This window comes from Dermacentor silvarum, chromosome 2 (assembly GCF_013339745.2).
Source record: "Dermacentor silvarum isolate Dsil-2018 chromosome 2, BIME_Dsil_1.4, whole genome shotgun sequence".
Lineage (NCBI taxonomy): Eukaryota > Metazoa > Arthropoda > Arachnida > Ixodida > Ixodidae > Dermacentor > Dermacentor silvarum.
The window spans coordinates 105860461-105984855 of NC_051155.1; the positions used below are offsets into that span (position 1 = coordinate 105860461).

At 45.7% G+C, this 124395-nt stretch overlaps 1 protein-coding gene and 1 long non-coding RNA gene across 2 annotated transcripts; one reads left to right on the forward strand and one right to left on the reverse strand.

Moving 5' to 3' along the window:
• The first annotated feature begins 38353 nt into the window (after positions 1–38353).
• LOC125943497 (uncharacterized) lies at positions 38354–117851 on the forward strand. Its single transcript, XM_049662844.1, has 3 exons — positions 38354–38500; positions 38567–38701; positions 117488–117851. Exons 1-3 carry the CDS (start codon positions 38354–38356, stop codon positions 117731–117733), a joined length of 528 nt encoding a protein of 175 aa, XP_049518801.1. The 3' UTR covers positions 117734–117851.
• On the reverse strand, positions 92735–97766 carry LOC125943120 (uncharacterized). The gene is made up of 3 exons (XR_007465573.1): positions 97510–97766; positions 97054–97159; positions 92735–94473 (listed from the first exon to the last, which is right to left on the reverse strand). It is a non-coding gene; the product is annotated as an uncharacterized LOC125943120 (long non-coding RNA).
• Positions 117852–124395: the final 6544 nt, after the last annotated feature.

Below are 124395 nucleotides of genomic sequence, written 5' to 3' on the forward strand. Positions count from 1 at the left end.
GGATTCGGCCCCTGCCCACACTGGCAGCCAGGATGCGGGCCTCCCTGTAGTAGTAGTAGTCGCCCAACAGCTGGTTTCGATGGCGGCGCGGGTGCACACCATCCGCGGCAAGGCAGCTGGATCAATCTTCAACCAAGCCGTGGAAGCCCTACTCTTGGCACAACTCCTGCAGTGCAGCGTTCACCTCTTTGTACCTTTTGTTCATGCGACGCAACTTTGCAGACTGCTTCCCGCATGCGGTACTCATTCTGCCCGCGAGGGAGAATGGCAGGAAACTGAACCTGCGCCCTGGGATTGCTTGCAATTATGGCACGAGCTAAGCGACGTCAGCGTTGCTTACGTGCAACCATTCATGCACAAAATACATACATACCGCCTCAAAGCAGTCACTCGTCTGCAGTTCCTCTTCTGTACGCGGCATCTTCACGTGCATAGGTGCAACAGCCTGAAGAAAGTCAACGACCCGGTCCATCACTCCATGGAGCGTACTCTCTGCCATCCCAAATAGCTGGGCTACCTACTGAAAAGTGTCTTTGTTCCCAGCATACCTGTAAAAAAGAGTCACATACGTGTAAATTGCTTGACTGAAAATGTTCTCGTGAGAGTACATTTTTATACCTTATTATAATTGTTTTCTGTAACGTTTAAGAATTCTCATGTGAATGCTTTCTCACCAATGGAAAGGTAGAATGTGCTCTTCGGTATTCTTCTGTGGCGTCCCGCCATGTGGAGGATTATTGGGTTATTGGGATGAAGCAGCCAACTGCGCTGTCAGCTTTTCGCACGTGCTGCGACTGAGTCTGAAGTGTCTTCTAAACTAGAAAGAAACGACGAACACAAACGTCGAAATTGACCCAACTGCTCTGTACCTCTTCATCATCGTAGGTTACCAAAACATCAGCGACGAAATTGTCCACCTTTGGCCGCTCGCGTCGATGCTCAAGGTTGGTAGCGATAGTCGGAGGTATGGACGGGTCGCTTTCCGATGAACTACGAGAATCTAGCAGCCGTGAGTGCGTGTTACTGCGTAGAAAGTACTTGAATTAGTGTATCTGCGTGTACGGAGAGACTATACGTGCCGCAATTGTACGCCAATGCAGCAGCGGCATAATGGTGAACTGCGCGGTGTCGTCGTCTTCTTTTATGAGAAGCGACGGTGCGAGCGGCTTTTCACTGAATTACTGTGAATGACGAACCTACGAGTACAAACAGACAGCTTAAGCGTCGAGATCTAAAAATGTGAATTCAATTTGAAATAATGGTGGCTGCAGATCGAGTTGGAGCACTTACTACTTTTCAAAATAAAACAACGTTAACACTAATTCGTACGACGTCAATGAATGACATTTACGGGACTGCGTAAATGATGACGGTCATTAAAGAGGAAAGAAGTTACAAATACATTATACTTTTTCTTTCCGAAAGCTGCGCGTCTCTAACCAGCACTAAACAAACACATGCACGGCACCCAGCGGCTGTGGAGGTCTAAAAAACCACTTGAAAACAACCACTGGCAACTGCTGCATCTAATCCCTCTCCGACCGCGACATCCCATTGCCTTGGTTGTGGGATGCACACACAATTCCCACGGGTATTTCTCAAAAAAAAGAAAAAAAAACGCTAGCAAAAATAAACAACGGAAGCTTGCTCACCTTTCCGACAACAACACCAATTTGACGAACAGCTTCTGCACCCAGCCGCTCGTCCAATAATTATGGCCTTCCATGGTTTGTATGATTTTAGTTGCTCGCGCGACACAAAACTTGTTCTGTGCACAAGTCCTCTGCCCCGACGCGAGACAGCAGCCCGACATCGTGCTTCAGTCTTCAGCTGAAAGTCGCTGAATACTTTCAGCTCAAGTGGGTCGCTGCCGCACAAGCGCACTTTTTCTTCGTAGCGCAATCGCTCAGGTTTATCTAAACCGCGTGCGTATGCATTTAAGTGCATTATAGTCACCGAACAAACCAATTGACTATAAATACTGAAGTGCAACCTTCCGCTGAATCGTCCGTTGCGCTACTGCCAGCGACTAGGCCTAAGCCGCCTAAGGAGTAAGGACGACGACCGCCAACATGGTGGCAACCATGTTGCCACCATGTGCCACCAACCGCGGACGACGCTAGCGCTCCTCGCGGATGACGTCAAGTGCATACACCCTATACATGTTGAAGCTTTCGCTGGTCCTGAAAATGAGACGCGTCGCATAATCCACGGGGCGCTTTCTTGCACTGCGCGCGATGGCTGCAATGGGACAAAAGGTTTGCTGTGCCCCCTTTCTCTGCGTAGAGAATCTCCCGGGTTTTCGCTGGCCGCACTACAGGCTTTTCTGAAAGGCGTCGCAAAACCCCCGGGGCTTTTTTCTCTCGCTACTCGCGCTTCTTGACGCAATTGAGTCGCGCATAATTTTTATTTCAGCGCTTTCAGTCGTCGCAGCTGCATAAATGTCTTAAATATACGGTGAATGCGCTTGGATGCTGCAGTGAATACTGCAGTGCAACCGAGGTATTTCTCGGCTGGAGAGGGTCCTACAAAAAAAAACACCATTCTCTTCATTTCAAGTAGTACACTTTCTTACAAAATGAACTATACGTCTCAAAAACATTTCCTGCAGGTTCTTGAAACACAAAAATATGTATATGACTGCCGAACATAAGTTATTTGCAATTAATTTTTCACTACCAAGCGGGGATTGTCAAAAACGCCCCGATCATTGCTTTGCTACCACCAGCTATGAACACTCTCAAACTCCTTCATCGGGTGCTGCAAGCAATATAAGTGCTTTCGTTACCCGTTCTTCATTGAGCAAATACGTGGGCATTGCTGTCAGTGCGTCTTGACATCGGAGTGAAAAAGATGCCTTAATTAGCCTTTTAATGTGGTTTACAGATATCTCCGCTCCTGGAACAGCTTCTCCTTTTATGGTCTGTTAAAAAAGAACAAAAAGAAAACTGAAGTGGGCGGAAGAACAAAACGACCCTCTCCAATAAAGTTTCGCAGCGACGGTGAAGGCGGAGAAGCCCTCTTACGTTCAGATTATCCACAAATAATGCAGTAAATATCTTTTCCGAATCAACAGGACAAAACACCCTCTCCTCTTGACTGTGTATTCAAACGAAAACTCTACCAAGCTGCTCAAAAACCCATTAAAAGCACAGATTTTCCCTTGCATTGCTGTAAATCAGTGTTGTTTGTCGATTACACTCTAGGTGTTTGATCTTGTAATTTTACTTGTGCCACTAGTGGTAAGATAATTAAATGTTGAGTTTATCGACAGCGCTAAATATAGCATGACAGCTGCGTTTTAGGAAGAATAAGAAAACGTACTTGGATTTTGTTGTTACATATGAAAGCTACTATTCTAAACAATAAATTATAACCCGAACATCCAGAGCTCAAACTGGCTTGGAATAATGGCCTGCCAACAAGTACCACCTTGCAAATAATACGTAGATAAAGGTTAGAATATCTGTTCAAATGCTTCTAACTATAAAGAATGAATAAAAACTGTATAAAATAAATTTAAAAATTCCGGTAAATATATTTCATGGTAACACCAAAGCGCAATTGATAAACTTCGCTTGCCTGCAACGTGTAAACTGCCGATTCCGGAGTAAACTCAACTGTAGTAGCCGCTCTGTCTTACGAGCTTAGCTGCTGCTTCTCCGTGCACTTTCGTTTCTGGTTAAGTCAGTCCTCGTCCTCGCCTCTGATAGCCGAGCGATAAAAATTCACTAAAAAAGGAAAACACGTTACAACCTGTCTATTATCTTCCTAGATGATTACCCATTCATTTCTACCAGTGAACAACATTTGTACAGGTATTTCAAGAATCTGCATTTTCTTCATAAACTGGCTGAGTCGGTATAACGTGATATCAACGGCAACTTAAATGAATGACCAATTGGTTTTTCACACCGGGTTGTGATTCCGTCTTCTCCATTGCAATCGCTGGAATTTGCACTTCGGTTATGATGCTCGCTCTCCATGTCATGGCGACTGGTCGAGGGTCGTTCACCAGCTGAGCCTTGAAAGGCATCTGTGGAGCTTATGTCTGTACAATAAATCGAAAATTGCAGTTACTTACATGGAGAATAACGCACGTATTTTATTAAAATACGCGTTTGTTTAGATTTGAAAGATGCGCAGTAAGCAATAGCAAAAAATGCGATGTATGTAATAATAAATCGCATGAACACTTCCCACACAGGAAACTGTTTGGTAACGCATTTTATTTACATTCGAAGTATTATGTAGATCCCACGCATTATGAGCTGCAGTGATACATAAATTTGTAATGAGGACAAACACATTGTAGACATGTTCTTCTAACTGCATTTATATGCCGTAATATTTCTTATTTTTGTTTTATGCGACGTATTTTGTATTATATTACATAACAGAAATATTTTACTTATTTAATCCGTAAATAGTCACTGTCCATCGCTCAGCTCACGAACGCCATGCCAACAACCGAAGCTGCTTTCTCTCCTCCTCCTCCTACACTGCTGTAAACTGGCATACCAATTTCCGCTTTGACTTCTGCAGCACATGTGCATTTTTCGTATGCTTTAGTAAAAAGCCTGACTCAAAGGGATCCTGCCTATGGCGGCGAAGCGACCCGGCGTGCTGGGGAGGCTTTTTTTTGTGAGCGGGAGCTTTAAAACCGGTTTCACACCATTTACAACTCTCACGTGTTTTTCCCCCAAAAAATGTAAACGTTCAAGTGTGAAAGAATGAAAAAGTCCTTTATTGAAACCGAGTGAACCCGTAGATTTGTTTTCGAAGGCAAGCCATGGCAAATTAGAAAAAAAGAAAAAAAAAACAATGTTCAGACGACGAACGCAACTAGCGAATGGAATGGTTTCAGAAGAGTTGAGCATCGGTCACGTCAGTTACTTTACGCTGACACGGCGGCTTCTGTGTCAAGTGTTCCAAAAGGACACTCAACGCGGACTCAGGCTACTGGTAGACAAATACTCTTTGCCTTTGCTGTTTGCTTTATCCAAGCGCATTCTCCTGTAAACTGACTTTGTTCTACGTATGAGGGATAAACGACGTCCATCGTGGCGGCTGAGTCCCGGAGTACGCGACAAGGCTTGTCATTCTCTTCGAGGTCCTGAATGTACGGTTCTAACAATCTCATACTATCATCGGTATTGCTCACTGACAAAAAGACAACTTTTGGATTTCTGCAATCGAGGGCAATATATCCTGTCTTTTGGCAGTTAAAGCACACAGCTGGCTTTCTAGCTTCGAAAGCCTTTATTTGTTGCTTAGCCTTAAGTTCTGGTGGCTGCTCCTTTCCCTATCTGTTCTTCTCGTCGTTACTGGTCGCTGACTCCGCTTTCTTCTTTCCTTTATACGGTTTCGACCTTGACCAACGCTCCTGCTTGACGGATTTGGATCTATTCGCCTTCCTGAGCGTCTGTTTGCTTTCGGGGCCCCAGCGCGACACGTATTCCTCAGCAAGCTCTGCCGCCCTTGCGGCTCTCTACGCCTGACCTATCCTCCACCCAATACCTTATGTTTTCAGGCAGTAGGCGGGAGAATTGTTCTAGCCCAAAACACTCTACCACTTTGTCGTGGTCAGCAAAAGCTCCGGATCTATTTAGCCACTCCTTCATGTTGGCCATCAACGAGTACGTGAAATCGACATAGGAATCGTTTCTGGCCTTTTCAGCCTCCGTAAACTTTGTTCAAAATGCTTGCGCCGATAACCTGTACTTTTTCAGAAGACTAGACTTTGTCATAGTCCTCCGATTCTTCTTTTTCCATGCGATTTATCACGTGGGTCTGCAACCTGACACGGCAGCAACGTCAGCAGACGCTGCGGCCACGTGTCTTTCAGCAATCCAGCCTTCTCACATGTACGCTCGAATTTCACCAAGAAGACGCCGACATCCTCCCCGACTCGGTATGACTGCCCCACAAGTCCTTCATTTTTTCAAGAAATAACATTTATTGGCACCGAACTATTATTAGCAGGAACGAAAGCCCAAGTCCGGGCCTCCTGGTAGGCTGATGCCTCCTGGCCCAGCACGTTCTTGACATGCTGCACTAGAAGCGGCCTTAGAGTTTTTCAAACCTTCGTGGGAGAGTGGTCCACTCCTCCCAGCTGCCAGGACGCTGGTTGTCTGGTAATTTGGAAAGTATGGTGTTTTTGAACATGGCGTTTGCAGGGCACTCCCACAAGATGTGATGGGAGCCGCTTCTCTGGTATTCTGAGCCCTCAAAATCTCAAGGCGCTTCATCTCGAGTGCGTCACGTCTTTCGCGTTCCTCTTTAGCCTCACGTGCTACGCGTTCCTCTTTGGCCTCACGTGTGGCTTCTTTTTTCTTAAAGCTAATTAAGCATTCTTCCAGTTCCTCGTCCTCTGCCCCGACTTCCTCAATCGCCTCAATTATCTCTGGCTTTCTCTGTCGCTCTGACATTTTTATGTTCAGCTCACTGGCCAACTCTAGCAATTCCGGCTTCTTTAACGCCTTCAGGTTCATGGCTGTCCTTAGTGCTTCTATTTCTTCGCTTCTACACGAACGTGACGTACTCTAAGAACACTCGTCTACGGTTACTACTATCACTGCTTTTGTATACTTCCCCCAAAATTACGAAAACCCTGGTGAAATCTCAATGAAGAAAGGCCGTGCACTCACCAAATGCAATCATGAATCCTGCGACGATCGTTCCGAAGTGGCTATCCAGAGACCTTTCCATATTGAAGCGTGCTCGATCCTATTAGCTGCCAACCAATGTTGCGACGCCGGTTACTGGAACCTCGCCCGGCGTTACTACTGGGTGGCGTGGCGTTGTCGGCAGGCTGCAGGCGTCCGGTAGACCATCTCGACCAGGCAGGGGTGAGAGAATATCTCGTGCAAAACTTGCACTGTTTATTACATGGTTGGTGAAGGATAAAAACAAGAGAATAATGATAAAAATACATTGCGGGACTGCTTAAATAGGCCCGCTGAAATTGTAGACCGGAGTTTGCTCACGTCAACGTCACGTGACATGTACTGAGTCTGGTCGGGGATTGGCGGCTGCTCCCTCTCTCCAAGGCGATGTGCCGGTGACCCGTGGGTCCCGTTTGCTTCGGGGAAAGGAGTGTCCCCTTAAGGCGCGCACAGTTCGCGGATGGCGGCCCTCTCTCCTGTCACGCACACACACAAAGGGGCCCGGAAACACTGCGGGGCGCCCGTCAGGATGGCAACCACTCAAGACACCGATAGCAAATTAGAGATCCCTACTCCGTTTTGATTAGGCATGCTCTTTCGATCACCCTTTTTGCACGGAGTGTTGCACGCTATCGTGACAAGGGGCAGCTGTGAATCGCATTGTTGACCAGTGGGCAGAGCTGCGCTTGCATTCCGAGCAAGTTCATTCAGTGTACAGAGCATTGCTATACAGCGCGACAGATGTTTCAAGATAACCAAAATCACTTGTATATGCTTTTTATTTGGCCCGTCGTGTCTGATTTTGACAAAATAAATAGGCTGTTCCAGTCCGAGAGCCTGGATCTAGTAAGGCTAATGAAGATTTGGATGTGCATCTAAGGTCGACGTTAAGGGTGATACTGAATGAGCATGCTGGTCCCACCTCACAGTGGGAGAATCTGCTTCACGTGCGTGGATGTAATTTTGGAAATGTTTTCTTGGATACCTTGCACAAAAGCTTTTTAAAGGACGAGAAGGATCAGATGTTAGACCGATGTCGTGTGTACCTTGTGGCATGTGTGAAACCATTGGTCAAAAAAAGGCTGCCTGACAATCTGTAGTTGTCTGGAGTTGGCGTTGCAGTACCTATCCAGGGGCCTATCAGGATGTCGTAACCTTCAGCCCAACGTAACGGGTATTAGGGATAGTAAAGGAAAGCTTAATAAACGTGCAGTAGAAACTAGAGGCAGCTGGGAGCATTGGTAGCAAATGTAGGGAACGTATTGAATAGATTTGGGTCATTAATTTTCTTTAAGGCTCAATGGTTTAACATTATTCATGGTTCAAAGCACCGAACACAGGTGCTGATGAAAGGTACAAGTCACAAGCTTGTTCGAATCTGCCGCCGTCCTGTTTCGGTGTGGATGTTTATAATATCCATCCATTGAGTGAATGAGCAGGCTGTAAAGAAAGGAAAATGGCATTATCCCTGGAACCGACCACAAAGGGTGCGGCGTGGTGTCGGCCAAGTCAATGAAGAAGACCGAAACGAATGAAAAATGCGATGGAACATCAGAAAAAAGACTACTGAAATAACCTGCAACCATTTACCCAATTACTGTAATAAGGAGGAGTTTCCTTAACTGCTGTGAACAGCTACGTACATCATCATTATTTTTATACCTTTGACAGTAAAGGGCAGATATAACTAACTCATGACAACTTTTTTTTTCGGAATGATTACATTCGTTATGGCTGCGGTGAATCTGTTAATTTTCGCATAAAATTAACAGTAAGGGACAGCACAGCTCACACGGCATTTTGGTGTTCAGTTGCGTTTTCTAGGGACATCACAGCAACACTAAAAATCGACTCTGAAAGACGGGGCCGGAACGCTGCCTGATGGAGGCTGGCTGTCGGATACGTAGGCCTTCTTTTGCGGAATTGAATGCTGATACTCCTTCATAACGGGTGGAGATACATGTCATGTTGGCACTTCCCAGGTCCACTTCTGGCGGAGTGAACTGGTGGAAGAACTACATAAAAGAAGTTCACTCGCTGTCTGTTCACGCACTGTTGATAACATAGGCTACACGCCGCAAGAATCGCTGCATAGTAACATTGGGATGATGTGAGTCTTACACACCAGGTGAAAGTAGACGTCCACAACAGATAAAGCACACATGATGGTATTGATGTAAGGAATATGGATAATGTTCAGAAGACAAGATTGTCGTTGTGTAGTTGTAGTGCAGGTGTGTTCGAATGGCTAGAGAGGCACCGAAAACAAAGTTCGAAACTATACCCTAAAACCAATACACAAAGCGACAGGGACATACGGGAAAAATTTACATTACATGCGTCTTATAGTCATTGAACTTGGGTGGCGTCCCTGATAATGACTTCTCACTTTTTCTTGTTGCAGCTTAATGGCTGGAAGGCTTCGATGCCGCAAAACAAATTAAAACAGGTTACGAATTTACGAAATGCCATTGAGGTAACACAACATAGATGCCAATGCTAACAATCGCTTTTTTCTTCATTCAAGAAACATTCAGGGTAATTTCGGGTCAGACCAAACAAAGCAAGGCTGGTTGATCATTTTTGGTTTGCCGAATATATTTATATGTGATAGCGCAAATACCCAGTTGGTGAAATTCACACACATTGCTGCGAAGAAAAAAAATAATAGCAAGAAGATCATAAACTGAGAGGACCGATAGTGGAGCATGAGTGTAAGCTGCTAATGCAGGGTTTTGAGTTATGAGAAGTCTGAAGTTCAATGCCAATACAAGTAGTCTGGTAGACAACTCCCTCAGTAAGAAAACATAGCTGGCAACTTCACAAAAACATACGCTTTGTGTCCCCTTTCTATTAACCGTACAAGAGCAACAACTACTTTGTAATGGAAGATGCAACACAGTGTATGGTTCCTCGGGTGATGAGAATGCTATCACGATGCAGCTTTGAACGGAGATCGGTTACTTTTGGGTGAGTGCACTAAGCTATTACCACTATTGTGTTGGTTTAATGGCAGGTGTTTATTCTCTCCATGATTACTGCATAAAACTCTGTAAAATATGTATTTTGGTAGAATGTGCATCATGACGTGGCGGCTGTTAAGACACATTACAACAGGGTACTACAGTAGATTGTACACACCTCTGCTTGACATCTAGAACATTCAGAAAATACACAAACGTTTATTACAGCTGGATATGTAGTCTAGATGTTGCTCCAACAATGCTCTTGTTTACACAAAAGTATGCAATGAAGAAAACACTGATGAAAACTTCCCAAAGGAGGCTGACCCAGATATACTTTTGCTGTGCAAGAAAAGCAGTGCACAAAATGAGCACACAAATCAGACGTTTGCAGTACTTTGGTTGCTTATGAGCAGCAATGAGTCATGCACATGTATGTGTGTACAAAAAACGATACCACACTAATTATGCAAGACACTAATAATGAGGGCAACATATGAAAAAAAACTGCCTCGCTGACTGCTGTGCAAGAACATGGCTATTGTGCAGCAACAAATGCAATGAAATTTGAAATTGCAACACCAGAACAGTAAAGGTAATCTACAGAAAAACTCGAAACATTTTGCAAAAAAAAAAATGCTTTGCTGCCATAGCCCCAGCATTGTTGTCTCAACAATAAATATTGTTTATGTACACACATTTTTGGTATATATGCATCTAAACATGTCTTATAAGAACAATATCGGAACATACTATTTTCTGTACAGCATAACGTAGAATAAACACTGTCTTGAATTGGCAATTAATGCTTAACCAATGATAATGCAGAAACGGGCATGATTCTTTGAAAGTTACCAAAAAAGACAAGCTGTAAAAAATTAAGAAAAAACAATTAAAAATACCTAGCAGGATCACAGCTCAAGATTTTAGTGATTTCGTTTCTTTTAAGCAGTTTTTTACACATGAACTTGCAAGTGCGATGGCTCAAATTCTCTTTCTGTACCAAACATAATAATATGCTCATGATACCGAAAGACTACAAACTACAAGGGCAAGGATGAAAATATCAAGAATGTACAAGCATTCACTAGACACTGTTATTTATGCAGTGAAACAGACTCAGTCAACTGCATTCTTAGGTAACATTAAGTAATCAATAACTACTATAAACAGCTAAAGTTTCCTGCAACCTGATTGATCAAATGGATCTTATCCATTGTAGAATATCCCTTCCTGAAACCAGCCTGTTCTCTTGGTTGATTGAAGTCAAGATTTCCCCTGATTGTGTTCTGAATTATCTTGGTGAATAACTTATACAATACCAAAAGGAAGCTTCTGGGCCTTTATTTTTTTTTCAATTTTATAACGTCTCCCTTATAGATTAGTATAATGTCGGCATTATTCCTGTTCTCTGGTACACATGAATTCGTGAGGCATTGCGTATAAAGGGCGACAAGCGTTTAAAGCATATCTGCTTCATCTTTTATTAAATCGACTAGTATTCCTTCTTCTCCAGCCGGTTTTCCCCTGGTCATGTCTTTCAAGGCCCTTCTATCTTCATCGCTAGTTATAGAAGGAGCCTCTGTATCTTGTTCACTACTTCAAATGAAAGTAGCTTGGCTGCTCTGGGAACTGTACAGGTCAGTATAGAATTCTTCCGCTGCTTTTACTATATCATCGATATTTCTGACGATGTTACCCTGCTTATCTTTCAGTGCATACATCTTGCCTTTTCCTATGCCAAGTTTTCTTCTCACTGATTTCATGCTGCGTCCATTTTTTATGGCTTCCTCAATCTTTTTTCTATGTAATAATTTCGAATATCTCTTCTTGTTGATAAGTTTTGACAGTTAAGCGAATTCTAACTGATCTCGTGAGTTCGAACACTTTCATGCTTTGTTCTCTCTTTATTAGGCCCTTTGTTACTTAGGAGAGCGTACCTACTGGTTGCCTTGGTGCCTTATCTCCGACTTCAATTGCTGCTTCTGAGATCAGCCTGGTTGCAGTTTCATTCATTACCTCTATGTTATTTATCATCATCTTTCTGTTCTGAAGCTGCATATTTGTTTGCACGCACCAGCCTGAATTGGTCTGATTTTTACCTTTACTGCATCTAGTTTGGTGTGATGGAAACTCGCTGTTTCCGTTGGGCCCAGGATCCTTTAATAATGACACAGCAGACGGGAACTTGTTACACGAAAGATATTTTATCCAGACATGCTAAGACGATACAACGATTTACATGCAGGCGGGCTAGATTTCGGAAATTGTCCCTCTATAGAAATATGTGGCTAGTATTCATGCGTCACCCGTGTGCGCTGCCGTTGTGGTGTCCGTGACGATGGTTGTTGTGGCTACGTCGCTGCGCTGTCGGGCTCCAGCTGGACTGGTGTGGTGTTGCGACGGCCACGTCCTACGCCGTCACCACCCCGCCGCACCTTGTCTAACATTGCCCTTTAGCTCAAAATTCGATGAGTGAGCGGTAAAGATTGCAGTAGAACCAATGTCGTGATGACTGTGGACATGAATGCAATTAGCATTGTAGCAAGACACTCTTCGCAACTTAGAATCATGTCATGTATCAGGTGTACTGCAGCCGGGCCCCTCTCTCGCGTTTCCCTCTGGACACGCTGCACAATCTGGCAGCGCTGCCGCAGGATCCGTGCATGGTGATAGTATCCGTTGTCAAGAAACATTAAGATATATTCAAGCAAGATTGTTTCAGAGTGGCATGCGCCCAGTGACCCAAGTTTTTTGTTAAAGCAGTTGATTGAAGAATGGTACATGCCCAGTAACCAAAGTAAACAAAGAGCTATACACACATAAGACCCAAGTTCCAGTGAAAGAAGTTAATTAAAGAGAGGGACATACCCATTAACCAATGTAGGCGCTAAGGTTGGTTTCACACCCAATCCCCTTACAGCAGCCAGATGCTCTAACCATTCTACCATAACTACCCAGTGACCCGTGTTGGTGGTCCGACCCCGAAAAGTGTATAAAGTACGCCAAAAGTGCTAATCGCATTAACAGCACCCAGTACAGGAAGGTTACTACGTCTACCAGCATTACACATGCTTGCTTACCTTTTTAGTGTTGCAAAAAATATTGTTATAAGAAAAAAAAACACGCCGAGCTTGTTACAGCAGGTGCATTTCTTCGCTCAAAGCAGTGCACAGCAGGCAGAGGACACCGCTGCACAAAGGCGAAGTGAGCAGCTGTACTTGTAGAGATATGCTATCCAGCAAGCACTTCTGTTATGCCATGCCATTGGGAGGCATGTCACTGCATTGTCCCAGCTGTGCCTCAAAGGCAAAAGTAGTACATTCCAAGCATGTGTGCTGTCTCCCTACACGTGCGCATCATGAACATTTGGTTTCGTTGCGTATGCCTTCTAAACTTGAAGTGCGCTAAATTTTGCTCTTTGAGAAAGCCGACTTACCTATGCATGGTGCAATCCTGATCATGTTATTTACTGTATTACTAATTTACTTTTTACTAAAACAGCAGTTAATGCTAGAAACTGTGTTAGCCTTGTATGTTCGTCTGTCTCTCCTGCCGGTCCCATCCATCCGTCGATTCTGTTACACTCAGGACGACCGTTTTCGTTCTCAACGACACACAGCGAAGATTCTTATCATCGTCATGCCACCTAGTCGATTTGGTTGTCGATGTAAAAAAAAATTGATTCGACCTACCATGTGGGCACCAGATATGATCTTCCACCTCTTGAGTTAGTGCCATAATCAATGTTCTTGCAGCATTTATGTTCATTTTTAATGCCGTATAAATACTTCAACACACAAAGAATTTAAAGCATTGACCATGAAGGAGACTCATCTACTGGTGCACACAGCTAGAAAAAGACAATGTTACACCTTTTATTTTTATTGACACTATAGCAAAAACACAGCGAAAAATACCGGCTTCTGCATCCACAGAACAATCACTGCAAAGCCTTCTTCCAATACTTAGGTGCACTATCAACACAATAGCCTGCAAGTCGATGTAGTGTCACCGGCTCCTAGTGCATCACAAAAAACCCTTGAAATTCCAGGTGTGATCAAGAGATCAACTCAAACCTTTACATATTTTCTAGGAAGGTATTGTTTAGTAAACCTAACACAAACACCGAGTATTAAAAGAATACAACTGCAGAGCACGATACGATGGGAGACTTGTCTTTTGGCACCTTCATTCACAGAAGCATGTCAGGAATCTGTCACAGCCGTTCTAGCCAACACAATATCTGTACAAACGGAGATGGCCAACATTCAATGACTTCTAGATATGCAAATAAACCTCTAAAACAACCCTATTACAAGATGAGTGCATGAACATATATCTAAAAGTTTTACGACATTAAATTAAAAACCACCAAGAAAACGAACTATAGCTGGGACATGTGGACCGATCCCACCATAAGCTCACAGATTCTGGCTAGATTTCGTTAAATATGCATACATAATTGCATGTAGGCAACCTTGTTTCAGCATAACCAATAAAGGGAACATCTGTACATACTTGCTAAAAAATGCAGCCACTGCTATTCATAAACGGGAAATACTGCATTAAAATGTCATTAAACTATATGTAAGAGAAGTTGAATAAGAAAGTAAACTTCAATATTCGTAAGAATAAAAATATTCAACATCATTTGCAACTGAAGACAAATCACGTAAGAGCTGTTGAGCTTACTGTCATTGAAGTACTTCAGTTATCACAATAGAGCCACTAATTAAACTTAGTGAATGATTCTATGGTATCCTAGGCTCTATAAAGCAGTTCAGGCATATATATTAGCATATTACAGTACATCTGCCGCAAGATATCTTATAGAACAATATTCACAATACCGGAACACTAAACCCAGTCAACAGTGCAAACAAATACCGCGAACTTCACTATGTACACAACTGTACAACTAAGTTCCGTCAGTAGTTTCAATTAAGAAAACATGACACCTTCTTGATTATGAAATGATTTGCTTATAAATAAATACACAACTCTGTATTGAAGAGTTCGGCAGCAAATCTTATAACACAGATACTGGTACTGCCTCAAAGAGCTAGAAACTGCTACAAATGGCAAAAATACATAAAGAAACAACCATATTTAGCTTAAAATCCTATTTCAATATCTGCACTGACTGGTTTCTATTCTTTCTCAAATTACCCCAAAAAAGAGAGCATTTTATGGTGTGAATCATTCAACACATGATGGCAGTTACTTACCTGGCTTTAGGGCAAGAAATGAAATTTGCCGTCGTTTATCGGTGTGCAAGCTGCCTCCAAAGTAGCACTAGCCTAAACTTGTCTTGCTTCCTGAAGGCAGGTGCAGAAAGCAGCAATGCAAGGAGATTTACTGCGTCTTTCAGAGGAGTGGGCAGTACGCTGCAACTGTGCCTGTACAGCTTTCTGCAGCTGGCCACACTAACTAGTTCATGCTACCGCCATCTTGGAAGCAACTTGCATACCCATAAATGAAGGCAACCTTTCATTCTTTTTTTTTAAACTAAGCAAGAAAATGTGCCAAGTGTTTTACTGAAAAATCCACACCATGAAATGCTAACTGAATAATTCGGCAACAGGGTAGTGTAAGCGCAAAATCGTTATATAGTTTGTGGGAAAAGACGCCTCGGTCCCGTGGTCCACACACGGCCACAGCTACAGTCCCGGCCGGCCGCGCCCAAGAACGCCCAGCCGTGGAACGGGTACCTTTAGCCTTCCCCACGACAATGGTCCGTCCCGGAACGCAGCCGGGGCCCCACGTTGTGGGTGCCAATGTGGGAAAAACGCCTCGGTCCCGCGGTCCACGGCCACAGCTAAAGTCCCGGCCGGCCACGCCCAAGAAAGCCCAGCCGCAGCTAGCGGGTCCCACGCACCACTGCTGGAGCGTCCGTCAACTTCCTCGTCCAAGGTTTCCTCCTATCCACTATTCACGTCAGCGTTCCCACGAGGTTTAAGCGAAATAGGCATGTTCCTGTACGTCAAGAGCACAACGTTGGTTACATAGGTGTTGACTAGACATTTTCACCCCTCTCGCATGACTCCCCGCAGGGGCCGTGAAGCAGATGAGTTGACATTTATACTTTGCATTTGCTGTGATACAACGCCCTATTAGTTTCTTTTAATTTGGAGGAGCCGTCGGTAGGATGAAGGGACGAAACTGTGCGAATAGGGATGCGAACAAAGGTACATATTTTATACACTAATCATTATTTCATTTTTTTATCATTCAAACATGACTTCGAAGAAGTTACAATATAAATATTTCGGTGTGAAGTTATAGTTACACACAGTTATGCACGTAATTATACACAGCCACTGACCTCTGAATTGTGTCAGTCTAGTATGCTTTTGCCGCACCCTTTCTTGGTGAAGACGGTCTTGTTGTCCTGGCAATGTGATGAATCCTGACTTGCAGATGTTTATTTGGAGATAAATGATTTTCCAGTGCGGAGTTATCAAGCATGTGTTCAGTCAATTCTGCAAACAGATCCTTCCCTGCTACAGCAGTTTCCCTTTCTCTTCATCTTTTAGTAAGGCTGGCGCTGGGTGAACGCGCGTCGCACCAGCGGACTCAAAGTGGAGTGCGCTGCTGCCACGCAATGACGTCACGAAAAACAAAGCAGTTTAATAGAAGAAATTACATACATGCTAATATTGTTGCAGGAAGAAAGCAGGCCCTCGAGTGTAGAAGGATGTATATTAACAATACGTAACAATATTGTGACAGAGCGACGAAGAAGACGTTTGGTCACGACTTGAAGAAGACGACGCTCTGGACTTCGCGAGCTATGATCTTGTCAGCCGCTGCCATACTTGTAAATAGAGTGTAAATATATTTCTTGCTTCTTTTCCCCCTAACATTTTTGGTGGAGTTTGCGGGCTCAAGGACAAGACGGATTTACGCAGCGGGCGCTCCTTGGCTGCATCTACCATGCCAGCTCAAGGCAAGGATGCTTCGGGCTCGTCGGCCCTCACGCCGACCGTCATTCTGGCACAACCGCGTGACCCCGGCTCCTTTTCCGGCACTGACAACACGGATGTTGAAGATTGGCTTCAACTTTATGAGCGGGTGAGCAAGAGCAACCACTGGAACCAGACCGCCATGCTGGCTAATTTGATATTCGATCTCGCGGGGACGGCACGCGTCTGGTTTCAGACCCATGAGGAGGAACTTACCACCTGGGACATTTGTAAACAGAAGCTCACGGATTTGTTTGGCAGGCCTGTTGGACGTCAGCGCGCCGCTCAAAAAGACCTCACTCCTGCCCCGTCGCCTGTGCTCCGAGTCGCCGACGGGGGAACGCCGGCCGTTATTGGCATGTGTCCAGCTCGTGTGAGTGTCGCCGATCATCATACTTCTGTTTTATTTTATGTCCTCGAACACTGCCCTCACGACCTAATCCTGGGACTTGACTTTCTCTCAGCCCATTCCGCCTTGATAGACTGTTCTGCTGGTGTTGTGCAACTCGCTCTACCTGTTGCTATTGATCCCCTCGATAGTGCTCCGATCCGGCTATGTTCCACAGAGCATATTCGCCTCCCTCACCTTGCCGTTTCCTACATAGGTGTTTCACCCGTTCCACCCGTTCCAGACGGCGACTACATCGTAACCCCTAATCCGGATGTCCTGCTCTCGCATAACGTCGCATTTCCTCACACCGTCATTACCATTACGGAGAACACGTCCTGTCTTCCGCTAGTGAACTTTGGACTTCGTGCACAAGTTCTCCCGCGCGGCATATCACTTGCGCAAATCACGCCGGCCCGAGACTACCACATTTCGAGTTTAACTGCTGACGGCTCCTCGTGTGCAACTCTTGCTTTGCCTCCTGCCCCTTCAAACTTGATTGCCCTAACGAAAATGATTGCGCCCGACCTTCCGCCCCAGTGTGCCAATGAACTACGTTGCCTCCTTGCCTCGCTAGTGAACAATATCATTGTTTTGTTGATAAATACACTACGTCTAAATATATAGAGGATTTGATTTAATGCCGCATTTTAAAATCGAAAATGACTGTCCGCGCCTACATATGCGTGCACGCAGCGGGGGGGGGGGGGGGGGGGGATCGCACGAGAGGGTCCTTTGATTGCTGTGGTTACTTGTGGCCCTGTGTTGTGTACTGTGTAGTATTAGTAAGTGCCAATAACGTTTCCCTTGCGAAGATAATAGTGAAGCTTCGAAGGAACTGCACTGCATCCACAAAACGGCACCACATGTCGCCTGCTATGGATTGGCGGTTTCGAAGAGTCGTGGTGACACTGCGCCGCCAACTTCATGGTGCCGACAGAGATAATTCGTGTGTTGCAGCGTGTGTCGTAGATTGTTGCTAGTTTTACTTGTGACTGCGTCTTCTGATAAAGCCGGATGCCTGTTTGGCCTTCGACACCACGTCGAGACACTGCTCACGAGCTCGAAACCGCAGAATTGATGCGCGCTGCTGTTGATCGATGTAGACATTTCAAATTATCACTTTGCAATATAGGGGCGCCTTTTGGCGATGAACTAATTGCATTCACGCATTTCGCATCCCTTTGCGCACGCAGAAGCCTAGTAAGTGTAGCTAGTTATGTCTAATGACGCGAAAGTCTGCACGTGAATATGAAAGTGAAACGTGAATCTAACAGAAGGGCATGTCCCCGCCTGAAGACAGTCAGCAAGTGTCCGTGACGAGTTTTTACACGAGGCTGTCCATTGAACAGTGTGTAATGCCGCTGCTTCAGTCTGGCTAGTGTCCATTCCGCTTTCATGAACCAATTGAAATGCCCAATGTATTGGTTGCTATAGATTTTGGTGTAGTGATCAAAATAATTCCATAGCAGCAGTGAAAATTACCTGTGGAAGTAATAGTAATGCGATGGGTTTTTGTGGTGATTGTCGTTATGTAGCGTGTGCATGGGCATGCAATCATTTCCACCCTGTGCATGTGTTATAAATGGTTTATCTTCCGAGATTATAAGACAGCACCTAGCTGGGGTAGTAATTATCTTCAGTGGATCTTTTGCTCTACAGGCTATACCAAAACATCTCTACCTTTATGTGCTTTTTTTGCAATTGTCTTTGGTCTGCAAGGAAAGCCAATCTTCTCTAACTAAGGTGTAGAAGGCTTGCGCGACTTCAGCTGAACTTGACGCAATCAGCAGCAGGAGTCAACAAACTGTAACACATGTGTTACAGTTTTACTGATGCATGCGCACTTAAGGGCTCGTTTCTTATTGAAAACACTCCTATAGCATTTCTTTCTTTCTCTATGTTTTTAACGTTGTATGCCTTAATAACATTGTTAGAATATAGAAGTACGTCTGCAAATTTAAGAAATGTTGTTCAATGAAGGCACATATACGAAATGAAGGGTCTCTGACGTAATTGCTAATGCATTTTCGTACATTATTTCCAGTGGGCTGCTCAGTACCGCTATTATTTTTCAGCGTTCTCTCACAACAGGTATTGTTTTTACATCTTGAAAACAAACGAAAGTCCTCCCCCTTTTTAAATATGGTAAAAATGTGGTTTTGTAACTATATATAGATCTTCTTTATACCTTAGTCTAGTAATATGTTAGAATGCGTAGTTATAAGCATATTGTTGAATTCGTTGAATCACATAATGCCTATCTAAGTTTTAACATGACATTTTGCATGTATTTAGTACCATCTTGCCGAGGAAAGGGTGCAAAGCTTTACATTAGTGACCTTGAAAGGAAAAAAAAATTTCATCCATCCAAATGTGGCACAAAGCTACAAAGGAAACCCCACACAGGTTTCTCGGAAAGGAAGCTTCGCAGTGGAGCAAAAATTCCTTGATCAGGACGAATCTTTATTCAACCAAAACGCGTTCGTTCTGAGAAACCCATATGGGTTTTCTTTGCAAGCTTCGTGCTACATTGGGGGGATAAACATTTTTCCCGTTCATTGTACTTCCCCCCTTCGGGGATTTCGCTCAACTGATTTGCCAAAATACAGTTCAAAGCTAATTTAACGAAGTGATGACCACACTCAAATTATTTCGTTTAATCGGGAAGTTTGTAAAATCGAGAAAGGGATTTTTCAGTCCTTCAATATCTAAAATTGTAATGTAGCGACACACAAAATCTACCCCGACATTGTATTTGCCACCAACCCACACCTGCGCATGTGAAAAGCCCGCGAGTGGGGCCAGAATTGTTTGTACAATGGGCGATGTGCAATGCACGCCAGGTAGACGGTCACATGAAGCTATGACAGGCTGCTGATATGCAAAGGCATGGACGTAAAGACCATGACTAGGGCGGATAATGTTTTAAGGCAAAAGCGTTAGAGCGCACGCTCTAAGAAAAAAAAAACGTCTGTGTAAAATTTAGAAAGAAATCACCTCATTTTTACTCATTTATTTCAGGAAAAACTTTGTTAAATTGTGTTTGGTGGCGATTAGTTTCGTTAATTCGGGTTGATGACAACATTAAACCCTATGGCTACCTGCCGGGGAATAGAAATTTCTTCATTAGATCGGGAACTTCATTAAATCGGGTTTCCTTGGGTCGAGTTATAATTGTAGTGACTTTGCATGACTGCCACGCAAGGCAAGGCTCGAAAAAGAAATTTGCTTCACATATTCAGTTAACAGCACTCCAAGTGCTTCCATCCGATGAAGCCCCGCTGTGGCTTCGAGGCAATGTGTAGCCCATTTGTAAAGTCTGCCTTCAGGTGCACTCAACCTACACGTGTGTGACTGACTGCAAACACACACACACAAAAACTGAGATACACTTTACCACAATGCAAAGTACATTGTATAGAATACAAGATGTGCCCTTTCTGAAACCGCTGCATTTTGAACTTGAATATTCTTAAAATATGGTATAATACTCTCCAGTGACACAAATCGAAAAAAAAACAAGATAGGCGTAAAGAGCAGGTATATTGTCATAACTTATTACAGCATTCACAAATGCACCCAGCTCTAATCACTCTTTCTTACATTACCTTTTCAGTTTAAATCACAATTTATTAAAGTATTTATATCACGAAGTCATTCATAAGAACAAGCTTAGCACTGATCACTGTTATACAGCAATTAATTTCTTCAAACACAAACGAATAAAGAAAAAGAACTGCTACACAGTAGAGCACACTTTGGGACATGACATATCATGTCCCAAACACAATCATGGGGAACATCCTTGTGCACAAACTTGTTTGGCCTGTGTTGCCTGTCTTGGAAATATGGCTATGATTACGTCAAATAGGTAACAGTAAGTGCCGTCTAGCTCTGGAGATTCAATCAACTCCAACTGATTTCTAACATTTGGATGTTCAACTCCACTACAGAAAATGCGGCTATAGAAATAAGTCTGTTTATAATGACAGCACTGAGAATAACCACTTGTAACAAAGTGTGCTATCTATTGCTCCAATTTCTGAAGTTCACTAAAGTTAGCCCACATACTACAGCGTGTGCTTACAATTCTCTGGTTTTCCTATTTTTCCATCATCGTTTTAATACAGAGTCAATATATCAAAAATTCCTTGGCAAGTCCACCAGTGCACTATCGACAGACTTTGTCAATCACTTATACAAAGGCAATGAGCAAGCACAAAGATGCCACATGCAGTGCTTCATCACAGTTAAGCAATAATTGAAGCTCACGTCTTTCTGCCAACCAGCCTTTCAAAGCACCGATCGTGATATTAGCAGCAAATAAGGACACCATTTCATTGTCACATCCACAAATGGTTGCTGTGGAACCAACGCACATATCTCTGAGAGTGCAAGTTCATGAGTGCCGCACCTGCAAAGTAGGTATTTCCAGCCACAGCATTATTATTAGGTAAATGTGTGCCTGCCAAAAATGACAGATAGGTGCAGAACAGGCATTAGGTATGCTTTAGATGCCGAGTGTTTGATGTGCTTTCAAATGAGAGTCTGAAAAAATGAATCTCATTTTTCAGCTATTGTACTTGAAGACATCTTCCTTCTAGGTCCGTGACAAAATCCTTGCTACGGCTTCACTTTGACAACTTGAGATGTACACCAACCCTCGTACAAGAACACACACTCTGCACATCGCCATAGAATGGAAGTCGGCATAGAATGCAGCATGCTAGTCAACGTCTGGTACCAGCTCAATGCTACCCATGGCAGGCACCTCGGAAGAGCCACAAGTCGAAGTTGTCCGGGTCTGTGTATTATTCCGCAGGCAGCGGTGCATTATTCAGGTACACGCATCACTGCTGGTCAGGACCGGCGCTTGCAGTAGCTGCTTGGTACCAGGTACCGGTTGCACACAAGGCAGAACCGTGAACAAGATAATAATAATAATAATAATAATAATAATAATGTTTTCATTTCCCATCAATCCATCAACTCCATCAAGGGAATTGTCGCTTTTATTCCCACCCCCTCCGCAAGAGGGGGTAAGAGGATGTAATGGGAGTGGCAACTCCCTTGATGGAGTTGCCACTCCCATTAGAGGCAGCAGCAGTGGGGCATACAGTACAGAAACATTTGAGTGCACATACGTAATATTGTTGGTTTTCCATTTCCAGCAACGAAAAATAAGAAAACGAAAAAGAAAAGATGCATTTGTTGACACTGGCATAAAAAAGCGAAGAAAAAGTGCATATACGCATCTACAGGCATACATGAACGCCCATATATATTCACAAATTCGGCCATATAAATAAACGTATATATATATATATATATATATATATATATATATATATATATATATATATATAGATCCATATATACGCAAGCATACATAGATATAAGTACAGTCATGGTAACACACAACATAGCTTCGCTCACAAAAATAAAACAAAAAATAGCCAGCAAAATCACCTGCATTAGGAGAAAGTGGGTAGGTGAGAATGGTTATTGTTGCTGATTTTTTTTACGACAAATTGGCGTATGACCAAATATTGATGTCCAGAGAACTAACTTGCGCCTCAATTAATTTAATATGAGGGTTAACTGGTAGTGCAGCATTTGCTGTCCGTGGTTAGTCCGTGTAGTCGGTAAGACCCAGTGAGCTTTGTGACGGTGTGGATACAGGCATTGGAATAAGCTTAACGATGCGAGACTAGAAAAGCTGTACTCGTGGTTTTTCAACTGCGCTTTGTATCTACGCAGTAGCCTGTAGTGGTATAAACTAAATACATTAACAATATCTAGTTTAACGAAGAGATCCCTTATGTATCCATATGCTAATCCATAGATTATCCTAAGTAACCGTTTTTGTATGATGGATATTTTCTGTAGGTTTGATTTTGTGGTTGTGGCCCGCACAAGTGTTCAGTAGTTCAGATAGGAACAAAAAATATAGTTATAGAACATTAATTTTACTTTTTGAAGCAAAATGCTTCTGTGGCGCAGCAGAAGGCCTACTACTCGGGATGTTTTTAAGAGGATATCGTTAATGTGGTCGTCCCATTGCATGTTTTCTGAAAAGAATATGCCAAGTCATTTAAATGATGGCATGATCTCAATAACACTTGATTGATATACAAGATTTGCAAAGACCGTAATAATGAATCCTAATTCACAAGTAAGAGGAACAGCAGCTCTGCCGCTTGTAGGGACTGAGGCGGCCGAGCCAATGTCGTATGGCCAGATCTGCTGCACTGACCAAGTACGTGGTGGTCGGAGATAACACCAGCTTTCTATCACAAGCGCAATGCCGAGGAGCTGGTGCAGGTTTTGTCCCAAAAACAGCTGTGTCTGGCCAGGACACAAGTGATTGCCGCTTTATATCATTTCTGACCAGGGATGCAAATCGACCACCCCATTCATTTCCTCCGCTTGCACGGCGTCACCGCCTTCTGCCAAAACTCCCTCTGAATCTCATCAACACGTGGGAACTCGGCGGCACAGTTCGTGTATCCAAGCATCATCCAAGCGTCACCTACGGCATCTACACCCCTGGGTATTCTAGCACACATTACGCCATTACACGTCCAGACGTGTGTTGCTTTCTTTAATGCTTTGCAGACGTGTCGCGTCCCTGCCGACACGCCAGAATATCGGTTCCGGTTGAATTTCCAGAAGTGACTGACACGCTGAATGCTCTTGCGTGACCTCGCTTTTTCCTTTGTGCTTGTTTCAACTCCATTCGGGGGCTTCTTTAACTACTAATAATTGCACTTTGGAGTCTGTGTGTGAGAGCAGCCCTTTTGAGGGGCCACGAAAGGATTCGTAAGCACTTTTCGTGGCATGAAGTACGGAGAGGATGTTTTCTTGGTGCATGTTTTACAGAAAGAACTCGTGCGAGTCCAGCAACTCTGAAAGTTATTTTAGTGCCAAGTAATTACCGTATTTGCATGATTCTACCACTCCCTCGATAGTAACGAGCAGTTATATTACCGCCCAAATGTCCAAGAAAAGTAACTTGGGGCTGATTGTACCGCGCACGTTAAATAACGAAAGCAAAGTCGACGCGTACCGTGTTGAAACAACTTTATGGAACATACAAAGGCACACGGACACACGCCCAGCTGTATCTCAGCAGCTAGTTACTATGGGTCCCCGATGACACCTCCTTTTTGCTGTCTACCAACCACATAAAGTGATCTTCAGTTACATATAATGCATTAGAAATGCCAAACGTTCGGCAAATTGGAAAATGGCAACCGCAAACCAAGGCATAAAATAATCATGTCCGTTCGAAAGCAGTGGGGTCACCTATCTTGCACTAAGCTTTTTTTGGCAAGAATAAGTTTCATTTTTGGTTTTCAGTAGAATTAGTTACGACTGTACCCCGAATGCAATTTTAACGCCGCCAGTTAACCGTCAGCCATGTTTTAAATGGCAGGGTGCAAGTGTGCAGCTTAAAGAAAAATGGTTTTCGCTGCTGGCGTTATACGCACTCGACGGACACGGCCAAGAACATCTTGACCAAATAGAGACAGATACGGCTTTCGATGCATAGGTGCAGGGAAAAGGTTATTTACAAGTGCTATATTTAGCGATGTTCGATCAACGCTAAATAAATATTCTAACGTGAATCTGGCTTTTAAAAATGAAATAGTATCCAAGGATTCCTTTAAGAAGCCCCATAACGGCAGTTCTTGAGCACAGTTTGTCGTGACAAAAAGAAAAGGGAGGTGTGAAGCAAGCCGTGTTCGATTAACTGCAAGAAGAAAAGGATGACTGACATTTTTAAGGTAAAATAATTGCATGACCAATTGTCTCAAACAAATGCACAAGACTGAGACCTCCCTTCTCAAGTGGAAGAAAAAGATTGTCCCTTCTCATGTCTTCCCGTGATGACTGCCAAATAAAACATGCAAATATTCTTTGAAATGCCTGAACATGGATGCGAGAGCAGTGCAAGGCGTGCAGAAAGAACATAAAGAAGCTTAGAAGCAAGGATATATTGCACGCCTTAGCACTTGTGAATATGGAGAAGTCACGTCCCTGCCAGGTTGTCACCTTTTGACGGATAGTGGTTATCGCGGATTTCCAATGAGGTCCACTATCGAGGCATGACCGTACATACTGGCGAACGGTACATACCGCGCATGTAGTAGCGAACCTGGTGGGGAGAATATCTCTTTAATACCACAGCGTGGCCGCATTGTGGGTCATCGTGAAAAGTCGAGCAGATGTCGGAGCGGAGGTGTCGAGGAATAACAAGCAACCACTTGCGCCAGCTGGAGTTGTAGTTGCGGCGGTAAAGCAGGTTATCCCGTATAATGAAGTGCGTGGCATGGCGACGGAGCGTCCGAGAGATCGGCGCTGGCGACCGGCTAGACAGAAAGTCTAGAAGCGAACAGATCGACGGGTCCTTACGCTGCTCTGATGGCGTATGTCGGAAATGTTGAGGGCGAGCGTACCGCACGCGGAAATAGACGAGCAGGGGTGACCGGGAAAGAGCGTCTGCGTCGGAATGCTTTCAGCTTGAGCGATAAACAACACGGATGTCGTATTCTTGTAGGCGTAATACCCAACGAGCGAGCCGACCAGTTGGATCGTTGATTAAAGACAACCAGCATAGGGCATGGTGGTCGGTCACGATGTCAAAATGGCGCCCATATACGTAAGGTCTAAATTTTGCGATAGCCCAAAGAATGGCCAGACATTCCTTTTCATTAACGGAGTAGTTCGCCTCAGCTTTGGTAAGGGTGCGGCTGGCATACGCTACGACGTACTCATCAAAGCGATTCTTGCGCTGTGCAAGAACAGCGCCTAGCCTCACACCACTACCGTCCGTTTGAATCTCAGTTGGAGCAGAGTGATCGAAGTGGCGCAGTACTGGCGTTGTAGTGAGAAGGCGGCGCAGTTCGTGAAATGCGTCGTCACATGCCGGGGACCAGTCCGGTAGCTCAGAACGGCCGGTAAGAAACGCGGTCAAGGGGGCGATTATGGGGGCAAAATTGCGGACGAAGCGTCGGAAATACGAGCATAAGCCGATGAAGCTGCGAAGCTCTTTCAGGGTTTTGATTTGGGGAACGCGAACACGGCACTAAGTTTCGTGGGGTTCGGGAGGGTACCGTCTTTTGAGACTACATGACCGAAAATAGTAAGCTTGCGAGCGCCGAAGTGGCATTTCATCAAATTTAGCTGCAGTCCTGCAGCGATGAGGCACGCAAGGACTTGCTCGAGGCGGCTGAGGTGTGACGCAAAGTCGGTAGAAAAACTACATTGTCATCTAAGTAACAAAGGCACGTGTTCCACTTCAGGCCTCGAAGAATGGTGTCCATAATTCGTTCAATAGTGGAAGGCGCGTTGCAGAGGCTGAAGGGCATGACGGTGAATTCATATAGGCCATCAGGTGTTACAAAGGCTGTCTTTTGGCGATCGGCCTCTGCCATCTGCACTTGCCAGTACTAGGAGCGCAGATCCAGCGAGGAAACGAATCCCGCGCCCTGTAGTCTGTCCAAAAACATCGTCGATGCGCGGCAGAGGACCGACATCTTTGCGTGTTATGCGGTTAAGGCGGCGATAGTCGACGCAGAACCTTATGCAACCGTGTTTCTTTTTAACGAGGACAACCGGAGATGCCCAGGGACTGTTAGAGGGCCGGATGATGCCACGCTGCAGCATGTCGTCAACCTGCTGGTCGATGATCCGGCGTTCAGCGGCCGACACACGATACGGACGCTGGCGCAGAGGGGTTTGTTGGCCGGCGTTGATATGGTGAACGACTGCTGACGCTCGACCCAAGGACGGTTGGCCAATGTCGAATGAGGCCCGAAAACGCTGGAGGAGCTTGATAATTTCCGCGTGCTGGACAGGTGTGAGTGCCAAGTCGACGACATGAGCGAAGACGTCCACAGGGGCATCGGTCGCGCCAGGAGGAGTGACGGCGCAAAGTGGAAGTGATGCCGCATCGTCAAACATGGAGCCGCCGTTTATGTTATTAGTGAAAACTTTTCACTAATAACAGAAACGGCGGCTCCGGTGTCAATAAGTGCGTGTACGCTGGCGCCATCTATGGACAGTTCTAAAATATCGTTCGCAGGAGAAAAATGAGGCCTTGAAATGTTCGACGTAAACGCAGTTCTTGCCTCGGGAACTGCGACTGTTAGTTTTCCTCGCGGGCTGGATGCAGTTGACGAACCATTGGGGAAAGGGATCGGCGACGTGGGGAGGGCGACCGGCGTGAATCGAAGGGGCGGCGACTAGAAGACGAGTCCGGAGGAAGATTAGACACATGACGCGGAAGTCGAGCCAGAGGCTCGACTTCCGCGACTTCACTGTCAGGGAAACTGTAGTTCACTACAGTTGTAGTTCACTACAGAACTGTAGTTCACTACAGTTTGACTTCACTGTCAGGGAAACTGTAGTTGCGACGGCGGCAGAATCGTGCTACGTGGCCTGGGAAACCACAGGAATAGCATATTGGCCGGTTATCAGGTGTGCGCCACGGGTTGACGACAGGGGTTCCAGCGGTCGAGTAAGGAACCGGACGTGAAGGTGGTGGCGGTACATGGAAAGTTCCGGTGGTCCGGTAGGCGTCAGGAGCCCGAGGAACATAAGGCCGGGCAACAAGGTTAGCGTACATCAGTGGTCCAACAACGCGCTGTGGATGAGGGGCAGGTGGAAGCGCCTCAGCAACTTGCGTTTAAAGCACCTGACGAAGCGAAGGAGCCAAGGATATCACCGGCTCAGGAGGTCTAGTCGCCAGAAATAGTTGCCTCGCAACTTCCTGGCAGATGAACTGCTTTATTCGCGGCATTAAAGCAGAAATATCGGCAGCGTCGCGGCTGAAATCCAAGGGAGCGAAATCCGCGGTATCCTGCTAAGCAGCACAACGTTTTGAGGCAGGCTGCTTGTGCAGCTCGTCGTACTGCTGACAGAGTTGAATTACCTCGGCAACCGTCTGGGGACTATTGGCGACGAGCATCTGGATGGCGTGGTTATCGATGGCTTTCATGACGTGCTTGATCTTGTCAGCTCCGTCCATGGATGAGTTGACGCGCCGGCAGAGCGAGAGCACGTCTTCAATGTAGCTGGTAAAGCTCTCGTCATTGCGTTGAGCGCGACCACGCAATCGCTGTTCAGCACAAAGGCGGCTAACGGCGGGACGGCCGAAGACTTCAGTCAAAGTGCTCGTGAAAGCGGACCAGGTGGTAACACTGGATTCATGATTTCTGAACCATAGGTTCGCCACGCCCGCCAAATAAAAGCCTACATTAGTGAGCTTGTCGCGCTCGGCCCACCTATCATATGCGCTTACACGGTCGTATTCGGCGAGCCAGTCCTTGACGTCGAGGTCGTCTGCTCCGCTAAATATAGCAGGATCGCGCTGCCGGATGACGCCAGGGCAGACAATGGTCGGGGGTACGGGAGCAGCAGTTTGGGACGGTCCGGGATCATTCATCGCAGGAGCTGGTGGTAGCGTCCGACTGCGGAGTTCCAGGATGTGGAAGAGAAACCCAGCGCCTCCACCTGATGCAATGGGAATGTTTGCCTAGCAGCACTCGATCTAGCGTTTTAACGGTAGACCGAAACAAGTAAAATGTAGCTATGGCGAAGCGGGCGGGCAAGCGTTGCTTCTCTTCTTCCTTCACCAGCACAGTGGCCCAGTGCCTTCAGTACAAAAGCTGTTTCTCTCTCTCCCTGGCACGACAGAAGTCCTGAATTAGCCAGGTCGGGCAGGCGGCAGAGAGGCCAGTAGGGCCCTGGACGGACACCCCTCCGAGCACTCCGAGGTGGCTCCGAGTACCCCTCCTTAAAACTTTTTCCATTGCAATAAAGTTTCTATTTTATTCTGTAAATTTCCTTCTTATGATCAGGGTCCCCTGTGAGTAAGTGGCCTAGCTAAACGTACTCCTTTACAGACTCTATAGGCTGACTGGCAATCCTGAAAGCTTGTTCCCTTACCAGGCATGTGAACATTACTTTTGTCTTCTGCATGCATTTTAATCTTCAACCTACTCTTACACTTTCTCGGTTAAGGTGCTCAATCATTTGTTGTAATTCGGCCAATGTCATGTGCAAACTGAAGGTTGCCGAGATATTCAACGTTGTTCCTCATTCCTAAGCCTTCCCAGTCGAAGAGCTTGAATACTTCTTAGCATGCAGTGAATAGCGTTAGAGAGATTGTTTTGCTTTGCCTGATGCCTTTCTTGATAGGTATACTTCTACTTGTGGAGAAATAAGGTAGCTGTGCAATCCTTGTAGATATTTGCGCAATGCGTCTCTACTGAATCAAGTCTTTTCATAATCTATGAAAGTCATATCATCATCATCAGCCTATATTTATGTCCACTGCAGGACGAAGGCCTCTCCCTGCGATCTCCAATTACCCCTGTCTTGCGCTAGCGTATTCCAACTTGCGCCTGCGAATTTCCTAACCTCATCATCCCACCTGACTTTCTGCCGTCCTCGACTGCGCTTCCCTTCTCTTGGTATCCATTCTGTAACCCTAATGGTCCACCGGTTATCCATGTATAGGGAGGTTTATTGGGGAGGTTTATTGTACTCCGCAGATTTCTCGATTACCTGATTGATCAATCACATGGATGTGATCCATTGTAGAATATCCCTTCCTCAAACCAGCCTGTTCACTTGGTTGATTGAAATCATGAGTTGCCCTGATTCTATTCTGAATTATCTTGGTCAATAATTTATACAATACTGAAAGCAAGCTTTTGGGCCTATAAATTTTCAATTTTCTAACGTCTCCCCTATGGATTAGTATAATGTTGGCGTTCTGGTACACTTGAAGTCGTGAGGCATTGCGTATAAAGGGCGACAAGCTTTTAAAGCATATCTCCTCTATCTTTTTATTAAATCCACTAGTATTCCTTCTTCTCCAGCCGGTTTTCCACTGGTCATGTCTTTCAAGGCCCTTCTATCTTCATCGCTAGTTATAGAAGGGGCCTCTGTATCCTGTTCACTACTTCGAATGAAAGTAGCTTGGCTGCTCTGGGCACTGTACAGGTCAGTATAGAATTCTTCCGCTGCTTTTACTATATCATCGATATTTCTGATAATATTACCCTGCTTATCTTTCAGTGCATACATCTTCCCTTTTCCTACGCCAAGTTTTCTTCTCACTGATTTCATGCTGCGTCCATTTTTTATGGCTTCCTCAATCTTTTTCTGTGTAATAATTTCGAATATATCTGTTGATCAGTTTTGCCAGTTGAGCGAAGTCTAAGTGATCTCTGAATTCTAACTGAGTTGGGACACTTTCATGCTTTGTTGTCTCTTTATTAGGCCCTTTGTTACTTGGGAGAGCTTACCAACTGGTTGCCTTGGTGGCTTATCTCCGACTTCAATTGCTGCTTCTGAGTTCAGCCTGGTTGCAGTTTCATTCACTACCTCTATGTTATTTATCTTCATCTTTCTGTTCTAAAGCTGCATATTCGTTTGCAAGCACCAGCCTAAATTTGTCTGTTTTTACCTTTACTGCATCTAGGTTGGTGTGATGGAAACAAACTCGCTGTTTCCGTTGGGCCCAGGATCCTTTAATGATGACCCGCCAGACGGGAACTTCTTACACGAAACAGAATTTATCCAGACATGCAAAGACGATACAACGATTTACATGTACACGGGCTAGACTTCGGAAGTTGTTCTCCTTCTATAGAAAGATGTGGCTAGCACTCATGTGTCACCCGTGTACGTTGCGGTGCCCGTGACGGTGGTTGTTGTGGCTACGTCGCTGCGCTGTCGGGCTCCAGCTGGACTGGTGTGGTGTTGCGACGGCCACGTCCTACGCCGTCACCACCCCGCCGCAACTTGTCGCGACGTGGAAGCAGAAGAAAAACAGCAGGCCGGTACAACACCAGGCCACTGCTGTAGCCGGCCCGTAACGCTCCGCCGCTATAACATCGGGCTCGGTCAGCACACAGTCAGCTCGGGCACCCCGATGCCCAGCAGGAAGCACTGCACCAGGCCGCTATGACAGCCGGCCGCTGGTGCACAGGAGAGCTCAGCCACGAGCGGGATCTCCGACCAGGTTCGCATGGTAGAAGGACACGCGGTCGCCTGTACCCGAGCCTTGAACCGCCATTCTGCGAGCTGACGTTCGGGGCTGCGCGCTCTCACGCCGCTGACACGTCGTCTTTCTTCGCAATCACCATCAGCACTTTCTTCTTGTCACCGCCACACGCCACTATTCACATCACAGTTGGCTGGTTTCTTCTTGACTAATTTTATTCTTTCTCTCTTCAAATTGAGAGAAATCCTAGGCCTCACTAACCTATGGTCAATGAACTTTACCTTACCTAACACTTCTACATCCTGCACTGTGCTGGGATCGGCAGAGAGTATGAAATTTCATTTCTTGTTTCTTCATTAGTGCTTTTCCAGGTGCCTTCTCTGTGCCTTTTTATCAATGGCACAACAGGCTGTGACACCCCCTTGGTTTTGTTTAATTAATTAAACAAAACCAAGGGGTAGCACAGCCTGTGAACACCACTGATGTAAAGATAAAATATGTAAAGTGAATTCTAGAACACCAGCAAAATCACTAAGTATGAAGCTTCCTTCTTTTTAAATTTCTATTTCTACTACATACATGAGGCAAGCATGTGACAATGTAATAAGCAGCTGTGCTGTTACACCGAAGTCAACATGAAAGCATTTGTTGACATTTCACCCTGCCAGACAAGTGGGATTGCACTGACATGCTGAGCTCAGGGAATGTCTGTATACTTGTTCAGATTTATTTCCTTAACTACTTACTGTATCAACACGTTCACCTGAACACAATCGAACGTCATCAATTCACATCTTTGAGAAGCAAACTGGTAGGAATGTACGAGTTGGCTGAAAGAGGCGTGCAAATAAATGCAACTTTAGATGAAGTAAAAGAATGACAATGTGTTCCGAGACAGTTCTAACCATAATCAATCGACTACTCTTCGTCGGAGATTCGCTGGGACCTCTGTCTGTCTGCAGCAGCTGAGACGAGCACCTATATCACGAGGCGTCTTGGGAAAAAAAACTGCAGCCTTCCTTTTTGCGCTGTTGCATTGTGAGCTGAAGATCACATTGGTCGCCTCATCGCATGAGGTGATGTCACTACTGAACAATGAATTTCTAAAGTGAGCGCAACATAAAAGAAAACATATTAAGTGCAATTATTACATGACTCTAACACGTACAAATTCCTTCATACACATAATACAACAGCAATGCTGTAGAACCCTCCTATTTGTTTAGCCAATCAGTGCTTCAGCCGCAGCCAAAATGGACGATCCACTAGGTGGACATTTACACAAAACCTGCTCCTGATGATGTAACAAGAGATGCCACATAGATAAGCCTTTTAGACATTCTACACAGAAAACACTGGACCCAATAAGAATTGAGCTCGTGCGACACTGCACTCTTGGGTAAGCACATTAAGTTGGGATTCACCATTGTTTGTGATCTTTCCCTTTCACTTCTATTCAGACAGTTCTTTCTAAGTAAATATGTATCACTCTTTTGCAGTAAACTGAACTTCATAACATGCCCATTTGCAGAGATGTTCCAACATCCCTGGGTGCATGTAGGGCGAGGTATGCTTTTGCAATAGCAACAAACCTATAAAAGTAGTATTTAGCTTTTCCAGTGAAAGCAGTACACAGCCAATGTTAGCATGCATTGTCTAAGCTGCGTGTTAGGCATGCTTCATTTTTTTATGCTACACTACAAATTGTGCACTGACCTAGTTGTGCACTGAGCATTTTGCGCTGAGCACTGTGCAGAGGACACATGAGCCACTGCGAAAGCAAAGGAAGGACAATCAAATTGAGGACGTTTGTAAGTTAGTCAAATTCTGAGCAAATGAAGCACTAGTTGACAGCATCATAAGAAGAAAATCGTGTGTTGACTTACGGCTTCCGTCTTCCTCTGTTGAAGCTGCTGATCCATCTGGAAGTATGCACACATCAAGAACTCTGATGCAGTTGTTATCCAGTGTGGTGTTCTCATACACATTTACAAATGGGTTGAAAGTTTTGTTACGTGCCTGAAATGCCCCAAAAAGGACTTAATATTCTTGAAACACAGCCTAAAATGTGAAGCAGCTAGAAACTACATGCGAATTCGAGCTACGATGGTCCTTACAGGGTGCTACGTCAAGTCACCGACGTTACGTATGAGAACGAGCCAGTCACCGCGCCAGCGCCGTCTACGCCCCCGCCCTCTGCTATCGTGCACGTTGCCAGACTTAAGCTGTGCGTAACTGGACCCTCTGGTCCGTCGTAGCAAGCACCGGGTCGGCGCTCTCGCCCCCCCCCCCGGGGGGGGGGGAGGGAGGGTAGTGCCACGAGACAGTGAAGGGGCTCCTACTGTCGGTCGGGCGAAGACGACGGCGACGAAGTGGCCAGAGGGGAGCGACAGCCTTGCATCGGTCGCCGCTGCGTGTCCAAACATCGGATATAGCAATACTCCCTAAATAAACGTTCTCCGCCGTAACATATATATATATATATATATATATATTGCAACAAGAGTATTTTGCAGGCATCGTTGAAAACCGACATAGCGCGAACCACACGATCGTCAACGTCTTCTTCCACACACTGGCTGGCATATAGCTGGTGCCGATGAGCTCCGGTATAATATATATATACATATATACTGCGCAGAAGCAATCTACGAAGAGCAGGATTCTTGATTTTCAAGCACCCATGCTGGATTCTCACCGATGAACGTTCAACTGTGGCTCATAAAGGTGTTTTTCTTTTTTTCGCCATAATTTTGTCAGAATTCTCTTGTTTCGACAATATTAACGTGCGACTGTTTAAAAGCCGCCACAGCCTTGCATTGTACGAGCCAGTGAGTACAGAATACGTAAAGGTGCCGTTACAATAACTGGGCTCTGAGTTCTGTAGACGAAGCGGGTTACACTGAATTAAATTTGACCGTGGTACAGCTAGAACACAACATGCGGGCTAGCGCGCTTCTGTTTAAACGTACTAGTTTCTGCGAGCGCAAAAAGTCAAGAAGTTACTAAACAGCCACAAGCCCCTTGAAGCACAAGCGTGGATATTTGCTAGGAAAATTGCAGTACCGATACGCGTTTAAAGGTAGTCGAAACAGGGCTGTAACAGAACATTTGTACTTAGCTACACTGACGCTTTCCCGCTACGATACGTACGTACTGTCAAACATGCTGTAGGAGTAGTTTTTCCCCGGACTCTCTTGATCCAATATCGTATAGCAATGAAGAAACTTCGCAATTCATCTGCTTTAAACGAGAGTCGTATTGACATCGGTAAACGCACATAATAATCGAAACACGTCTGCCCGTGTGAAAAAGAAACTTAACTGCAGGATAGTGTCGCGGTCAACAAACTGCACGGATGAATGCGCCTCCATTGCAGCCTTTAGGTTTTAGAGTTTGTGGTCGCCAGAGACAGTGAGAACGTAGCTCGACGGCCCACGATTAATTACGCACGTTATCTCCATTGCACCGAAGCGTGAACTCGGAGCTCTGCAACCTCACGTACTCGAAGTTGGCGTGAAAACTTGGCGGGAGAAAGTGAAACTAGACGCTGAAACCTAGAACACCGCGGGCAATACCGCTAGTCGCTCCGTTACTGAACAAGCCAAGCCGTACTTTCATAATGCGTTTAAAACCATTAGCCACGTAAATCGCTGCTGTTATATTCACTTCGTAACGATTCCTAAAAAATGTCCTTCACAAACATTTAGTGCTTCCAGCTTTTAACAAAGTATGTTTGCCATCGTAGGTGAAAGATACAATGCCAAAATTTTCACATGGAAGCTAACATTGCGCTTTAGCACAAAATTCGATGAGTGAGCGGTAAAGATTGCAGTAGAACCAATGTCACGATGACTGTGGACATGAATGCAATTAGCATTGTAGCAAGACACTCTTCGCAACTTAGAATCATGTCATGTATCAGGTGTACTGCAGCCGGGCCCCTCTCTCGCGTTTCCCTCTGGTCACGCTGCACAATCTGGCAGCGCTGCCGCAAGATCCGTGCATGGTGATGGTATCCGTTGTCAAGAAACGTTAAGATATATTCAAGAAAGATTGTTTCAGAGTGGCATGCGCCCAGTGACCCAAGTTTTTTGTTAAAGCAGTTGATTGAAGAATGGTACATGCCCAGTAACCAAAGTAAACAAAGAGCTTTACACACATGACCCAAGTTCCAGTGAAAGAGGTTAATTAAAGAGAGGCACATTACCCATTAACCCATGTAGGCGCTAAGGTTGGTTTCACAGCCAATCCCCTTACAGCAGCCAGATGCTCTAACGATTCGACCATATACTACCCAGTGACCCGTGTTGGCGAGAAAATGCTAGACACATGGACAAATGGACAGTCCGACCCCGAAAAGTTCATAAAGTACACCAAGAGTGCTAATCGCTTTAACAACAGCACCCAGTACGGGAAGGTTACTACGTCTACCAGCATTACACATACTTGCTTATTTTTTAGTGTCGCAAAAATATTGTTACAAGAAAAAAAAACACGCCGAGCTTGTTACAGCAAGTGCATTGCTTCGCTCAGAGCAGCGCACAGCAGGCAGAGGACACCGCTGCACAAGGGCGAAGTGAGCAGCTGTACATGTACATAGATGTGCTATCCAGCAAGCACTTCTGTTTTACCATGCCATTGGGAGGCATGGCACTGCATTGTCCCAGCTGTGCCTCAAAGGCAAAAGTAGTACATTACAATGATGTGTGCTGTCTCGCTATATGTACGCATCATGAACATTTGGTTTCTTTGCGTATGCCTTGTAAACTTCAAGTGCGCTAAATTTTGCTCTCGGAGAAAGCAGACTTGCGTATGCATGGTACAATACTGATCATGTTATTTACTGTAATCCTCATTTACTTTTTACTGCAACAGCAGTGAAGTGCTCGAAACTGTGTTAGCCTTGTGTGTTCGTCTGTCTCTCCTGCCCGTCCCATCCACCCGTGGATTCTGTTACACTGAGGACAACCGTTTTCGTTCTCAACGAGACACAGCGAAGATTGTTATCGCCGTCATGCGCACTAGTCGATTTGGTTGTCGATTAAAAAAATTGATTCGACGTACCATGCGGGCACCAGATGTGGCCTTCCACCTCTTGAGTCAGTGCATAATCAATGTTGTTCCAGCTTTTATGGGCGCTTTTTAATGCCGTATAAATAATACAAACAAAGAATTTAAAGCATTGACCCTGAAGGAGACCTATCATACTGGTGCACACAGCTACTAAAAGACAATGTTACAGCTTTTATTTTTATTGACATTATACCAAAAGCAAGCTAAATATAGTGGCTTCTACATCCACAGAACAATCACTGCAAAGCCTTCTTCCAATACTTAGGTGCACTATCAACACAATAGCCTGCGAGTGGATGTAGTGTCAGCAGCTCCCCTAGTGCATCACAAGAAACTCTTGAAATTTCAGGTGTGATTAGGAAATCAACTCAAACCTTTACACATTTTCTAGGAAGGTATAGTTTAGTAAACCTAACATAAACACCGAGTACTGAAAAAATACAACTCCAGAGCGCGATACGATGAGAGACTTGTCTTTTGGCACCTTCACTCACAGTAACATAATGTCATGAAACTGTAAGTCGTTCTAGCCAACACACTATCTGTACAAATGGAGATGTCCAACAATCAATGACTTCTGATTATGCAAAAAACAACCCTATTACAAGATGAGTGCATGAAACATGTCTAAAACATTTAGACACTAAATTGCAACATAACAACAAAAATCTCTGGTGCATCAACTTATTACAATATGTATCTAAAAGTTATATGACATTAAATTAAGAACCACCAAGAAAACCAAGTATAGCTGGGACATGTGGACCAACCCCACCATAAGCCATTATTTTTTTACTAGATTTCGTTAAATATTCATAGATAATTGCATGTAGGCAACCTTGTTTCAGCATAACCAATAAAGGGAACATCTGCACATACTTGCTAAAAATGCAGCCACTGCTATTGATAAACGGGAAATACTGTATTAAAGTGGCAATAAACTATAGACGCTTTCAGTGTTTACAAACAGACGGCGGCGCGCGCGCTGATTGGTTGAACCCAGCAAACTTCCGGCCGAGCGACTTCTGCCCGTTGGAATGTTGCGTTTCAAGTGTGTACTGCGTGCCTCGGTTGCCTCGGTCGTCCGAATTCTTACGTTAACGTGTTTTTTCTTCGCTCTCTGGAAGCGGTTCTCAATGTCTAGTGATACTTCAAGCAGCTCACGTTCGAGGGCCAAGAGCTGCATGATCCACTAGACGCTGATGTGGTGCGTTTCAGCTTCTCGTCGGGCTGTAAGAACATTCCACCAGTGTCCGCAGCGGATATTTTTGTTTATCTGGTTGAGGGTGTATGCTTCTACACCAAAGTACAATTTAAGAACTTCAAGCTAAGTGACGCGTACAATTCGTTCGTGAACGGCAAGGTGAAGCGCGTCTCGTCTTTGAAGGCCGGCAAATGCGGCGAAGGTGTCCGCATCGTGGCATCTGTGGAGGCGAGCCAAACCCTTTCTAAGACGTACCAGTCTTGGTGTGTGGTGAGGGATGACAGTGCCGTGCATAACTGGGTAAATGCACTGTGATAACGTTTCTTAGGAGCTGATTGAACGTGTTGGCAATGAGAGTGTCTTCGTGGGCGTGACTTCGCGTGTTGTCATGAAGGAGTATCGGCGAGCTTTAACCGCGCTCGAATCGTGTGTGTGTATGTGTGCGTGTGTGTGCGCGCGGGGGGGAGGCACTGCAGAGAGTACTTTCTTTTCCTTGACGGGTCCATAATTTAATCCATGATTTTGGCTAGGTTTCATCAGTTTAGAAACCTGCGTTCGTTCTGTGGTACAGTGCATGTTCCGTCGAACATTAAGAAAATATAATTTTGTTGGCGTTAAATGGCACGGTGGGCAAGATGGAAGAAAAAGATGCACTCAAGGTGCTAACGTATTGCACCTATCCCGCCCTTTTGTGGATGATCAAGGTGACAAACAGAGAGCTGCATGCATGCAGTCTGAGAACATAATGAATCTGAATCGGCAAAAATGAAGTCACTAAAGAAGCATCCGCGATCTGAAGAAAAGTGTTCATGCTTGCTGCGCCGACCTTTTAGCTTCTCAATGAGTAAACAGTGTTTCATTTTATTGCATAGATCAACTTAGTGTGTCGACGCACCCTACACATGCTTAACGAAAACAAATGCATGGTGCTCCTTTCCACTTCCCCTCGACCTCACAGGTTTTTTTTTTCTGGCATTACCACAAGTGCGTTTATTTCACGAACTAGTGTTAAACTTAAATTACCAGCCATGTATTTTCATGCATTCTTTAAAAAGTGCTTATGCCGCTGTTTTGCTGTCTTGGAGAATGCTGTACCCTAGTTGCTGCCTTGCTTTTTAATGTGGAGGCAACTGTCAAGTCCGACTTTGACAAGCAGTCACCAACAGATACTGCCTGTGGGTGGATTGAGGTGACCAAGAAAGCTGCAGTAAGTATGCTTGTTCATTTTGTGCTTTAGTATTTCAGGCAAACCAAAACAATTATGTGCTTTCAGGCGGCTCCCGTTAGTAACATATTATTTTTCAGGCCGAAAATTTGTCAAGGTGTATCAGATGAAATACCAAGGCCCCAGGAAGCTGTACCCACTTGGAGTACGGATCAACTGCACAGCTTGTTTAATCAAGTAAAGGTAAGACTGCTCAACTCCATCCCATCATGTGAGCACATATAGTGCAGTGGATGATATCTTAATGAGGCATTCCTGATTTCTGAGCACTAGATGTTTTTCATACTTATTGTCAACAAGCTTAAAAAATTCCATTTCTAAAATGCAGCTCCTCATAAACCAGTAATATTCATGCATTTCTTTTCACTCTTGCAGTCACTTGCACCAAGCACACTGCTCATCAGCTCGATTTCTGATAGCGAGGAAACTGATTCTTCCCCAGAAACAAGTGAACAAGGCCCTGTGCAGGCAGTGAACCAGCAACTGGCACCGCAGCTTCCAGTTGGAGGCATGTACTTTGGTATTGACGCAACGGCAGCCAAAAACTGCGCTTGTCAAAAAAAGGTGTGCTTCTATTGAAAGAGCAACACGTGGCCAATCGCGCTCTTCAAGATGGATAGAATAACGCAGGGGACGAATTACAGCTTCCATATTGCACCGTGTTGTAGGATGTAAAACTGGCACCATGGGGTTAGTCGCACAAATAATGGGCTACACAAAGGTACCCCGAGTCGCAAGCATTAGATGGGGATGCGATATGGAGCCGAAAGCTAAACAAGCGTTCATTCAACATGAAGCTAAAAAGCACAAGAGTTTACAGCTTTACGAATGTGGCCTTTTTGTACTAGAAGACCTTCCGTTTCTTGCTGCATCACCTGACGCCATTCTGTCATGTAGCTGTTGTGAGAAGGCAATTCTAGAAGTTAAATGCCCTGCTTCAGTGAAAGATGCTTCCATGAATGATTTGCCAAAATGTTTGCCGTTTCTTGATGACATGATGAAGCTGAAGCAAAACCACGCATACTACATGCAAGTACAAGCAGAGATGGCTGCCGCAGGACTAAACAAAGCATATTTTGTTGTCTTCACTGGTCCTGCCATGACAGTTGAAATTATAAAGTTTGATAGAAAGTTCTGGGAAGACGCAATATCAAAGGCAAAATCTTTTTTCTTCCATCATGTTTTTCCCGAGATTCAGTGTGGAAAGCTATGCAAAAAATTGAAAGTGCCAAGCTGACATGTCATTGTCATGGTGCCAGAGCAGGGTGTGTTGTAGAGTGCTCAGCTTGTAGTGCCTGTTTTCACTTACGATGCGTAAAACTGAAGAGGGTGGCTAATCCATGGATGTGCGTGAAATGCCGCAGCAAATGATAACATGGCTTCAAGCAAGTGAGCAACCTACCTTTTTAATTTGATTTAAAGCAGTTTAATACCAAGACATATTGTAACTGATGAATACTACACCATAATCATGAAATATATCCACAAGAATAAAGTTTTGTTCCAGAGGATGCTTAAACATTTTTAGTTGAAACGTTTTGTCCCATTCGCAGCAAACTGTGATCATGATTTTTGTGGTGAAATGCCCAGTAAAGCATTTAATCACTCAGATACAGTTACGAACAAGCAGAACTTCAATTTTTATTTGCCCACGTGCAGAGTACCCATTCAATAGCAGGCCTCATGGCACACTGCTGAATGTGGATTTCGTGTTGGAATGGAAACATGAAACAAGAACACAGTTACCCAACAACTCTTCAAAGCAAAACGTATATAAGTATTATAGAGCATAATAATGTAACTCATACATAGTGAAAATCGGCTTCAATTTTTTTCAAAAGCATTCCAGAATGACGAATAAACATCAGTTCCATGTGCGTGTGACATTATATTCATAAGAATTATCTCGCCCCCGCAGGGGCGTCTGCGTAAGCAGGCGTTTGGTGTGTTGCGACACCACGTACCCGAGCACATGAGGCTTGGACCCTCCCGCGTGTAGCCGTGCGCGGCATAGCCGTGTCTGGGGAAAGGGGGATCCTGGGGGTTGAGCCGATCCCGGGTGTTCGGACCTCTAAGGCCCCCCGGCGGAGGCAACACACCTCTTCGGCCTCTGCTTCACATAGACGGCACCTCCAGACTGACCCACCTGGAGGAAATCGGCAGTCGCCTTTTCCTGTCCCCCTCTCACCACTTTTTCTTTCTCTTTCACTGTCTCTTCTTTCCTGTCTTCTATTATCTTCTCCTCACTTCCAAATTTCTGGGCGGCAAGGGTTAACCTTGTGTGGCTAGCCAGTCTTGGCTATGCTGTATTTGGTTATAGCAGTGATGTACAACTGGCGTTGGCAGGATTCCCATTACAGGAACTCCTGTCACGTCCCCGCGTTGGGCTCCTTGGTGGGTGGTTGGCATCGCTGCCGAAAATCCCAGCTATACTCATGGACAGCGCGTTCCCTAAACTCCCTGATCGCCCTCAGAAACGAGGGCGCACCGAAGATGTATTTCAATTTTTTGGCAACAGAACACAAAACTTTCCACGATTTCACGTCATCCACTCCGATAAACCTGAAAAGACAGTAAAAATGATCTCACCCTTCCTTGTCTCGAAGTCTCTGACTGAAGTTCTTGGCCGAGGCTACAAAGCATCGAAAATGGCAAGCGGTGATCTGCTTCTGGAGCTCCGCGATCAGATACAATACGAAAAGCTGCCGAAATTAGTGTCATTTGGGGACATCCCAATAACACTGACCCCACACCGTACTATGAACACCACTCGCGGCGTTGTTTCAGATGATGATTTAATGGAGCTAACCGAGGCTGAACTCTTGGAGGGCTTCAGTGAGCAGAATGTGATAAACGTTAAAAGAATTAAGATGAGGCGCGACGGCAAAGAAATCAAGACTAAGCACCTGGTGCTCACTTTCGGCTCAAGTGTCCTGCCCGAATCCATCGAGGCCGGATACATCAAACTTCGTGTCAGGGCATACGTTCCAAATCCTCTCAGATGCTTTAAATGCCAGCGATTCGGCCACAGCTCTCAGAACTGTCGAGGCCGCCAAACGTGTGCGAAATGCAGTGCTCATGAACACTCATCTGACTCTTGTGAAAACTCGCTACATTGTGTGAACTGTGATGGGGAGCACGCCGCATACTCGCGGTCGTGCCCCACCTGGAAAAAAGAAAAGGAAATTGTAATAATTAAAGTAAAGGAAAATCTAACGTTCAAGGAGGCACGCAGGCGGGTATCCTACCTGCCCAAGAAAACCTTTGCCGATGTGACGCGTCAGGGGGCAGCGTCGCAACGGCTTCCGGCGGCTGTCCGGCCCACACACAGTGAGCCGCCAGTGACGCCATCCACCCCCTCGGCGGCAGCAGCTAGCGCTGCTCCGCCAACTCTCAAGAAGGGGCCATCGACCTCCGGGCTGGTGGCCTCCAGGGCCTCGTCCCTCGAGGCGAGGCCTTCCCGTCAAACCAACCGCTCGCAAGAGCGCGTGTCCAGCGCCTCGCAAGAGGCGATGGACACAACAACCGGTCAGACGGCGCCGCCAGCGCCTAAGGAGCCGCGAGAATCTCGCGATCGCTCCAAAAAAGAAAAAGCCCGCATCACAGGGCCCGACAAGGGCTCTGTAAGTTAAGGTAGTCTCTTTAAACACACAGCACAAAAAACACTTTCAACATGAATACACAAATAATACAATGGAACGTCAGAGGACTCCTACACAACCTCGATGACGTCAAAGAAATCCTACACAGGTTTAATGCTAAGGTGCTGTGTGTTCAAGAGACACACCTCAAATCTACACAATCCAACTTTCTCCGGCAGTACGCCATTTTCCGGAAAGATCGAGACGACGCTCTTGCGTCGTCCGGTGGTGTTGCAATAGTTGTAGACACGTCTGTAGCTTGTCAACATGTTCCCCTTCAGACGGCCCTTGAGGCCGTGTCTATTCGGGCAATTCTTTTTAATAAATTGATAACTGTATGTTCTTTATACATACCCCCAAACTATATTCTCGGAAAAACAGATTTTTATAGCCTTATTGACCAGCTTCCTGAACCTTACATTCTCGTGGGAGATTTTAACGCTCACAACACGTTGTGGGGAGACTCGCGATGCGACGCGAGAGGTCGCCTCATCGAAAATTTTCTACTGACCTCTGGTGCCTGCCTTTTTAATAAGAAGAAGCCTACCTACTATAACGCCCAACACGATTCGTACTCATCAATAGATCTAGCAATTGGATCTGCTTCTCTTATGCCTGACCTTGAATGGAATGTAATTAACAATCCTTTTGGAAGTGACCACTTCCCTGTAACTTTAAACTTAATAATTAAGCACGATAACCCTCCCAATATTCCTCGATGGAAATTAGCATCGGCTGACTGGGAGCATTTTAAAGATTTAACTTATTTACAACGAGATTTTATAAACAATTTTAGTATCGACGATGCTGTTGCATATTTTACCGCTTTTATTATTAATGCTGCTGAAAAGTGTATCCCACAAACGAATGGTGGTTCACTTAAAAGACGTGTCCCGTGGTGGAACGAAGACTGCAGAGAGGCGCGAAAGAGACAGAATAAGGCATGGGGCATATTGCGTAGATCGCCAAGTGCAGAAAATCTAATTGAATTTAAACGCATTAAATCACAGGGAAGGCGGACACGACGTCAGGCAAAGAGAGAAAGCTGGGTGAGGTTTCTATCGTCTATAAATTCATACACACAGGAGGCAAAAGTGTGGAACGGCTTAAAAAAGCTAAAGGGGCACCAAATTCATCCGCTGCCTCTGGTGAATGACCAAGGAAATACCTTGCAGGACCAGGCTGACTGTCTTGGGGAGCACTTTGAGCGTGTTTCGAGCTCAATCCACTATTCGCAACCCTTTCTTAAATATAAACAGAGAGAAGAATCTAAGCCATTCGTACGGAAATGTCGACAGAACGACCCGCATAACCTTCCTTTCAGTATTGCCGAGTTGAGAGCTGCCTTGATCGCATCTAAGAGCTCTGCACCGGGACCGGACAGAATCATGTATGACATGATTAAGAACATACACCCTGATACACAACTGACACTACTCGCACTTTTCAACACTATTAGGGCTGCCGGATACCTTCCGTCCACATGGAAAGAAGCGATTGTGGTCCCTGTATTGAAGCAGGGTAAAGATCCTTCCTTGGCGGCAAGTTACCGTCCCATAGCTCTCACAAGTTGCCTGTGCAAGCTATTTGAAAAAATGGTTAATCGACGCCTCATACATTTCCTTGAACTGAACAAAATGCTTGATCCCTATCAGTGTGGCTTTAGAGAAGGCCGATCCACAACTGATCATCTTGTGCGCATTGAAGGAAATATCCGAGACGCATTTGTACATAAACAGTTTTTCTTATCGGTATTCCTCGATATGGAGAAGGCGTACGACACAACATGGCGTTACGGTATCCTGAGAGACTTGTCGCGAATGGGCATCCATGGCAATATGCTAAGCCTAATAGAAAGCTATTTGTCTAATCGTACCTTTCGTGTCAGAATCGGCAATGTATTGTCACGTCCATTTATCCAGGAAACTGGTGTACCCCAAGGAGGTGTGCTCAGCTGCACACTCTTTATCGTCAAGATGAACACACTCCGTGCCTCATTACCACCGGCTATTTTTTATTCCGTCTACGTAGACGACATACAACTAGGCTTCAAGTCATGTAACCTCGCAGTGTGCGAGAGACAGGTACAGCAGGGCTTGAACAAGGTGTCCAAGTGGGCAGACGAAAACGGGTTTAAAGTTAACCCCCACAAAAGTTCTTGTGTTCTTTTCACAAGAAAGAGAGGCCTGATCCCAGATCCCTGTGTAGAACTGTATGGACAGCAGATACCTGTGAACAAAGAACACAAGTTTTTAGGCATCATACTTGACTTCAGGCTAACTTTCATTCCCCACATAAAATATCTCAAAGGAAAATGCCTAAAAACAATGAACCTAATGAAGATTCTATCTCACACAACATGGGGCAGCGATAGGAAATGTTTAATGAATCTTTACAAGAGCCTCATTAGATCGCGACTGGATTATGGTGCTGTAGCATACCACTCTGCTGCCCCAAGCGCGCTAAAGATGCTAGATCCCATTCACCATCTAGGTATCCGCCTGGCCACTGGCGCTTTCAGAACAAGCCCCATTGAAAGTTTATACGTCGAATCAAATGAGTGGTCACTCCATCTGCAGAGAACATACACCAGCCTCACATATTTCCTTAAAGTCCACTCTAATCATCAGCATCCGTGTTTTAATACCGTTAACGATACGACGTGTGCTACACTTTTTCGCAATCGTCCCTCTGTAAGACAGCCTTTCTCACTGCGTGTCAGGGAGCTTAGTGAAGAAATGGATATCCCACTCTTCGAACATTGCTTAATGCCTTCAGCCAAGCTGTTACCACCTTGGGAGTGGCAGGTAGTAGCATGTGATATATCATTTATAGAGGTTACAAAGCACGCTTCAGAGGTAGAAATCCGAATGCACTTTCTAGAATTACAGTCCAAGTACTCGTGCACAGAATTTTACACAGACGCTTCTAAATCACATGCCGGAGTATCTTATGCAGCCGTCGGTCCGTCCTTCTCGGAATCCGGCGTACTCCACCCAGAAACAAGTATCTTTACGGCTGAGGCCTACGCAATATTGTCAGCCGTAAAACACATAAGGAAATCAAAACTTCAAAAAACTATTATATTTACAGACTCCCAAAGCGTTGTAAAAGCCTTGAAGTCACCCTGTAAACAGAAAAACCCTGTTCTTGTTGAGCTCTATTCTGTTCTGTGTAGAGCATACGCAACTAACCAGCATGTCATTATATGCTGGGTACCTGGGCATAGAGGCATCGAGGGCAATGTTCTTGCCGACCAAATGGCCACATCAGTCACATCACCCGCTATTAACCCTACAGCTGCTGTTCCTGCAACAGATTTAAAACCTTTCTTGCGAAAGAAACTGCGAAGCCACTGGCAACGCTTGTGGGATGCAGAAACAAGTAATAAGCTTCATTTGATTAAGCCACAGTTAGGTTACTGGCCTTCCGTAACAAAAACCCGGCGAACTGATATCCTATTCTGTCGTCTACGAATAGGACACACGTACGGCACCCACAATTTTCTATTGAGTGGTAATGACCCGCCAACCTGTGGTAGATGTGGTGAGAGGCTCACCGTCCTCCACGTCCTCCTGGAGTGTCGGGAAGCCGAAAGAGAAAGAAAGAAACACTTTCCTCTAGCATATCGCTATTATGTCCCTTTACATCCCGCTATGTTTCTCGGTAAAGAACCGCTCTTTAACACCAAAGCAGTCCTCGCATTCCTGAATGATGTTGTGCTACATGTTATTAGCCCAACAAGTTCGTAGCGCATCCTCTCTTCAGAGGATGTTGCTGTGATTGTTTTTTATAGCACATGCCTCCAGGCCCTTGTGTCTCAAGGGCTCTGTTTAGGCACTTGTGCTTCTGGCTAATTCTTGCATCTGCAATATTTTGGAAGTCATATCATTCTATCGCAATGCATTGCTCATGCCTATAGTACATATCATTAGTCATTGCCATAATCTTATTACGTATAGATTTTACGCACTTTACAGCGACTGCTTTTAGGCCCCTTTACAGCCATGCCACATCTAACCTTCATATAATTGACTATTCATGTACCACTAACAAGCCATTACCATCGTCCTGGCGCTCTTTGGCCACACCTGGCCCTTGCGCCAATAAACAACAATAATCATCATCATCAAGAATTATCTCGCATGAACACTTGCTAGATAATTCTAGAACATGAATTCAAGGTGACACAGAGCATACTGCACACATTCTCTCAGGCGAACCAATTACACAGTGTAATATAATCCTGGAAGAAAAAGAAAACACATTCTATTTTTATAGTCTACTTTTTGGTCACATGTGCTAAACAGCCACTATGTGGTCAAAAGAGCGACTCATGTGATACCCCGCAACACAGTGCAGTATTCTTACCAGTACACTAACAAATCGTGTCCTAAACTAACAAATCATGTTCACTGCAAGCTGGAACAGCATTTCATTGCTATGAATGTTCCGCTTTAAAAAAAGCCTCTCGGAATGTTTAACCTTCGTAATAGCAGAATGAATGCTGAAAGATACGATACAATAACTAGTACAAAATCAGGTGTGAAATCTGTTACACGTGTAGAGCATTAGAAACAGTCATCTCTGCTGCTTTGCAACTCTGTGGTACACTTAAAAAGCATTTGTGTAAATCATGTAGTACACTAACAAATCATCTTCACTGCAAGCTGGAACATTTTTTAATTGCTACGAATGTTCCGCTTAAAAAAAGCCTCTCGTAATGTTTAACCTTTGTAAAAGCAGAATGAATGCTGCAGGATACAATAATATAACTAGTACGAAATGGGGTGTAGAGCCCCAGAAATCAATTATTTACTGAAGCTATGATGGAAGGATTATTTTGCACAACATTGCTTCTGACCTGCATGAGGGATGCTAATGACATGTTATTCTGTTGCTTTAGTCTTGAGCATATTACACTGTCATTCAAACATGTTCATAATTCGAATTATTACTGCCATTATTAATCGGAGTCTGCAGATTTACAAGGCCACTGCATACAACAACCAGCTTGTCAATTGTGGCATAGGCGTCATCGCCTACCCTCTTAACAAAGCTAACAGGTAGCACAGTCTGAAACACCCTAAACACCTTAAGTCTTTGAATGGCTCTTTCTACATTTATGTGAATACTAGACAGCTTCCTTGATGCTGTGACTTCAGCCTTTGAATGGCTCTTTCTACATGTATGCCAACACTAGACAGCTTCCTTGATGCTGTGACTTCAGCACCAGGGAGCTGGCTTCGCTTCTTTGTAAGTGACGACATCAGGATCGATGCACCCTTTGCGGCAAACATTTCCTCGCACCGAAATTCCCTGTCGACCAGAAAGACATCACCTTCTTCAACTAAGTCAAGCAGTCCACTGTGCAATGTTAGTTCTTTGTCGGAGACCCTACCTCCCCACGCCCTCGAAACAAATGTTATTGCCCCATAGAGAGATATGACAGCAAGCAGTTTAATTGTGTTGTGATGCTTGTAGGTTGAAAATGTTTGGCTCCTTGCCGTCATTGACGTAGGCCTTTGAATGAACACCTCAGTGCAATCTATGATGCCTCTTACATTGTTGAAAAGTTGATCGTTAAAGCAAGATGGGCGATTGGCATTAATTGCACCTCGGCATGGCCAAATAACTAATTTACTCATGTTTGCAGCTAGGACGTCAAGCCAGGAATGGAAAACGGAGCTCAAAGTAGCTGACGATATGCCGAATCTTCCAGCCAAGTCCTGTTAAGCAAGCCAAGCCGCAGCCTCATTAATACCAAAATAAACTGCTGGGTATGGCTGAGGCGAGTCATGGATGGAGGATGCCAAATGGACGACAACATCTGCAGTAACGAGTTAAACATGGCAATGGATACTAGCCCTGTGTGAAATTTTACAGTCTGGTTTGTTTTTGTAACGATGCCCTCATTAACTTTTGCATGGTCCAGTAGCACTTTAAGCTTTTCTAGCGTGGCAATTTGGTTTTTGGCGGCTTCCAACTCTAGCTCTAAACATCTGACACGCTTTTTGTATTCTTCGTTCTCCAGCATTTGCACTGAATTATCTTGTATTGAAAGAATGGTCTCTATTGAAGCATCGCATGCTGCTTCAACGTCCACCGCCCCATTGCTGCTCTCAGAACCTGCGTTGTCGCTTGTCTGAGAACTAGATGAAGCAATGGCATCCAATTGAGCAGCACATCTCTTGTTAGTGCGCTGGAAATGATCAAGCTTCTGCTGCAAGTTTCCATGAGCACGGTATGGGAACAATGTTGGAATGTAGTCTGGGTGATTTGGATCGGATGATTGTTTACCTGCAGAGCACATTGACAGAGAATAAAAAAACTGCTGAAATAATCAAAAAGAAATGGGAAGTTGGTCACTCTTCCCTAAAGCAGGAAATTAAAAGCATTGAACTATGAAAAAGGGGGCATCAGCCACAAGGAACAATTCTTTCTTTTTGGAAGAGTTTGTGTGCAAATTCTGCCATGCAACTTAAATCAGTAAGGCTGATTGTGTGCTGATAAATTATAAAACGACAATAAAGGCATACGACTGTTTAGTTGGCAAAGTTTTACTTCATTATTAGGCTTTGATGTTTTGGTTGTTCAAAAAAAGAGGCTATCGATGTGGAAACTTACTTAAAGCACTTAGTAAGAAATGCATATTTCTACCTAGTGTTTGCACATCTTCATGGAGTGATCTCTCATTTCAAATGAAACAGCAGAAAGCTTTACTCATGAAGCTTAAATGCTATCACAGAGTAATGAATTAACACTTTTGAATCATCTCCTTTATGAAAACTTGCTACGCCGTTTTTTAACTGATGTAGAAATGTAATAAATGGTTGTACTTCTTATTTATGAAATGCTTAATTCAAATTTATTTATTTATTTATTTATACATACTGTCAATCCCAATAGGGATTATAACAGGAGGGCAAAAGGAGACAGGGATTTAGTACAAGGAAAAAAAAAAACAAGCAAACATGGTGCAACTAGACGTCGTCCAGTCTACAGGTGCAAGTTATACCGCAAGTTCTACAAAGGTAAATTGTACAGACAAAATGACAAAAAGACACTGGCACTTGCGGTAAATGAGAACAAAGGCAAAACTATAAAACTGTTTTAAAATGGTGACGCTAGCAAATCGCTTTCGATTAGTTTAGAAAAATGGGCTAAGGATGTGCTACTGGTAATGGAGGGGGTCAGGTTATTCCATTCTCTGATCGCCAGGGGAAAAAACGAGAATTTGAGGGCATCTGTGTGGAATCTGTAAGAAGCAAGTGTATGAAAGTGTTTCTGGCGGGTAGTTCTTGCTTCGGATTGCTTAATATAACGGGACTTGTCCATGTTTATGTGGTTGTGTAACAGTTGGTACATTACCTTTAAGCGTGCCAATCTCGCCCGGTTTTTTATGGTTAGCAATCCGGCCTTCTTAAGTAGTTCTGTAGGCGAATCTGTTCGGTTAAATTTGTTAAATGACCCTAAGTGCTTTTCTTTGAACTCCTTCGAGCTTGTTGGTTAGTTTTTTTTTGTGTACGGAAACCAAGCAGTCTTTGCGTAATCCAGGATGGGTCTGATAAGTGTATTGTAGGCCAGTAACTTTGTGTCCGGTGGTGCTAGCTGCAATCGTCTATTTAGAAAAAGCAGTCTTTTTAGTGCAGATGATGTGATGTATTCAATATGAGAATCCCATTTATGCTCCTTAACTTTAGACAGGGTGGTTGAATTAATGGTATAATTAAAGTCGGATGAATGTTTTTTTCTAGTTATGGATAACAGTGCGGACTTTTTTTCATTGATATGCATTTGCCAATCTCTGCACCACATTGAAACTGTCTCTAACGCGGTGTTTAAGGTGATGTGGTCATCATGAGTATTGATTTCTTTGTACAGAATGCAGTCATCCGCAAACAACCTGCATCCAACATTAACGTATGTAGGCAGATCGTTCACAAAGAGTAAGAACAATACCGGCGCCAAGACACTACCCTGTGGTACACCTGAGGTCACCGGTACGACTAAGGGTTTCACATGATTAAGTTCCACGTATTCATATCTGTCTGTGAGGAAGTTGGTGATCCAGTCAAGAATTTGTCCCTTGCCGAGGGTAAATTGGAGTTTAAGAATAAGTTTGTTATGCGAGACCCGATCAAAAGCTTTAGAAAAATCCAGGAGAATGAGATCAATTTGTTTTTGGTGATCGATGCTTGAGGAGATGTCATGGACCAATTCGATAAGTTGAGTTACCGTAGACATGCCCTGGCGGAAACCGTGTTGGAAAGGAGATAAAATATTGTATTCTTCAAGGTGGTTCGTTATGTGTTTTAGGATTATGTGCTCGAGCAGTTTAACAACTGTACAAGTTAATGAGATTGGTCTATAATTGGTAGGTTCGCTCTTATTTCCGGACTTATATACAGGAATTACTTTTGCTATTTTCCAATCTTTTGGGATGGTGCGCAACGACAGTGATCGATTAAAGAGCAAGCACAGGTATTTTGATAACCACTCCGCATACCTCTTTAAAAACGCATTAGGTATGCTATCCGGTCCGGAGCTTTTTTTTTTCATCCAAGTTCAAAAGCAGATTAAGGACACCCGCTTCTGAAACAACTAATGGTTTGATCCCGTTCTCCTCCCTAATTTCTACGTTAGGCTGCTTTCCGTCATCAAAGGTAAAAACAGACTGAAAGTAGTTATTTAATACGTTTGCGGAGTTAGCACTTTCTTCACGCGTTTCGTGGCTATTTTTCGGACCTTGGGACTCATATATTGCCAAAATTTTGTGGGGGAGCTCTTTAGGAATTTCGGTAGGGTTCTCGCGAAGTAAATGGACTTGGCTTCCTTAATTTTAATTTTCATATCAGTTATGCCTGCGCTCAGGCTCTGTCTGCTACTAATATTTGGTTTGTTTTTTAGAAGTTTCCTCAAACGCTTCACCTTTCTTTTGGCATGTATAACGTCACGTGTGATCCATGGGTTTGCCTTTCTCGTCTTCTTTTTTTGGACGGAATGTGGTTTTTCAAGCAATAAAGGAGAATTTCTTTAAACCTATCCCACAATATTTCAATGGCAACAGTGGAGCTTGAGGCTATTTCTTGAAATGACGGGAATTCGTAGAACAGCAAGTCAACAATTGCGACATCATCAGCTTTACTAAAGTCTGGAAACGTTTCTTCTGCGCGAGTAGGCGTTATACTGTCATTTGTTGGTACTATACAGTAAGCTATTTTATGATTTGATATGCCATCCAGTATTTCTATCTTTGCATCATATATCGGGAAGTTATCAGTGAGAAATATTAAATCAAGCACACTCGAGTGACGTCCCTGTACACGTGTAGGCTGCGTCACTATTTGCGTAAAGTTAAAGAAAAACATTAGGTCGTAAATGATTTCTGAGCAGGCGCTCTGGTACTGCATCGATTCCCAGTTGAAATCAGGCAGATTAAAATCCCCCAGCAGGATAACTCTGGCACCAGATGCGTGACGCCGCATATACGTGTACAGTGCATCCATACAATCAGGGCTCGATGAAGGGGCGCGGTACACACACCCAAGAACGATAACGTCGGTTGTGAACTGTAATTTGCCGAATATCGCCTTTACCTCTATCTGGTTTAATATAACATTAAACAAACGTTCTAGTGCACTGGATGTTACATTTGTCTTCCTTTTCTTTCTGTTATCCTAATTTTCTGTAAAATAATGTACGAGCTTCTCCTGCCTGTAAGTTCATGTAAATATTGCTTGGATTCACACTAGCATAACTCTAAGGATCCAGATGTTTGCAAACGTTTTGCATGACCATACTCTGTAAAATTTCACTTGTTTACCAGAGCATCATAAAATACAGCCCGTCGCCGCGTTTCAAAGAATACATGTAGCTATGCAATGCGCAAAAGTTCTTACACTTCTGTTTGCGCTAACTGAATTTCATTAACAAAGCTTACTGTTACATGCGTGCCTCCAAGAAATCCAACACGCCGCTGACCTTAATAGCGGGCCACTCGCGAAAAAAACAAAGCGAGTTCCAGAGCCAAAGGTCACTGCTAGAATTTCTAGCCCAATGCGTTCGAAACCAGAAAGCGCGAGCTAAGTGAATACTGAAGTCTTAACCTTGTAAAAACTACAGGAGCACTACGTTACGGCGACGTAGTATGCGCGATCGCACCATAACACGTGTTACTGCGGTTTTAACGTGCTGTAGGCTGCAGAGCTCGCGATCCGCATTGCAAGGCATGCTTGGCTCGGTGATCAAGGTTTCAAAATGATTTACCATGGAAGAAGTGAGCTGAACAAATCCGTGAGCCTTTCGTAGGGCGCCAGTTATCTCGTTTCACTGCAGCAACCCAAGCATTTCTTCTTTCATCCTCAGCAGGGAATGTAAACGCCCGCACTTTTACAAAGAAGATTAGTGAGCGCAAACTACACCCAGGCACAATACAAGACCCGCGTCGCGAGGCCATTGCAGGAGACGGCCGGAGCGCCAGGAATACCGCAAAATTTGGTTATTTTTCTGCAGTCCGACGGTCTAAGCGCACGCGAACAGAAGAAAACACGGGCAAACCGGAAGCCGTCCTGGGTCAAGCCGCCGCCACATCCGGTGACACGGTGGTGGCGGACCCTGGCGGCTAAAAGGGTCTATATGTAAGAGAAGTCGAATAAGTTAACTTCAGTATTCGTAAGAATAAAAATGTTCAGCAACATCATTTGCAACAGAAGACAAATCACGTAAGAACTGTTGAGCTTACTGTAATTAAAATGCTTCAGTTATTACAGTACAGCCACTAATAACACTTCAGTGAATGATTCTAAGGTATCCTAAGCTCTATGAAGCAGTTCAGGCATATATTGGCATATTACAGTGCTTCTGTCGCAAGATAACTTATAGAACAATATTCACAATACCGGAACACTAAACCCACTCAACACTGCAAACAAAAACCTAACAAAACATGACACCTTCTTGAGTATGAAATGATTTGCTTATAAATACAGAACTCTGTATTGAAGAGTTTGATAGCAAACTTATAGCACAGATACTGGTACTGCCTCGAAGTGCTAGAAACTGCTACAAATGGTAAAAATACATAGAGATCGAAACAACCGTATTTAGCTTTAAATCCTATTTCAATATCTACACTGACTGGTTTTCTGTTCTTGCTCGAATTACCCAAGAAAGAGAGCATTTTATGGTCTGGATCATTCAACACATGTCAGTTACTTACCTGGCTTTAGGTTAAAAATGTAAAGTTGCCGTGTATCACTAGCCTAAACTTATGTTGCTTCCTGAAGGCAGGCGCAGAAAGCAGCAATGCAAGAAGATTTACCGCGTGTTCCAAAGGAGTGGGCAATACGCTGTAACTGTGCCTGTGCAGCTTTCTGCATCTGGCAACACTTAACTAGTTCATGCTAGCGCCATCTTGGAAGCAACTTCCATACCCATAAATGAAGGCAACCTTACATTTTTTTTTTAAACTAAGCAAGAAAATGTGCCAAGTGTTACACTGAAAAATCCAGACCATGCTAACTGCTAATTCGAGAAGCAGGGTAATGTAGGCGCAAAATCGTTATATAGTTTGCGGGAAAAAATATCACTGCATATCCACGAAGGGAATGATAGTGAGTGGTTGAAGCACCTAGGGATCATTCGGCTACACCACAGCTACGGACGAGAAAGAGCGCGTCGGGCACAAACGCCCTTGTGCAGCGAGCGCAGCGCCCCTAGCGGTTTCCATGCAAACCAGAGCTACGGTATATATATATATATATATATATATATATATATATATATATATATATATACCGATGGACAAAATAATATTATATATATATATATATATATATATATATATATAATATTGCCGCGAACCTTCGACTACCCTCGACACCATTCTTCCGTACAGACCCGACTCATCAGAATGTACGCCCATCTCTAAAGCTGCCCGCCGCGCATAGGACTGCCGTCAGCTCGCCCGTTCCTTTACAGCCCGCGACCAATGGCAACAAAAATCTCGACGTGACGATGATCACCCACATTGTCACTTTCTTCCGGAGTCCCTTCTGTGGCTTTGGGTTCCTGCCGTTCCTCCTGGACTCTCATCCGAGATTGTTTGCAAATATCAAGGGCCCTACCGTGTTGTAGCGCACACATCCTAATACATATATACTTATACATATATGTACGTGTGTACAGTATGTACAGCGCTTATATAGCCCTTGTGCCACCGCAGCGCCCCTAGCGGTCTCCATGCAAACCAGAGCTACGGACGAACAAGGCTCGGCCCTAAGGTGCTTCGCCCCTAAAACGGCTCAGTCCCGCGGTCCACGGCCACAGCTCCAAGCCGGCCGCGCCCAAGAACGCCCAGCCGCAGGCAGCCATGGAACGGGTACCTTCAGCCTTCCGTCCGTCCCGGAACGCAGCCGGGGTCAACGGCAACAGCTCCAGTCCCGGCCGGCCACGCCCAAGAAAGGCCAGCCGCAGCTAGCGCGTTGTTGTTGCCAGAGCGTTCCACGCACCACTGCTCGCGCGTCCGTCAACTTCCTCGTCCACAGCTGGCTCCTATCCACTATTCACTTCAGCGTTCCCACAAGTTTTAGGCACAATAGGCATGTTCCTGTACGTCAGGAGCACAACATAGGTTAGGTAGGTGTAGACTAGACATTTTCACCCTTCTCGTATGACTACAAGTCTCCAAGGCACTTCGTAATTATGTAAAATGAACTGTGCATCGCATTGCCGGTCATAAGAGCAGTGGTTATCACAGATAGACTACACTGTGGACCTAAGTCAAAAGTTCGGCTTGCAATGTCCTAGAGATCAGCTGTCATTACAAAAATATATTGATCAAATAAAAAGAAACACCATGTCGCACATAACTTCAAATGCCTAAAGTGGAGGCCATCTGCAAAACACAAATTGTGACAGCGCCCTTCACATTTTTTATGAAAAAGTACTATACTGTGAAGTATGGAGGTGCCACACCGGCTGAGAAATACCACCATGAATTTTTGGCTGAGCTGGGTGCCAACAGTGCAGGTCCATGTGCTAGCTGCTGCCATCAAATATCCACAGAATACCCAGGGAATCAGAAGCTGGAAGCCTTGGACCCACTGCAGTGGTGACAGTTTCAGTCAGTAAGTATCTGGAACATCAAACATACCGTGACAAAGACCATGTGCGTCTTGCGCTGGAGATTGAGGTATAGTAGCGGCGCCTGGTGGCGGCGAAAAACGTCATCTGGGTAGTACCAGCTTGGATAGTATTGAGCCCTGGCTTTGGCGAAGCACGTTTCTAGCCCGCGTTTTGCGTCGATTCGCACTTTTTTCTGCCCTGTTTCGAGTGCGAAAAGGCTCGTCACTTCTCACAGACCATGGCGACCAGGCTGCGAGCTGGCCGCAGCCTATAGTTTTACGAAAACGGACTCTCCGTGTGCCGTGGGACGTAATGCTGGAAAGCAGAAGACATCGGCGACGCCGATCCGGAGAGACCTTGCTGAGCCTCGAAAAAGCGTCTCCGTCGTTACTGCTGCGTCGTGGGCTGCCATGAACAAGAAAGCCTGAATCCCAACATCTGATTCTACCGTTTTCCTTCAAGGCGTCACGCTGCGGAGCGTTGGGCGCGCTGGATAACTGCAGTTCGTCGCGCTGGGTAAGCGAAATGGAAGACCGACATAGCAGCAGGCATGGCTGGTGATTCACGATTCGAGACCCGGCCACAGCGACAATTAACAATTCGACCGGTGCGAAGTGGTGAAGTGACCACGTGTATGCAAATGACCACAAATGGTTGGGCTGATTCGGTGACAATTCACTACCCCACTACCAGCAGCACAGGTTAGAGAGCTGAATGTGCTCATCCTTGACCTCAAGCCAGCACGTTGAGGCAGCACAGCAAGGTAGTATTGATTACAGCACATCGATGTTCGATCGCTGTCATTAAAAGCTACATCAAGCGAGCAGTGCACGAGCGCGCGCTGCAGCACGATTGGCACGTACGTACGTAACTGCGAGCTTATTTATCAATTGCTAGACAGATGGCCGCTACTACAGCGCAGGCATAACTACTTGTCTAGCGGCATGCAGTCAACAAAGATTGCAGGAGGACCCGCCGTTTCGCGGCATATCGAAAGACCGCTGCCATCGCGGCGCGTACGATCGTGCGCGCGAGCAGTTCGTACACCGCGGCATGCTGAAAGACCGCTGCCGTCGCGGCGCGTACCGTCGTGCGCTCGAGCAGTTCCGTACACATGTCTGCTTATCGCTGCTGTGAATTCATTTATAGAAAGCATTTCCTCGCGTTTGTATGCCTGAATCTAGCAGCGTGCAAACCTTACCTGAAGTTCAACTTCGCACGTGCGTGACTCGCTTCACTTGCGATTGACACCGCACGAAAACTTCACCGCTTATTTCTTGAACGGCGTACACGTATTCGGCGTTGCATAATTTCATTCCGTTACGCAGCATGCCACCCATGGAAAAATCTTCGGCGCCCGATATTCGCTGCAAGCCGTAGTACAACACAACCGAAAGTGGCGGGTCCGTATTGTAAACGTGCTTCCCGAAGCAGACGACCGAGCTTGGTACTACCCAGTTTCGGATTGAGGGCGCTTTTTAGCACCATTTTTGCAGCGCCTTCTGGGCAACGCAAGAGCCCCATTGTCAGAATCTACTTGCGAAATGGAACTTTTATAGGCGTGTGATTAGTACCATCTCGTATCGTTAGCATGGTTTTAGTCAGCTGCAAAGTGGAAACAAGGACAAACACTTGCACAAGAGCAGGAACCAAGATAGTAAAACAAGTAAGGAGCTTTGGGGCCTTTCTTCGAAGCCAGTTTGTGCAGTGTAGAGGTAGTGTTTGTACAGGTGGCTGGCAGAATATAATACAAAGAACACTTGCACAAGAGCAGGAACCAAGATAGTAAAACAAGTAAGGAGCTTTGGGGCCTTTCTTCGGAGCCAGTTTGTGCAGTGTACAGGTAGTGTTTGTACAGGTGGCTGGCAGAATATAATACAAAGAGTATAAAAATAGGTCACAAGTTTAACACATATTTCATCATATCGACTGCTTAGAACACTTACCATTAGGAATACAGGCACAAAATACATTTTTGTGCACTGTTCAGGATTTTACATGGTGCCACAATGTGAATTCCATTACCTGCTGACTGATCAAGACGTCCATGCTCTGATTTCTGGAACGTCGTCGCAAGGCGCTCAGGGGTATGCCGGAGCCACGATTTCACACAGGCCTCAAGGTCAGCAGCCGCAGTTTGGCACTTTGTGAGCAGCATGTAAAATTTGCAAAATTCCTTAAAGCAGCTCAGAAATAACCGTTAAACATTGTACTTTCACCAAGTCATAGTCTGCTGAACCTATAAAAAAATTGAAATAAATTACTGCCTACTGAAAGTTCGTCAACATATTAAAATTTGTTATATTGAATAGAGTTGGGTACATGACTTGCATTTGCTTTTTCAAATGATGACAAGGCACAACACCAGCCAAGAGGGGCAAATGATTGCTTTGCATTTTTCATCCAGGCTGCTGTTTCAATCACCTCGCACTGTCTTGTACTGAAAGGCTGCCCGGTGGTCTTGCACTATCTATGCCCTTTGCTTTTTTACATGACAAACATTAATATTTTACGCTTTTAGCTTGTAAAGTTAATCATGTAGGCTTCTTTAGTGAACATTAAAATTCAAGTGCGCAGTCAAATTGCAGCATCCTTGCAGTGATGAAATATGCAACCCATAGCAATGGTGATAACTGACAGTGCAAACTTGCAAAATAGATAAACGGGCAGCACTTCAAAAACACATTCGTATAGTGTCCTCGTATTCGTATCTCCTCCTCAGATAACGCCATCGAATTTTGCATAGTCTTCCCAAGTTGTGAAGCTTCCAGACGCTCTATGTGTTCTATGGGATGTTCCCTTCTCTTTGAGTCGGTTGGTTTTGAGAAATACGATGGACAGTCGCTGAATATAGAGGGCACAGGGTCAGGATACAGACGTGACGTACTGGGATTGGTCTCTATTGTAGGCCCGCTTCTGCGGTGACGGATTTAGTCTTGCGCCTAATGAACTTCTCAAAATGACGTGCGCACACCTGCAAGAACATGAAATTGTTCTAGCCTTTTAACTCCACCTATACGCCACAACCGCGGCATTATCACGCACAGAAACGTGCCTTCTGTTATCGGTTCAGTACGCGCTGCAAATGCAAGCTGTGGCTGGAATGACGCTCTCGAGAAAAAAAAATTCGAGGGTTTCCACATTACAGCGATCCATGCTTCTCATCGTTTCAACACAAAGCGATTCCTCGCGAACAAAGTCGACGACGTAAAGGTAGGGTAGTAAGGCCGTGATTTATGGCTTATGGAGCTGACTTTAAAGTCAGCTCCATAAGCTATTATTTTCTCCACACAGCCCCATTCATGCTGACAGAGTTCCCAGAAGACTTCCGCTTAAGCCCCCTGGAACACCACAGGCTCGACCCATGGCGCACGTTCTTAATAATCGGAGTATATCAAGAATGTGTGTCTACAGTATACTATGCGACAAAAGACTTCTTACTTGGCTAACTTGTGTCAAAAATGCAGGACGGGAATTTTTCCAAGGTACTCAACAGACTGCTGCCACAGAGCGGATAATAGGGTTTATATATAAAGAAGATGGCTTGTTTAGTTCGCCGAGGACGTAGGAGAAACTGCAACCCTCGTATAACGCAGGACAAAAAACGAGAATTTACTACTTCTTTCTACACTGTTCAGTAAGAGACATTAACAGTAAGAAACAGTAAAAAACAAGAAATGTAATCCACTTACAAAAAAAAAAAGAACCAACTTAACATGGCAGCCGAGCTACAAACTTTTGCAAATGGTTTTTGCTCAATATGTGGCATTGTGAGAACCGTATTTTAAAACTGAATGGAGCTGAAGTCTTCCTAAATGATTCACAAGAGTCAGCCCGTCATCTAATGATCGCGTCGCCATTCTTAAACGCGAAAGCGTTAAGGACCCCGTTTTACAGAAAATCCGGCGTCGGTGTCGGCGTAAGCATCGGCGTTCCGCGGAAATAATAATGCCGAACCACATCAGGGTTGCCAGATGGCCCCAACAAAAAATTGCCAAATGAGCTGAAAATTCATCCCAAAAATAGAAAGACCCCAATTTTTCGTTAGCAAAAAGTAGCCAAAAACATAGCCAGAACACTTGATGATGTTATGCAGGTGTGTTATAAATGGTAAATGGTGTGTCCTCACTTGTATTTCCGGCCACAATATTACTTCCACCGCGTGCAATCAGCACAACAAACAGAATGATCTGCTGGCCCATACGAGAAGAGGCGAATTAAATTTTGTGGTTGTAATTTCCACCTTGATTACTGCGCTGGCAATAATCCACGTGGTGTGAGTACCGAAAAGAGTTGAACTGCGCAATATTTAAACAGGGATTCGATGGCAAAATTCGTGCACTGTGAAAACGTGTACGTAAGTTTCTGTGAATGCAGAAACGAATGCGTGTGTTGCCTAAATTCTGAGAGGGCATGTGCACCTTACTTGCAGGACAACTTGAAAAAAAAATGTTTCCACTAGGGAACACAAAATCTGTCCCGCACGGATGTCATGCAGTTAAGTACAAAGTAAACATTTTTGTCTGACAAATTGAAGCACTATACATCAGAACAGGAAGTAACATGAACACTATACATACCTTTACAAACTGACAACAACTTATTTGCCCAACCACCACTTTTATATGTGCAAAGAACTTATTTGCCCAACCACCACTTTAAATGTGCAAACATAATAAACTATGAACGTAAACAGTACCACCAGCACCTATTATGTATACATCTAACGTAGTTTTTGTTTCTCATCGCCGCTGGAAAATAGGTGTGAGCAAAGTACAACGTAATGACTGCTAAGGGACGAACAATGATGAATCAAAATGATTGTAAAGTAGGTGCATATAACGCGTAAGCCATAATTACTCGTACGCTCATAGTTTAAAGGGGAAAAATTGTCGCAGGAGTACGGTTTCAAAACGGACGAGTTATCCTCTTGACGTTGCTCACTGACCTGTGGTGAGCAATTGCATTTACATCTTCACTGTGGACGAACATAGTTTTTTTTACATATTTACGGAGCATGTCATTGTATTAATAGGCAACGTTCAAGAAGTATAATTAAAGAATCACAATTTTCACGTAATACAAAGCTGCTTGACTAAAACAAAGAAAGAACAAAAAACATTGGTTGGAGTCCCACTTGATACTTCTGACACTGGGGATTTACTGGAATGGAGTTCGACACATTTTAATCAACTTCCACTGCTACATGACCTATATAGAACTGCAGAGTTCAAACGCGACAGAAACTTCATCTGGCTGAAAATCTTTGTCTCCCCTCTCTGACAGACCAAGCTTAGCGTGAAAGAGAGTTTGCAGTGTCTCATTCGACATGAGGTTTCTCAAATCATAGTTTGTCAACGAAACCTGCCTAACCCGCGTTCGACGGCTGCGTTCGAAAGCAGCAGCTCAAGGACGGAAAAAGCAAACTCTGAAAGCAGGGGGAACATTGGATTTCCGGCAATCTTTCTGCTGTATTGTGAACAGTCGTCTGCAGCACACAATACTCAGACTCTAATAAGGAAACTGCTATCTTCCACAAAGTCTGAGATGAAGCGACGGAAGGCATAATAAAAATTCCGCTATTATTATGCTCGAGAAGCTTCAAATCACTGAGGAGCTTCAAATTTGATGGGAACCGCTTCATCACGCTTTTGATGCATGCAGAAATGAGCTTGCAGCATCTTTGCAACATTGCTATCTTGTACGACTCACTCAGTGCAGTTTTCGAGAGAGTCGAGAAATGCCGATCCGAAGCCGCATGCCCTAACGTGGAGGATTTTTTTCCCAATCGTCACAGCTTATTTTTGTGTAACCGGGCATGATGACCTTTAGGTGAAAACAGCCAGGAGCGAAGCAGCCACAAGCGACACGAGCGGAGTGACACGAGCGCTAGTGTCACTGCCTGACACGAGCGCCCTCATTGATCCTCATTGAACCCTTGACCATCATTTATGAGGGTCAAGAATGGGGTAGACGTGATGAAAAGATTTAAAAGGCTTATGGCGAGGGACGTGCATTCATAGAGGCCTACTCAGTCATCCGCGTCCAACTCATGGTCCATTTACTTGACTGTCTGAAAGCTTTTTACAGGACTGCTGGAACTGTTCTGAATCACCGGGGAACGCACCACTGCCAATTACACAATGAACGTTCGCGGGATAGCACATGATTGCGATCAGGCAAGTGCATCTCGTCATACGCCCATTCGAAAGTTGCGAATGCCTAGGTAGGCCTTGGTGCGTGGCGGTTACATTTCAGGCTCCAGTTCATCGGTGGGTATTATGGCCTTCGACAGCGAGGAGGGGCGGGAGCGGCCTTGGCCACACGTTGACGAATCCCACGCACAGTTAACTTCTTCAGCCACTTGTCTGGTAGCAACGTAGTATTTTGGCTTCGTGCAAGGGCTTTAGGCAGTCTGGCGGCACATTCACAAACAAGCCAGATCGTATACTGCGCGCCGTCCGGACACTGGTCATAGAACTCTCAGAGAACTGTTCTTCGCTGTGCGCGGTCCCTGACGCAATTGCGTAGTTCGCCGGTTCACCTGCACAACGCTTCTTCTTGTCTGTAGGGATGCATCTTAAGGGCTGCAGCTTCAGAAATAAGTACTTTCAAAGGTTTCAGTCATCAAAGCTGCATATTTCTGCATATATACCTCGATTGCAGTGCAATCCAGTTATTTTCTCAGGTGGAGAGAGGGTCACGGTCGGAGCAGCAACAAATTTCTTGACTCTGGCGATTCGTCATTGGAGTGGCTCGGGAAAAAGCAGTTTTCCAAACAAAAAAATACATATTTGTATATATATACAAGGACGAGGATTCGACAGCAGGGGCTGTCAAGCCGCTCCACGAGTTCGTCTTAGTGGGAGGAGGTACCGTCGGCCGATTGCGTCCATTCGCCGAAGGAAGCCGTCTGTGATCCCCAGTCCCGGGGTTGACGCACATCCACCAGTTCCAGCAAGGTGCGAGCGCAGCAGAACCGGCGACGTTTGGGCGCCGTTCGGAACGAGTCGGCGCTTCGCCTTCTGCCGCTCGCTTTCGATGTGTTGCATGTTGGTCCCTTTGATCCAAGTTGACGCTGTGATTGACGGTGTGCCAGTAGAGGTTCAGTGGTGCTCCATTGACCTCCGCAACACTGGGTATGCATTGATATGCAGCCCATTCGTCACTGTAGACTGTGGTCCCCAGTCCCCGTTGACGCACATCCACCAGATCCAGGCACGGTGCGAGCGCAGCAGAGCCGGCGACGTTTTGGCGCCGTTCGGAACGAGTAGGCGCTTCGCCTGCTGCCGCTCGCTTTCGATGTGTTGCGTGTTGGTCCCTTTGATACAAGTTGACGCTGTGATTGACGGTGTGCCAGTCGAGGCTCAGTGGTGCTCCATTGGCCTCCGCAGCGTTGGGTATGCATTGATATGCAGCCCATTCGTCACTGTAGAGTGTGGTGCCGGGTATGACATTTTTGCCGATGAGCGGGCCGAGGGTAGCCGTGTTTCTTGTCTACTTCGAACAGCCTTAGGTCCGTTGTCTGCACGATTAACATGCTACAAATCATAGGGCCCCGGTGCGAAACACCGCCGTACTTATTACGGCGCCTGGGAGGAACGTTATCACCAGCAAGGAGTCAACCTCGGTTCGATTAGGGTTTGCCTCTCTTTAAGCCCTCGTCGATCTGTTCTACAGGCTCTGCCAGCGCCACCTCCCTAATGTGATTCCGCCAGTGGGTGCGTGTGCTGTTGCTCATGTTGAACTCTTTCTGAACCAGCTTCCTGGTGCCTCTCGACAAGAGCCCAATCACCAGGGCATATAATCTGATGAGCCAGATTATATTCCTTCGCGAAAGTTTCTCATTCGGACGTCCAAGTACATCAGTGGTAGCAAAAATGAGCCCTGCCCTTCATGCCCGTGCAGCGTATCGGTTCCGCAGAGCTGATAAATTTGCTTTATGCATCCGTTGCATTTATACCTTGGTCTCGTATCTTTAACGCGCCGGCGAGATTGTAAGTGACCACTTTTCTGTCGCATCTGGGCTCACTGGGATTAAAGCGGAGATACTTGCAGACGCCCCAGTACTCCGACCTCGGTGGACGGCCTAGTTCTGGTCCTCTTAGGTTCAAGCGTCGGCGTCGGCACCAACCCACAAACCTCTCTAGAGGGCCTGCTTTCGCTGTCGGACCCAAGAGAGCATGCAGTAGCCGTGATGACGTGGCGTTCGTACTCTGACGACCGCTGCTGGAGAGTACGATCCATCGTTGTTGCCTCACTCACGAACTCGGCCACAGTTGTTGGTGGATTGCGTACGAGTCCATCGAAAAGCTGTTCCTTGACTGCCACGCATTAAAAATGCCGCACCTTTGTTTCCTTGGATATTGCAGGGTCTGCGCGCCTGAAAAGACGAAGCATGTCCTCGACAAACATCGAGACTCGCTCGTTGGGACGCTGGTTTCTAGAAGAGATGGCTTGTTCAGCTCTCTTTTCTTTCGGCGTTGCGGTACGCATCGCGGAGCTGACGGCTAAATTTTTGCCATGTCGCACAGGAACCTCATGTTTCTCGTACCACGTCTTCGCAGAATCTTCTAGTGCGAAGGAAACTCTCCGCAGCTTGCAAACATCATCCCGCTCGTTGATGCTGGCAACACCATCGAAGTTGTGCAGCCCGTCTTCAACATCTTAAAAAGTGTCTCCGTGGAACTGGGTGTCTGTGGCGCATGAAAAACATGCGGGAGAGAATACTGGGCATCCTGGGTTTGGCTCGCCTGGTTTGTAGTGGTCGTTGACATGGTTATTTCCAGTCTCGATGACAAGGGAACGAATTCGGGTGGTAGTCCTTGCAGTCCGCGGCTGCTTGTTGCTGTGGGAGAGTTAGGTTCTAGGAGTGACGGCGGAAACTTGGGAGCGAAGGTGCATTTACCCAGCAACCTCCACCAGTAATAGCGCGGGCAAAACAGACAGCCAGGAGTCCACGTCTTTATCGGAACCAGACCAAAGAAAAAAACGTCCTCTACTTCCAACCCCAAGCGTGTGCGTGCCACAGCGGATGGCTCATATCTGACGGCATGTGCCAATAATTACCCTCTTGTCATTTATAACAGGTCATAGTTGCATTACGAATGATCTGTCATTGCTCAAAGCATAAACGTTCCATGTTAATGTTTGTAACAACTGCGCAATGACACTGCTACAGTTTGGGCTCGCAAAGCTATATATTTCATACCCAAGTACGTACTTGGGTGGAGGGCAGATATTGAATTGCCCGCTTACCTAAATGGAACAGGCGCTTGTTAAAGCGTGTGTCCGATATGCATCGTACGAGTTGGTTGTCAGGCGGAGTGTTCTCAAACATATGCTCGTGAATTTCTACACACAGCTCTTTTTAATGCATCAACAACCTGGTGTAAAAGATCTTGCAGCAAGGTTCGCGACGCTAGTTGCTTCGTGGGCATTTCCATTTCGACTAGTGATTCTTAATTTCGAAAGATTTTAAAGCACTTGCTCTTGGATGGAAATCCCAGCCCTGCCCTGTTCTTCTTTACATGGAATGAATCATTTTTCTGGCTGGGTAGTAAGTAGTGCAGCGCCCTGATGTTAGTTTTGAAGACAGCTTATGTGCGACGTAACCTGCCATGTACATAACAATTCGTCCAGACATTTGCTGATATTCTGGAGCAATCATAGTCATTGCTGATGTGGCACTTATCAATAATTTTAGCATATAGAAGCTGCTTCCTTTTAACTGATTCATTTAACACATTCACCGATGAAGCTTTTGCAGAACTGCTGCATAATAATTTTGAAATGCTGTCCAGGCTCACAAAACTTTGCTTAAAGCATCTGTAAGTTCATTTTGAACAATAACCTTTTTAAATACCACACGAAACATGTGCAGTTGGATTGTTATTGTGCCCGCCGTATGCTCGCATCAATCCAAACAACAGTTCAAAGTGATCATGGCAAATTAGGTGGGCCGAAATTATTTTGGTAGTTCTTTAACCAGCAGTTGAAAAGGCCAAAAACTTTTTATACAAATCTCAAAACCAAGAAAGCGCGTCTTGTGGCTTCTTTAAATTTGTCTTGTTGTTGGATGGTCTTAAGGAGTACAGGTAATGGGATGTGCTCTCAAGCATGGTTTCAATAGCATTTGCATTTTTATGTATGGGCTTAAAATCTTTTTGGTGCGTGCTTCTTGAATTAAGGACATCATCATTCTTTTAATTTGTAATAGAATATTCTCAGTTGGCTCTGTGTTGCAAACGAGTTTGCATTTCCCTCCACTCAGCCAGCCCTGTTGCAACAGTACTACTCCCACTTGAGCAGCAAGGCTGCCCTTCATTGGTTGCCGTTCCCACTCAACATGCCAGCGTTATTGCGCTTTTTAAACAATGTTGCTGTATTATATGTCCGCTCGAGCTAGGCGTAGTATGGTGTCCCATCGGAGGCTGGGCTACAGTGATGAAAGCATAGCACTTGCCTCCAGGCGCTCTTGTTAGCGAGGCCAACCGTGACCCATGCACTGTAAAACCCCCATCGTCATCATGGTGTGATAACTGCCGCTTGGTTTTATACTATTGGTTTTGCCAGTTGCTGCTCTAATTAATTTATCGGCTATAACTATAAAATCAGTTGAGAAACAGTGCAGGTCCTTTCAGTTCAGCGTTTTTTCTCTCGTGCTGTCAATATCGTCCTGACTTCCGGGTTGGATTTAGGTTCACAAATTTTCCTGAAACTTTCAAGATATGATGTGTAGACAACAACGATGAAAAGTGACGCTTATTATTTCAGTAATGTCCATGGTTTTAGTATGGCATCATGTCCAATATATTGGACACTGGGACTTTATCACGTAAATGCTGTAGTGGGCTTGCAGCAACGCAAAGCTATCTTACAGAAGAAAATTGTTACCAATGCTGGAAGAACCATTTATTAATCAACATTTTACAAATATCAAACAATATATGAAGAAAAGTGGGCCCTAATTTCTGGCCCTAAATGAGCACAGAAGAGCTCGGATCAGCGATAGTGTCATCATCGCTGTCCCACAAGTCGAGGCATGACGAGCTGCCCTGGAGAATCTGCTCCGTCGTGTCATCGGACACACGAGGCCTGTCCCCTGAACAAAAAAGAGGCACTTTATCCACGCACGCCATAAAAGAAAATTGGGTACAGTGGCCTTGGTAAACTCGGCGGTAATTCAGTTATACTCAACGTGAAAGCTGGGGAAGTGCGTAGCAGTGATTCGCCGGTGTTTGCCTTGTGTTTTCTTTGTGTTTATCTTGTGTTTAGCAGTCCATCATCCGTTTTGACACGTGTGCTAAGGCACAACTAGTGGGAAACCGCCACGCACATGGAGCCAAAGCGACACGCACGTGGAGCCCAAGCCTTTGCTGCGCGTGGCCACGATGACATACGATCAAATTGTATGATTTTAATGAATTTCACGAGTTTCTTCAAATTATTAGGGTTAATGCTTGATTATTCTGAATCATGTTAGTTTATTTTTAACATGTTTTGATCAATTCTGCACTTGTTTTGACTGTGTTCTTGCGCGTGACCACGACATGACACGCAGACAGCCCAGACTCCTTGCGTGATTCGCACATAAAAGACAAGCAAACGCAAAGAAACGTCGCGTGACACCGAAATGAACGCGCGTTCAGCGCACTGCACGTGGCATCCGTACATTCGCAACGACGGTCTTGAGTGCCAGTGTCCAATTTGTTGGACATGCAATATCAAATGACTAGCCGAGAAAAGCAAGCGTACGCGCAACTAAAAATTTCCATTCAGCATACTCCCTGTACCTTTCCATTTAATCATAAATAACACGGTAAAACGGTCAAACAATACTATGAACAACACTTACTTCTCCGGCGGTCGCAGTAGAAGGCCGCTCCGCTGAACGCCGCCATGTCGCCTCCTGTATTTCCGGATCTGCTGGCGCAACTTCGACAAAACTTCATAGATGGCACTAGTAGGTGTCCAAAATATTGGACAACTGGTGTTTACGGGGGAAAATACGCTGGGACGGCAAAGTGATGGAGTATTTGATGTCCAATATATTGGACAAATCTCCATAGCTGGAAAAGTCAGGAGGATATAGTGAAACCAGCAGCTGTGAGATCTTGCAGCTTCCTTTTTAAGCTGCACATTCCCTGAGCTTTGTGAGCACTTTAATCAACCCTTGTCGGCAGCTTGGTTCGTTAGATGCCCATCAGGCAGGAGTTCGAAGAATGAAAGGTATATTTTGCTTTTGGTACATATTCATTGTTATACTGAGCCCAATACACATTTGTTCCCAGAAGCTTTATAATTTTTGTCAGAAAGAAACCAAAAGCCTGTCTATTGTGGTTTTGGTAACCGTCACAGGTACACAGACGAGAAGTGTTTCTGATGGCAGATGATTTGGGTCTCGCGCATTCACTGTAGTCTAAACGCCGCCCAGACAGATGCTCCTGCTATCGGCGTCACGATTAGGGTTAAGTACGTGCATGCTGATCAGCCAGGTTAGAATTATCCGGCCAAGGCCAATACTATGATCGAAATAACAGTTGTGCCCACAAAAGTGTTCTGGGGGTGCCAGACAGGACGTTTGGTTCTGATTGAATTAACTGAAGTCAAATTAATGGACTGCCACCATACTTAAGTTGTTGCTTCCAGTGTAAGTTGAAAATTTTCTCCCAACTTTTGTTTCTCGTGGATTGCCCAATTTTTTTTACTCCAGCTTTTGTTTCTTCTAGATTGCCGAACATTTTTGACATGAAAGAAATTGTGTTGAAAATGTGGTTACCGTCTTCTTATGTTGTATTATCACGTAATTTATTTTGCGAAAGTCATTGAAGACCTGGAAATATCAGGAAATTGTAAATAATTCACTGGACTCCCTGATTACAATAGCTTCAGCAGTCAGTCATAAGGGGCCCGTCCTGTGATGCAGGTTAATCATCTTTTTTTTTTTTTGCTCTTAGCATACCAGTTCGGCAAAATCATGGCGGCATGGTGGCGACCGCATTCACCACTGCAGCTTAGCTGCTTTCAGCCATGCAGTCTCACATTGTTATTCTGTACAAAAAGACGGGTTGTACCTTTAAACACTCTAAGGTATTATGTAACTAACATCGTACACGAGTGCTTGAAGTTCATGGTCTTTGACGTGCTTGAGAATGTTCTCCCTCCAGCTTTCGTAGTTTTTGTCGACATGCCACGCACACAGCAGTTGCCGTTCAGCACTACCCATCACTGAGTTCCATGCATTGTAGAATGCCGGTGCATCGTCGCTCATAAACACCTTTGTTGCAATTTGGCCTGTTCTCTGGTGCACAGCTTTGTAAACAGCTCCATGCCTTGCTTGTCAAACATGCTGGTTATACAAAAGGCGACAGGAATACCTGTTCCATACTCGTCGACACAAAGCAGCGTCACTAGCTGGAAGTCGTAACCTGCACAAATATTGTGAAGATTCGTGGTCAGGTTATCTTTTCAACAAAAATGTCCAAGCGATGTCTTGTGCAAAAAAAAAAAAAACCTGTTACTCTGAATTTTTGCTACCTTCGGAGTAATGGTGCTTTTAGCTTCAGTTTGACCACTGCTGGGACAATGATGTTGCAAGTTTACCATAAACACACCTTCGTTTGTTTGTTTCTTGCAACATTTGAAGGAACCCTCCATATGTAGGAAAATAAAATTTTCTAGAGGTATTTCGACTAGTTTATATGAAAGCAAGAAAAGCATATAAACAAGCAATGGTGCTTTATAGTGCAATCAGTAAACGCCACATTGAATGCTTTAGCGCAAGCCTTATCAAACTGATTAGAAACCTTGATTCCTGGAAAGTCGAACCGACTCTCCAGAAAAGTTTCGAACCTTTCCCTTCTCCCTCTTTCCACCAACTTGCTTATGTTTAGGATCTAAAGCATAGAGAACGGGTAGAGGGACGAGAAGAGAGGAGTGTTTGCCGCACGCTTAATAATATGAGTGCTACGGTGGCTAGAGGAGTAGGTGTGCCGACCGGGCGTTGTTCACTTCCCTACATCATGATGCAAAAATGGTGCTGGTGTCAGTACAATGGGGCTCCTGCGTAAGTCATCATCCGTGGGCAACATAGATAAGAGGTGTGTTTGGGAATATCACTGCCGCTGATTTCAGCCATCATGTACGCTTCAAATACCTTCTGAGCAGGGCAAGCAAAGCTGGATGGGAATTTCGGCTCCGACCAGAAAACATGAAATGCTGGAATTATATTTGTAGCTTATATTCAAGAACCTGGCGCTGCAGTTCTACAGGTTTTAAGCAAGTGCGGAGATATTTTGGAATGTTAGGCTGCGAGCTGGTACTTAGTTATCTTCGTGGATTTGTTGCAGCCAAGTATTGCTTGAATCGATCAAATTAGGACGTCGAGTGTCCTGAAGAAATTATCGCGCAAGCTATGCGAAGCACAGCAATGGGCACTTCCCAATACATTTGACTACATGGGATTTTTCTAATGTGCACGTAAACCTAAGTGCTCGAGGGTAGCGCATTTCAACCGTTTTGGAATGTGGCCGTCATTAATGGCAGGTATTCAAACCCACCTCATCATTGCTGAGCATAACGATAACAATCGAGCTATCACGATGTGTAAAAACAGTTTGGTGCAAGGATGCTGTACTTGAAGCTGAACTTAATGCATCCATATAATTGATGTCCTTCAGTGTGTTCTCTAATTTAAATATTTGATAATAATCACGTCCTTTTCCTTTATTTCTATATATATATATATATATATATATATATATATATATATATATATATATATATGTTTTCCTTTTTTAGCTTTCTAGATCAAAAATATATGCAGTTCTTTTGAATGAAAACACTAATTGCTAGTCAACACCCTCCTATTTTCTATGACTGAGTCTCTTCCTTGCGATGTTAAGGGCTGTCATGTCTTACAGAAATATGCGTCATTCTAGATTACAGAAAGTCACATTTAGCACTTGCCTGTTGTGCCATGTGTCCCGTCTATGCAGAGGCGGTCACTGCCAAGCTTCTGGAGCAGCTCCTGTTGCGGTTTTGTCATTGTAACAAGCATGAAATCGTCAACAATAAGCAAGTCAGTGTTCTGACGCTGCAGCGATGTAGTACTGTCAGTTATTCCTTGCTGTTTAAAAAAAACAATACAAGATTGTCATCTTGCATTTTCATTTTCTCTACCCACAGCAGGACACTTGTGTAGTCGTCGTTATGCAGGCGCTCATTGCAGTTGATGTTGGAATCTATTTGAATGTAATACAGGTCCTGCCTTGTCAGCAAATACAGGCGCTTGCATTACCCATCCAAACTGTCCCTAATTGAATCCATTATTGTTCCCATCGCTGTTCCAGCTTTCAGTTTGCCTGAATAAGATAATGAAGGTGACCAATGTATTATTTCACAATCAGTGTTTCTGCAATAGTTGGTAACAATAGTGTGGCAATTTTATTTTCTTGCATATCAGAACTATTTTTAATTTGTGCATATACACTAATTTGTTGAATTTACGTAAGGATGATGACAGATATCTGCAATATTTCAACATGCAGTGTTTCATTTCTGAACCATTTCCAGTCATCTCCTGGGATGTTTTCTGGACCAGTCATCCCTTTCTCATTTCCCTGATGATTGAATGATTGGCTTTTCAGTGCAATAGACCCGTGGACTTAGATGTAGGTGCTTGTTAAAAACCCCAAGAACCCGGTCCTCACTACGGCGTGCCTCATAATATCGTGGTTTTGGCACGTAATACCGCAGAATACTTGTTGTGGACAAGAACAAAAAATGTTGAACTTAGCATCTGTTTTTCTACTTTCTCTGACAAGGTATACTAATTAAGCCAGCTTTTTGCATGTGTCACTGTAGAAGTCCCAGGTTTCACTCGGGTGCACATTGCTGTAGCGCACCGGCCATCACTGTCTGCCGAAATGTTGTAACAGGCATTGGAAAACACTGCACGGGGGCGTGACATGGGGATGCGGCCGGGGGGGGGCTGGCATATTTGCAAAGCAAGGCTGCATGGACAGGAATCGCTGCTAAGGATCAACCCATCAGAGCTATACTACCTGAAAGAACATGATTAGTGCAGTTGAATTCTCTTGCGCAGTCGCCCCATCCAAATTTGTTGTTTTCCAAGTGTGCCCTCGCCAACCGCAATCCTGCATCTTTAGTTTTAGTGTGTGAAAAGCGTCTAATGAAACTCTGGCCGTTGAAGTTTCATACCATTTTCTTAGGATTCTTTGGTGTGAAAGGCATGTATTACATAGACTTTTCTTACATATCGGTGCGTTCGGGGGTAGTGAAAGTTAAGTGTCCGCGCGAAAAAGTCTCAGCTCAGGTGAGTATGCTGCGGGCATGCTTGCAGCACTGTGCTTTCCGGGCACCTGTCGCGGAAACAAATGATGATTTGCAGGGCGTAGGCTACCCAAGACGGCTGCTTGCTCTTTCAGTAGAATATTCTCTTCTGTTAGTGTCTTCAGGACATTTTGCGATTGTGAATTTTTCTTTAGTCGTCACCTAGTCTGTTCGAGAAGTTTGAAGCTCCTCTTGAGTGTACGTGCAGAGATGCAAACCATGCTGCTCTTGACCTCAAGTACGCATTTTATGTTGTTTCCGCCTAGAATAGAAAGCGATGTATTGAATGTAGTGCACGTGATTGACATCCAAGCCTTATGTAAGAAAAATTCTCGGAATTGGGCCTAATGAATACAAAAGTGTTTGCAGTACCCAAGCAAAACATTTCAATACTTAGCTCGTCAATCCTGGCACAGACAGATAAATGTTGAAATTAAACGGTACCCCATGTCAGCAAGCTTTACATCTCATTTCTTTTACACTGGGCCTGTTATATCTCCTTCCTTGCTTCATTGTGCTCAGGCTCGTGTCAACGCTTCATGTGTCCTTAGGTTTGTATTGTCCCTGTGCAGTTTCTCTCTCTAGTAACATCTTGCATTACATTGGTACAAAGTTTGTTAGCTTTAGTAGCTATAATTCTGGCCTTGCATTGCAGCCAGATGTTCTCCACTGTAGTCATTCTGTCTTTCATGCGGCCAGCTTTGTTTTTCCTGTTCGTAGGAGACCAGAAGCCCGTCGCATTTTCTTTTGTTCCCATTATCCAGCTTATTGGAATCAGATAGGTAGCAAACATCTGCAGTACATGGCACTTGACACAGCATTCCGATACGAAGTTCTCGCTGGTAAATGTTAATGCCCGCAGCCTCCCTAACAAAAATGCAAGGCTGGTCACTTCATTGCATGTTATCATCCTTATGTGATATGCATGACTGAAACATGGCTTGCTGAATACATCTTAGTTTCTGAAATTTTACCGCCAGGTTACCGCGACCTCAGTAACGACAGAAGTGGCTGGCGCGGTGGCGGAATGGCACTCTTTGCGAGCCAAGATGTTGAGTTAACAGTACTGCCTCACGTTCGTAACTGCGAATCTGTATGGTGTAAAATCCGGCTTCGTGGTCTCACTTTGGCTGTAAGGGCTGCTTATCGGCCCCCTGAAATAGATTTTAGTGTTTTTTCTGACCTTTTTTTTTACCTTATGGCTTGTATTACCGAACGAAATTTAAACTTGTAAAAATTTTAATTGCTGGTGATTTCAACCCCCCTGGTATGGCCAACGATATCGGCGAGTGACCGTCGCAAAGTTATTTTGCGTATATTTGATTAACATAACTTTTATTTTGATTCGATGCAACTGTTGATTCCGTAACCCGCGAAAGCTCAATTTTAGATCTTTCATTAATTATGAATTTTTTATTAACGAGCAACTTAGGCAAATTGGTTATGATTGTAATATTGTTGAAGAAGGCCTCTCAGACCCTCAACAAGATTTGAATTTTACAAAAGTGCTTAAGTTTACCTGATATCAGACTGTATTGAACGTTGAGCGTGCTGATACCAACTCCATAACTGAGTTGCTCGCATCCTCTCGTTTGATCATTGTTTGAGTTGCGCTAACCATTCCTTTGTTCACGTGTTAGTCAAGCGTTTTTAACAATTTACTATCAATGTATCACTGATTACATTCCCACCAAGTGTAAGTGTGTAAAGCGCAATCCCAAGCACCCGTGTTACACCCGTGAAATTATACACTTAATTCGGCGCATCAGGCGTCTCCGCAAATAACCCTATACTAAAATCCAACCAGAACTTTGTTACTGTCCACATTTAAAAGCAACTTAAAATCTGATATGTACACTGCGAAGTGTTTTTATTTTAATAACACTTTGTCATCCTTCGTAAAAAGCAATCCATGCATGTTTAGGAGTATCATTAGTCTACCAAGTTAGAGCTTTTCTTAATTTGTTATTGCCAATCAACCATGATCAGCTAATCTGAGAGCATCACTGAAGCCTTTGATGACTTCATTCACCTGTGATGATGGATGCGCCCCCACGTTTTGCACTGATTGTTGATCATCACCTTTTCATAGTAAGGTAATCACTACAGCTGGTTACGTAACCTATACTCAAAATCGATGCAATGAAAAGTACTCGGCCAGATAATATACCAGATATGTTTTTACGGCGATAGTCTGAATGGAGCTGTCGGTATTTGTCCCTAATTTTTTTCAAAGTGTTGAATCATCGACTGTTTAAGTACTCTGGAAATGTGCTAAGGTCGTTCCCATTCAGGAATACGGTAATAAGCAGGTTGTGTTAACCGCAGGCCTATTTCGTTAATACCAACACCTTGCAAACAAGTCAAACACATTATACATAAATATATGATTGAGTACTTAGTTTGTAGCGAAGGATACGAACGCCATAGTGGGTCATGCTCTCCAGCCCTGTCTAGTGGGTCGATCCCTCCTGCGCTCTCCTCGAGAAACGCCGCTTGTTCTGAGATCTCGGGCCTTGAACTAACGGTTGGTCCAAAAGGCTGGTGCCTAATAAACGCCTTTACAAGTGGTGGAGAGTGCTTCTGCCTTCAGCGTGAATCCTGGAGCTTCGATCCCGTACCCTTCGCTCAACCATGCCAGAAGACGCGTCCTAGAAAGTGTCACCTACCCCATCCCAGCAAGCGCCTCCTCAGTCTGTCATGTGCTCTGGTGTGCCTCGCCACAGGGACCCTGCCATCTTCAGCGGCGCGGATGAAACCGACAACGTATGAGAGGGTCAGCCGTCACAACAAATGGGACGACCCCGCAAAGTTAAGCAATGTTATCTTCTATCTCGCGGGTGTCGCCAAACTCTGGTACAGCAACCATGAGACCGATTTTCCGACGTGGTCCTCGTTCAAGACTTCTTTGGTGGCGGTGTTTGGTCGCCCTGCGGTGCGCAAGCTCCGAGCGGAATCGCGTTTGCGAGAACGTGCACAGCAGCCGGGTGAATCATTTACCAGCTACATCGAAGATGTTCTGGACTTGTGCAGACGAGTCAACGCGACGATGTCGGAATCCGACAAAATAAGAAATGTCATGAAAGGGATTGAAGACGATGCGTTCAACATGCTGCTTGCGAAGAATCCTCAGTCCATGACCGACATCGTGACTCTATTGCCAAAGCTACGAGGAGCTACGAAGGCAGCGCTCCTTGACACGTCGCCCTTCATCGCGTGACGGACACATTGCTGGTTTGGCCACCATCTCCGACCAGACAGCACTGCTGACAGAAGAAGTGAAAGCGTTCGTTCGGGAGGAAGTTGCACGCCAGCTCTCCTTGCTAACCTTCGCTCAGCCACCGCATGTGCAACAGCCCGCAACGAATGTTATGCCCACGCTCCGTCGCGCGATCGAGCAGGAAATCGCCGAGGTCTTGCCAGACCAGCATCACCATCATCCTGAGGCCGCTCCACTAAGCTACGCCGATGTCGTCGCAACGCCCCAACATGTTCCGACGGCTGCACCACTCAGCTACGCTGAAGTCGTCGCGAGGTCTTAACCACTCTCTCCGCGTGTGCCTCTCCGTTATGGCGACGTTGCGGCTAGGCCCCGACCGGTGCCCGCCATGCCGTCATACCAGTATCCGCCCAGTACAACGCGACGTCTTACATGGATGGGACCTGCCCCAGCGAACCGATGGCGTACTTCCGACAACCGGCCGATATGCTTTGCGTGCGGCTATGCCGGTCACGTCGCTCGTTATTGTTATCGCGCTCAGCCGCTTAGCGCCGCATCATCCGTGACAAGCCAGTTCAACCGTCCATATTACGAATCCCATTCGCCTATGTCACCGACTTCGCGCCCGACGCCAACTACCCGCCGTTCACCATCTCCACGCCGTCGCTCAGTGTCGCCGATGCGACCCCGTCCCGTAACTCGGGACGAGGAAAACTAATCGCCGCAGTCCAAGAGGCAAGGGCTGCGGCGCCGTCGAAACGTGAAAGTCCTCAACGCAGTCCTTCAAATGTGATCGAAGTGTTTGTTGACGGTGTTCGCGCATCTGCACTCGTGGACATCTGCGCTAGTTCTAATGCGCTCACCGCTATTTCTGCCTGTGAGGGACCGTCCAGTGATGTGTTTGATTCTTCCATTGCCGATGACCTTACGCCGGTCCAGCGATCTCAACTTGTGTGCCTCTTGGAAGAATTTCGTTCTTCTTTCGATGTCGGGCAATCTTCCCTAGGCCGGGCATCAACTGTTACTCACCGCATCGACACTGGCTCGCAACCACCATTGCGGCAACGCCCGTATCGTGTATCTCCTGCAGAGCGTCGTGTAATCAACGAACAAGTCGACGACATGCTTCGCCGCGAGGTGATACGACCTTCCAACAGTCCATGGGCATCCCCTGTGGTCCTCGTTACGAAGAAAGATGGTTCTGTGCGGTTCTGTGTCGCCGTATGTGTTATGGACGCTAAGCTTTGCCGCCTACTTCGGAAAGTCACGACGCCCCTTTCTGGACTGTCCCTCCGCACAGCCAGTGCTCAGAATATCCACCCCTTAGCGGCTTGCACTGCTCGTGTTGTTATAGACGACGTTCTGTACGCCATAGAATTCATAATCCTCACCTCGTGTTCTCACGACGTTATCCTCGGCTGGGATTTCCTCTCGCGCCACAATGCCGTTATCAATTGCGCACGGGCCGAGATGGAACTCTCGCCACTGTTAGACTTGCCGATCACCGACAATACTTCCCTGTCGAGCAAGCTAACCGTCCACAACGACACCCACGTTCCTCCCCGCGCGTCAACAGCCGTGCCCATGTACTGCAGCGGAATCTCAGACGCTGTTGCGCTGCTGTCTCCATCTGACCGCTTCCTTACTGCTACCTTTTGCGACAGTGGACATCAAGCAGGGCTACATCACCATTTTCGTTTGCAACCCGTTCCCATACCCTGTCATGCTGCTCCGAGGGGAATGTCTAGGCAATGTCGAAGCGATTGAAGACGTGCAAGTTGTGGACGTGCCCGATGAAAATTACTGCGCTAGTTCTAATGCGCTCACCGCTATTTCTGCCTGTGAGGGACCGTCCAGTGATGTGTTTGATTCTTCCATTGCCGATGACCTTACGCCGGTCCAGCGATCTCAACTTGTGTGCCTCTTGGAAGAATTTCGTTCTTCTTTCGATGTCGGGCAATCTTCCCTAGGCCGGGCATCAACTGTTACTCACCGCATCGACACTGGCTCGCAACCACCATTGCGGCAACGCCCGTATCGTGTATCTCCTGCAGAGCGTCGTGTAATCAACGAACAAGTCGACGACATGCTTCGCCGCGAGGTGATACGACCTTCCAACAGTCCATGGGCATCCCCTGTGGTCCTCGTTACGAAGAAAGATGGTTCTGTGCGGTTCTGTGTCGACTAGCGGCGCCTAAACAAGATCACACACAAGGACGTCTACCCTCTCCCGCGCATAGACGACGCCATTGACAGTCTACAAGGCGCAGAATTATTTTCATCTTTAGATCTGCGCTCAGGGTATTGGCAAGTACCCATGGCTGACGCCGATCGGCCAAAGACAGCTTTTGTAACACCCGACGGCTTATACGAATTTAACGTAATGCCTTTTGGGCTTTGTAATGCGCCCGCAACATTTGAGCGCATGATGAACACCGTTCTGCGTGGCTTGAAGTGGCACACATGCTTGTGCTACCTTGATGACGTTGTTGTTGTTGCGCCGGACTTCACAACGCACCTTCAACGCCTACGGTGTGTTTTGACGTGCTTAACAAACGCAGGCCTACAACTAAACCCCAAGAAGTGCCGATTTGCAGCTCGGCAGCTGACGATCCTCGGTTACGTCGTATCCAAGGATGGGATACTCCCCGATCCAGCCAAGCTTCGGGCCGTTGCCGAATTCCCTAAGCCAACATCCGTCAAAGAATTGCGCAGTTTCATAGGTCTGTGTTCTTACTTCAGACGCTTTATTCGCAATTTCGCCGCCATCATCTCACCCCTGACGAAACTGCTTACACGCAACGGGCCCCTCACTTCGTGGTCGTCCCAGTGCGACGAGGCCTTCACAAAGCTGCGTCATCTGCTTACCTCCACGCCAATTTTGCGCCACTACGATCCGACAGCTCCTACTGAGGTGCATACAGATGCCAGCGGGGTTGGCCTCGGCGCTGTCGTTGCCCAACGCAAACAAGGGTTTCCTGAATATGTCGTCCCCTATGCAAGTCGCACGCTTACGAAAGCTGAGACAAATTACAGTGTGACAGAAAAAGAATGCTTAGCCATCATCTGGGCTCAGTTCCGACCTTATTTATATGGCCGTCCATTTGACGTCATCACGGACCACCATGCACTCTGTTGGCGGTCGTCCTTGAAGGACCCTTCTGGCCGTCTTGCTCGATGGAACTTCGCTTGCAGGACTACGATATCCGCGTGCTGTACCGCAACGGCCGCCAGCATTCTGACGCCGACGCGCTCTCGCGCTCTCCGTTGCCTGACAATACCTGCTCTTCCCTATTCGAGATTATTGTTTCTTCGCTCGACCTTAACACCATCACTTCTGAGCAGCGCAAGGACCATTGGATTGCCTCCCTTCTAGACTTGCTTTCTGGTTCGTCGGCCCAACCAAGCACTCGCACGTTGCGTCGCCAAGCACGTCACTTTGCCATTCGCGACAACCTGCTTCACCGACGCAATTATAACCCCGACGGACGCCAGTGGTTCTTATTGGTACCCCGCAGTCTGCGTTCCGAAGTGTGCGCAGCTTTCCACGCTGATCCAGAGTGTGCGCACTGCGGCGTTTTCAAGACTTACTAGCGTCTTCAACAGCGGTATTACTGGCGCGGGATGTACAGCTACGTTCTCAAGTTCGTTCGCTCTTGTCCCGATTGCCAGCGCCGGAAATCTTCGCCCCGCCTCTCGCCAGCCGGTCTCCAACCTTACCTTGCCCTACCAGGCCGTTTGGACGCGTCGGCGTCGATTTGTATGGGCCCCTTCCACTGGCGTCGGCTGGAAATCGCTGGGCCATTGTTGCAGTCGACCACCTGACGCGATACGTCGAAACTGCCGCCCTACCGGCAGCTACAGCGCGCGATGTTGCCTCCTTCTTGCTTCGACGATTCTTCCTGCGACATGGGCCACCCCAGGAACTGCTTAGTGATCGCGGACGTGTCTTCCTATCCGAAGTCGTTGAAGCCATTCTGAAGGAGTGCCACGTTGTTCATCGCACAACTGCGGCGTACCACCCCCAAGCCAATGGCCTTACCGAACGCTTCAACCGTACCCTCGGGGACATGCTTGCTATGTACGTCGCCTCCGACCATACTAATTGGGACGCCATTCTGCCCTTCGTCACTTACGCCTATAACACCGCTACTCAGAGCACCACTGGCTTTTCACCTTTTTTCCTACTGTACGGTTGGCACCCATCGCACACCATCGACACAATTCTACCGTACCGGCCGCAGGCATCCGAATGTGCGCCCATTTCTGACACGGCAAGACATGCCGAAGAGTGCCGCGATCTCGCACGGGTCTTTACATCCAGTGACTAAGAGCGCCAGAAGAGCACACGCGGTGACACCACTTCTGCACCCACCTTCCTTCCTGGAGCGCTTGTGTGGCTCTCGGTTCCTTCCGCTACACCTGGTCTTCCATCCAAACTAGTGCCCAAGTATGAAGGCCCCTACCGGATCGTCGAACGCGCATCTCCCGTCAAATACGTGATCGAACCAGTTGAACCTTCTACGGACATGCGCCGTCGTGGACGCGACATTGTCAACGTCGAGCGCCTCAAGACCTACTATGACCCACTCATAGTGACCAGCTGTTAGGTCGCCCGACGGCTCCCTTTTCGCTCCCGGGGGTGATTGTAGCGAAGGATACGGACGCCATAGTGGGTCATGCTCTCCAGCCCTGTCTAGTGGGTCGATCCCTCCTGCGCTCTCCTCGAGAAACGCCGCTCGTTCTGAGATCTTGGGCCTTGAACTAACGGTCGGTCCAAAAGGCTGGCGCCCAATAAACTAGTTGAATATAATATGCTCTCGCATGCTCACATGGCTTCTGTTCTGGCTTTTGGGCGCTTACACAACTTCTAGAATTCTCCCATGCTACTGCATCCATGCCTAACTTAGGTGGTGGGCCACATTCAAGAGTGTAAGTTTTTGCACAAGATTTGTTTTTTTAGATTTCATGTATGCCCAATCATTCAGCAACATGTTACCTTCACATCAATAATCTGGGAGTTACAGTGAGTTTTCCCAACCATACGTATGTTTTGCTACACTGCACTGGTTTCGACAATGAGAAAAGGAGTTTTATGTATATCACTTATAATGTTTTTTTTGCATTTCATGTTCTCGAGGAGCCGCCACACGAATAAAAGGAGACTAATTCATCTCATCGGTGCTCTAGCTGTGAAGCCGCTGTATTTTAGGCCTCTTTTTTGTTTGTGACATGTTTCACGTGGTAAAGGTTTTTTATCAATAGATATATTTTAAAATGATGTTTTGCACACTCATTCCTCACATAGAGATGTGTTGCCACAAACTAGAACAAAAAATGGTGCAATAATTAAGTAGTTACACCTCACTTTGCAAATAAATTTGGTCGAAATTGGTAATTTTCCTTTCACTTTGCTTAGTTTTTCCAAAGTTACTTCCTTATTCTGACATTGTATTTATCCTAGTTCATTGCATAGATCCAGCTACATAAGTGCCAAAGCTTTGCTCAATTCAGCAATTTATTGGTTATCAATGCTGGCGCGACTAGCACTTTTAGCACATTTTATGACAAAAATAACTTGCCAAAAAATTAAATGAACAATTTTTTGCAAATAGTTGGATAAGATAAGGCATGGTTATTCAGGATCATAGTTATTTAAATACTGGCTTCCATTTTATAAAACAAAAATATTTTGAGTGGCCTACCACCTTAATTAACCATAGAGGACAGCTTGATGCCATTTTCATTGATTACAGTAAAGCTTTTCATACAGTGTGTCATAACAAACTTCTCATTAAACTCAAGGCAATAATTCATGATTCTAAAATACTAGGTACAGGACTACCTAGGTTCAGGAACCCATGCAGTTTGTTGCACTTGACCGTGTCCACTCATCTCGTTTAAAGGACCCCTAAACCACCTTAGATATTTTTGAACATTCCAAGTAAACAGGCGCATCGAGTTCAGAATGCCGTCACGATCAACGATGCCAAACGATGCAGCGCTACGCGCCGCGAGCGCGCCACAAAACCAAAAAAAAAAACAATGCCATCCTCCTCCCCTCGCCTTTCCGGTAACCCCAGCGGTCGTCATGATGTCAGCAGGGGGAATCTGGTGATGTCAACGGCGGAAACGATGTCTATTGGTCGAACAAGAACCTACGACTTACGGTTTGTCTGCTAGCAGGTACGCGCGCTCCCTGCTCGTTCTCGCCGTGTTGCTCGCTTGTGCGCGCTTGCGCATAGGTAATTACAGCCCGCAACGCAAGTGTCAAATCGCTCGTGTTCCAACACAGTCATGCTTAGCGGTCTCATTAGCTGCGCCAACAGAGTGCGACAGTGTTGGCCTTTCCAGACGTGCGCGCAACACAGGGTCTATCCGCGTCTTGCACTAGAGTTTGAGGTATAGTAGCGGCGCCTGGTGGCGGCGAAAAACGTCATCTGGGTAGTACCAGCTTGGATAGTATTGAGCCCTGGCTGTGGCGAAGCACGTTTCTAGCCCGCGTTTTGCGTCGATTCGCACTTTTTTCTGCCCTGTTTCGAGTGCGAAAAGGCTCGTCACTTCTCACAGACCATGGCGAACAGGCTGCGAGCTGGCCGCAGCCAGCTTACCGTTTATCCGTTTTACAAAAACGGACTCTCCGTGTGCCGTGGGACGTAATGCTGGAAGCAGAAGACATCGGCGACGCCAATCCGGAGAGACCTAGCTCAGCCTCGAAAAAGCGTCACCGTAGTTATTGCTGCGTCGTGGGCTGCCATGAACAAGACGGCCTGAATCCCAACATCAGATTCTACCGTTTTCCTTCAAGGCCTCACGCTGCGGAGCGTCGGGCGCGCTGGATATCTGCAGTTCGTCGCGCTGGGTAAGCGAAATGGGAGACCGACATAGCAGCAGGCATGGCTGGTGATTCACGATCCGAGACCCGGCCACAGCGACAATTAACAATTCGACCCGTGCGAAGTGGTTAAGTGACCAAGTGTGTGCAAATGACCACAAATGGTCGGGCTGATCGGTGACAATTCACTACCCCACTACGAGCAGCAGAGGTTAGAGAGTTGAATGTGCACATCCTTGACCTCAAGCCAGCACGTTGAGGCAGCACAGCAAGGTAGTATTGATTACAGCACATCGATGTTCGAGCGCTGTCACTAAAAGCTACATCAAGCGAGCAGTGCACGAGCGCGCGGCAGCGCGATTCGCACGTACGTACGTTAGTGCGAGCTTATATGCATTGCATCAGTTATTTATCAATTGCTAGACAGATAGCCACTACTACAGCGCAGGCATAACTACTTGTCTAGCGGCAAGCACTCAACAAAGATTGCAGGAGACCTGCCGTTTCGCGGCATGTCGAACGACCGCTGCCGTCGCGGCGCGTACGATCGTGCGCTCGAGCAGTTCGTACACCGCGGCATGCTGAAAGACCGCTGCCGTCGCGGCGCGTACCGTCGTGCGCTCGAGCAGTTCCGTACACATGTCTGCTTATGGCTGCTGTCAATTCATTTATAGAAAGCATTTCCTCGCGTTTGTGCGCCTGAATCTAGCAGCGCGGAAACCTTACCTGAAGTTCAACTTCGCAGGAGCGTGACTCGCTTCACTTGCGATTGACACCGCGCAAAAACTTCGCCGCTTATTTTTTGAACGGCGTACACGTATTCGGGTTGCATAATTTCTTGCCTTTGCGCAGCATGCCACCCATGGAAAAATCTTCGGCCGCCCTATATTCGCTGCAAGCCGTGGTACAACACAACCGAAAGTGGCGGGTCCATATTGTAAACGTGCTTGCCGAAGCAGACGACCGAGCTTGGTACTACCCAGTTTCGGATTGAGGGCGCATTTTAGCACCATTTTTGCAGCGCCCCCTGGGCAACGCAAGAGCCCCATAGCGGCACGCTTCGCATAACACGCGCCGGCACCGCAGCAACAGCGGGTAGCCGAGAAGCGACGAGTTTACGTCCACGTTACCGGCACGCTAACTCGCCGCACGCCGTTTGCCATTCGCAGGCCGCCGTTCGAGAGCGATTTTGCTCGCGCGCGACGAGACTTCCTTGCCGTACGTAGAGAGGATGAGACCGGGACTCATTTGTGCGGCAGCCTCACCGCCGCTGATCGTTCGACGGCGCCGATATCATTGCTAGGCCTTTTCCGGTTGCCTTCAAAGCTAAAGCGGACTGCGCTTAGAAATGAATTACCGACGCTCACAAGCTGCAATATTTTATTATCGTTGTTATCGCTCTGCGCAATAATTGTACACAAAGCAGAAAACTACGCTGATATTAGCGGCGCCGTCGGCTACGATGCCAGCACAGCCGAGACGGTCGTCTCCCGTCGGTAGCTGTGCACTGTTGCGAATGGCGATTTCCGTGGGTCCATCGAAGGTTGCATGTATGGTGCCGTGCCAGGTGCCAAGAGGAGGAGATATCCAGGGAGATTAGAAAATTGTTTTATATACACTGTACATGGTATTTTACAAGAAGGGCTCCATGATGTTGGAGCCGTCTACGTGCTCCATCTTTGCATGTAGTAGCGTTTACATCTCCGAGCGTTCTCCATGGTCGAGCGTGCTCTACATCGTCAAGCCTCTAGCGTCTCACAACACTCAAGTCCCCTGTTTTATCCCTTTCGTTTCCCTCTTTCACTCGACGAGGGAACACACTAGTTCTTTTAGCCAATCAGCATCTTGGATCAGGTGGCCATATCCCGCACGTGATGTGTCGTCGTTTCCCGCCGGGCTCCGCCTCCAATCTTGTTAGGTCGCCCCCGAACACAGGCAGCGGTTGACACCTTGGGAACCGAACGTTGATGTCGTTCCCCTGGGATTGCCAGACGCGGGCCCCTTTCAAGATTCGCCTCTCCATAGTGGTCAGTTCGCGGAACCAGGTAGGGCGGTGGCTGTCTCGAAAGGCAGCAGTCGGCGTAGCGTCGTCGTGGTTCGGGCGGCGCTGGTAATTCACGGGACCGCACCAAGGGGCGACGCTGCCGTTTAGCCACGCATGAGGTAGCCCCGAGACCAACTGCTAATCCCTCAGTCCCAGGTGACAATTCTCGGCCGCGAGAAAGGGCGCCAGGTTGGCGCGTCTGAGTCGGCGCCGGCCTCCTTTGTCCCGAGGGACCGCCAGACACAACAGCACTCAGCTGCAGCCGATGTTTTCGTTTCCGGTGCCAGGGGCGCGCAGCTTCGCGGTCTTCGATTGGCCCGTTGATCGTGCAGCGGGCGGGGCGCCGGCCGATCTGTCGTCTACTTTGGACACCTCTCGCGCGGCAGACTGGACGCTGTATCGTCGTCCGCATATGTGCCGCTAGCATGGCTAGCGTGGACGTGCTTAACCGGAAGTAGGCAGTGTTTTGAGAAGCGTGTTGGTGATGACGTATGTCACGTGACATTTGGAGCAGCAATCGGTGAGGAGGAGAGACCAGCCGTAGCGAAGGAAAGAGCGAAAGAAGCGAGGGCCGTTTTTCGATCATCAAACGCGCGTAACTCCGCTATTACGGCACCATTCAGAAAAATTCTCGAGGCTACGTGTTCGTTGTAGATTCGTGGACAACTGCAACACCACAACTAAATTTCGACATCTGGGTGGTTTCATCATCATCAGCCTATATTTATGTCCACTGCAGGACGAAGGCCTCTCCCTGCGATCTCCAGTTACCCCTGTCTTGCGCTAGCGTATTCCAACTTGCGCCTGCAAATTTCCTAACTTCATCATCCCACCTGGTTTTCTACCGTCCTCGACAGCGCTTCCCTTCTCTTGGTATCCATTCTGTAGCCTTAATGGTCCACCGGTTATCATCCATCCTACGCATTACATGGCCTGCCCAGCTCCATTTCTTCCGCTTAATGTCAACTAGAATATCGTCTATCCCCGTTTGTTCTGTGATCCACACCGCTCTCTTCCTGTCTCTTAACGTTACTCCTAAGATTTTTCGTTCCATCGCTCTTTGTGCGGTCCTTAACTTGTTCTCGAGCTTCTTTGTTAACCTCCAAGTTTCTGCCCCATACGGTTAGCACCGGTAGAATGCAATGATTGTACACTTTTCTTTTCAACGACAGTGGTAAGCTCCCGGTCAGGATTTGGCAATGCCTGCCGTAGGCACTCCAACCCAATTTTATTCTTCTGTAAATTTCTTTCTCATGATCAGGGTCCCCTGTGATTAATTGACCTAGATAAACGTATTCCTTTACAGATTCTAGATGCTGACTGGCGATCCTGAATTCTTGTTCCCTTGCCAGGCTATTGAACATTATCTTTGTCTTCTGCATATTCATCTTCAACCCAATTCTTACATTTTCTCGATTAAGATCCTCAATCATTTGTTGTAATTCGTCTCCATTGTTGCTGAATAGGACAATGTCATCTGCAAACCGAAGGTTGCTGAGATATTCGCCGTCGATCCTCACTCCTAAGTCTGCCCAGTCTAAGAGCTTGAATACTTCTTACCATGCAGTCTCCTTGCCTGACCCTTTTCTTGATAGGTAACTTTCTACTTTTCTTGTGGAGAATCAAGGTAGCTGTGGAATCCTTGTAGATATTTGCTAAGATATTCACGTACGCCTCCTGTACTTCTTGATTGCGCAATGCCTCTATGACTGCTTGTATCTACTGAATCAAATGCCTTTTCATAATCTATGAAAGCCATATAGAGAGGTTGATTGCACTCCGCAGATTTCTCGATTACCTGATTGATGACATGTATATGATCCATCGTAGAATATCCCTTCCTGAAGCCAGCCTTTTCTCTTGGTTAGCTGAAGTCAAGTGTTGCCCTGATTCTATTGGAAATTATCTTAGTGAATATCTTATACAATACTGAAAGCAAGCTAATGGGTCTGTAATTCTTGAATTCTTTAACGTCTCCCTTCGTATGGATAAGTATAACGTTGACGTTCTTCCAGCTCTCTGGTACACTTGAAGTTGTGAGGCATTGCGTATAAAGGGCCGCATGCTTTTCAAACACGATATCTCCTCCATCTTTGATTAAATCTATAATTATTCCATCTTCTCCAGCCGCTTTTCCCCTGGTCATGTCTTTCATGGCCCTTCTAACTTCATCGCTAGCTATAGAAGGAGCTTCTGTATCCGGTTCATCACTATTTCTAATGAAAGTAGCTTGGCTGTTTTGGGAACTGTACACGTCAGTATAGAATTCTTCCACTGCTTTTACTATGTCATCGAAATTGCTGATGATATTACCATGCTTATATTTCAGTGCATACATCTTGCCTTGTCCTATGCCAAGCTTTCTTCTTACTGATTTTATGCTGCGTCCATATTTTACGGCTTCCTGAATCTTCCCCACGTTATAATTTCGAATATCTCTTACTTTCTTCTTGTTGATCAGTTTTGACAGTTCAGCGAATTCTATCTGATCTCTTGAGTTCGAAACTTTTATGTTTTGTCGTTTCTTTATTAGGTCCTTTGTTTCTTGGGAGAGCTTCCCTACTGGTTGCCTTGGTGCCTTACCTCCCACTTCAATTGCTGCTTCTGAGATCAGCCTAGTTACGGTTTCGTTCATTACCTCTATGTTATCTTCATCTTCTTGTTCTAAAGTTGTATATTTGTTTGCGAGCACCAGCCTCAATTGGTCTGCTTTCACCCTTACTGCGTCTAGGTTGGCATGTTTCCTCTTGAGTAATTTCACTCTTTCTCTCTTCAAATTTAGAGAAATCCTAGACCTCACTAACCTATGGTCACTGCACTTTACCTTACCTAACACTTCTACATTCTGCACTATGCTCGGATCGGCAGAGAGTATGAAATCTATTTCATTCCTTATTTCTCCATTAGGGCTTTTCCAGGTCCACTTCCTGTTGCTGCGCTTCCTGAAGAATGTATTCATTATTCGGAGCCTATGCCTTACCGCGAATTCTACCAACATCTCTCCTCTTGCATTCCTGGAATCGATGCCGTAGTTGCCAATTGCTTGCTCGCCAACCTGCTTTTTCCCCACTTTTGCATTGAAGTCGCCCATGACTGCAGTATACTGAGTTTGCACCTTTCTCATTGCAAATTCGACATCTTCATAAAACTGTTCTATTTCTTCATCATCGTGACTGGAAGTTGAGGCGTAGGCTTGAACTACCTTCATTTTGTACCTCCTATTCAGCTTTATTACGACGACTGCTACCTTCCCACTAATGCTGTAGATTTCATCAATGTTGCCCGCTATGTTATGAATTAGAAATCCTACCCCGGATTCTCTCTTTTCTGGAAGACCTCTGTAGCAGAGGATGTGGCCGTTAGTCAGCATGGTGTAAGCCTCACCAGTTCTAACTTCACTAAGGCCAATAATATCCCAGGCAATGTCTGATAATTCCTCAAGTAGTCCTGCTAAGCTAGTCTCACTCGAGAGGGTACGCGTGTTGAACGTTGCCAGGTTCAGTTTCCATTGGCGGCCTGTCCGGACCCAGGGATTCTTGGCACCCTCTGCCACGTCGCAGGTCTGACCGCCGCCTTGGTCAGGTGCTCCGCAGCCGCTGGCGACTGAGGGCCATGGGTTAATTGTCGGATTCATGAGGGAGGTAGTGGCCGAATACTGCACCAGGGAGGCCAATTCCTGTTCTGGTGAGGGAGTGACTTTGATGAAGCTTAGTGGGCCTGCCTAGTTTGGTTGCACCTGAACTAGTATAGCCCCATTAGCTCTCGGCAATATTTTTTGCCGGTGTCAGGCACTACTCCATGCCTGAAAATGTAGTGCACTGGAGCAGGATTCGAACTTACGACCTTCAGATGTGAAGTCGGGTGTTCTACCTCTGCTCCACGCCACCACGCCTGGATGGTTTAGGGGCCCTTTAAATGTCACATCTGGTGTACCACAGGGGTCTGTCTTGGGTCCATTGCTGTTTGTTATCTGTATAAACGATGCCGTCGACGTAATTGCAGTGTCTTCTGTTCAAGTAAGACTATATGTTTATGACTGCGTCCTTTGCTACTATAACTGGTACTCATGATCAGTTAGAGTTGAATGAAGTATTCGCGCGTTTTTGGCGAATGGAGCAGAACATGGCAAATGTCACTAAATTTTAAAGCAGTTTCAAATCTTTTTTACAATTACTATACAGAAAAGGTCATTAGATTTATATATAATCGTTATGACCGCCACTTCTATCACATGCTTATAATGCTACTAAAACATCTGGTCCATAGACGTACTTATGACCGTGTTGTTCTGCTACATAAACTGCTCATGGGAAAACCTATACCAAGCACCTATTGTTTTCACTAACTCTTCTTCTCGGCCCATCAGCATTAATCGTGACAACATCGTTCCTTTGAATTCATCGATTGTTTCAGTTTTTTTTCAACATACATTTGCAATTTGGAATGGTTTTGAGAGTTCCTTGCGTGAGTCATCGAATGATTAATTATGCCCAATTATGTTCAGTAATCAACTATGCTTTCCTAATATTGCTTTTTCTGCGTCGTTATTTTTTTCATCAGAAATGTATTCAATTTATTGAAGATATGTATATACCCACTCCTGCAATATCTTGCTGTACATGATGGCAGTATATGTAAATAAAATAAATATCAGTGCGTCTCAAATGGAAAAGCATATTTCTTGGTTTATTCAATCACTGAGCTCCGAGGTTTCACTCGATCTCATTAGTTTCGGTAAGGTACAGTTCAAGACCGCACCTATATTGCTGACAGAGTTCTTAGTTGTCATGAGGCAAATTAAACTTATGAGTGTTGGCGTGAGGCCAACAATGATTCATTTTACAATTACGAGGCTGTCGTGTACCTAAAAACTATGCTGTATAGACCTACACCATGTCTGTAAACAGTGGTAGGCACCGTCGATATATTTTAGCCCCTATAACGACGTCGCGTAGGCTTCGCCCACTTCGCTTGCACGCGAGGATGGCGCTTTTCTTTTTTATTTTGAATGGGATGGGAGTGGAGGCTGCTAAAACTACGATTTCATTATGCAGCACACAGTAGTAGGGGCGCCGGTTTAATTTTGACTACGTGAGGTTCTTTAAAGTGGACCCAGGGAAACGTTCTTGCATTTCGCCCCCATCGGAACACGGCCGAACGAGACGATAGGCCTAGCTCGCTGACCGCCACCGTGACGGCCGACAGCGCTTGCGATCTGGCCTGCAGCTCATCATAGTGCGCTGTACACTGGCCCCTGGTACGGAAGCCCCCTCCATCAGGAGCATATTCAACGTCTGAGTTCGTATCAGGTGACGTCAACACCAGCCCCTGCGCTACCGGTCTCCGCTTTGAATCTCTTCGTGTTCCCCCGGACTTTCGACTGGGGAATCTCCTAACCTTGGTGCGGTCAATCACAGGGGTTGTATTGTTCACTGAACTCCGCCTGTACTGTTGCATCTTCGCCCTCGAATTTGCTGCTACTGCATGGTTATCTAGGAAACCGAGATTCTTGTCGTTCCCATGGTAGTAATTCCTGGAAGTTGGCCTCTCGCCTCAATCCGGTCAACTCGTAATGGTCGGTGGGCGACGCTGATGAAAGGCGCCCTGCCGATTTGGGACGCTTGTCTGCCTTCACCGTCGGTGTCGACCACTATCGCCCTCTAGGCGACGCTGATGAAAGGGGCTGCCTCGTGGTAAACTTCCAAGGTATACTCTGGACCAGGTTGTTACGTAACAACGCTTACAGAAAACGCGCGCCGCACGAACGAGAAAAACCGCACGCGCGATATTGTGAGCATCCATGGCCAACGCCGCTGACCGAACAGCCGTGGGCGCACGCAAGAAACAGCGGCTACAATGGTCGGAGAGGGACCCGTGGACACTTATCAAGCTGTGGGAAGACAACCTCCGCTCGCTACGCGCGCAGAAGCACAACGGAGACGTGTACAGTACGCCAGTATTGCAGGAGCGCTCACAAGCGCGGGTGTTCCCCGCACGAAGGAACAGGTGCACACGAAAATAGAGAACTTGGGACACACTTACAGGTGAGAAAAAGCATGGCAGTAAGCTGGGCGCGTCCTAGCCGCCTGAGAGCTGTGTCATGCGCATCGAGATCTTGTTTTCGCTGTTGCATACATAGGTCTTGGCATTCTGCTTGGTTTCGGATATGATGTGTTTCGCTGCATTGTTATAGCGGTGTATTCTGCGGCACAAAAGTGAACTGCACGCTTTCTCTGCAATCGTTTACAGTGACAGCCTACTGCAATGAATGCTAATTAGCAGTCACACGCCCTGAAAAAATTACAAACGTCTATAAAGCCTGGTGTAGTTACCAGTTATGAGCCGGAACGTGTCATATAAAACGAAGGGAAGGCGCACTTCACAATGCGCTGCTTTCCGTCAGGACGGAAGATGTTAAGAATAATTAAGTAGCCAGCAAGTCTTAATATCTCGAGATGTGACTGCAACTTCCATTTTTCTCGCACAACTCACGCAATGCTTTTCTGAGAGGTGCGAAAGATCGCATGTCAATTTTGTCGACAGAGGTTTAACTTCGCTAGTCTATACTTTATTTAAACATGTTGCGTTTTGTATGCACTGGTAGTCATTGCTGGGTATGATTTAATAGTTGTTTACTCATATTTATTTTGTTAATGTTCAGGAAGTGCCTGAAACAACTCACAACGGGGTCCTCCCCACCAAGCTGTCCGTTTTTCTCAGAAGTACACAGATTCCTAGGCTCCCTGCCTGTAAACGACCCTAATGGAGGAGGCTGGGAGCGGCATAGGCACCACAAGCAACAGTGCCTCAGTAGAGGAAGTAACACTTAGTGAAAAGTATATTCTTTATTGCAAAGTAACCAAGTAAACGTCAACACATTGAGTGATAGATGTGGCTTTTACTGTTTTGGAGCTGTAACCCATTGCGCACACAGGTGTAGCACACTGTGCGTGCGATTATAAAAAATGTCGAAGAAATTCACATTAGTTGTTCATCACATAATATAATGACTCATTTCAATAAATGACACTCAATGAACACATTTTAGTGGCACTCAGTATTTTCAGAAATCATTTATTTCTTTTGCATATAAGTTACATCAGCACAATTAAGTACGATTTAATATGCCACAGTGGCACAAACAAACAAATATAGTTTAGCACGAACAGTACTGACTAATACAGTGTATAATGAACATTAAAGTGAAACTAAAATTAGTCAAATGAATCTGCTACACTCGCATCAAGATATTGAAAATTCAGATTTGCTGCTGCTTAGCATGTGAACTAATCCAGTTGGCTGTCTTCTTGAAACGCAGCTCATCTTCGGCATGATGGACTCCAGCTCGTCGTCCTATCCAGATGTCGAAGCCACAATACTTGAAGAATGTCCGCCCCTGAGTCTCCGGCACCTGAGATTTGCAAGCAGCCACCACGACGAAAACTCTATTCAGGGAAGCAGAAGCCTTCCCAGTGACAGCTCGGATGGCACCCGCAGGAAACGAAGGGCCACGACTGCTGACTTCCAGGGGAAGATGTTCGAGGAGCAGCGACTCCTAAAGGCCCATTCACACTTGCGAGTCGCAGAGGTCGCGCGACCGTTCTGGTCGCAAATGGACAGTCGCAAATGGTCGCATAGGTCGAAAAGCGACGGTCGCAGGCCAGTCGCACGCTGCTCGATTTTCCAGCCTTGCGACTGCGAGTCGCAAACCGCTAAACCAATCAGCGTTGTCCCGGAAGTATCGCGCGAGACTTCCAGTTGTCATTGCCGGTGGAAAAACGAAAGTGTCTTGTAGACGAAAACATGGAGTACTCCACCGAGGTCCTCCTGAATGCGGTCAAGGAGTACCCATTTTTGTACAACAAGAGGCACGCAGACTTCAAGGACCGAATGAAGAAAGACCTTGCATGGCTGGAGATTGGGAAGATATTCGGCATATTCTCGTAAGTACCCCGCACTTTTGAGAAATTAACTTTGAGAGACTGGCAAGAGCAGGACTTGTATGGTGAAAGGAGCAACACTTTGCAGGCAATTTCGTAGCTCGGAATTAAACTTTTAGAGCAAGCGCGTTACTGTAACGAATAAGGAAATAGCGGAGCATTCTTAGATAGGTATTTGTATGGGCAGCGCCGTGGTGTTGTGCAGACGAGATCGTCTGGTCATGTTGTGTACCGGCGGCCGTACGCTCGAGCGCGTTGGTTGGATTGCCATTGAGCGCTGGACGCTGGGCGCTAGACGTCCAGGGTCATGTTGCATGGCGTTTGTGTCGGTTGAAGGTAGCGGCTGGTTGAAATGGTCTCGGGATTAACAATCACTGGCCAATAATGTTGCTCCAGACCGCGCGCTCGATCGTTTGTGTGTCGTCTGCAGGCGGCGATAGTGCAAAACAAACGGCGCTTCAAAGTTCGATTTTGCTTATGTGTTATCGCTCGCAATGTCCCGAACCCGATACTTTCTGTCGCAGGCGCACACATTGTGACACCGAGCTTTAAGCAAGCATGCGCGTACGCGTTTTCTTCACCGGCACGTAGCGCCGAAAATGTAACGCAAAGAAACATTTCTGGTGCTTCAAACATAAGGAAATCTCGCTGCACCATACACAAAAAAAAGCAAGCTGCATGCACAGACGTGTTTAGAATGATAGTTAATTTGTTGCGTGAACGCATGCGTGATTTTATTTTTAATTTTTTTTGTATCTTCTAGGGACTGAAGCTGAGAAGAAATTTAAGAACATTAAAGATGTGTATATGCGAAAACGGCAAGAAATTCGAGATAAACAGAAGAGCGGTGCTGGGGCTGCAGACATCCCCACAATTAAATGGCCCCACTTCCCAGCCATGGTGGAACTGATGGAGACAGCACCACAGCCTTCACTGTGAGTTTAATGGGTTGGTACAGCTAGTGAAAAAGACGAGCAGTGAAGTCAAGGATGCAATTGCATGCATGCATGCGGGAAAGAAAACAGAGTCACCCAGGCTAAATGTGGCTTAAGTCAAGCGATGTTGAACAGGAAAGTTTATTCAAGCAACAGCAATAGGCCCACAATGATTCAGTGACAGTTGAAACATTACAAGTAGTAACCAGTACCGTATATCCTGTGAGGGGAAGCCAGTTTCATGATATGAAACCGTGCAATCAGTTCTTTCAAGTGCACGCTTCTTGCGTAACTGCAATGCTAACAGCTGTTAGATACACACTATGTTGTAGCTATGGTAGTCTAGAATGTCTCTGAGATTGCTTTTAGTGCCAATTGACCCTATCTAACTGTGCGGCATGGTGAAGCAAAAAGGTGTGGCCAAAGTTTGTGTACGATTGTACACCTAGACATGCTTTTATCATTTCATACTTCTACCTCGGGGCACTTAGCACAAGTAGGAAAAAGTGAACGAGCATGTTATTTCCATTTATTCCAGTGTCCTCTGCAGCTCAGAAGATGCTGACACGAGGTAAGAAACTGAGCACCACCACAGGATCCTGTGACACTGTACAAACATTTGCACAAGAAAAAAAAACAAGTAGTGACAGTCATGCGTTAAGGAGGATAATTGTGCTACAGTGTGTTGTGATAGATGAATTTGAATGGGCAGGTATGTGTAACACACAATTTTTTTTAAATCTTTTTCAGGCCTCACGTATGTGGTTGATGAGAGCGGAGAGAGGTGAGTGAATTTGTAAGGTACAACCTTAGTTCACCAAGCGAGCCCGCAAAACACATAAACCCGCACATCGCTCCTCGAGAAAGTAAGATATTGAAATTAAAACACCCTTTTACCACTACAAACGGTAGCCCAACGCCATATGATCCCGGTGACAATTGAAGTGGCACCAGTGACAAGGCACATGTACAGGCAACACAGTGCGTGTAGGAGGTAAGCTTGAGCTGAGGCGCATCAACTACGCGCAAGTGGCATGTCGGGCATACGGTCCTGGCCTATCACCAACACAAGCGTGTCACATCCTCCAGCAATGTTCGGCAGCCACGCTTCCCTGCATTCGAATTTCTGGACCACAAGACAACTAGCGTGCGCTCACCTGAGACCTGATCAGGCGGCCAACAGGATGAAAGAGTGGGATATGTTGTCGTGGATCCACAGACAGAGAACAGAAAAAGTCAACACCACACCCACGCACGCATCTTACATACACGCTCACGCTTCATGACTACAGACCTCACAGAGCAACACTACCATTACCGCAGATTAGCCAACAGAGCGGGCGCCATGGCAAAAGCACATCTTGTCAGCAGAAGACCACCCTCTCCCATGCTTTATGGAAATGTGTTGCCTCATCGGCGCATAAAACACTCCACCCCTACCCCACTTCCTCCTATTGGGAAGTTGCTCTGTCTGGTGCAGACCTTCAAGTGAGTAACGACTGCTTGAGCAGGCCCGCTACATTTCGACAATCATGTAACTGTTTACAACATTGTAGTGACAGTATAGTTTGACGTTTGTTTTGTGATGAAATGTAATGGCCTCACTGAGCTACAGTTAAATATAGCAGTAGCTGTGATCAGTTTGACAAGACCACATTTTGTTTACAAATTTGTTCTGTGAACATAACTATTGTCACCGTGGTTTGTTTTTTATGAGCACTGCATTTGTTGAGACAGTAAAATGCATGGGTAATACAGTGGTGTCATCTTTTGCATTGCAGTTGTATGGAAACACAGCAGGAGCTCCATGAAGTGTACTCGTGTCTCTCGAATGACAGCGATGCCGGGGGAAGCGCCTGCAGGCAAGAGTAAGAAACAATGTGATTATTGTGACAGAGGTCAATTCATGAACGTGTTACTTCAATACGTAATGCGGAGCTAGATTGTTCTTCGCTGTACACAGCGACTAAAGTCTGACGTAATTTATGAAGGGTTTGTAGTTATTCGAGCACATTGACAGAGTGGCATACGATGGTGTGCAGTTGTACACATTCCCTTCCACAAAGAGGAGAAACCATTTCGCAAGTGTTATTATTTTCTCAGTTCATGGCACTAACATGAAACAAGTGATACCAACGCTATCACAATGTGTTCAATGACATATGCCGTAAAATCATCATCAGCCTATATTTATACCCATTGCAGGACGAAGGCCTCTCCGTGTGATCTCCAATTGCCCTGTCTTGCGTTGTCTGATTCCAACTTGCGCCTGCAAATTTCGTGACTTAATCACCCCACCTAGTTTTCTGCCGTCCTTGACTGCGCTTCCGTTCTCTTGGTGTCCATTGTGTAACTCTAATGGTCCACCAGCTATCCATCCTACACATTACATGGCCTGCCCAGCCCCATTTTGTACGCTTAATGTCAACTAGAATATTGGCTATGCTCGTTTGTTCTCTGATCCACACCTTTCTCTTCCCGTCTCTTAAAGGTAGGCCGACCATTTTTCGTTCCATCGCTCTGTGTGCGGTCCTTAACTTGTGCTCGAGCTTCTTTGTTAACCTCCAAGTTCCTGCTCCATATGTTAGTACTAGTGGAATGCAATGACTGTACACTTTTCTTTTCAACGACATTGGTAAGCTCCCAGTAAGGATTTGGCAATGCTTGCTGTATGCACTCCAACGCAATTTTATTATTCTGTAAAGTTATATCTCATGAGCATAGAATAGACCACCGTAAACAAAAACGACGTCGCCTGTAGCTAGAGACGTCGTATTCACACGACCACTGCGTTGTAGTACTGTTGATACACAGAACAGAGGTAGTTTTTCTTGCACAGCCACATCAAGTTACTCAGCCGTATACTTTGCGAATGGCTAAGAAAAATTTAAGAAAACTGTGGAGTTGCGGGGGGGGGGGAGTCCCAGAACCCTTGCAAATACTGGCGGCTGGGTCTACGCTCTCCCCGGAACCCTGCACACCTCAAGCGTTGTGTGTGGTATACCTGTAGTAAAACTGCTGTTATGCTTTTGGAATGCAGAATTACTCCAGACGTGATAGAAGCAGACATGTCTGCAACACCACCTGCAAAACGGTATGCGTCCGGCATTGCAGATAATGTAGTTAAAAACGTGCAAAAAATGTTTATTTTAATGCTTCAAAGTGTGTGCATCATTATAGGGCGAAGACGATGCAGAAGAAGAAAGCAGGCGAAAATAGTCGGTGAGTATTTGCATTGTCTGGTCAGTATTGTGAGTTACACATTGTAGGACATGCAGATGCAAATGACCTGCTTTCACTACTACACTGCATAGGTGCATGATTACAGTACATTTGTGCCGAACAAGCAGGACGAGGGAGCCAGCATTGGTAAAAAGCAGACTTTACTATTAAAATGAATAAAATACATTCACTGCAAGGACAATCAACAAGCAAACTAATCGAAACCATGTCACTCACGTGCAATAACGTCTCTGGCCATGCATACATTTTCCTTTTCTCTTGTGGAGCCATTCCCTATAAGATGCGGTGCATGTTCGACCTTGGTCTCTGCAGCAGTTGTCGTCCTGTCTGTTCTATGCATTTGTACCAGAGTATTGCTTCACCACCTCCTCTAACATTATGTGCACCATTCAACGTTTGTCGTCTGCAGAAATGCAGGACAGGCCAGAAACCACGAACACATGTTTGAAGCGTGCATCGACCACCTCAAGCAAATTAGACACCAACGAGAAACACACCAGAAAGACAACATTGCCTTGTTTTGCATGCGACTAGATGCTCGCTTGCGAGAATTGCCTGTCCACACTGCACGCGACTTAATGCATAATTTCGAAGTTATGGTGTACGAAGCTGAAGTCTTAAACCAAGGCTAATGCAGATGTATTTGCAGTCGGCGTTGTACATTGCTCAGAGATAACATTGCGTGCCACGAGGTCATATGTGACTTAGTGTCTGTCAGTATCTCGGGGTGTAATGTGGTTCGAGCATTTTTGTAAATTAGTGATTGTCAACACCAGTACAATGCCGTATAGGAATGAACAAAGTGAAGAAATGCACAGAACCAGTGAATAAAAAACAATGCGGTACACGTAGACAGAGGAACTTTTTTGTTAGCGTTGAGACGATTTTACAATCCAATAATACGCATTGGTGGTATTTGCGGCGCACACCTAGCCGAGAAACACCGACTTTGGAAATTATTTACCGATAAAGGATGTCACATTTGTTCACCAATAACCACTGCAAAATACATCCCCTGCGTACAGATGCCACCACTGCACTTGTGTATGCAGTATTTGTAACGCTTCATTGCGTTTATCTTGCAAAAGAAGCAAGTTGTTGCTAGTCATTCATGATGTTTGTTCACCATGGCAAAAAAAAACATGTGTACTACAAAGTTTCTATGCAATAAATGTCAACATTGTTCACCATACCTTCTCGTGTCAGTTATTAATGCCGGTGACCACAGCGTGTTGCCAAGGTACTGCACCTGCCGTGACAAAGTGGTGCGCCAGCTTTTCGCGAACTAGCTTGGCATACCTGTAAAATAATTGCACTGTGAAGTTTTATGTCATTGTCCGCACATAACATGAATGACTTGACATTTTACATGGTGCAAAAAAAATGTACTACCCAAATTAAGTGCCCCAGTGGTTTACTTGCATTTTGGCCTCGTTCACTGGGGACGTGTAATGCATTAACATTTCGGCAACGACGAAAGAGAAAACAAATTGCTTGACGCATCAGTAAATTGAAAAAAAGTCATTGCCAGTGTTCAACGCCTAGTGTGGCAAATAAAAATTGCAAGTTATTTCAAGAGCCATGTCTGCGGCTGAGATAGGAATTTCACGATAGCCACCAATTGTTTAGTTGTACAACAAGCCTCTCACCGTGTGGCGTTGCATCCTGTATGCCGTTGCACCGTTAACACAGAGCCTGTGGGATCATCGTTCCTCCAGCTGCCGAGAGATAGCCGCCCTTCCCAATCTTCGCTGTCAGTGGAGCCAGCTGGACAGTACATGGCAGAGGATACGGCGGACTCTTTAAGGAGAAAGTTGTGAAGCACTATACATGCACCAACATATCTGTTAATATTGGCTTCTTTCGCCTTAAAGGGTCGGCGCAGGATCCTCCACCGTTGCACCAATATGCCAAAGGCATTTTCGATGATACGGCGAGCGCGGCTCAAGCGATAATTGAAGACTCGCCGCTCATATGCCTCTGCAGAGTGGGTCCCAGTTTCATTCAGGCCTGCACAATACAATATGAGGAATAAGTTTTACAAAAAACCATCACGTAATCTCTATTACCGTAACATGAACCATAACGCCACATATAAACACAAATACATGCGCGGTATCTGTATGAGACCGCCGCTCAATGCAGATGTTTCACAACATTACAAAGAGCTGTTTGCATACATTTTTGTTTGCATCGCCGGCTGTTATTCACCCATTGCATTAAACTGAGATGCATATCTTATGGAATTACTCACTGCCCTTTTTTGGTACTCCATGACTGTCACTTGCTGTATGACGCTCTTAATGTGCCACAGTGACCGGTCCTGCATCATGCTTTAATGCTTGCCTGGCTTGGCGCAGGGCTTTTGTGTCTCGTTCAAGAAAACATGAAAAGAACACTACTTGAAATGCACCACTGGTATGAGCCTGATGCTGGCCAATGCATGTGCTGCTCATTTAAGGACACGCTGGTCGCACACATCACCTTCTCACCAGTAGTGTCTCGCAGAAGGTTGCAGCAGTGCATTCTTGAGCATACACATTATGACCTTAGTGTCTTGACAAACGTTGAACGTTTCACAACTTAGCAAGATCGTTATTTGTGTCAGGTAATCCTCTTCCCAGAAATAACTCAGTATGTATGCATTACCTCTGGTGCAGTCACTGCACACGTGTAATTACATTGCTTACAAACAACTACAACAATCGTGCATACATAGTTGATCGACATTGATTGAACACTGCTTATGTGTTTCAGAAATTGTTCCTACAAAAAAGGGCCGCATGAATTTCTGGAATGGTACACAAATCTCTAAATACTACACGGGGACCCATACTCCTTCTTCGTGCAGTAGTGCCATAGGATAAACCGTGATGCATGCAAGCATCGACATTTTGTAGACCTAAATCAGTTCATTGGGATCACGACAACTAGTACGGAAACTTCAAAGAGATTAATGATTTCGAACATGAAAGCTTAGAAAAAAAAACTTTGTATATGAACGCATACCTCGTCTGAGATAGGGTCTTATCACGTACTCCGTCAACGGGAACGCCTCGTCGCCAACGAAATAATATGGCAGAGGCCCCTCGCTGCCCACGAGCCTCACAGGTGGCAAATGCAAGTGGCCACCCAGGATGTTGCTTTTCTGCTTCGAGCGGGAAAAAATGCCCCCATCACTCTCACTGCCGCAATTCCCCATCTCAATGTGCAGGAACCTGTATGGAGAAGAAATAAAGGACGTTCAATAATGGACTCACAGTAACTGTGCTTTTATTTCTATTAAACTCGCTAACTCCTTCAATCTAAACATGACTCAAGCCACGGACGGGTCCAACAGTGTGCTGTGCACAGTAACCGTCAGTGTGCAGTGCAACTCAAACTATTCACATGCACTGTTGCCCTCTGCACGGTGCGAAAGATTGTTCAGTTTCCTTTGGCGCACTTTCGTAGCCTGAAAACATACAAACCTATGATTCTCCTTTACATTTTCACAACTGTGCAATAACAGCATGCCGAAATTGTCACACAATATCCACTCTCCCCTGTAATGGGCGTCACACACAGCAAGCAGACACTTGCTGAATGTGCCCTTGTAGTTGCGGTCACTGCTGCCCGAATTATAAAGGCCCTCTATATTGACATGCTTCCCGTCGATGGCCCCGACGCAATGTGGCATGTTCCAAACTTCTTCGAATTCGGCCGCAACCTGCAGAACAAATTGTAATTGCTTTACGCACTGCACTTTGGGTTGAAGTATTCTGTTTTTTGTCACTAATTCGTGTTTATTGTGACGCATAAAAGAATTGTGCACGTAAAGAGGACTTCACTAGCACAGAATAGCAGCGCGGACATGCGTTGCCAATGAAGAATAACTAACCTTCAGCCAATCATCAGCTGCGCGTGGGTGAGTGATGTACAGTGGCCTTAGAACGTTCCAAGGTGCTTGGCACACAGTTGAAACCACACAGCATGCTGTTGAACGGCCCACTAGGAAATTAAATGAAACTTCCCGAAGCGTTTGACCAGTGGCCAGGAACCTGCAAAAGAAGTAAAATGTAAAGGTGAACGACATTGCAAGAATATTGAGTGCACCCAATGGAAGGCTTGCAGGCAACTGTGTGCAATCATGATACTTATCTATTTCGCCATACTTACATACAGCAGGTCAACGCTAAATGGCTTTTTATAATTGATGTTATTAAACTACTTCCCCTGTAAATACGCCTTACCTGACACGTCATGGCCAATCGGTCGGCTGCCGATATCGCGCTTCGAAACCTGCTGTCCTGCACGGTTATGCATTCCCGTACAAGTCCCAACAGTGTGTCAAAAGTGCGCGGTGGCATTCGCAGGAAGCTACACGAGTAGGCAAACAAAAGAAAACAAGCACATGTTACTACGTACATGACCCGAACCCCGCACGAGACACACTGGAAATGAAAGCTTACTCTCTGTAATATTCCTCGTCGTGGGCTCGTAGCTGCGGAAGTAGACGGCTCGCATGCCCGGCCACTTCCCGCGAACGGAGGCATGGCCGGACCCACCATCGCCGCCGTCTTCTCTGCGTACGCGCTTGATGTGCCTGTACGGCCGCGGCGCACATCGAAGCCGCCACGACATCCTCCTCTTCGCTTACTCCGTCGTAGTACATTGCGTACAGCGACTGACTACCGCACGAGCTCGAATGCGGGAGGCGCGCTCACAGCAGACGAAACGCCCTCACGCGCGCGAGCGGTGTCCTTCCCGAGAGTTCTCGTTTCAAACGAGAACGCGACCCGCAGGTTTCTGAGGTGGCCCTTGCAAGTGTAAACATCCGCTTTTTCAAACCGCTGCCTAGTCGCACGCGACTGACGGTCGCACAACCTCTGCGACTCGCAAGTGTGAATGAGCCCTAAGAGAGCAGTTTGAAGCAGCACACAAGTCAGAGATGGAGATTCGCAACAAGGCACTCAAGTTGCAGGAGAAGCTTGTTAATGCAATGGTGGTGTTTTTCAACAAAAACTTATCCCCTGTTATAGTTTATTTGTTCAACATTTTAGCTCCGTTGGCTGTAGTATTGTACAAGCGCGCCCTTATGGTTGCTCCATTTCCAACTTGTGCTACTGTTGCGCGTGATGGCTGTGGAAATTCAGCATTGCACTGCTGCACCTCACTTTAACGACAGTTTCCACAAATGTTGCTTAGCACGCAGCATGCTCGTATTGCCAAATGGACATTGTCCACACGACACTCCATCCTCTTTGCTGTGAAACGAAACCGGGCCTTAAGCCTCCCGACTGCGTTTTCGACTACTCTCCTCGCTGCTCATAAATGATAGCTAAAATTTTTTTTCAGCGTCGTTGATTCCACCGCGGTGTCCAAAGGGCTTCATCAGGTGTCGTGCCAATGGAAAAGCCCGATCACAAAGAATTATTGGTGGTACCGCTATGCTGCCTATTGTGTGGCAAGCGGGGTTTCAAAAAGCGGACTGTAAATGATCTTCGACACCTTTGAAAGGCCAAACACGTGTGCGTCGTGGCAACGTTCAGGGGCACCAACTTTGACATACCTAAAACGGTACTTGTGATCCACAAGCGCCAGCAAGATTATGCTGTACCTGCAAAGAACAAAGTACAGAGTGACTAAAGCCGAGTTCAGCATGGTAAACAATATGCGGTTTTACGTGCCGAAACCACCATCTCTGATTATGAGGTATACCGTAGTGGGGGACTCCGGAAAATTTTGACCACCTGGGGTTCTTTAACGTGCACCAAAATCTAAGTACACGGGTGCTTTCGCATTTTGCCCCCATCGAAATGCGGCCGCCGTGGCCGGGATTCGATACCGCGACCTCATGCTCAGCAGCCCAACACCATAGCCACTGCGCAAACATGGCGGGTGTTCAGCATGGTACAAAGTGGAAGATGTTTTTTTTTTTTTTTTGCAGTCATACAGTTTATTTTCACTATTGTTTGTTAAGTATATTTCGTTCTGTGCAGCTGAGATGCTGTGTTCTCTGGCACTTATTAGAATGTTGTAATTGTTACAGCTACTACAATCCTGTTTCTTCTCCCTGTTGCATTAAATAGTTCACGTCAAAACTGCGTCGCTGGTCTTCTTCCTCCGGTGTCAGTAAACGTTGCAAAATGTTAGCAACAAAACTATGCGCTGACCCAAAGCTTCTGGCCAAGTGGAAGAACGCCACACTTTTTTTTTCTTGAGATGCAGACTTGCCCGTGAGGCATACCGCTTGGTATGTATTGTGTAACGAAAAAGGTGCACTAGCACTGCTTTCCGGCTACAGTAATTTGGCACAAATCGGAATTTTACACGAAAGAACTTATATTAAGCCCACTTACCAGCCTTTACAATTATGGTAGTCTCTAGCGTGCTCCTTTGGTGGCGAAATGGGAAAGTCGCATCCACTGAGGGCTCCAACACCTTGACGGAAACCGCAGACAGTTCGAATTCCTGGATGTACCTTGCCATTTCCTCAGCAGTAATCCTCTTGACCCAGTCGCTTTCCAGCACAGAGAAAACTGCTTTGCAAAACTGCCTGTACATGACGTTGACGGTTGAGCGCCCAACGCCGAAAAGGTTTGCCACAGTTCGATCTGCGGCCGACGAGCACAGCTTGTATAGGCCAATTGCGACTCGCTTCTCGGGGAGGATCGGCTAACGCATGTTGGTGCTTTGTCGTTCGAGCACAAGGCGCAATTTCTCCACAATGAATCGGAACGTCGGAGGGTTCACTCTAAACGACTGCTTAAAATTGTGTTCACCGAGATGAGGCACAGTTTCCTCGAAACATCTTTCATGACGGTTGAAAGCCCACGTCGCTAGGTTGCAGATTCTGGCAGACAGCGCCGAGGCGTACAGTGTGGAACTATTCAGGATCAGCTGTTGGCTTATACCGTCTGTGAGTGCCTTCGCGGCGTCTGCTTCGGTTTCTAGAGCGAGAATCCTTGCCATAAGATACGCGATGCCGATTTTTTCCTTGGTAGGGTCGCCCATGACAGGAGCACGAAAGCGGGAAGGCTGTTGTTTCCACTTCACGTATGGCACAATCACATAGCCCCCCCCCCTCCCCGCGAGTGGCATCGGCCTAGAATGGGCGGTTTAAAACTCCTATTCAAGAAGTCAACAGACGTGTTGACACCGACGCGATTTGTCGAGGTGTTCAACGTGGAACAGAACGTTCGTGGCGGGAACAAAACACGACCCACTGGTCGGGCATGCTGAAGCCAACGTAAAAAAAAAAAAAAACAGAAGCCCATTGTTGCCAGACAAACATGTGCACTTCGCTAGTTCTGCAAACGCTGTTCAAACTACTACAATAAATCTTTATATGAACCTTTCTATGTTAAATTTACTTCAAAAACGTGTACACAATAAGTTTTCACTTCATATTTCACGATATATCAGTTTATTTTGCTCGATATTGTTTCGAACGCTAGCGCCACGCTTTCGGTAGCGTACTCAAAGGGAAACACTAAAAAGAGATCGTCCGCACCGTGTGTCTGCTACGCAACACCTCTTCATTCAAAACTCTTTCACCTCGGTAAAAGACCGCTTGCTTAAAAGAGTTTTTGCATGCTCGTGTGACAGTGGTATAACGTGGGCTTAAATGAATTGGTGCGAATAGCAAACGAATAGTAAACGCTGTCTTTGGTGCGCTTAGTAAACGAAACGTAGTATATACTTGCAAGCCAGCCGTGCCGCCTCGCTCAGACGGCCGGTGCTTGGGTTTCCGTCCGGGAGACGAAATGCCGTCAGATAGTTGCTCCCGATCGCGCCAGTGGTTTTTAGTACAAGGCGCTGTTTTACGAAACACGCGCAGCAAATTCGAGATTTTTTTTTTTTCGGCGACAGAAGCGATCGCCTCGGAGATGGGACCGGCGAGGTACGGTCCCGACGGCGAAGCCGGCTGTGTAGGACCTGTAGGCCGCGGCCGTCCGATCGCTCCAAATCTGCAATAACCCTTTACATTTTGTTTCGCGCTCGAAATTTAATTGACACGTTTAGGCGCGTTTATGACATCCATACTGCAATTAACGCAGCTGTGACTGTGCAGCCTGCGTATGTGAACGTGTGATATCTACACTGCAAGTGGCGCATTTCTTTGAGAAGAAAATAAATTTGAATGTGGCGGGCTTTGTGGGGCATCTGCTCGCTCGACCTACCTTGAAGGCTAATCCTAATCTAGCTTCCCCCACAGTGCGGCAAGAAATTGTAATGACGCGCTAATAACGATCCTAAGATCATAGGTTCATGCTCATGCACGCCACTCAAAATAAAAGAGAAGCTTAACGGTTACGAAATGTTTTGCGCGCAATGGATGATCTGGTATGAGAATCCAACTTTCGCTTTTTTACCGCAGCGGCCCATTGCTTGCGACGGTTTTCATCAACAGGAAACCTATGAAAACGTTAGCCTCTCGCGTATTTCGACGCAACTAAGCACATCGACATACTGCATTTCCTTCGTTGTAACATCATAGAATAAACACCTCACACATGGAACCGCACAACCGCCCGCGAAACCGAGCGGCTGCTGTGGTAGGCGCGACACGGGCGGCGGCTCGGCGGCGGAGTGCCTACCATGCGAAACTAAATTCCGACGACAGCGCGACCGCATTTTCCTGACGCAGCGCCGTGGTATAGGTCTATACCATAGGCTAGTAATCTGTCTTTATTTCTTCACCTACACCTTTTTTTTTTGGTGGGTCTTGGTCTCATACTTAAAAAAGTTCACACATTTCGACGTCATTCATCATGGTTGATTGATAGGTGCGTAAACATACAAGTGTTTGATAACACTTGTTACCATCATTCTTGTCCAGCCCAGCGATGGCTTGTTCCAGTGCGGACGCTGGTACCGTTTGCGGTAGCGACACACTGAGCGAGAACAGGGAGACCGGGCCGCATTTCATCAGTGGCTTGCCTAACAATGCTCATCATCTTCCCAAGCAACCAGTGCAGCCTGCCATCATGCCTCACCGCTGTTGGGTCGGTTGTTAGGAGCGGATTTTTTCTTATTTAGTGTGAAGAACGCACATATTTCATCGTGAAGTTAACTGCGAACTTAGAACATGTGCACGCAACACCAGTTCACTGTAATGGAACTAAAGACGCCAAAAGGCTATGCCAACTTGCATGGCATGCCTCATAGGTTTGGCTGCACTGCACAGAATTGACGAGACGGAGCGGCCGGTAGTTGCGGGTTTCGCCCCACAGACGGCGCTACTGAGCTTCACGTTAGGTGCTTGCGGGCACGGCAGGCTTGCCAATTGCGTCATTTTCTTCAGAGGTCTCTGCCGTTGCGGAGCTCGCTTCCGCGCTCATGTGGCGTGCGCGGTCACGATTGTCTCTTGCTTGCGAGGTGTCTCGGGCGTTTGTTGGGTTGTACCTGCGTTTTGTGTACACACTTGAAGTGTTCTCGTGCTTCATGGTTGGTGAAACTGCCGGCGCCGAACGAACAACTGCGAGCGCTGCCCGCGTCCTCGTGGTTGGGAATGCGTTGTGTCTGTAGACGAGGCAACCTAAAGTTTGCCCGCGCGGCACCAGCGCCAATACTCCCCTGGCGGAAGGATGGAAGTGTCGAAGGTCGCCGCTGGGCCAGCGCGCGCCTGTGTTCTCTACGGCGCGAGCGATCGTGCGCATTCTTTCGCAACGGCGAGCGCGACCTCATCAACCAGGAAAGGTGGCACGCAATACTGCAGTGTTGTTAATTGCTACAAGAGCCTCGAAAGGTCGAAAGCCGCCCGTGAAGTCCTACAGAAAGAATTCCGTGGAGGTGGTACGAAAAGGACAGACGACAAGCGTGGATAACTGCGGTTCGTCGAGTCATGTAAGTCACGTACTTTCGCATTCGCCTGCAATATCACGGCCGCTCGATAAAAACGCATTAGTAATGTGCCTATATTTAGCGCGCCCCGCAGGGGCGTCTGCGTAAGCAGGCGTTTGGTGTGTTGCGACACCACGGACCAGAGCACACGAGGGTTGGACCCTCCCACGCTTCTCGTGCGTGGCTTAGCCGTGTCTGGGGAAAAGGGGATCCTGGGGGTTGAGCCAATGCTGAGTGCTTGGACCTTTATGGCCCCTCGGCGGAGGCAACACACCTCTTTGGCCTCTGCTTCACATAGACGGCACCCCTGGGCTGACCCACCCAGGGGAAATCGGCTGGTCGCCTTTTCCTATCCCCCTCTCCGATCTTTTTCTTCTCTATTTTTCTGACCTCACTGTCCTGTCACCTCTCTTCTGTTACTTCCTCACTTTTTATAGGCGGCTTGGGTTAACCTTGTGTAGGTGCCCTCTCTTGGGTTTATACATGAGGTTATAGCGGCAACGTACGGCTGGCGCCTGCAGCCTTACACGTGAAGTGCTGCAGCGTCCCCTTGTTCGACTCCGTGGTGGGTGGCTGCCATTGCTGCCGAAGCACACCAAATTGTTATGGGAACGCCCGATTTTCCTCGGCTTCTTGATCGTCTCCCTCAGATGAGGGGACGCACCGATGAGATTTTGAATTTGTTCACCCGGCCTAAAGACATTTTCCCACGATATCAAGTGGGATATCCCACTTGATATCCCCACGATATAGTGAAAGAACTGAAAGACTAGCGAGAACCATATCCCCATTTGCAGTTTGCTAAAACCTTGACCAACATGCTAAGCCCTGGCTACAAAGCCACCAAAATGCCAAGCGGGGACCTTCTGCTTGAGCTACGTGATAAGGAGCAACACAACAGACTCGGCAAGCGTGTTTCTTTTGCTGATGTCCCAGTTACCGTTTCACCGCATCGGTCCATCAACACATTACGGGGGGTAGTATCTGAAGCAGACCTCATCGACCTATCTGAAACCGAGTTGTTGGAAGGATGGAAGGAGCAAAATGTCACGAATATGCAGTGCATCGTTATGAGACGGGACAACAAAAAAATTCCCACGAAACACCTGATACTTACCTTTGAATTAAGCGTCTTGCCACAAACCATTGAAACAGGCTACACAAAGATAGCAGTAAGACCATACATACCAAATCCTAGACGATGCTACCAATGCCAAAGATTCGGTCATGGCTCGCAGAGCTGCCGTGGTCGACTCACCTGTGCCAAGTGTGGAGTACAAGGCCATGCCTCAGACAATTGCAAGGCCACACCTTACTGCGTTAATTGCGATGGTGACCATCCAGCGTACTCCCGGTCTTGTTCAAGCTGGAAAAAAACAAAATACTAGCACTGAAAGTCCGTGAAAATATATCATTCAGGGAAGCACGCAAAAGGTGCTCACCATTCCACACAACGACTTATGCTGATGCGGCGCGTCAAGGGGCAGCGTCGCAGCGGCTACTGCCACCATGCCCAGCCCGCGCGCAGCGAGCTGTCGCTTGTGGCTCCTGCCCCCAGGGTGGAAGGAGCTAAGTCCACTCCACCCAACCAGCAAACAGGCCCGGTTACCTCAGGGTTGCCGGCACCGCAACAGTCCTCGGTGGCAGCCTGCGCTACGCGTAGTGAACCCGCAGGCCCGCCAGTAACTCCCGCGGTGACTGCAGTCAAGGCTGCCTCACCCTCACCGGCCCCTGCTAGCGCTGGCAACAGCCGGCACAGCTCAAGCCCAAAGGCAGCCATATCGACCTCCGGGCTCGGTGGGCGCAAATGTCTGGTCCTTCGCAGCGAGACTTTCTCGCGAAACTTTGCGCTCGCAAGAGCGCGTGTACGGCGCCTCACAAGAGGCAATGGACACTACACCCATCCCGACGGCGCACCAAGCGCCTAAGGAGCGGCGAGGCTCCGTATTATGGATACACAAATCATACAATGGAACGTCAGAGGCCTTCTTAGGAACCTCGACGATGTCCAAGAACTTCTTTACCAACACAATCCAAAAGTGCTGTGTGTACTGGAAACGCACTTAAAATCTAAACATACAAACTTTCTGCGACAGTATGTTACGTTTCGTAAAGATCGCGATGATTCTCTCGCATCATCAGTAATCAATCCACAAAAGCATAGCATGTCAACGTTTGCACCTACAAACGCCCCTTGAAGCAGTGGCAGTTCGACTTGTTCTTCTAAACAAACTCATCACCATTTGCTCGCTTTACATACCCCCACATTACCACTTACACAAACGTGAATTTCAGTCCTTTATTGATGAATTGCCAGAACCCTATCTTATTCTTGGCGATTTCAATGCGCACAGCAGTCTGTGGGGCGACTCTCGTATCGATGCGCGAGGTCGTCTTGTTGAACAATTTCTTTTCTCCTCTGGCGCGTGTCTTCTGAACAAGAAGGAACCTACATTTTACTGTCTCGCAAACAGAACCTTTTCTTCTATTGATCTTAGCATAGCTTCCCTGTCTCTATTATCTGAACTTAAATGGGAAGTTACCAAAAATCCTTACGGGAGCGATCACTTCCCAATACTACTGCGAACAACCAAAACTGAGCCTTCACCACAAGCCCCTCGATGGAAGGTTGATACAGCCGATTGGGAGAAATTTCGAACTCTTACTAGTAGTATCTCCTGGGCCAACTTGTCTTCGTTAGGAATTGATGCTGCTGTGGAATATTTTACTTCCTTCATAATTGATGCCGCTTCTAAATGCATATCCAAAATAAGTGGTGGGGCATGCAAACGCCGTGTCCCATGGTGGAACGACGCATGTAGGAACGTTCGTAGGAAACAGAACAAAGCATGGGGGTTCCTACGCGATTCTCCTACTGCAGAGAATCTTATCAATTTTCAGAAGATAAAGTCACAAGGCAGGAGAACGCCCAGACAGGCCAGAAGAGAGAGCGAGTTGGCAGAAGTTTTTATCAGGTATACACTCGTATACAGATGAGGCCAAAGTTTGGAACAGGGTTAACAAGGTGAGAGGACGACAAACATATTCACTACCTTTGGTAAACAAACAGGGCGACAGCTTGGAAGACCAAGCGAACCACATGGGTGCACATTTTGAACATGTGTCCAGTTCATCAAACTATTCTCCAGAATTTACAATATACAAAGCAGCAATAGAAAAACAAAAACTAGAACAAAAGAGCACCGGCAACGAGCCTTATAACTTACCTTTCTCTTTAGCAGAGCTTGATGGATCACTCGCCTGTTGCAACCAATCTGCCCCAGGCTCTGACCGCATATTATATAAAATGTTGAAGAACCTGCCCTCTGAAACGAAGAAAACCCTTGTCTGTCTGTATAACTCCATATGGACTTCCGGCGAGATCCCCTCTGCCTGGAAAGCGGCCATAGTGATCCCTATCCTGAAGCAGGGGAAGGATCCATCGTCTGTATCGAGTTATCGGCCTATAGCACTAACAAGCTGTCTCTGCAAAGTCCTCGAAAAAGTGATAAACCGTCGCCTATTACATTTCCTAGAATCAAACAAACTGCTTGACCCATACCAGTGCGGCCTTCGCGAGGGTCGATCCACCACTGACCATTTGATACGTATTGAGGCGCAGATACGCGAGGCTTTTGTTCACAAGCAGTTCTGTCTGTATTCTTAGACATTGAAAAGGCCTATGACACCACATGGCGGTTTGGCATACTGAGAGACCTCTCCCACTTTGGTATACGTGGTAATATGTTAAATGTGATTGAGAGTTATCTGCGGAATCGCACATTCCGTGTTCGAGTTGGCAATGTTTTATCACGACCTTTTGTGCAGGAAACTGGTGTACCCCAAGGAGGCGTGCTCAGTAGCACACTGTTTATTGTTAAAATGAACACGCTTCGGGATTCGTTACAACCAGCTATTTTTTATTCCATCTACGCGGACGATGTACAGATAGGCTTCAAGTCCTGTAACCTCGCAGTGTGCGAGAGACAGGTACAGCAGGGGCTGATCAAAGTGTCCAAGTGGGCAGACGAAAACTGGTTCAAAGTAAACCCCCACAAAAGTTCTTGTGTTCTTTTCACCAGGAAGAAAGGTCTCGTTGCAGATCCCACTATCAAAATGTATGGACAACAAATAGCTATAAACAAACAACACAAATTCTTAGGCATCATACTTGACTCAGAAGCTTACTTTCATTAACCACATAAAATATCTCAAGGCGAAATGCCTAAAAACAATGAACTTAATGAAAATGTTATCTCACACATCGTGGGGCAGCGACAGGAAGTGTTTACTGAATCTTCACAAGAGCCTCATTCGGTCACGTTTGGACTATGGTGCCGTAGTATATCATCACTCCGCCGTCCCGAGCGCGCTAAAAATGCTCGATCCTGTCCATCTAGGTATCCGCCTGGCCACTGGCGCATTCAGAACAAGCCCCGTCGAAAGTTTATACGTAGAATCAAATGAGTGGTCACTCCATCTCCAGAGAACATACATCAGCTTCACCAATTTTCTCAAAGTACACTCCGATCGTGAACATACTTGTTCTACAACCCTTAATGATTTGAAGTGTGCAACGCTTTTCTATAATCGACCTTCTATGAGGCGGCCTTTCTCACTGCGTGTAAGAGAACTTAGCGAAGAGATGGATGTCCCACTTCTAGAACATCGCCTAATGCCTCCAGCTAAGCTGTCACCGCCCTGGGAGTGGCAGGTGATAGAATGTGATCTATCCTTTGTAGATGTCACAAAGCAAGCTCCTGAGCTCGAAATTGCTAATGCATTTCCGCGAACTTCAATCGAAGTACTCGTGCTCGGAATTCTACACCGACGCATCCAAGTCCCATGCTGGCGTATCTTACGCGGCTGTTGGCCCCTCTTTTTCTAAATCAGACGTATTGAACCCCCTAACAAGTATCTTCACAGCAGAAGCCTACGCAGTACTGTCTGCGGTGAAACATACAAAGAAATTAAAACTGGAAAAAGCAATAATATTCACAGACTCGTTAAGTCTTGTAAAAGCGCTAACATCTTTACAAAAGCATAAGAATCCTGTTTTTATTGAGCTATACTCACTCTTGTGTAACATTTATCTATCTCATAGACATGTAATAATATGCTGGGTTCCCGGCCATAGAGGAATCGAGGGTAATGTGCTTGCCGACGAAATCGCCAAATCAACAGCATCGCAAGGTATTGGTCTTCCCGGTGCTGTCCCTGCTACAGATCTGAAGCCTTTCCTACGAAACAAACTGCGAAGCCACTGGCAACGCTTGTGGGACGCCGAAGGAAATAATAAGCTCCACTTGATTAAGCCACAGTTGGGGTTCTGGCCCTGTACAACTAAAACACGACGAACTGATGTCCTATTCTGTCGTCTCAAAATAGGACACACATATGGTACTCACAAGTTTTCTATTGAATGGAAATGATCCTCCAGCATGTGGTAGATGTGGCGAGAGGCTCACCGTCCTCCACGTCCTCCTGGACTGTCGGGAAGCCGAAAGAGAAAGAAACATTTCCGGCTAGCATATCGCTATTGTTTCCTCTCCATCCCGCTATGTTTCTCGGTAAAGAACCACTTTTTAGCACCAACGCAGTCCTTGCTTTCTTGAAAGATGTTGTGCTACATGTTATTAGCCCAATAAGTTCGTAGCGCACCCACTCTCCAGAGGATGTTGCTGCGATAGTTTTTTTATAGCACATGCCTCCAGGCCCTTGTGTTTCAAGGGCTCTGTTTTGGCACTTGTGCTTCTTTTAATATTTTGCAAGTCGTATCATTCCTTCGCAATGCATTGCTCATGCCCATAGTACACATAATTAGTCATTGCCATAATCTTATTACGTATAGATTTTACGCACATTACAGCGAGTGTTTTTAGGCCCCTTTACAGCCATGCCACATCTATTGCTCATGTAATTCACTCTTCATGTACGACTAACAAGTCATTACCATCGTCTTGGCGCTCTTTGGCCACATCTGGCCCTTGCGCTAATAAACCACAATAATCATCATCATGTATTTAGCGCATGGCTGTTTGTTTAGACGTGTCACGTAGTTGAATCGTATATTGACATCCGCCGTGTTAGCTTAGCGGTAAATGCATACGGGTAGCGCCGCTAAGCTCGACGACGCGAGCTCGATTCCCGGCCACGGCCGGCCGCATTTAGATGGGGGCGAAATGCAAGAATACAGTTCTTACCATGTACTTTGATTTTATTGCGATAGCAAATACATGGACACTTAAACTGGATTTCTGCCGTCGTCGTCGCCGTCGCCGTGAGGTTCCGTATAGATAACATCATCGCCGCGCGCCGTATGTCCGAGCGGTAGCGTGCGGGGGACGCGCGCTATCACGGAGAGCGAACGCACGGCGGAAAGCAAACGCGACCGTCGCGCGTGGGGTTATGGGAGGGAGGGAGGGAGGCGGGGGCGACGCTGTGCTCCGGCACCAAAGGCCTATCTTGCAACCGGGCGCAAGGCGAACTTCCCACTCAATCTCCCACGCGCAAGCAAGGAAGCGGGACGGCAGCGCCGGAGGGAGCGGGGGGGGGGGGGGGGGGGGCACTTCTACTCTGCCAACAACCGCGCTCGTCGCTCGCCGGCCGCACTGTATCTTATCTCCACACGGCTCTGACAGCCTTGCATTGTGCGAGCCAGTGAGTACAGAATACGTAAAGGTGCCATTACAATAACTGGGCTCTCAGTTCTGTAGACGAAGCGGGTTACACTAAATTAAGTGTGACCGTGGTACAACTAGAACACAACATGCGTGCAAGCGCGCTTCTATTTAAATGTGCTAGTTTCTGCGCGCGGAAAAACTCACGAACTTACTAAACAGCCGCAAACCCCTTACTTAAAGCACAAGCGTGGATATTTGCCAGGAAAATTGCAGTACGGATATGCGTTTAAAGGTAGTCGAAACAGGGCTGTAAGAGAACATTTGTACTTAGCTACATATAAATTACGCGTACACTGACGCTCTCCCGCTAGGATACGTACGTACTGTCAAACATGCTGTAGGATTAGTTTTTCCCCGGACTATCTTAATCCAATATCGTATCGCAATGAAGAAACTTCGCAATTCATCTGCTTTAAACGAGAGCCGTATTGACACCGGTAAACGCACATAATAACCGAAACACGTCTGCTCGTGTGAAAAAGAAACTTACCTGCAGGATAGTGTCGCGGTCAACAAACTGCAGGGATGAATACGCTTCCATTGCAGCCTTTAGGTCTTGGAGTTAGTGGTCGCCAGAGATAGTGAGAACGTAGCGCGAAGGCCCACGATTAATTACGCACATTATCTCCATTGCACCGAAGCGTGAACTCGGAGCTCTGCAACCTCACGTACTCGAAGTTGGCGTGAAAACTTGGCGGGAGAAAGTGAAACTAGACGCTGAAACCTAAAACACCGCGGGCAGTACCGCTGGTCGCTCCGTTACTGAACAAGCCAAGCCGTACTTTCATAATGCGTTTAAAACCATTAACCGCGTAAATCGCTGCTGTTATATTCACTTCGTAACGATTCCTAAAAAATGTCCTTCACAAACATTTTAGTGCTTCCAGCATTAACAAAGTACGTTTGCCATCGTAGGTGAAAGATACAATGCCAAAATTTTCACATGGAAGCTAACATTGCGCTTTAGCACAAAATTCGATGAGTGAGCGGTAAAGATTGCAGTAGAACCAATGTCACGATGACTGTGGACATGAATGCAATTAGCATTGTAGCAAGACACTGTTCGCAACGTAGAAGCATGTCATGTATCAGGTGTACTGCAGCCGGGCCCCTCTCTCGCGTTTCCCTCTGGTCACGCTGCACAATCTGGCAGCGCTGCCGCAAGATCCGTGCATGGTGATGGTATGCGTTGTCAAGAAACGTTAAGATATATTCAAGAAAGATTGTTTCAGAGTGGCATGCGCCCAGTGACCCAAGTTTTTTGTTAAAGCAGTTGATTGAAGAATGGTACATACCCAGTAACCAAAGTAAACAAAGAGCTATACACACATGACCCAAGTTCCAGTGAAAGAGTTAATTAAAGAGAGGCACATACTCATTAACCCATGTAGGTGCTAAGGTTGATTTCACACCCAATCCCCTTACAGCAGTCAGATGCTCTAACCATTCGACCATATACTACCCAGTGACCCGTGTTGGCGAGAAAATGCTAGACATTGACAAATGGACAGTCCGACCCCGAAAAGTGCATAAAGTACACCAAGAGTGCTAATCGCATTAACAACAGCACCCAGTACGGGAAGGTTACTACGTCTACCAGCATTACACGTACTTGCTTATTTTTTAGTGTTGCAAAAATATTGTTACAAGAAAAAAAAAACACGCCGAGCTTGTTACAGCAAGTTCATTGCTTCGCTCAGAGCAGCGCACAGCAGGCAGAGGACACCGCTGCACAAAGGCGAAGTGAGCAGCTGTACATGTACATAGATATGCTATCCAGCAAGCACTTCTGTTGGCATGGCACTTCTGTTGTGCCATGCCATTCGGAGGCATGGCACTGCATTGTCCCAGCTGTGCCTCAAAGGCAAAAGTAGTACATTACAAGGATGTGTCCTGTCTCGCTACATGTACGCATCATGAATATTTGGTTTCTTTGCGTATGCCTTCTAAACTTGAAGTCCGCTAAATTTTGCTCTCGGAGAAAGCCGACTTGTCTATGCATGGTGCAATACTGATTGTTATTTACTGTAATCCTCATTTACTTTTTACTGCAACAGCAGTGAAGTGCTCGAAACTGTGTTAGCCTTGTGTTCGTCTGTCTCTCCTGCCCGTCCCATCCATCCGTCGATTCTCTTACACTCAGGACAACCGTTTTCGTTCTCAACGACACACAGCGAAGCTTCTTATCGTCGTCATGCCACCTAGTCGATTTGGTTGTCGATTAAAAAAAATTGATTCGACGTACCATGCGGGCACCAGATGTGGCCTTCCACCTCTTGAGCGAGTGCCATAATCAATGTTGTTCCAGCTTTTATGGGCGTTTTTTAATGCCGTATAAATAGTACAACACAAAGAATTTAAAGCATTGACTCTGAAGGAGACCCATTATACTGGTGCACACAGCTACGAAAAGACAATGTTACAGCTTTTATTTTTATTGACATTATAGAAAAAACAAGCTAAAAATAGTTGCTTCTGAATCCACAGAACAATCACTGCAAAGCCTTCTTCCAATACTTAGGTGCACTATCAACACAATAATATCCTGCAAGTGGATGTAGTGTCAGCAGCTCCCCCTAGTGCATCACAAGAAACTCTTGAAATTTCAGGTGTGATTAGGAAATCATCTCAACCTTTACACATTTTCTAGGAAGGTATAGTTTAGTAAACCTAACACAAACACCGAGTACTAAAAAATACAACTCCATAGCACGATACGATGAGAGACTTGTCTTTTGGCACCTTCATTCACAGTAACACAATGTCATGAATCTGTCAGCCGTTCTAGCCAACACACTATCTGTACAAATGGAGATGTCCAACAATCAATGACTTCTGCTTTTGCAAAAAACCTCTAAATCAACCCTATTACAAGATGAGTGCATGAAATATATCTAAAACATTTACACATTAAATTTCAACATAAAAACAAAAAGCTCTGGTGCATCAACTTATTACAACATGTATCTGAAAGTTATATGACATTAAATTAAGAACCACCAAGAAAACCAAGTATAGCTGGGACATGTGGACCAACCCCACCATAAGCTAACTGCTTTTGAATAGATTTCGTTAAATATTCACACATAATTGCATGTAGGCAACCTTGTTTCAGCATAACCAATAAAGGGAACATCTGCACATACTTGCTAAAAAATGCAACCACTGCTATCCGTGCATGGTGGGTAAAGTTGATAAACGGGAAATACTGCATTAAAGTGGCAATAAACTATAGACGCTTTCAGTGTTTACAAACAGACGGCGCGCGCTATGATTGGTTGAACCCAGCAAACTACCGACCGAGCGACTTCCGCCCGTTGGAACGTTGCGTTTCAAGTGCGTACTGCGTGCCTCGGTTGCCTCGGTCATCTGAATTCTTACGTTAACGTGTTTTTTCTTCGCTCTCTGGAAGCGGTTCTCAATGTCTAGTGAGTACTTGAAGCAGCTCGACGCCGAACCTCGTCAACGGTATTGGCAGAAGCTCACGTTTGAGGGCCAAGAGCTGCCTGATCCACTAGACGCTGATGTGCGTTTCAGCTTCTCGTCGGGCTGTAAGAACATTCCACCAGTGTCCGCAGCGGATATTTTTTGTTTATCTGGTTGAGGGTGTATGCTTCTACACCAAAGAACAATTTAAGAACTTCAAGCTAAGTGACGTGTACAATTCGTTCGTGAACGGCAAGGTGAAGCGCGTCTCATCTTTTAAGGCTGGCAAACGCGGCGAAGGTGTCGTCCTCATCGTGGCATCTGTGGAGGCGAGCCAAACCCCTTCTAAGACGTACCAGTGTTGGTGTGTGGTGAGGGACGACGGTTCCGTCGCAAGTGCTCTCTGCACGTGCATAGCTGGATAAGTGCACTGTGATAACGTTTCTTAGGAGCTGATTGAACGTGTTGGCAATGAGAGTGTCTTCGTGGGCGTGACTTCGCGTGTTGTCATGAATGAGTATCGGCGAGCTTAACCGCGCTCGAGTCGTGTGTGTGTGTGTGTGTGTGTGTGTGTGCGTGTGTGTGCGCGCGGGAGGAAGGCGCTGCAGAGAGTACTGTCTTTTCCTTGACCGGTCCATAATTTAATCCATGATTTTGGACTAGGTTTCATAAGTTTAGAAACGTGGGTTCGTTCTGCGGTATAGTACATGTTGCGTCAAACATTAAGTAAAGATAATTTTGTTGGCGTTAAATGGCACAGTGGGCAAGATGGAAGAAAAAGATGCATCAAGGTGCTAACGTACTGCACCTATCCCGTCCTTTTGTGCATGTGCAACATGACAAACAGGGAGCTGCATGCATGCAGTCTGAGAACGCAATGAATCTGAATCGGCAAAAATGAAGTCACTGAAGAAGCGTCCGCGATATGAAGAAAAGTTCATGCTTGCTGCGCCGAGCTTTTAGCTTCTGAATGAGTAAACAGCGTTTTATTTTATTGCATAGATCAAATTAGTGTGTCGACGCGCCCTACACATGCTTAACGAAAACAAGCAAAATACATGGTGCTCCTTTCCACTTCCCCTCGACCTCACATCCTTTTTTTTCTGGCATTACCACGAGTGCGTTTATTTCACGAACTAGTGTTAAACTTAAATTACCAGCCATGTATTTCCATGCATTCTTTAAAACGTGATTCTGCCGTTGTTTTGCAGTCTTGGAGAATGCTGTACCCATGTTGCTGCCTTGCTTTTTAATGCAGAGGCAACTGTGACCAAGAAAGCTGCAGTAAGTATCACGGTTATGCTTGTTCATTTTGTGCCTCAGTATTACAGGCAAACCAAAAAAAATTGTGTGCTTTCAGGCGGCTCCAGTTAGTGACATATTGTTTTTCAAGTCGAAAATTGCTCAAGGTGTACCAGATGAAATACCAAGGCCCCAGGAAGCTGTACCCAGTTGGAGTACGCAGCAACTGCACAGCTTGTTTAATCAAGTAAAGGCAAGACTGCTCAACTCCATCCCATCATGTGAGCACATATAGTGCAGCAGTGGATGATATCTTAATGAGACATTCCTGATTTCTGAGGACTAGATGTTTTTCATACTTATTGTCAACAAGCTTAAGAAATTCCATTTCTAAAATGCAGCTCCTCATAAACCACTAATATTCATGCATTTCTTTTTACTCTTGCAGTCACTTGCACCAAGCACACTGCTCATCAGCTCGATTTCTGATAGCGAGGAAACTGATTCTTCCCCAGAAACAAGTGAACAAGGCCGTGTGCAGGCAGTGAACCAGCAACTGGCACCGCAGCTTCCAGTTGGAGGCATGCACTCTGGCATTGACGCAACGGCAGCCAAAGAACTGCGCTTGTCAAAAAAAGGTGTGCTTCTATTGAAAGAGCAACACGTGGCCAATCGCGCTCTTCAAGATGGATAGAATAACGCAGGGGACGAATTACAGCTTCCATATTGCACCGTGTTGTAGGATGTAAAACTGGCACCATGGGGTTAGTCGCGCAAATAATGGGCTACACAAAGGTACCCCGAGTCGCAAGCATTAGATGGGGATGCGATATGGAGCCGAAAGCTAAACAAGCGTCCTATTCAACATGAAGCCAAGAAGCACAAGAGTTTACAGCTTTACGAATGTGGCCTTTTTGTACTAGAAGACCTTCCGTTTCTTGCTGCATCACCTGACGCCATTCTGTCATGTAGCTGTTGTGAGAAGGCAATTCTAGAAGTTAAATGCCCTGCTTCAGTGAAAGATGCTTCCATGAATGATTTGCCAAAATGTTTGCCGTTTCTTGATAACATGATGAAGCTGAAGCAAAACCACGCATACTACATGCAAGTACAAGCAGAGATGGCTGCCGCAGGACTAAACAAAGCATATTTTGTTGTCTTCACTGGTCCTGTCATGACAGTTGAAATTATAGTTTGATAGAAAGTTCTCGGAAGACGCAATATCCAAGGCAAAATCTTTTTTCTTCCATCATGTTTTTCCCGAGATTCAGTGTGGAAAGCTATTGCAAAAAATTGAAAGTGCCAAGCTGACATGTCATTGTCATGGTGCCAGAGCAGGGTGTGTTGTAGAGTGCTCAGCTTGTAGTGCCTGTTTTCACTTACGATGCGTAAAACTGAAGAGGGTGGCTAATCCATGGATGTGCGTGAAATGCCGAAGCAAATGATAACATGGCTTCAAGCAAGTGAGCAACCTGTTTTTTTTAATTTGATTTAAAGCAGTTTAATACCAAGACATATTGTAACTGATGAATACTACACCATAATCATGAAATATATCCACAAGAATAAAGTTTTGCTCTAGAGGATGCTTAAACATTTTTAGTTGAAACGTTTTGTCCCATTCGCAGCAAACTGTGATCATGATTTTTGTGGTGAAATGCCCAGTAAAGCATTTACTCACTCAGATACAGTTATGAACAAGCAGAACTTCAATTTTTATTTGCCCACGTGCAGAGTACCCATTCAATAGCAGGCCTCATGGCACACTGCTGAATGTGGATTTCGTGTTGGAATGGAAACATGAAACAAGAACACAGTTACCCAACAACTCTTCAAAACAAAACGTATATAAGTATTATAGAGCATAATAATGTAACTCATACGTAGTGAAAATCGGCTTCAATTTTTTTCAAAAGCATTCCAGAATGACGGATAAACATCAGTTCCATGTGCGTGTGACATTATATTCATAAGAATTATCTCGCATGAACACTTGCTAGATAATTCTGGAACATGAATTCAAGGTGACACAGAGCATACTGCACACATTCTCTCAGGCGAACCAATTACAACAGTGTAATATAATCCTGGAAGAAAAAGAAAACACATTCTATTTTTATAGTCTACTTTTTCGTCACATGTGCTAAACAGCCACTGTGTGGTCAAAAGAGCGACTCATGTGATACCCCGCAACACAGTGCAGTATTCTTACCAGTACACTAACAAATCGTGTCGTAAACTAACAAATCATGTTCACTGCAAGCTGGAACAGCATTTAATTGCTATGAATGTTCCGCTTTAAAAAAAAAAAAGCCACTCGGAATGTTTAACCTTCGTAATAGCAGAATGAATGCTGAAAGATACGATATAATAACTAGTACAAAATCAGGTGTGAAATCTGTTACACATGGAGAGCATTAACAATAGTCATCTCTGCTGCTTTGCAACTCTGTGGTACACGTAAAAAGCATTTGTGTACATCATGTAGTACACTAACAAATCATCTTCACTGCAAGGTGGAACATCATTTAATTGCTATGAATGTTCCGCTTAAAAAAAGAGCCACTCGGAATGTTTAACCTTTGTAAAAGCAGAATTAATGCTGCAAGATACAATAAAATAACTAGCACGAAATGAGGTGTAGAGCCCCAGAAATCAATTATTTACTGAAGCTATGATGGAAGGATTATTTTGCACAACATTGCTTCTGACCTGCATGAGGGATGCTAATGACATGGTATTCTGTTGCTTTAGTCTTTAGCATATTACACTGTCATTCAAACATGTTCAGAATTCGAATTATTACTGCCATTATTAATCGGAGTCTGCAGATTTACAAGGCCACTGCATACAACAACCAGCTTGTCAATTGTGGCATAGGCGTCATCGCCTACCCTCTTAACAAAGCTAACAGGTAGCACAGTCTGAAACACCCTAAACACCTTAAGTCTTTGAATGGCTCTTTCTACATGTATGCGAACACTAGACAGCTTCCTTGATGCTGTGACTTCAGCACCAGGGAGCTGGCTTCGCTTCTTAGTAAGTGACGACATCAGGATCGATGCACCCTTTGCGGCAAACATTTCCTCGCACCGAAATCCCCTGTCAACCAGAAAGACATCACCTTCTTCAACTACATAAATCAAGCGGTCCACTGTGCAATGTTAGTTCTTTGTCGGAGACCCTTCCTCCCCACGCCTTCGAAACAAATGTTATTACCCCATAGTCACAGCAAGCAGTTTAATTGTATTGCGATACTTGTTGGTTGAAAATGTTTGGCTCCTTGCCGTCATTGACGTAGGCCTTTGAATGAACACCAGTGCAATCTATGATGCCTCTTACATTGTTGAAAAGTTGATCGTTAAAGCAAGATGGGCGATTGACATTAATTGCCCGTCGGGGCGGCCAAATAACTAATTTACTCATGTTTGCAGCTAGGACGTCAAGCCAGGAATGGAAAACGGAGCTTACAGTAGCTGACAATATGCCGAATCTTCCAGCCAAGTCCTGTGTCAGCAAGCCAAGCCGCAGCCTCATTAATACCACAATAAACTGCTGGGTATGGCTGAGGCGAGTCATGGATGGAGGATGCCAAATGGACAACATCTGTAGTAACGAGTTAAACTTGGCAATGGATACTAGCCCTGTGTGAAATTTTACAGTCTTGTTTGTTTTTGTAACGATGCCCTCATTAACTTATGCATGGTCCAGTAGCACTTTAAGCTTTTCTAGCGTGGCAATTTGGTTTTTGGCGGCTTCCAACTCTAGCTCTAAACATCTGACACGCTTTTTGTATTTTTCGTTCTCCAGCATTTGCACTGAATTATCTTGTATTGAAAGAATGGTGTCTATTGAAGCATCGCATGCTGCTTCAACGTCCACCGCCCCATTGCTGCTCTCAGAACCTGCGTTGTCGCTTGTCTGAGAACTAGATGAAGCAATGGCATCCAATTAAGCAGCACATCTCTTGTTAGTGCGCTGGAAATGATCAAGTTTCTGCTGCAAGTTTCCATGAGTACGGTATGGGAACAATGTTGGAATGTAGTCTGGGTGATTTGGATCGGATGATTGTTTACCTGCAGAGCACATTGACAGAGAATAAAAAAAAACTGCTGAAATAATCACAAAGAAATGGGAAGTTGGTTACTCTTCCCTAAAGCAGCAAATTAAAAGCATTGAACTATTTAAAAAGCGGGATCAGCCACAAGGAACAATTGTTTCTTTTTGCAAGAGTTTGTGTGCAAATTCTGCCATGCAACTTAAATCAGTAAGGCTGATTGTGTGCTGATAAATTATAAAACGACAATAAAGGCATACGACTGTTCAGTTGGCAAAGTTTTCCTTCATTATTAAGCTTTGATGTCCTGGTTGTTCAAAACAAGAGGCTATCAATGTGGAAACTTACTTAAACCACTTGCTACGCCGTTCTTTAACTGATGTAGAAATGTAATAAATGGCTTTACTTCTTATTTATGAAATGCTTAATTCATATAAAACATTAAGCAAACGTTCTGGTACACTGGATGTCACATTTTTATTCTTTTTCTTTCTGTTATCCTAATTTTCTGTAATGTGCGAGCTTCTCCTGCCATTAAGTTCATGTAAATCTTGCTTGGATTCACACTGGCATAACTCTAAGGATCGAGATGTTTGCAAACGTTTTGCATGACCATACTCTAAAATTTCACTTGTCTACCAGAGCATCATAAAATACAGCCCGTCGCCGCGTTTCAAAGAATACATGTAGCTATGCAATGCGCAAAAGTTCTTACACTTCTGTTTGCGCTAACTGAATTTCATTAACGAAGCTTACTGTTACATGCGTGCCTCCAAGAAATCCAACACGCCGCTGACCTTAGTAGCGGGCGAATTTGGTGCTCCCCGACAGACCACTCGCGAAAAAAACAAAGCGAGTTCCAGAGCCAAAGGTCACTGCTAGAATTTCTAGCCCAATGCGTCCGAAACCGGAAAGCGCGAGCTAAGTAAATACTGAACTTTTAACCTTGTAAAAACTACAGGAGCACTACGTTACGGCGATGTAGTAGGCCCGATCGCGCCATAACTCTTGTTACTGCGGTTTTAGCGTACTGTAGGCTGCAGAGCTCGTGATCCGCATTGCAAGGCATGCTTGGCTCGGTGAAAAAGGTTTCAAAATGGTTTACCATGCATGAAGTGAGCTGAACAAATCCGTGAGCCTTTCGTAGGGTGCCAGTTATCTCGTTTCACTGCAGCAATCCAAGCATTTCTTCTTTCAACCTCAGCAGGGAATGTAAACGCCCGCACTTTAGAAAGAAGATTAGTGAGCGCAAACTACACCCAGGCACAATACGAGACCCGCGTCGTGAGGCTATTGCAGGAGACGGCCGGAGCGCCAGGAATACCGCAAAATTTGGTTATTTTTCTGCAGTTTGACGGTTGAAGCGCACGCAAACGGAAGAAAACACGGGCAAAGCGGAAGCCGTCCTGGGTCGAGCCGCCGCAGCATCCGGTGAGACGGCGGTGGCGGACCCTGGCGGCTAAAAGGGTCTATATGTAAGAGAAGTCGAATAAGAAAGTTAACTTCAGTGTTCGTAAGAATAAAAATGTTCAGCAACATCATTTGCAACAGAAGACAAATCACGTAAGAACTGTTGAGCTTACTGTCATTAAAGTCCTTCAGTTATCACAATACAGCCACTAATTACACTTCAGTGAATGATTCTATGGTATCCTAAGCTCTATAAAGCAGTGCAGGCATATATTGGCATATTACAGTACTTCTGCCGCAAGATAAATTATAGAACAATATTCACAATACCGGAACACTAAACCCAGTCAACAGTGCAAACAGAAACCTAAGAAAACATGACACCTTCTTGAGTGTGAAATGATTTGCGTGTAAATACCGAACTCTCTATTGAAGAGTTTGATAGCAAGACTTATAACACACATACTGATACTGCCTCGAAGTGCTAGAAACTGCTACAAATGGTAAAAAGTTTTACATAAAGATCGAAACAACCATATTTAGCTTTAAATCCTATTTTAATATCTACACTGACTGGTTTTCTGTTCTTGCTCGAATTACGCAAAAAAGAGAGCATTTTATGGTCTGGATCGTTCAACACATGTCAGTTACTTACCTGGCTTTATTCTTAAAAAATGTAATGTTGCCGTCGTTTATCGGTATGCAAGCTTCCTCCAAAGTATCGCTAGCCTAAACTTGTGTTGCTTCCTGAAGGCAGGCGCAGAAAGCAGCAATGCAATATTTATCGCGTGTTCCAAAGGAGTGGGCAGTAACTGTGCCTGTGCAGCTTTCTGCAGCTGGCAACACACTAGTTCATGCTAGCGCCATCTTGGAAGCAACTTCCATACCCATAAATGAAGGCAACCTTACATTCTTTTTTTAAAAACTAAGCAAGAAAATGTGCCAAGTGTTATACTGGAAAATCTACACCATGAAATGCTAACTGACTAATTCGAGCGACAGGGTAATGTAAGCGCAAAATCGTTATATAGTTTGTGGGAAAAAATATCTCCGCATATCCACGAAGGGAATGATGATGAGTGGGCGAAGCACCTAGGGATCATTCGGGTAAACCACAGCTACGGACGAGAAAGAGCGCGTCGGGAACGAACGCCCTTGTGCTCCACCGCGCCCCTAGCGGTTTCCATGCAAATCAGAACTACGGTATATATATATATATATATATATATATATATATATATATATATATATATATATATATATATATATATATATATAATATGGCCGCGAACCTTCGACTACCCTCGACACCAATCTTCCGTAGAGACCCGACTCATCAGAATACGCCCATCTCTAAAGCTGCCCGCCGCGCATAGGACTGCCGTCAGCTCGCCCGTTCCTTTATAGTCCGCGACCAATGGCAACAACAATCACGTGACGATGATCACCCGCATTGTCACTTTCTTCCGGACTCCCTTGTGTGACATTGGGTTCCTGCCGTTCCTCCTGGACTCTCATCCAAGCTTGTTTGCAAACATCAAGGGCCCTACCGTGTTGTAGCGCACACATCCTATACATATATACTTATACATATATATATATATACTGTACACGTGCACAGTATATACAGCGCTTATATGGTGATGATGATGATGATGATTTATTGGCATCCCCTTTGAAACGGGGTGGCGACAAATAGTCACCTAGCCTGCTTGATTTAATCAGGTATACTACACATGTTCTTTATCTAGCATTTTTGTATACCTCTCAATATCTTTCTTTTTCAAAAATTTAGCTTGTACCGCTGCCTATGATTTTAAGAGATCAGGTCGTATCCATCTTTTCCCTGCTTTTTTCCACCAGTACTCTAATCGTCTCTTGCTGACTCT

Bases quoted from the DNA above. Each gene is read 5' to 3' on its own strand.
- LOC125943497 (XM_049662844.1), top strand. From the start codon at position 38,354: ATGCCGCTGTTTTGCTGTCTTGGAGAATGCTGTACCCTAGTTGCTGCC. The intron at 38,501-38,566 runs GTAAGTATGCTT...ATGTGCTTTCAG, and splicing joins AGGTGACCAAGAAAGCTGCA to GCGGCTCCCGTTAGTAACAT. The intron at 38,702-117,487 runs GTAAGACTGCTC...TTACTCTTGCAG, and splicing joins GCTTGTTTAATCAAGTAAAG to TCACTTGCACCAAGCACACT.